Genomic DNA, 144,179 nt, shown 5'->3' on the forward strand with positions numbered 1-144,179 from the left:
ACAATAACGAACAACTTAAATTGGAAGGAACACATAGAAAATGTTGTGGGAAAGGCTAACCAAAGACTGCGTTTTATTGGCAGGACACTTAGAAAATGTGACAGACCTACTAAGGAGACTGCCTACACTACGCTTGTCCGTGCTCTTTTAGAATACTGCTGCGCGATGTGGGATCCTTACCAGATAGGATCAAATGGCTCTGAGCACTATGGGACTTAACATCTGTGGTCATCAGTCCCCTAGAACTACTTAAACCTAAGTAACCTAAGGACATCACACACATCCATGCCCAAGGCGGGATTCGAACCTGCGACCGTAGCGGTCACGCGGTTCCAAACTGAAGCGCCTAGAACCGCAAGGCCACACCGGCCGGCACCAGATAGGACTGACGGAGTACATCGAAAACTTTCAAAGAAAGGCAGCACGTTTTGTATTATCGCGAAATATGAGAGAGAGTGTTACAGAAATTATACAAGATTTGGGCTAGACATCATTAAAAGAAAGGCGTTTTTCGTTGCGACGGAATCTTCTCACGAAACTCCAATCACCAACTTTCTCCTCCGAATGGAAAAATATTTTTTTGACACCGACCTACATAGGGAGGAACGATCACCACGATAAAGTAAGGGAAATCAGAGCTCGTACGTAAAGATGTAGGTGTTCATTCTTTCCGCGCGCTGTACGAGATTGGAATAATAGAGAATTGTGAAGGTGGTTTGATGAACCCTCTGCCAGGCACTTAAATGTGATTTGCATAGTATCCATGTAGATGTAGATGTAGAAACAGAAGCTCGTATGATGTTTTGTGTGCAGACTTGTGTGGAGCCTCGCGTTGCCATGGAGAAGTTCGTTTGGATTTTGGTGGCGATGAATACACTGATTTAGTTTCTTCATTTTCCTGAGGGTAGCAGAGTACAATTCACAGTTGATCGTTGCACCGTGAGCGAGGAAATCAAACAGAGTAACCCTTTCAGGGTCCCAGAAGACCATCGACTCGACTTTACCAGCTGCGGGTGCGGCTTTAAATTTTTTCTTCGGAGGAGAGGTGGTGTGGCGCCACTCCATGAATTATCGTTTTCTTTCAGGTTTGATGTGACGAAACCATGTTTTATCCCCTGTGACGATGTTCGACAGTAAATTTTCACTGTCAGCCTCGTAACGCGGGAACAATTCCACATACATGGTCCTTTGTTACTCTGTATTGTCTCTCTATCACCTGGAATGAGTGTGCCTGCAAGTTCCAACATTGCAGGAGTCACACCTGTGTGCAGCCGGCCATCGTGCGGGATACCGCACAGGTTCAAATGGCTCTGAGCACTATGGGACTTAACATCTATGGTCATCAGTCCCCTAGAACTTAGAACTACTTAAACCTAACTAACCTAAGGACAGCACACAACACCCAGCCATCAGGAGGCAGAGAAAATCCCTGACCCCGCCGGGAATCGAACCCGGGAACCCGGGCGTGGGAAGCAAGAACGCTACCGCACGACCACGAGATGCGGGCGCCGCACAGGTCTGCACAGCCTTCTTGTGATAATGATATACGGCTCACCTTGCTTTTGATCACTGCTAGGATTCCGCAGCCAGCAAGCGACTGTGAATAACTGCAGTGCTCTGGTTTTCCGCCAAAGGAAACTCTGTGACAGCTCTCTGCTTGGAATGTACTTCCATTACAGAGCTCATGTTGAAGGCTAGATATAGCACCGCTCCTACGGTCGCAGGTTCGAATCCTGCCTCGGGCATGGATGTATGTGACGTCCTTAGGTTAGTTAGGATTAAGTAGTTCTAAGTTCTAGGGGACTGATGACCACAGATGTTAAGTCCCATAGTGCTCAGAGCCATATAGCACCGCTGCCTATCGGAACCTCATGTCATGAAACTACAGGTATGGAAGCGTGCGAGGTAACATGTCAGAGATGTTCGGGCTCGCATGCGGTTCCCCTTCACCGAAAGTCTTGGCTTAAACTCGTCTAGGGGTTGAACCGCAGGTCTTGCATTACACGTCCCTGAATTAAACGCTTGTGACCCTTTGATTAAATTGTCTGGCTGATGGTAAGTTTGCGAAATACGAAGTTAATATACCATGTAATATCGGGAACTAAATTAACTACCGATAAACGATGTACGCCACACAATTCGAATAATGTTTATTCAGAAAGCAAACTAATAGCGAAAGTGGTCGTCTTTAGGGTTACTGTTACACTTGACCGCATATCCATTTGACAACGTCCGATCATTCACAATCTCATCGCGAAATACAAGTCCAATACTCCACCTCGTTATTTACACGAAAAGTTAGAGTTCACACCAGGCGCGCGGCTGCTCACCGCTCAGAGACTAAGACCGCGATACCACACAACGCGAAATTTTCTACTCGTTTCACTTCCTAGCAAGTTAAAGACCGACTGTCAGTTTTCGCGTCTCATCCGAACTGTCCACTTTGGTGTCTCCATCCGAACTGTCCGCCTTCGCGTCTGCACCAGCCCTGTACCCTTTGGTGTCTAGACCAGAACTGTCTCACTGCCCGTCTCCGGCCGCGTCCTCCGCGTGCCGAACATCGTCGCTCAACTGACTACGGCAGTTCTCTTTCCCGAAGCCGTCCATCAGACTGGCTACAGCTTATTCTACATTAATTTACATTTTAACATATTTAAATAATCAAAGCTTGACCGCTTTCACGTTCTAAATAAAGTAACAATAATATCCATTACATAATAAACGTTAAAGTCTGTTACATAAAACCAATACAATTTCCTTCTTAACTTGGAATGTCGCAGCCAGTAGACTTATACCAACGTGCCTCTTGAAATAAAGAACAAAAAAAATGGCTCTGAGCACTATGGGACTCAACTGCTGAGGTCATTAGTCCCCTAGAACTTAGAACTAGTTAAACCTAACTAACCTAAGGACATCACAAACATCCATGCCCTAGGCAGGATTCGAACCTGCGACCGTAGCGGTCTTGCGGTTCCATACTGCAGCGCCTTTAACCGCACGGCCACGTCGGCCGGCGAAATAAAGAACAGAAGTAACTATTATGCACTTGACTTTACAACAAATATTCTACACTCCTGGAAATTGAAATAAGAACACCGTGCATTCATTGTCCCAGGAAGGGGAAACTTTGTTGACACATTCCTGGGGTCAGATACATCACATGATCACACTGACAGAACCACAGGCACATAGACACAGGCAACAGAGCGTGCACAATGTCGGCACTAGTACAGTGTATATCCACCTTTCGCAGCAATGCAGGCTGCTATTCTCCCATGGAGACGATCGTAGAGATGCTGGATGTAGTCCTGTGGAACGGCTTGCCATGCCATTTCCACCTGGCGCCTCAGTTGGACCAGCGTTCGTGCTGGACGTGCAGACCGCGTGAGACGACGCTTCATCCAGTCCCAAACATGCTCAATGGGGGACAGATCCGGAGATCTTGCTGGCCAGGGTAGTTGACTTACACCTTCTAGAGCACGTTGGGTGGCACGGGATACATGCGAACGTGCATTGTCCTGTTGGAACAGCAAGTTCCCTTGCCGGTCTAGGAATGGTAGAACGATGGGTTCGATGACGGTTTGGATGTACCGTGCACTATTCAGTGTCCCCTCGACGATCACCAGTGGTGTACGGCCAGTGTAGGAGATCGCTCCCCACACCATGATGCCGGGTGTTGGCCCTGTGTGCCTCGGTCGTATGCAGTCCTGATTGTGGCGCTCACCTGCACGGCGCCAAACACGCATACGACCATCATTGGCACCAAGGCAGAAGCGACTCTCATCGCTGAAGACGACACGTCTCCATTCGCCCCTCCATTCACGCCTGTCGCGACACCACTGGAGGCGGGCTGCACGATGTTGGGGCGTGAGCGGAAGACGGCCTAACGGTGTGCGGGACCGTAGCCCAGCTTCATGGAGACGGTTGCGAATGGTCCTCGCCGATACCCCAGGAGCAACAGTGCCCCTAATTTGCTGGGAAGTGGCGGTGCGGTCCCCTACGGCACTGCGTAGGATCCTACGGTCTTGGCGTGCATCCGTGCGTCGCTGCGGTCCGGTCCCAGGTCGACGGGCACGTGCACCTTCCGCCGACCACTGGCGACAACATCGATGTACTGTGGAGACCTCACGCCCCACGTGTTGAGCAATTCGGCGGTACGTCCACCCGGCCTCCCGCATGCCCACTATACGCCCTCGCTCAAAGTCCGTCAACTGCACATAAAGTTCACGTCCACGCTGTCGCGGCATGCTACCAGTGTTAAAGACTGCGATGGAGCTCCATATGCCACGGCAAACTGGCTGACACTGACGGCGGCGGTGCACAAATGCTGCGCAGCTAGCGCCGTTCGACGGCCAACACCGCGGTTCCTGGTGTGTCCGCTGTGCCGTGCGTGTGATCATTGCTGGTACAGCCCTCTCGCAGTGTCCGGAGTATGGTGGGTCTGACACACCGGTGTCAATGTGTTCTTTTTTCCATTTCCAGGAGTGTATTACCTAATGATTCAATAAGGTGTCATGCTGTCATCGTTCAGTGTGTTTTGTGTCGAGGAAATGATGATCTGATGCTTAACTGAAAATACTGATAATTTAAATTTAATATATCTTTTAAACAAATAAAGTTAGAGAGTTTATATTTACAATGTTTGTCATTTTAACGATGCGATTCTATATGAAATGTCGATAGTTAAGATAGACCAAAGCGTTCAGCCTTCAGTATTCAGGTCTTTGTTTCAAAACTTGTTAATTTCACTTTAAAAGTAAATCCTAAACTATTATAGATACGATCAATATTGGATGGTAGATTAAAATTACTGTGGCTTCATTCCCTGAATTACTACAGAATTAAATAGTTTTCCTAAATGTTTCCCTTTATGGCCGCCATATTTAACAATGCTCCATCTCTGTGGCCACAAACGGCTATATGAGGTTTCCCTATGATGTAGGCTCTCGTTGTCTCACTCGCACGCTACAGCTCTTAGCCCACATTCAGCACAATAAACGTCTGTGAATTTCGCCATCTCGTGGCGAATCTGCGCTATTTGTGGCACACGGCCCTGGACTATAGGGTTCATTTTTCAGTTCCTGAAGGCTGACTCTTTCAGCCCTAAACTTAAATGAGAGCGAAATGCTCGTTAACTCATAAGTGGGAGAATTCCACTATGTTTCTTAACAAATTTTGCACTTTGCCAACTGAAATTTGCGGAAGAAAAATCTGTTGCTTTACTTATTTAACGTCCCCGGTACATTGGGGGTTTTCTGAGAATATTTTGCACCAATGCCATGAGAAGAAGCTTTCGTAGGTTCCTGAGAGGATCCTTTACATGTAAATGATTACTTTCATTTTCTCCATTACACGTTATGAATACCTGTCTTCCAGGAACAAGAGACTGATTTACGTCCATATTCCTTACTGCATTAGTGGTCCCTGAAGGTTCTGCTCGTACCATTGCTTAGCGGCAGACTGAGGCACAGTGCTTACTACACACCCGCTTATCTCCTGATACCCTGCATTATCAACAAACCAACCAGTTCTTGCTACATACCTGCTTGTCTCCTGATACCCTACGTTATCAACAAACCATCACCAGCCTTGGTTGTCAATACACCAAGCTGACTCACTGCTCTGCCCCACGCTTCCTGCTTCGTCTCTCCAGGCAGCTGTCCTCGTACTACAAGTAGCTAGAGGTGTTTTCCTTCCCTGGCCGTTCTGAATTGCCTTCCGCTTGAATGTGGATGCCAATAATACCCTGGGCCAGAGCCGCCAATGTATAAATAAGCTCGGCTGGTGCACCATTTTAATCAAACTGTTCCATCTCATGTATAAAATTGAACTGGAATAAATTAATACCCACTGGATAGATGGGTTAGTGTTAGTGACTGCCGACACGTAACTACATAGATTTAGATTTTCTACGTTAAATTGTAGTCATAGCTAAATGAGGGACCGCAGAGAAAGCAAGTTGAACGGAGGCGAGGGAAGTTATGTATGGTGTAAAACCCCAGAGAGTCGCCCTGCAGAGTGATTCGCATTTCCTTCTGCTCGGCTTACCTGTGTGTAGGGAAAGGCGAGGCAGCTCCGAAAACGGCTGGAGCAGTTTTTTATTTAGTGGGGGGAGGCAGGAAAACAGCCGATTCGACACAGGTGATGGCGTTGTTTCTGTCATCAGACAATGCAGAGTACTCCTGAGGAACGTAGAGGACAACAGAGTTTGTTGTTAATAGGCCATATGCGCGGAATATGTGTCATTTAATAACCTGAAACACGGAAGAACTGCTTCTGTACGAGCACTGAGTGGGAAGTCAAACTCTTCAGAAAAACACAGGCTGTTGAGATTGCATCTTAGAAAGTGACATGGAAGCAGAAAGTTGGGACTTCTTTGTAGTGTGTGAGACGCTGACACCTGACTGGGTGATGCGAAACTAAATGAATGTTTAACGAAATGAAGACAGCCATATGGTTCGTATAAACAGTATAGCTGTGCTTGCAGGAATCTAACCTACTCGTATTGGCCAGCACACGAAGGAAGGCAGAGAGAGGCAGTAATGAATGCACACTCTTGGAACCCCAAGACTAACAAGTTTTTTAAACCAGTTACTGTCTGAAATATGAGTAAGGAAGTGAGGACAGCATCTTGTAAGACAACATCAAAAATCGGTCGGCACTCACAAGAAACAGTATTTCGCCAGTTAAAATCACGAAACACCGTGCTCAAAGTTTTCTTTGTTGGAAATTCTGTGCAGGTAGTTACCTCTCTGCTAGAGCACTTCTGTACCACACTCCTGGTCGATGCCGCACGTTCGGGATGAGAGGCTCTCACCTGTTTGAGGTGGAACTTAAACTTTGGCAAGGATGAGCTATTGGTGCCGAGCCAATGGCCGATTCAGCATCCAGAACAGCCACCGACTGCAGATCCTGCGAGGCACAGGTGCAACAGCGAAGTGAACTAGCGAAGGTTTATGTATTGATGGTCAGTAATTCCAGTTTTAGTTTCGAATGTTTATTTGTAGTTACAAGTTCAACATGCTTTCTACTCCAGTAATAGATGCACACACAAATCCTTCTGCAGTATTTTCTTCCTCTATGTTCTAACCAATGGCAGTAGTGGTATAATCTCTGTGGATCGCTTGTTTTGTTGAGGGGATTAGCAGGCGGCTTCTAAGAAATCTTTGGTGATCTCACTCTCTGGACACAGTCCGCTGGTGGTGCCTAGCTGGGAAACTTGTTCGGCGTGCGGAGCACGTGGCGGTGTGGGGTTGGTGGCAGCGTTTTCGACGACGGGCATGTGGGACTCGTTCCACCATAGCTGGTGGTATCGTGAGAACAGGGACCTTTCCCACCGCTGCCTAAGGACTGTTACTGCAAACCACCGTCTGTACCAGAGTTCTGTCCTGCGTGCTGCCACGGGACTGCAAGCTCTCCATTAATGCCCGGTAAGAAGCATCGGAAGTGCTTACTTACATTTAGCAGTGCAGCAGCGCCATAGTAACTGTAGTTACGACTCATTATTCCAGCCGAATGTCTTCGAAGGTGCCCTAACTTGGATAATGCTCGTAAACTGGGCGGACCTCTGAGAGAAGCCGGAACCCGCAAATTATCATATTTCTACTTAAATCATTCGATTTGTTTGACAAGGTTCTGCCACCCGTGGTAAAACATCCTCCTGGTTACATGCTTGCTGTTTGCTGAGTTGGTCAAGTGCATAAGGACAAACTATCTTACATTTAGTAAATTTTTCCGTTGTGGTCAGAGTAAAATTTTGGTACGCCTTAACGCTGCACCTCTGCTCTGGGACCAACCTTATGGAGATGGCCCAGCCTGGTCTCCCTATGTGTAATGGTACTGTTTACTTAAGACCGCTAGTGCGGGTCTTGCAACCATATATTTTCTACTTCTTGTAAATGAAGCAAAATTCTATTAACTTAATACAGCTCTCGGTTGTATCACCTGGTAGCAGCAATTTTTTAATTGTCCCTTCTTATATAGCAAAACAGAACGGTATTAAAGGAAGAGGTGCAACTAATCCCTAAATCTAATCCCCAGAATGTGAGATTCAGCTATTTTTAGCGTGCTAAATTGCAAGCGTTAGTTTTATTGTATTTATGATGATATCCTTGTGTTTGTTTTAGAACCGTTTAATTCGAGCGACTGGGCCGCGTGCTGATGAAATGGTTCTACAGCCCAGTGCGAACCGCTTTCAATGCTAGAAGGTTTCACAGAACATTTTCTAAAAGTTTCACTTTCAAATTACTTACGTTTTTTCTTAGAAAATTTTTTAAACTGATTTAAATGTCGCTGGATGTGTACAGTTAAGGGTTCCGTTGGGTGTTACTGCGAATTTGGGTACACTTTTTCACGAATTGCTAAAAGCTTTTAAGAGTTGTTTGTTTAAAGCCTAAACGTTCATCATCATCATCAGTGTTCTGCCTAAAGGCAGGTTTTCACATGTTACTTCTCCAGGCTGTCCGGTCTTCTGCCGTCCTCTTCAGGTCTGCATAATTTCCTCTTCCCTTTATGTCGTCTATCATCTTGCATCTCCTTCTTCCTCTCAGTCTTCTCCTACAAACCAGTCTTTCCAAAGCATCTGCTAGCAAGCACTCCCTTCTCAATGAATGTCCCAATCAGTTCTTTCTCCTTTCTCTTGCAGCCTTCAGCAGACCTCTTCTCTCACCAACCCTTTCCAATTCTGCTTCATTACTCACTCTTTCCGTACAGCTTATTCTCTCCATTCTCCTCCACATCCACATCTCAAATGCTTCTAACCTTTTTTCATCTTCTCGTCTCAGAGTCAATGTTTCTGCCCCATATAGTGCCACACTCCAGACAAAACCTTTTCCAAGCATTTTCCTTAGTCCTTTATCTAATTTGCCACATAAGAGTCTCCTCTTTCTGTTGAATACCTCCTTCGCTATAACAATTCGAGTTTTCACCTCCTGGTGACATCTCAAGTCTTCGGTTATTGTGCTTCCAAGATATTTAAAAGCTCTTACTTGACTATTGGTAGATTGTCCTATTTTAATATTGGGCAGTCTGCGTCTTGTACTGATGACCGCATTCTTTATTTTTGCTGTGCTCATTTGCATCCGTATAACGTTAAGATTACGTAATTTTATTATCAAATGTTCATTGATGTAAAGAATATTTGGTAAATATCATGATACCTAAATCTTTACCTTGCAGTGCTCTCAGTTTAGAAACTGGCAACTACACGCTTTGGTTTTGGGGTCATTCCTTTAAGTTTGCTGATTTATATGGAATCTTGTTATCTTAGTATACCGTTATTCAAATGTGCTTTAACAAATGATGTTCAGTCTTCATTAGCCCAGGCCTTCCTTCTCCTTCCTAGTAGAGGCGAATTGAAGCGTCTCGAGATCCTTTAGCCACGTCTGCTAACGTAATAGTTTATTGATTTTAACAATAAGTAAGTATGTAGTATTGTTATAGGCCATTACTTCCATGCAAAGAGATAAAGACTGTAATGAAGTCAGTTGAGAGGGACCATTGTTGACACTCTAGAGGACTGCGAAAAAACGAAATAAAAAGATTTTATCGGGCTCTCAGTTACACTACATAACTCAGAGAAATTACTCACTACAGTAGTACAGGGACAAAGGAAGTGAGGAGCTACTACACGCACAGTAGATTCACTATTCGAACGTTCGAAAAGATAGGTCGTCTGTAAATTCGTATGTAAATAGTTGTAGAGCAAAGCTTACTAACAGGAATCCCTTACGATACACTCCATGTGGGCACTAAGACAAAGAAAAACCCTGAAACTGATTAATTAGATCCAAAATTTATGTAAAAAAGGAAATAAATCTTTTCCACAGCGCACAGAAATAAGAAGAGGCACCGTCATATCATTTATTTGATGTGGAACGCCTCTGAGAACGCTTCCGACACACGTTGGTTTCTTTTATTTTTTCCTTGAAGAAGAACCCACTGGAACTGATTAGTTAAACCCGCAATTCCACGTTCCAGTACATGGCCACTGAAACAAATTCACCTACCAGAATCTGTTAACTTGGCACGAAAAGCTATCAAGCTATTCAGAATACTGAATCAACATCAAAACAATGCAAGTAAGGTTCACATTCCACTAATTTAAACAGGAATAAACGAGATACTCAACACTTTGAGAGTCCCCATTATGACCAGCAATAATAAAAAAAATTATGGAAAATGTATCCATTATTTATGAATAATTTTAAAATAGAAATCCTATGTTAAGGAAGCATTCATAAAACTTCTTAAAGCATTCTCCGAAGGTGTTACATGTTTCTACAGGAGTCTCACACAACTTACAAACCTTGCCTCGAGCAGTGTGCTCCTGTGCGTCCACTCATTCCAACGACTCCTTCAACCTTGTGCCTGGCTCAACACACCGCTTGTTAATAATGGTACATGCTTTCTCCAGAGAACACGACCCAGTTTACAGTTATAGACAACCTTATTTCAGTGACCTAGTATGATTTCTCTGCCCTACGACTGTGTTGCAACACAGATCAAAGACACAATACCATATACTTTGAAACTACCAGCCACATTTTTCAAGAGATAGCTAGGCGATCCAAACTGCTGTGTAAGCTGCAATGTTTTGTGGTTTACTTATTCTAGGATTGAAAACAACTGTGTAACTTGAAATGACATGTTTAATGACGCAATATTAGCACAAAATACACGCTTTTACACAGTTTTCAATGTGATAACAAAAAACAGTTGTCAGGATAACGCACCTCATCAACATCAAAAAGTGAAATAATCCTAAACACAACAATATTGAATATTAACTCTCAGAAGGTTAAATTATCCGAAACACGACAATATTAAAATTTAACCAGAAGTTTCTTTACAAAATTATTCCTACACTTACGTTATGATGTTGGTCAGTTCTACGGAAATCGTCCGATTTCGGTTCAAAGTTCGGTACTATTTTTAGGATGACAATCATGTCTATGGCGGATGGTTAGTTATGTGACAAATCGAGCAAAAGATTACCCAAGGTCGCTCGAATTTACAGTGGATGCAAGCTGGTGAACCAACAAGTTTACGCCTCTGCACGCGGTATTTACCTTAAGTTGCAATGAGCTGTCGTCTGCTAGGTCGCTCTCTTCCGCTGAAATTCCTATGAAACTAATCACACCTTTGCTGAAATTTCCAGCAGAAACTTTCCCTATGTTTCTCGTTATGCGAGAGAACCTGTACTCATCCCTTGTCTTAGAATGTGGCGATATACACGCTCATGGTTGGAGCAGCGTGCGTATTATAATCCCCTCTCAGTTCTCACAAGGACAATTAACTAATTGGCTGTTTCGTTTCTCCACAGTTGGAGCTAAACAATGCTACAGCTAACTTCTAGCTGGATATCATCCGCTGTGAACGCAGCATTCACACAAATTACTCCTCTGCACCATACAGAGCGTTATCCGCTCCATTCTGCACTTTACGCCAGTTCAGAGGAGAGTCCTCGAAAATTTTCGTCTTGTCTTACTCATAGCTGCACAGTCTCCCCACCTGGTTTATTTTGTTCTTCACGTCACAGCTTTTTTCGACCAATAGGAGCATTTATCTTGTCTTTTGGAAACTCTCTCTACCAATCGCAAGGTTCCCACCATTAAATTGCGTCAAAACAAGCTCTTTTCTCCTTCCTAGCGCGTTTCCGCCAGTCAGGCGTTTTGTGCCCGTTCCAGACGCCTAAATGCGTACATTGACTCTCTCATGTGTGTACCACTCACTGGACACATGATCCTAAATGCGTCACTGGTCTTATTTCGTATCCATTTGGAATTCCGAAATGCAGTTTTCTAAAAGCTTTCTTTCCTGTCCTCCCTCAAATGGGCCGTTATACTCGCTCCCTCCATCTGAGTCACCTGGTCGGTCGTTGACTTTCCGCCTGGGACACCCCTTTAAGTGGTTTCTGTGGTATCCCCTGTAGCGCGGCCTTGCGTCTGCCCTCATCCCTCTGAATTCCAAACTAGAACGCCTCTCTCTACTTGTTTCACCTTCTGCTCAAACATTCATTATAGAAACCGTCAATTGAGTGTCATCCCTTTTTGCATTACATACAGATAGGCAAATTTGCCCATTACTGCCGAAGTAGGTGTCATATTCACCTTCCTGTTGCGATATATAAAGTTCTCATGTAAGGTGAGAATCTGACCTTCATTTATTCTGCCACCTTACAACTGTTTCTATCTTGATACGAGAAAAATAGGAAAAGTATACTGCCAATTCTGCCAAACATCTGTCGTTACTACAATCGAAATGATTCATTTCAGCTTTGTAGAATATGACACCATAAATCCAATTAAGTTATGAAATGTTTAGACACGTAAATTTTAGCAAATTGATAAGTAGCTCTCAGCAAGTAAAGGCGGTAGTTGCATGTCATCTGCTGTTGCCTACCTAGGAGCATCGCATCGGCACTGATCTTCGATTTTAACGAAGTTGGGGAATGAGAATATATGCAGTAGACTAGCGAAGAATCGTCGCCGGCCGAAGTGGCCGTGCGGTTAAAGGCGCTGCAGTCTGGAACCGCAAGACCGCTATGGTCGCAGGTTCGAATCCTGCCCCGGGCATGGATGTTTGTGATGTCCTTAGGTTAGTTAGGTTTAACTAGTTCTAAGTTCTAGGGGACTAATGACCTCAGAAGTTGAGTCCCATAGTGCTCAGAGCCATTTGAACCATTTTTTGAAGAATCGTCTGGTTAATGACAAACGAGACGGCACATTTGATGAAAGGCTGCAGTGTATGCGGATGCCTTACGTTCCGCTATCCATGTTCCTAAGAAACAAAATCACTTCTTGCCTCAATGCAAAAAGTTTATTGCAGTTTGACACATACAAAATACGAAGGTCCCTCGTTCTTTTCTCATGCGAAGGGAAACCGTCCTATATTGCCTCCTCAGATGGCTGTTCAGAGTGGACCTGCGTTGATGTGACGGCACTGTCAGGGATATTTCCGGGGTCAGAGAACTTTGACGGGGTCCACTCAGTCGCGTGAGGCGAAATGAGGAGACAGACAGACTTACCGACCTCCGCGTCATCCTCTGTCCATGGCGTCATTTGGATGCTGTATGGCACGGGTCCAGTGTCAGCAAACGGCTCTCCCGGCCATCCGCTGCTCCTAGTACCTCTACTGTGGACATGAACCGTATTTTAAAACTGTTATTTATAATTCTGTCGAAGTTGCAGTGAGAAGTATGCTTTTGCGGAGACTAGTTTCGGACGTGACGTCCTTTATCAAACCATCGTCGCTAAACAAATTATACCAACAGTTTCATGTACAGAACATAATTCTTGGTTTTATAGATAAACAGTTATATTTCTCTTTTAATTGGCCCTCTAATATGATTGGCTAGTCATGACGTAAGGGAAGATGGAAAGAAAGAGTCTATTTGTGGATGTCCATGTCGTCAACGATTGTTAGCTGTCCTCCAATCAGCGTTCGGCTTCTGGTCAGCAAGGTTTCCTCCTTCCGTGCGCGGAAGTGGACTAGCAGTTGCTCTACAGCTGTTTGTGCAGATACGCCCGCGTCCCGTGTAGCTTCTGCCCCGCGACCGCTCGCGGCCCGTTGGACTGGGATGGCCGACAGCCAGAGCGCCGGGAGTTTGTAGCCATCTTCTCTGTTGATGTTGTCAGGCTGTTTAATAATTTCGATCGCCTCCCGTATTTTGCGTTCTCGCATCAAAAAAAATGTTCGAATGTGTGTGAAATCTTATGAGACTTAACTGCTAAGGTCATCAGTCCCTAAGCTTACACACTACTTAACCTAAATTATCCTAAGGACAAACACACACACACCCATGCCCGAGGGAGGATTCGAACCTCCGCCGGGACCAGCCGCACAGTCCATCACTGCAGCGCCTGAGACCGCTCGGCTAATCCCGCGCGGCTTCTCGCATCCACGATTCTTTCGCCAGTACTCGGGCCTCCTGAAACCTGATGGGTTGTTCACAGTCACGGTGATGTTCCGCTAACGCCGATTTGTTATGCTGTTGTAATCGTACATAGCGTTCGTGTTTTGCTACTCGTAAGCTGACAGGTCTCCCTGTTTCTCCTATGCAGGCAGCTCTGCACTCACAGCGTAGTTCGTAAACACCTGCAATGTTAAGAATGTTGACTACATCCTTGGTGGAACCTATCATTTCTTGGATCCTGTGATTGCTTCGAAAAGTCGGTTTGAAAGCCGGCCGGTGTGGCCGAGCGGTTCTAGGCGCTTCCGTCTGCTTCACATCCTGCCTCGGGCATCGATATGTATGATTGGTTCGTTAGGTTTAAGTAGTTCTAAGTTCTAGGGGACTAATGATCTCAGATGTTAAGTCCCATAATGCTAAGAGCCGTTTGAACCATTTTTTTCGGTTTGAAAGCTCGTCCGCGGAGGACTTTGCCTAGCCGTTCATTGACGCCTTTTGCATATGGTAAGTGTACCAGTGGAAGCTTCTTTGCCTTCTTTTCGTGTTCTGCTCCCTTTGGTTCAAGTTGTTGAAATGGCTCTGAGCACTATGGGACTTAACATCGGAGGTCATCAGTCCCCTAGAACTTAGAACTACTTAGACCTAACTAACCTAAGGACATCACACACATCCATGCCCGAGGCAGGATTCGAAACTACCACCGCAGCGGTCGCGCGATTCCAGACTGTAGCGCCTAGAACCGCTCGGCCACACCGGCCGGTGGTGTTGTAGCTCCTTTAATTCTTCTTTGATGTTATTTTCATCGCTTATCCGGTAGGCTCGAGCAGTTAACGTATGCAGGACAGAATACTTTTACGCTTGGTGGTGGTGGCTCTCCGCGTGCAGGAACCGATTAGTATGCGTTGGTTTCCGGTAGACTTAGTGTCCCAGTTTACCTTCGGCAGCTCTGTATACTTCCACATCCAGAAATGGCAAGGAACCATTGTTTTCAGTCTCATGTGTGAAATTTATATTTTTGTGCAGGCTATTTAAGTGCTGGCGGAAGTTTCCCAATTCCGTTTTACCGTGAGGCCAGATAACGAATGTGTCGTCCTGTCTGCCAGCCATCCCAGTCCAACGGGCCGCGAGCGGTCGCGGCGCAGAAGCTACACGGGACACGGACGTATCTGCACAAACAGTTGTAGAGCAACTGTCAGTCCACTTCCGCCGCGCACACCAGGAGGGAAACTTGTCGACCAGAAGCCGGACGCTGATTGGCGGACAGCTACCAATCGTTGACGACATGGACATCCACGAATAGACTCTTTCTTTCCATCTTCCCTTACGTCATGACTAGCCAATCATATTAGAGGGCCAATTAAAAGTTTTTTAACAGTGACGTCAGACATCGATAGTTCGTAATAAATAGAAGCACCTACCCCCATGCAAAACCAGTCGTGCCCTGAGGAAGACCGTTGCAATTCGACCGAAACGTCGGTTTCAGTTTAGTTTATTATTGTTGTTAGTTTTTAGCAATGACGCGGCATAATACCCAGAAGAATTTTAACCACTATGACATCGGCCGCGGAAGCCTACGTTCTTATATCAGTTATGTACCTCCATCGTAAGTATTGAAACGTAACAAAACCAGTACATTTGTAGACAGCCACATTAGGCAATCACAAGCAACAAGTTCAAAATCAAAATATCCACGGGTGTACTGCCGGTCTACAGTGTCCAACGGGCACAATATTTCGGCGATCATACATGTCGCCATTATCAGGTGAACTGACGGACTGAGCTCCTGTGAGATCCGTACGCTATGGCTGCTCAGGGGGCACAGGAGCCATAGCGTACGGATATCCGTACGGGCACGTTCACAGGAGCTCAGTCCGTCAGTTCACCTGATGATGGCGACATGTATGATCGCCGAAATATTGTGCCCGTTGGACACTGTAGACCGACAGTACACCCGTGGATATTTTGAGTATCAAATACGCCGGAAGAAACTTAAGAATCAAGTTCAAAACCCATTACAGCGTATTATCACTGCCCTCTTGCCAAACAGCGCCAAGCCAGCTGATCCTTAAGTTGCAGCAAATGAAAAGTAAATACACCAGACGCCGCTAGTAATAGCACTAGGAACAGTGCGCGCTTTGAAGAACCATGTCTCACCTACCTTTTTGGGTCATCAGTCTTCTGACTGGTTTGATTCTGCATGCCACGAATTCCACTCCTGTGCAAAAACTTTTTATCTCAGAGTGGTACTTGCAACCTACGTCCTCAGTTGCTGCTTGTATTCCAGTCTCCTCCTTCCTCTACAGTTCTCACCCTCTACAGCTTCCTCTAGTACTTTGGAAGTTATTCATAAAGTGGTTCAAATGGCTCTAAGCACTAAGGGACTTAACATCTGTGGTCACCAGTCCCCTAGACTTAAAACTACTTAAACCTAACTAACGTAAGGACATCACACACGTCCATGCCCGAGGCAGGATTCGAACCTCGACCGTAGCAGCCGCGTGGTTCCGGACCTAGAACTACTCGGTCACAACGGCCTGCGGAGGTTATTCCATAATGTCTTAACACCTTATCAGTCCATCTAATTTTCAAAATTCTTCTGTAGCGCCACATCTCAAATTCCTCGATTGTCTTCTGTTCCGGTTTTCCCATAGTCCATGTTTCGCTACCATACAATGCTGTACTCCAGACGTACATTCTCAGAAATTTCTTCCTCAAGTTAAGGCCTATGTCTGATACTAGTAGACTTCTCTTGGTCAGGAACGCCCTTTTTGCCATTGTTAGTCTGCTCTTGATATCCTCCTTGCTCCGTCCGTCATTGGTTGTTTTACAGCCTAGGTAGCAGAATTCCTTAACTTCATCTACTTCGTGACCATCAGTGCTGATCTTAAGTTCTCGCTGTTGTCATTTCTGCAACTTCTCATGACTTTCGTCTTTCTTCGATATAGTCTCTATCCATATTCTGTATTCAATAGACTATTCATTCCATTCTGCAGATCATGTAATTCTTCTTCATTTTTACTCTGAACAGCAGTGACAGCGATTCTTATCATCGATACTCTTGTACCCTGAATTTTAATCCCACTCTTGAACCTTTCTTTTATTTTCATTAGTGCCCCTTGCAAGTGTGGATCGAACAGTAGGGGCGAAAGACGACGTCCCCGTCTTGCACCATTTTTAAACCGAACTCTTCGTTCGTAGTCTTCCAGTCTTATTGTTCCCTCTTGGTTGTTGCAAGTATTGTATATTAACCGTCTCCCCCTATAGCTTACCCCTATTTTCCTCAGACTTTCGAACAAGTTGTACCATTTTACATTGTCAAACGCTTTTTCCATGTCAACAAATCCTGTGAACGTATCATGGTTTTTCTTCAGTCTTGCTTCAATTATTAACCGCAACGTCAGAGATGCCTCCTGTCGACACCCTCTCGGGTGCCTTTAGTTTCCCGAAGCTAAATTAATCTTCACCTAACATATCCTCAATTTTCTTTTCCACTCTTTTGTATATTATTCTTGTCGGCAACTTGGATGCATAAGGTATTCTGCGGTAATTCTCGCACTTGTTGGCTCTTGCTGTCTTCGGAATTGTATGGCTGGTGTTTTTCTGAAGGTCTGATGGTATATCGCCAGTCTCATACATTCTACACATCAACGTGAATAGTCGTTTTGTTGCCCCCCCCCCTCCCCCCACCACCGCAACGATATTAGAAATTCCGATGGAATTTTATCTGTTCCTTGTGCTTATTTGCCCTTAAGTCTTCCAGAGATCTTTTAAATTATGATTCTAATACTGGATCCCCTATTTCTCCTCTGTCGACTGGTGTCATCAGACAAGACCTCCCCTCATAGATGCCTTCAGTGTACTCTTTCCACCTACTAGCTCTCTCCTCTGCATTTAACTGTGCGGTTCCCATTGTACTCTTATTGATGCCGGTCTTGTTTTTAATTTCAGCACTGCTTGTTTTGATTTTCTATGTGCTGAGTCAGTGCTTCCGACGATCACTTCTTTTTGGATTTCTCCACATTTTCATGCAACCATTTCGTCGTAGCTTCCCTGCGCTTCCTATTTATTTCCTATGTATTTCTACATTCCTGAATTTCACTGAGAATTTTTGTAATTCCTTCTTTCATTGATCAGTTAAAGTATTTCGTCTGCTAGCTGTGGTTTCTTCGTAGTTACATGTCTTGTATGTGTAGTTTTCGTTTCAACTTCTGCAACTGCCGTTTTTAGAGATGTCCACTTCCCTTCAACCACATAGGTTTGACCGAATATAAATTTGGTTCTTGAAACCTAACAATATAAATAAAATCGACTGATCATAGGGAGTGTTATATCATTAATGTAAACCTATACATAGCCGGCCGTTGTGACCGAGCGGTTCCAGGCGCTTTAGTCTGGAACCGCGCAACCGCTACCGTCGCAGGTTCGAATCCTGCCTGGGGCATGGATGTGTGTGATGTCCTTAGATTAGTTAGGTTTAAGTAGTTCTAAGTTTTAGGGGACTGAGACCTTGGATGTTCAGTCCCATAGTGCTCAGAGTCATTTGAACCATTTTTTTTAACCCTATACATAACGAAAATTGACGCCTGATGTTGATGACATATGTCACACCTCCAATAGTTTGTCTTTGTCAGCAATCAACTAATGACAGCTAAGTATGATTTGTCAGTAACTTTGAGTACGGATAATGGTTTCTTTTTGCCAGTAGGGACTGTGCGTTCCATAGTCATTTCCCATTTCTTATAACAGTTTTGTGGGTTTATGCTTTACTACGAGACGCTTACTTTGTATGTTTCAAGCATTCTGTTATGTGATTACAGTTGCGCTGTGTATGGCGCTACAAATTTAATGCACTTATTGTTTTTATAATACTTTGTGTGATGAGCAGTTTATGTTTTATTAATTACTCATAATTGCCAATTCTGGGTATTTGCAAGTTTGTTGGTTGTATTACGTATCAATCCTTAAGGTGGAGGCATGTAACAATTGTTTACAAAAGCAAGAACAATGTTCTCTGTATGTGAAACTGTTCATTTTAAAAGAAGCTTGTAGCAACCGCAGTAATTTGTTTATAGGCGGTAGTCTTATAATGGACGTCATGTCCGAAACTAGTCACTGCAAATAAATTATATTTCTCTCTGCAATTCCGACAGAATCACGAGTCATAGTTTTATTAAAAATAAGCTGCTGACCCCACTTTACCAGTATCATTTTGGTTGTTGTGTAACCTCTTTTCTGGATTTACTTTTCATATTTTTCTTCATGTTTCATTTCTTACGCGTAAGAAATTACAATTAATAAAGAGGCAAGTACCTGCGATAGTAAATTAACAGAGCAAAGAACTATAAGGTAGCTAGAGACATGAAGCAGAGTACGTCATAACAGACTACAGTCTTTCTCGGCGTATTCCACTGGCGAATTCTTCTCGGGTTATCAGCCGCGTGGTGGAGTCGTCTTGTCGCAACGTTTCGGTGAGTTTCGTACCCATCATCTTCTACTCTTATGGTACGTTGTCTGATTCATATAAGTCTATTCAACTTGAGAAAGTATAATTTCACTGCAAAATACTTCTCAGAATCGTGTGCATTATTTAGACATCCTAAGTCATGTTTCATTTTCAAATCATTAGTAAAAGTGGCCTTCAGCACTGTAATAATTGAAGCTTTCTTAGAAGTAATTTTTGGTCGGCTTCACCGACACTCAGTGAGTAAATTTTATCAGTAAAACGTGATTTGTATTCCTTCAAAATTACGCTGCAAGAGTCCAATAGTTTTTCCTGCCGGTGAAATGGTGATTATTCATTTCGTAATTTCAAAGAAATCCCACAAACCGAGGTTACACGATCTTTGGCTGGGTGTGGACTTGTTAGGAATAAAAGTCAATAACTTTCATAAAACACTGTATAAAAATGAAATGTGAAAGCATTTACCTGCAATCAGACTTGAGAAATATTTTTTACTGCATCGAGTTTTAAGATATCCAGATATATTTACAACTAAAACAGTTTTTCCTCAACACAGGAAACAGATATAACTAAATAAAATACCTGTAGAGTTCCACCAAAAATATTTAAGAAGTAATATTGCAATGTTTTATTTTAATTTTGTCTGGTTATAAGATTCGTAGACCATATTTTACTTCAACGCTCTCGGTGATCAAGTATTGCAATTTTTTCCACAACTTCGTGATGAGTAACAAACGCACCAGGGAATTTCAGCTCTTCTAGGGCAGATGTCCTTCTCGACGCTGAACGCATTTGGAGTCAGTGACCTGGCCTTTAGCTTACTCAGGCACCACTCCAGCACGGCCTATCTCCTAGTCTCGAGCGCTGCCAACACGAGTCGATCCGCAACCTGGAACAAAAGCGCTTTTTCTCGGATGTGGTATCCACTGTCACTTCTCTAGAACACACTGTAAGGGTGCTCTTCTCGCAATCTGAGGCCACGACTTTCGGGCCACCGACTTATTTCAAATTTTATGTTCTTTTAGTAGTAGTTGAAAGGCGAACTGCTTGCACGATTTCGAAAAATCGCAACAAAAGATTTACACGTCAGTGATGTACCGGTACGTTGCAAGCAGGAGCACGAACAGGCGGTGGTATTGGGGTTACTGTTCAAGCTGCATAATCGGTGGATTACTGGATCAGGTCCCGCTTATTTATCATTAATTTATATTTTTTAAATACTAGTCATATTATTTCGTACACATTACATTTGGAAGGCAATATGGTAAAACGTCACTTGTATTTGGAAGAACTTTTATTGAATTTCCAATGTTATTTGGCTGTTTACTAATTTTTATCAATACAACTAAAATTATGGGACTCTTATTTCTCTAGGCAAGTTAAAAGCTTTATCAAGTACCTTTAGACTTGTTCATATTTCATTGACCAAGAACGATAAAATACTTCTCGTGAAGATGCTATTACAATACATTCAATAGTACATCGCCAGTTTTCAGCACCGATTTGCATGAAAATGTTGCGATACGCGTGGTTGCATCCCAAGTATCGGAAGAAAGAGAACTTTTCCAGAATATCAAGGAGTTTATTTTTCCTTAGAAACTCTGAAGATTCCTTATGCATGAGGAAAAGCTGCATTCATTCGATGTAATAGACACCGTTTTGATTTAGGCTTTCCTTTTCTGTGTCGAAAAACTTATCGTGCAACTTGTAATGTCGGAAGCACATGTGATGTTTAACCGCGCGTTACCCTCATACTCTGGCATAGTGTAACTCACTGCGTTATTGAATGAAGTCATTTACGCCTTTATTTATCGATGTTTGAGTTGGGCTTTCCTCATCCTTGAAATTAGTGTCTGCGGATCGAAGCGTCCAGGTGCAAAGCAGTTCTCGGTACCTTACCCGATTGCAGATATAGGGGATTTTGGAAAGCGCAACTGGCATACATTCTCAGGAAAACCTTATACGAGTTTGGTCACTTACTTGTCGGTAATGATACGGGGTGAACATAAATGAAACTGACAGACTGCAGGGACGGATTTCTGACTGGAAATGGAGGAAGAAAGGTCCTAAAACATGTGTCTGGAAATGCATCGTTGCCACGATAGATGGCGCTGAGGAATGAAAATTCCTGTGACCACGTTCCGTGTTGTCCTCGTGTGTTGCAGGCTATGTAATTGACTCAGAGTACTGTAAGTAACAGAATAGTCCAGTATTCATGTCGGCAATAAGCTGAGATGGTGTTTGTGCACAGGCCAAGCAAATGGAAACTGTCGAGAGGCAGAGCGGTTATACCAATACTGGACGCCAACCACATCACACAACTTATTTAAGAATAATATCCAGCTACACTGCTATGTAAGTTGTTTATATTTTATCTCAAGCACAATGAGCCCATTTCAGCACATTGCCATCGTCAGGTTCTCTGTAAATACAAAGATAAGCGATGGTCTTAATATAATGGTTTTGTAATTATGATCTGAAAATTTATAATATATCATGTTGCTGTCATGTTCTCTCTGTTTTGGAATTATTACTTTCTCGCAGGTGTAGAGTGGAGACGTATATCAGATGTTACTTGTTTTCCAAATATGCTAGTTTTCTGACAGCTGGATGACAGTGGGTCAGCCATGTTACATGTTTACATACTTACCATTATAAAAAAAGTGGTGCATGAAATTCAGTTGTTTGTAATTATTTTTTCATGTAGGTGTGTTTGTAATTATGTTTTTGCCTAAAGTTAGTTTTAGTTTGATTTTACGTTTTTAATTTTTCTTAATAATTGTTGTTGTCTATGATTTATGTTGGGGTTCAGTCTCTGTTTTACACTACTCATGTTATCGCTGTTATTATGGATATGTGTTGTTTAGACTCACTGATATTATTATTTTAACCGTTTTCCCTATTTATAATGTGACTAAAGTTTTCTATATACTTTTTGTGCTTTAGGTCGGTTTGTTAGTTCAGTAAATTTGTTGGGTTGAAGCATGCATGTGAATATATCTCTATTTCCTCAGGGATGTTCAACAATGTTCCCTTTTGCGTAAAAGGAGGATTTCTAGAGCTTCGTTTATGGGCTTTACATAGTGTTTCTCTGCTTGTAAAACTTGAAAAAATGTAGAGGGGTTGTTTTCACATTCGCTGGTGTGCTCTTTATATCTAATTTTGAAGTTTCTACCAATTTGCCCAATGTAGAATTTTTTACATGTGTTACACGAAATTTTGGAAACACCGGGATTGTTGTGTTTGGGAATTTTAGAGCTGCCTTTGTGAATTTTCTGTTTGAGGCTGTGTGTGTTTTGAAATGCAAATCCGATGTCGGTTTTGTTGAATAATTTGTTAATTTTGTTCGAGATGTTTCGTAGATAGGTCGTGGTTACGTATTTTGTTTTCTTCTTTTTCGTTGTGTGTGTGCTTAGTGTTACGTCTTTATGTATATTGTGCCTTTCAGGTTGTGTGTTATTGTGGTATAATTGTGTTACAATTTTGGGGTCAAAATCGTTTTACTGGGCTGTGTATTCCAAGATTTTTATTGCCCTTTGGATTCCTTCGCTTCTAGTGCTAAGTTTATTAATCTCGTTCGGCATTGTGGGCTTTTGGATGACATGAGAGTGCATTGATAATACAGTGTGTTGTAGTAGGCTTTCTCTAAATTTGGAAGCAATGTTTGTTGTAAGTTTTCTTAGTAGCTAGGTCGAGGAAGTTAATTGTTTTGTTAGTTTCGTATTGTATGGTGAATTTCATTTTGGGGTGTAATTGGTTCAGTGCTTTATGTATTTCGTCTATGTCAGTTAAGTTAACTTCTATAAGCATTAAAGTGTCTTCTACATATCTGTAATAGTATATGATTTTTTGATTAATTGTGTTTTTTGTTTCAAAAAATTTATCTTCCAAGCTGTTAAGGTATATGTCAGCTATGGTTCAAGCAATACTAAATCCTATTGAGACTCCATCTATCTGTGTATATATTTTATTATCAAACTCGAAGTAATTTTGGTGTAAGAAAAGTTTTGCTAGTTGCAAAATTTCTCTAGTGCCTTGTACTGAGAGTTTTCTGTACTTGAGTTTAGTTTCTAAGCGATCTATTGTTTCGTGGATTGGGATGTTGGTGTATAGGTTAGTAATGTCAAAAGATACAAACCGTGCATTTTGGAGTATTTTTATGTCCATAATTTTTTAGCTAATGTTCTAGAATTCCTTATTGTATACACTACCGCCCATTAACATTGCTACACCAAGAAGAACTGCAGATGATAAACGGGTATTCATTGGACAAATATATTATACTAGAACTGACACGTGATTACATTTTCACGCAATTTGCGTGCATAGATCCTGAGAATCAGTACCCAGAACAACCACCTCTGGCCGTAATAACGGCCTTGATATGCCTGGGCATTAAGTCAAACAGAGCGTGGATGGTGTGTACAAGTACAGCTGCCCATGCAGTTTCAACACGATACCACACTTCATCAAGAATCATGAATGGCGTATTGTGACGAGTCAGTTGCTCGGCCACCATTGGCCAGATGTTTTCAATTGGTGAGAGATCTGGAGAATGTGCTGGCCAGGGCAGCAGTCGAACATTTTCTCTATCCAGAAAGGCCCGTACAGGACCTGCAACATGCGGTCGTGCATTATCCTGCCGAAATGTAGGTTTTCGCAAGGATCGAATGAAGGGTAGAGCCACGGGTCGTAACACATCTGAAATGTAACGTCCACTGTTCAGAGTGCCGTCAATGCGAATAAGAGGTGACCGAGACGTGTAACCAATGGCACCCCATGCCACCACACCGGGTGATACGCCATTATGGCGATGACGAATACACGCTTCCAATGTGCGTTCACCGCGATGTCGCCAAACACGGATGCGTCCACCATGATGCTGTAAACAGAACCTGGATTCATCCGAAAAAATAACGGTTTGCCATTCGTGCACCCAGGTGTGTCGTTGAGTACACAATCGCAGGCGCTCCTGCCTGTGATGCAGCGTCAAGGGTAACCGCAGCCATGGTCTCCGAGCTGATAGTCTATGCTGCTGCAAACGTCGTCGAAGTGATCGTGCAGATGGTTGTTGTCTTGCAAACATCCCCATCTATTGACAGGGATAGAGACGTGGCTGCAAGATCCGTTACAACCATGCGGATAAGATGCCTGTCATCTCGACTGCTAGTGATACGAGGCCGTTGGGATCGAGCACGGCATTTCGTATTACCCTCCTGAACCCACCGATTCCATATTCTGCTAACAGTCATTGGATCTCGACCAGCCGCGCGGGATTAGCCGAGCGGTCCTGGGCGCTGCAGTCGTGGACTGTGCGGCTGGTCCCGGTGGAGGTTCGAGTCCTCCCTCAGGCATGGGTGTGTGTGTTTGTCCTTAGGATAATTTAGGTTAAGTAGTGTGTAAGCTTAGGGACTGATGATCTTAGCAGTTAAGTTCCATAAGATTTCACACACATTTGAACATTTTTTTTTTATCTCGACCAGCGGGAGCAGCAATGTCGCGATACGATATACCGCAATCGCGATGGGCTACAATCCGACCTTTATCAAAGTCGGAAACGTGATGGTACGTATTTCTCCTCCTTACGCGAGGCATCGCAACAACGTTTCACCAGGCAACGCCGGTCAACTGCTGTTTGTGGATGAGAAATCGGTTGGAAACTTTCCTCATGTCAACGCGTTGTAGGTGTCGCAACTGGCGCCAACCTCGTGTGAATGTTCTGAAAAGCTAATCATTTGCATATCATAGCATCTTCTTCCTGTCGGCTAAATTTCGCGTCTGTAGGTCGTCATCTTGGTGATGTAGCAATTTTAATGGCCAGTAGTGTATTTTTTGTTGAATGTGTTAAGTTTATTAAGGAAGTTGTTTAGTTACCTGCTTATGCACTATGTGGTACTGTTAACGTTGTATACTGCAGGACGTATAGGAACGATGTATTATAAATTTTCAGATCATAGTTACAAAACCATTATATTATGACCATCGCTTATCCATGTATTTACAGAGCACCTGACGATGGCAGTTTGCCGAAATGGGCTCAGTGTGAATGAGATAAAGTACAAACAACTTACATAGCAGTGTAGCTGGAAATTATTCATAAATAATCACGTCATTGAAAGACATATTTTGCACTGCGGACCACAAAGAACAAAAGACATCACACAACATTTTAAACCCGTTTTGGGCGTTTGTGTGATCATGGGTTGTTTCAGACAAAGTAGGTGCAGGGAGGCGGCGGACTGTGTGTATACCAGATCTCGAGTACTGGGTTCTATAGGCTATTGAGATGAACCCTAGTACAAGCTGCAGGCAACTGGTCCACCAACAGGGTGTATGCCAAAGTACGATTATGTGTATCCTGCATGACAACCGCTACTATCCCTATTACCTGCAACGAGTGCAAGGTGGTCAGAGGAACTTTCATTAGTCAGCGCCATCTACTCAGGCAACGACGCGTTTCCAGACACATGTTCATAGTACCTTTTCTCCTCCATTTCCGGTGAGGGATCTGTCCCTACAGTTTGTCGGTTTTATAAATGTTCACCCTGTATATACAGGATGGTCCATTGATAGTGACCGGGCCAAATATCGCACGAAATAAGCGTTAAACGAAAAAACTACAAAGGACGACACTTATCTGGCTTGAAGGGGGAAACCAGATGGCGCTATGGTTGGCCCGCTAGATCAAACGGATATCAACTGCGTTTTTTTGAATAGTAACCCCCATTTTTTATTAAATATTCGTGTAGCACGTAAAGAAATATGACTGCTTTAGTTGGACCACACTTTTCGCCTTGTGATAGATGGCGCTGTAATAATCACAAACGTATGGCTCACAATTTTAGACGAATAGTTGGTAACGGGTAGGTTTTTAAATTAAAATACAGAACGAAGGTACGTTTGAACATTTTATTTCGGTTATTCCAATGTGATACATGTACCTTTGTGAACTTATCATTTCTGAGAACGCATGCTGTTACAGCGTGATTACCTGTAAATACCACATTAATGCAATAAATGCTCAAAATGATGTCCATCAACCTCAATGCATTTGGCAGTACATGTAACGACATTCCTCTCAACAGCGAGTAGTTCGCCTTCCGTAATGTTCGCACATGCATTGACAATGCGCTGACGCATGTTGTCAGGCGTTGTCAGTGGATCACGATAGCTAATATCCTTCAACTTTCCCCACAGAAAGATATACGGGGACGTCAGATCCGGTGAACGTGCGGGCCATGGTGTGGTGCTTCGACGACCAATCCACCTGTCATGAAATATGCTATTCAGTACCGCTTCAACCGCACGTGAGCTATGTGCCGGACGTCCATCATGTTGGAAGTACATCGCCATTCTGTCATACAGTGAAACATCTTGTAGTAACATCGGTAGAACATTACATAGGAAATCAGCATACATTGCACCATTTAGATAGCCCTCGATAAAATGGGAGCCAATTATCCTTCCTCCCGCAATGCCACACAATACATTAACCCGCCAAGGTCGCTGATGTTCCACTTGTCGCAGCCATCGTGGATTTTCCGTTGCCCAGTAGTGCATATTATGCCGGTTTACGTTACTCCTGTTGGTGAATGACGCATCGTCGCTAAATAGAACGCGTGTAACAAATCTGTCGTCTTTCTGTAATTTCTCTTGTGCCCCGTGGCAGAACTGTACACGACGTCAAATGTCGTCGCCATGCAATTCCTGATGCATAGAAATATGGTACGGGTGCAGTCGATGTTGATTTAGCATTCTCAACACCGACGTTTTCGAGATACCCGATTCTCGCGCAATTTGTCTACTACAGATCTGCGGATTAGCCGCGACAGCAGCTAAAACAGCTACTTGGGAATCATCATTTGTTGCAGGTCGTGGTTGACGTTTCACATATGGCTGAACACTTCCTGTTTCCTTAAATAACGTAACTATCCGGAGAACGGTCCGGACACTTGGATGATGTCGTCAATAACACCGAGGAGCATACATAGCACACGCCCGTTGGGCATTTTGATCACAACAGCCGTACATCAACACGATATCGACCTTTTCCGCGACTGGTAAACGGTCCATTTTAACACGGGTAATGTATTACAAAGCAAATACCATCCGCACTGGCGGAATGTTACGTGATACCACGTACCTATACGTTTGTGACTATTGCAGCGCCATCTATCACATAGCGAGAAAAGTGCTCCAACTAAAACATTCATATTTCTTTACGTACTACACGAATATGTAATAAAAATGTGGGTTCCTATTTTTAAAAAACGCGGTTGATATCCGTTTGACCTATGGCAGCGCCATCTAGCGGACCAACCGTAGCGCCATCTGGTTTCCCCCTTCAAGGTAGACGAGTTTCGTTCATTGTAGTTTTTTCGTTTGACGCTCATTTCGTAGATATTAGTCGTATAGATGGAAGGTAGAAAAAGAAGCTTTAACATGAATTTCCTGCAAGTTCACTTGTCTGATGTTCTGAGTGGTTAAAAGCTTTTAAAGATAGAGGGTTGAAATTTTGAATACTGTTTTAAACCATACTTCACTAAAAAGTAGACTGTTCTTATGACTTAAATGTCAGCAATATGTTTTTGAATGTCAGCTTTAAACACAATAGTGTGAAGTACTTAATGAAAAAATGAAACTTCTAGTTTGTTTCTATATAGAGATAAGTGTACCTATGCTGTAAAAGAATAATTAACATGTTTATTTCACTTGCAACACAACATATAATTCAAAACAAAGTATAAGGGCAAAAACGGTGCTTCGTACGTCAAACTGTTTCGAAAAATATGTTAGAAGATGCTAAGCATTACATGGGCTTACAACTCTTATTCTTTGAGCTAAGTATTTAGAACACTGACAAATTTTTTGGCCCGATCACTATCAATGGACCACCCTGTATAATACTATTGGCTGCGATAGTAAAAATTAGCAAAGCACCAAATGACAACGGAAATTCAATAAAAGTTTTTATGAATACACTGGTGTCTTCATCACATTACCTTTCAAGGGTAATACACTACTGGCCATTAAAATTGCTACACAACGAAATGACGTGCTACAGAAGCGAAATTTAACCGACAGGAAGAAGATGCTGTGATATGCAAATGATTAGCTTTTCAGAGCATTCACAAAAGGTTGGCGCCGGTTGTGACACCTACAACGTGCTGACATGTGGAAAGTTTCCAACCGATTTCTCATATGCAAACAGCAGTGGACCTGCGTTGCCTGGTAAAACGTTGTTGTGATGCGTCGTGTAAGGAGGAGAAATACGTACCATCACGTTTCAGACTTTGATAATGGTCGGATTGTAGCCTATTGCGATTGCGGTTTATCGTATCGCGACATTGGTGCTCGCGTTCGTCGAGATCCAATGACTGTTAGCAGAATATGGAATCGATGGGTTCACGAGGGCAATACGGAACGCCGTGCTGGATCCCAACCCTTGTATCACTAGCAGTCAAGATGACAGGCATCTTATCCGCATGGCTGTAAGGAATCGTGCAGCCACGTCTCGATCCCTGAGTCAACAGATGGGGACGTTTGCAAGACAACAACCATCTGTACGAACAGTTCGACGACGTTTGCAGCAGTATGGACTATCAGCTCTGAGACCATGGCTGCTGTTACCATTGACGCTGCAACACAGACAGGAGCGCCTGCGATGGTGTACTCAACGACGAACCTGGGTGCACGAATGGCAAAATGTCATTTTTTTCGGATGAATCGAGGTTCTGTTTACAGCATCATGATGGTCGCATCCGTGTTTGACGATATCGCGGTGAACGCACTTTGGAAACGTGTATTCGCCATCGCGATACTGGCGTATTTCCCGGCGTGAAGGAATAGAGTGCCATTGGTTACACGTCTCGGTCACTTCTTGTTCGCATTGTCGGCACTTTGAACAGTGGACGTTACATTTCAGATGTGTTACGACCCGTGGCTCTACCCTTCATTCGATTCCTGCGAAACCCTACATTTCAGCAGGATAATGCACGACCGCATGTTGCTGGTCCTGTACGGGCCTTTCTGGATACTGAAAATGTTCGCCTGCTGCCCTGGCCAGCACGTTCTCCAGATCTCTCACCAATTGAAAACGTCTGATCAATGGTGGCCGAACAACTGGCTCATCATAATACGCCGGTCACTACGCTTGTTGGCCGGCCGTGTGTGGCCAAGCGGTTCTAGGCGCCTCAGTTTGGAACCGCGCGACTGCTACGGTCGCAGGTTCGAATCCTGCCCCGGGCAATGGATGTGTGTGATGTCCTTAAGTTAGTTAGTTTCAAGTAGTTCTACGTTCTAGGGGACTGATGACCTTCGATGTTAAGTCCTATAGTGCTCAGAGAGCCACTACTCTTGTTGAACTGTGGTATCATGTTGAAGCTGCATGGGCAGCTGTACATGTACACGCCATCCATGCTCTGTCTGACTCGATGCCCAGGCGTATCAAGGCCGTTATTACGGCCAGAGGTGGTTGTTCTGGGTACTGATTTCTCAGGAACTATGCACCCAAATTGCGTGTAAATGTAATCACATGTCAGTTCTAGTATAATATATTTGTCCAATGAATACCCGTTTATCATCTGTATTTCTTCTTGGTGTAGCAATTTTAATGGCCAGTAATGTATGTATGCAAATATGTAACTAGTGTTAAAAAGATATATAAGTAAAAAAAGCCATGGCCGGGGCTCGATCCAACGATTGCGTAGATTGGACGGTAGCCACACGACCGCTGCCAGCTCGTGCTCAGTGGCCCAAGACACCAGTACATCACTGATGCGTGAAAGTTCTCTTGTGATTTTCTCGAATCGGTTAAGTAGTTTATCTTGTTACTTACACAGTATGTTGTCCTCTTTGACTACTAAAAGTGTACAAAGTTTGAACTAAATCCGTGATCCGAATGTCGTGGCCTACCCTTGTCAGTTGTGGGTTTTCGTAGTGTGCGACAGGCTGCAGTAGCCGTGTCAGCGGCTGACGCGTGCTGAGGGTGTCGGCGGAGGTGCGTTGCAGACGCGCGGCACCTGTTCGAGCCTCTGAGCGCCCGCAGCCAATGGCCGGCGGTCCCTTTGGACGTCCGCTGATTGCGGAGCGGCCGGGCGATACGTTATTGATTGCAGGTGCTGCGCGCCGCCCGCAGGTGCCAGACCCGGCGCCGGCCAGCTCGCCACTTGCTAATGGCACCTGCCTAATTGGAGCGCACCCTCGCGGTCCACCGCCCCCAGATATTGCGCCAGATGGCGACCTCGCATCAGAATGGGCTGGCCGCGTATCGGCAGCAGCGTCTGCTCTCTCCGGGCCAACTGGCGTCAGCTGGCATCCCGATACATCGCACACTACGTGATCAAGAAGTACTGCCTCATTATAAACAATAGATAAAGAATAAACAGTAAACAATAATCAGAACATTTGGAAAACTGAAAAGATTCCAGTTCAATGGAAAACAGCATTAATCCACCCGCTACATAAAAAGGGAGACAAACAAAATGTCAGTAATTACAGAGGAGTGTCACTTCTGCCAGTGGCATACAAAATATTATCAAAAATTCTCCTCAACAGAGTGGTAGATACTTTAAATAAAAAGCCACTAGGAGAATATCAGGGTGGTTTCCGAAAGGGAAGATCCTGTGCAGAACAAATTTTTAACTTAAAGTCAATAATTCGCCACAGAATGTTAACCAGCAAACCAATACTAGTGTCATTTATAGATTTCAAGAAAGCATTTGATTGTATAGACAGAGAAACGATAGATAAGATCATTAAAGAATTTGGTGTTAAATCAAAACTAGCAAACATAATTCGTGAAACTCTAACAGGTACAGAATCTAAAGTTTAATTTATGGGAGAAGTATCTCAGCCTTTCGAAATAAAAACTGGTGTTAGACAAGGTGATGGTTTATCACCTTTGCTGTTTAACTGTGATCTAGAAAAAATTGTAAAGATCTGGAATTCGGAGGTAAAAAATCACAAAATTGAACCAGTAACTCTGGGAAGGAAAACAAATGGAATTAAGGTAAACTGCTTGGCTTTTGCGGATGATTTCGCAATACTTTCAGAAAACCTGACAGAAGAAGTTACTCAAATAAACAATCTGGAAAAATTAGCAAACAGAACGGGTCTCAAAATTTCAGCTGAAAAAACAAAATTCATGACAGATATAAAAAATGATCCAAAATACATAGAAACACAAATACGTAAAATAGAGCGAGTAAATAGATTTAAATATCTTGGAGAAAATATAAAACAGATTGGACTAGAAAAATCTGCAATAGATGTAAGAATTAACAAAATGGAAAGAGCATGTGGTTTGACCAAAAATAGTTACAACAAGAAATGTTTATCTATGAAAATAAAACTAAAACACTACACCACAGTCGTGCGGTAGCATACTCGCTTCCCACGCCCGGGTTCCCGGTTTCGATTCCCGGCGGGGTCAGTGATTTTCTCTGCCTCGTGATGACTGGGTGTTGTGTGCTGTCCTTAGGTTAGTTAGGTTTAAGTAGTTCTAAGTTCTAGGGGACTGATGACCATAGATGTTAAGTCCCATAGTGCTCAGAGCAATTTGAACCATTCTGAAGTACACCACAGTGGTACGACCAGAATGTTTATATGGATCTGAATACCTAACGATGAACTATAAGATGGACAAACTAGAGGTACTGGAAAGAAGGATTATTAGAAAAATAATGGATGCAATGAAAACTGCAGATGGTTGGAAAATAAGTAGTAATGAGGAGATCTACAAAAATTTAGAGAAAATATCTGAAGTAATGGCCAAACGAAGATTAACCTTCTTTGACATCTCTACTGAATGGATGGAAATAGACTAACAAAACAAATACTCTATATTTCTGGAAGAAGGAATCGACAATAGCATGGATTACAGAAGTAAGAAAAGATCTTGAAAGAAACAACATCAAAGAATCAGAAATAGCAGAAACAAACCATTTTAAAAACAAAATACTAAATTTGGAAGGCTTTCAAAGCAGAAGAAATAAAAAATCGGGAACAACATGGACGGAAGATAGGAAGAGACTTCGTGGGGAGAAAATACTGGGAAAATAGGAAACAACAACAAAGGAAGAAGAGGAACTGAAGTTGTTAACGTGATCCTAGTTGGTCAATACGATTTAAAAAAAAATCAATAAATAAGAGGCTGCACAACATTCAAGAGTCTTCTTCTTTCTTCTTCTTTCTTCTTTATCGTCGCCTTGTCCCACGTCACGTAGGGTCGGAATTGCTCTTCTGGATCCTTCTCCTTCATAGTACTCTATCCATTGCCTCTTCCTTCTTCCGTCCTTTCTCCCTTGGGTCCTCGGATATCTTATCCTTCCACCCCATCTTCGGTCTTCCTCTCCTTCTCGCTCCTTCAATCTTTATATCTTCAACTCTGTTTCCGGTATACTCTTCCCCTTTTCTCTGTAAGTGTCCGTACCACCTTAGTCTGCTCTCTTGTATCTTTGTCCCCATGGGTCCCACTTTCACAGCTCCTTTAACAAATTCATTTCTAATCCTGTCCATCCTTGTTACCCCACACATCCACCTCAGCATCCTAATTTCCGCCACTTCCATCTTCCTCTCCTGGGCTACTGTCATTGGCCATGTCTCTGCCCCGTATATCATAGCAGGCCTTACCACCGACTTGGTACACTTTCCCTTTCGACCCAATGCTCACCTTCTTGTCACACAACACCACTCATTTTCATCCAGTTGTTCCAACCGCAATTTATTCGGTGTTGTATCTCGCTTTCCAGACCTTTGTCCCTCTGTATGCACGACCCCAGGTATTTAAATTTGCAGACAGATTTCAGCTCATCATCCTGGATCTTGTAAGACCTCATCTGCATGTCCTTCAGTGCTAAATAGTCTGACTTTGTCCTGCTAATTTTCATCCCTCTTTCTTCTAGTGCCTTCCTCCAATCCTGCAGCTTTTCCTCAAGTCTGTCGATGCTCTGCTCCCAAAGAACCACATCATCCGCAAACATCATATTCCACGGCGCTTTCTTCTTCATACCTTTCACCAGCACATCCATAATCAGGTCAAAGAGGTAGGGACTAAGCGCAGACCCTTGATGTAACCCTACTTTTACTGGAAACTCCTTTGTCATGCCCACACGACTTCTCACCTGTGTCATTGCTCCTCTGTACATTTTCTTCACTAACCTCTCATACTTCGCTGGCACGCACTGCTCTCTCATGCTTCTCCATATTTCGTCCCTTGGGACTCTGTCATATGCTTTCTCCAAATCAATAAAAGCCATATGTAGATCGGCTTGTAGCTCCCCGTGTCTCTCCACTATCCGCCTTAAAGCATGTATTGCACCAGTCGTTCCTCTTTCAGGTATGAACCCAAACTGTTCTTCACACACCACAGTCTCCTTACGTAATCTTGCTTCTATAACTCTTTCCCAAATCTTCATTGTGTGTGCCATCAGTTTAATACCTCTATAGCTACTGCAGTCCTGCACATCACCTTTCCCCTCAAATATTGGGATCAGTACACTAGTTCTCCACTCGCAAAATCTTCTTCATTAAATCCCTAAGGAGCTCAATTCCCTTTTTACCCCGAATTGAGCTCCTTTGGGATTTAATGAAGAAATTAGATTCAAGAGTATCTGAAACTGGAAATAAGGCAATCAAATCAGTTTGGAATACTGTTAAAAGAGAGACAGGGAAAGAAGCTATGGAAGATTACTTCTGTTAAGGGGACTGGTTCGTAAACATAAGGGAAAATCTTGAAAAATTTGTCAGTTTTCTAAATACGTAGCTCAAAGGATAAGAGTTGTAAGCCCATGTAATGTTTACCATCTTTTAACATATTTTTCGAAACAGTCTGACTACGAAGCACAGTTTTTGATCTTATACTTTTTTAATTATATGTTGTGCTTCAAGTGAAATAAACATGTTAATTATTTTTTTACAGCATAGGTACACTTATCTCTGTATAAAAATAAACTAGAAGTTTCTCTTTTTTCCTGAAGTTCTGTTTAAAGCAGACTTTCAAAAAAGATGTTCCTGACATTAAAAACGGTTCATTTCAGTAATTAACTCATAGTTTCTCTTGAAAAAGTCTTTAATTTTGAAATATAAGTCATAAGAATAGTCTACTTTTTAGTGAAGTATGTTTTAAGAGAGTATACAAATTTTCAGCCCTCTATCTTTAAAAGTTTTTAACCACTCCGAACATCAGACAAGTGAACTTGCAGGAAATTCATGTCAAAGCTTGAAACTTCCTGGCAGATTAAAACTGTGTGTCGGACCGAGACTCGAACTCGGGAACTTTACCTTTCGCGGGCAAGTGCTCCACCATCTGAGCTACCCAAGCACGACTCACGCCCCCTCCTGACACCTTTACTACTTCTGCCAGTACCTCGTCTCCTACCCTCCAAACTTTACAGAAGCTCTCCTGCGAACCTTGCAGAACTGACTGTATACACAGTTTCTAACCATAATGCTTATCTTACTGCGTTAAACGTTTCACATATCTACTCTTAATCAGTATATTATGACAAAATTGTAAATCTTTTAATTATGCCTGACCCGTACGAGCGTGCTTATTGATGGTAATTACGTTCGCCTATCTGTGCTGACAAGAGAAACTTCCCATCGCTAACCCCTCATATTTGGCGGTAAAATGGCCCAGTGTATAGTCGATCAAAAACTGAACTCAGGTCCAGCCTGAAAACAGGAAGAAGGTCTACTGAACTGTGTAAAAAGAAGCAAAATGGAAACAGTGAACGGTCCAAGCGCAAGATGTGTAACACTGAGTGAATGGTCGGGAACCTGGCGTTGTGGTTGTATGGTCAAAGTGTTGGACTGCAAAGCAGGAGATCCGTATTCGAAACCTCCAAGCGTCCAATTTTTTTTCACAAAATTTTGAACTCCCCGCCCGCTCATTGACGTATCTGTTTTCCTTTTGTAGTCTTGGCAATTGTCATATTATTCACTGGTTATAGAATATGAATTCTGTGGTAAGAACACAATATCTTCATAAGTAAACGCTATGAGCAGTGAGAGCCGGCGAGATGCCGCATACCTCTCGTAGAAATGAAAACAAATATAAACAAGAGTGAACTATATTACAACAAAGGCATTCAGGAGCCGAAAACTTCCAAAACGGAACGCATGTGGTACTTGTTTAGAACAAACAGGAGGTACGTACGTTTGGCCGTCCTTTCCTTACACCTTGTTGCAAACGGACGTTACACCACAGCACAGACACAAATTTGAATACAGTGTACAGACACGTCAATGGCCGGACAGAAAATTTATAATTTTGTGAAAAAAGAAATATAGGGCACGAAGGAGATTTGAACACAGATCCCTCCCCTTCACTGTCCAACACCGTGACGACACAATCACCACACCTTATCTACTGAAATTCGCTCGATGTTGCACATCTTGATCTTGGACCGTACACTGTTTCTATTTTGCTTCTTTTTTAATAAACTCATGCTCATAAATTAAGGATAACTGCAGAATGTGGTGCCACACAACGTGGCACTACACAAAACTGGCGCTAATAGCATAGACACATAGGGAACAAACACGACACAGATCTGTAAGTCCACGGTATTGGTGATAAGTTGAGAAAACCGTCCCGAAACACATGTGCTACAAAACGCCACTGTTTCCTGAACATATACCCCGACATCAAGATGGTTTACGATCACCATGCACACGTACACAGGCCGCACAACGGGTTGGCATACTCTGGATGAGGTGGTCGAGCAGCTGCTGGGGTGTAGACTCCCATTCTTGCAGCAGTGCCTGTTTGAGCTGAAGTGTCGTAGGGGTTTGAAGACGTGCAGCGATACGTCGACCGAGAGCATCCCAGGCGTTCTCGATGGGGTTTAGGTCTGAAGAACAGGCAGGCCACTCCATTCGCTTGATATCTTCTGTTTCAAAGTACTCCTCCACGATGGCAGCTCGGCGGGGCCGTGCGTTATCATCCATCAGAAGGAAGGTGGGACCCACTGCACCCCTGAAAAGGCGGACATACTGGTGCAATATGCCGTCCCGATACACCTGACCTGTTACAGTTCCTCGGTCAAAGACATGCAGGGGTGTATATGCACCAATCGTAATCCCACCCCACACCATCAAACCACAACCCCCATACAGGTCCCTTTCAAGGACATTGAGGGGTTGGTATCTGGTTTCTAGTTCACGCCAGATGAAAACCCGGTGAGAATCATTGTTCAGACTATACCTGGACTAGTCCGTGAACATAACCTGGGACCACTGTTCCAATAACCATGTACTGTGTTCTTGACACTAGGCTTTACGGGCTCTCCAGTGACCAGTTGTCAGTGGAATGCACCTTGCAGGTCTCCGGGCGAATAAACTATAACTGTTCAGTCGTCTGTAGACTGTATGTCTGGAAACAACAGTTCCCGTGGCTGCGGTAAGGTCCCGAGCAAGAATACCTGCAGTACTCCGTGGCCGTCTGCAGGCACTGATGGTCAGATAGCGGTCTTCTTGTGGTGTTGTACACTGTGGACGTCCAATACTGTAGCACCTGGACACGTTTTCTGTCTGGTGGAATCGTTGCCATAATCTTGAGATCACTCTTTGTGGCACACGGAGGGCCCATGCTATGACCTGCAGAGTTTGACCAGCCTCCAGTCGCCCTAGAATTCTACCCCTCATAACGTCATCAATATGTGTTCTTTGAGCCATTTTCAACACACAGTCACCATCAGTACGTCTGGAAACGTCTGCACACTTACTCGCTGCACCTTACGCTGACATGCACCAACACACCTTTGCGTATGTGGACTGCTGCCAGCGCCACCGTGTGACGACCGCAGGTCAAATGCATAGCATGGTCATACCCCGAGGTGATTTAAATCGGCAAACCGCCCACCAGAGCGTTGCTCCACCATATATCAGCATTATCCTTAATTTATGACCATGAATGTAGTTCAGTGCCCCTTCTTCCTGTTTTAATGCTCGCTCTGTATTCAGTGTTTGATGGACCATCCACTGGGTCACCTGACCATTAAATCTGAGAGGATTGCGACGGGGAGTTCCCCTTGTGAGTGAGATGTGCGACTTCTCTGGCCTCTCGAGAGGGGCCACTGGCGGTGAAGGCTACTTAAGCGGCTTCGTCGGTTTGCAAAAGGAAGTCTGGGACTGTAATGAGAATGATAAGTTCTCGACGTGCCTCTTGGCTGGCCACAGCACCAGAAGACGACTTGGGCGGAAACTTTGTGAGGTCGCGTGTGGGGCTTGGATCCGCGCTCGTGTGAATATTCAAGCTGCGCTGGTTATGTGGAATTCTTTCTCAGAAAGGAATGGAGCCCGTCTACGTCTATTAGGAATCTAGACTGGGTACCACCGAGAAAAAACTGTATGTTGAGCAATTTGTGAACTTTAAACTTTCTGTGTATTCAGAGGTGTTTGTGACCCTTATTTTGTAACTGTTCGCCAGGAGCAGTCGTCACCGGAGTATTAGTTGACCGAGCTTGAATATCGAGTTGATAAGTTTGCAAAGAAAGGAACTGCAGTTGGGCTATTCTGATAATTCCATTACTATCTGTACCAAGTTAATAGTATTCTCCGATTTTCTCCGGTTGGTTACTTGCTTTAAGAGTTTTGAGTACTAGCTATACGCCGACCCGCCACGTTAGCCGAGTGCGCTGCCGGCACGGTAGCTCAGCGTGTTCGGTCAGAGGGTTAACTGCCCTCTGTAATAAAAAACTGAGTTAATGGATCAACGACGAACTGAAACGGGTGTCTAAAAAGAGAAAAAAAGCGCGCTAACGCGCTGCTTCCTGGACGCGGGTAGGCGCGCCGGCCCTGGATCGAATCCTCCCGGCGGATTAACGACGAGGGCTGGTGTGCTGGCCAGCCTGGATGTTGTTTTTAGGCGGTTTTCCACATCCCACTAGGTGAATGCCGGACTGGTCCCCATATCCCGTTTCAGTTACACATCTCGCAGACATTCGAACACGATCGCACTATTTCGTGGCTCACACTAGAAGCAGAGAGCTGGGGTACACTGTGTCCATCATGGGGGACACGGGAAGGCGACAAGGACATCCAGCCACCCTCTGACACTAACATCGCCAAATCCATAGTAACAGGGCTAGCCCCGCGTTGAAATGGGACAAAGGCCCAAGAACATGATGATGAGTACTAGCTACATGCACGTGTTTGTCCGAATCTGTTGTTTTTTAATTTTATTATGTTTAAGAGTTTAGACAAATTACTGTTCTTTTGTAGGCCTTGCTGGCCAGTCATTGAAGTCAAGTCAGTTTGATGTTACCTGAGTGGATAAGGTTGTGTAAGGCTATTGGCGGTGATCCGTGTATTCGGCTCAAGTTATTGTATTGTCTGTAACAAGGAGAAAGCAGTTTATGGTGAGTAGGTTCTGAACGATATTAGAGTAAAAGAATTATAATAATTTTACTATTCGTCTATACTTAATAAAAAATTTTACGTGCAGCTACCTGTAACTTAACATAGTAAGTCCCCTTCTGAGCAAATCTCGGTAATTATGCATCTGACTGAAGCTGTTTTTTAAAGTATTGTTTTTTCCTTAAATGTCATTACTTGTATAACTGTTGCTGGAATTCCAGTGCCTTCTTGTTCATTTGATAGCCTTCAGCTTAATCAGTCAATCTTATTTAAATTACTGATGTTTTTCCAATTACCAAATCCAATTATAATAGGCATTACTATAAAGAAAATTATTAAGAATGCATGAGCTATAATAATAGCATTATAACTGTGCCCCAGGTTAGCCGTTTACTAATATAGATTGTGGCAGAACTATTCGATGCAAGTCTGTCACAGCGTCCCTTCTAGGGTCAACCAACTGCCTTGTACGAATGAATCTGTAAGAAGAAACAGACAACTTGATTAAAAAAATCCAGGGACCATCAAATACTGACGGGTCAAATTAAGTATATTGAGTCTCGATTACGAACAGCAAGTCGCCGAAACATCAGCATTGTGAACTGCGGCTGTGTACCCCGGTAACATTCGACGGAAAAAGGTTCTTGAGCACAACTTTGATCTACTACCATCACCATTTCTTAATAGAAGGATTTTTTGGAAAAGAAATCAAGTCTTACAATTATTTGGACATAAAAAATGTGTACATGGTAAGTTATTTACCTCATCTACCACGCTTACTAATCACAAAATGGGACTTAAATTCGATACACTGCTTTTATAGGACGGAAGTACCCAACACCGAACACAATTCCATACCGTTCTCTCAAATTCGATATCATCATCATATCTAATGAAGTGAACGTCATCGGACTCGAAAAATACCTGCTCTTGTTTGCCGTCTGCACCACACACGCATCTTTCGAGCGTTGTCCTGGTTATTCGGAGTAAATATCTTCGATATGGTCCATGTCGAATCAGAAAACGTATAAACTTTCGTGAGAGCTGTATGTAACCCATTTTACATCATTCATCAAAACGCTGAAGACTCTTATAAACCTTCTATCTTTCGCAATATTGACCCATTCAAATTGCCACTCTCAGTCAAGCCACTGTTTTAATTCCAAATTACTATTCTGTCTGTATCCTGCAGTCAAGTACATTCCAGTCAGCATACTGGAACTGAATATTTATAACTATAATTTGTGTTTAGCTGTCTAGCTACTCTAAAACCAAAGTGCAGTATAAATGACGTCTATGGCTGAAAGAAAACTTCAGGTAAACCATTCAAAAAAAAAAAAAAAAAAAAAAAAAAAAAAAAAACTTCCGACCATCCGTGTGCCTCTCCGTCTTGAACTGTGAGTCATGTTTTGTCCGTACCTTATACAACTATTCAACGCAGATATATACGACGAAATCGCGTGAAGCAGCGTACGTATACCTGCTGTTGACAGAGGCTGGATTGTGTTAAAGCCTGTTCCGCTTATAGCTTGCTCGCGGAGAAATACACGGGAGGCGCGTCGAGTTAATCGTTCGTATCTGACAGGCCGAACACCCCTAACAGTTTCTTTCACCTACCATCAGCGACATTATGCACGTTTGCGTAATTTATGATTCACTGTGCAGATTTGCTGATGGTAGTTCGTGTCATCACAGGAGCACCTAAGATAGTGAAATTTCTGATCTGTAAGCAGAAATTTCAAACTCTACACAGAGATACATTCTGCTTATGGAACATATGTTCCTTGAGACGGAAAAACTTATGTCCAAAAATGACCATGGACATAGAAATCATACCTCTTGCGAATCTCAGCTTGTTCTTTTCTCGTAAGAACTATAGTTGCTCGTGCGAACTGTAATTGAAGGACTCCTATGTTTGAGCCTATAAGTGAAACTCTTGTGTTTCCAGCAAGCGTTTGAATGGTGCCCAACTGCAGACAGTTGACGATGGTTTGAACCTTTCACAATTTATACGACGGTCGAAAATTCCACAGTCGAAAAAGCGTATATGTTTTTAGTTTATAACGAATATCGCCAATGGTTAGAGAAGAGGTACCATTGTATGCTGAAAGTTATCCATACATGTCATGTCATCACGATCTGACTTGACAAACGCCGTAAAACATTTCAAGACACTAAAAATGAACCCCAATGAAAACTAACAACGTATAATGAAAGAAATGCTAAGAAAAGTTTAGTAGCGATAACCCACAATCCAGAAGTCACAACATGGCAGCTTGAATATGCGAGTGGGATCAGCTAAAGTTATGTTTTGCTTATACTATATTCCACATTAATGGCAATAAATCTCAAAATCGGTTGTCTCCGAACTGCAAAGTGATGCATCGATTCCAAAGCCTGGGCAAGTAATTGTTCCAAACTATCCACCAGTGGCCGTTGAAGATGCGCTCTGGGTGAGGAAAGTGGATAACAATGATTCTGATCTGTCAACGTGTGGTGCAGGCCTTTTAGCAAACACGTGGTTGGCCTCTTGTTTTATTACTGCTGGCTTTTCAGTAACCACGTGGTTGGCCTCCGTTTTATTACTGATATTCTAAAATAGCCGGGAGTATCTACAGTTTCTAACAGATACGATGCAGCAGTTGCTGGAAGACTTCCCATTGGTCATATGACTTTTCATGTGGTACCAGCACAACGGATTCACCCTCCCCTTCTCACCCTCCCTCTCCCCCCTACTCAGCACAGATAGTGAGAACCTTCTTAACATATGGATATTGCTGGATCGGTCATTCGTGAAACAGAAAATGGCTTGCACACTCACCTAATGTAATATATCTGGACATTTATGCGAGAGGAAAGTTAAATGAGGACGAATATAAGGAAAAACCGACGACTCCAGAAAACAGGAAATAATACGCGTCTGTGTTGCAGTGTCTCCAGATGAAGTTTATGAAGTTTAACGTGCAGCATTGTCTGTCCAAAATTAGTTTATAGCATATGTAGCTGGTCGAAGGCAATATTTTGAGAACTTGATATGGCAGTCACGATGATAATAATAATAATAATAATGAAAGAAAAGAATCGTTCCTTAATTAGATGCTTGGTCACAGCTGATAAAGTAAGGCAGACGCACATCGGAAAATTCGCCACATTCTCAGTCATAGTGTAATCCAAACAGCCGTCCTTATGCTCCTCGAACCACTGAGTCGCAATTCGGGTGCGATACGGTGGTGAGTCATCTCGTTAAAGATACATGTTGCCTGAGAGGCGCTGTAGATTAACAAAAGAACGCACATGAACGGACGGTAGTTTCCTAAAGTTAGCTGGTGAAAAACGATCGAGTAAAACAGAAGTGATTTCTGGCGTTCCCCAAGTTAATGGTATAGCCCTTTGCTGTTTCTTGTCTATGTAACCGATTTGGGAGACAATCTGAGCAGCCGTCTTCGGTTGTTTGCAGATGACGCTGTCGTTTATCGACTAATGAAATCATCAGAGATCGAAACAAACTGTAAAACGATTTAGAAAAGATATCTGAATGGTGCGAAAAGTGGCAATTGACCCTAAATAACGAAATGTGTGATGTCATCCACATGAGTGCTAAAAGGAACACGTTAAACTTCGGTTACACGATAAATCAGTCTAATCTAAAAGCCGTAAATTCAACTAAATACCTAGGTATTACAATTACGAACAACTTAAATTGGAAGGAACACATAGAAAATTTTGTGGGGAAGGCTAGCCAAAGACTGCGTTTTATTGACAGGACACTTAGAAAATGTAACAGACCTTCTAAGGAGACTGCCTACACTACGCTTGTCCGTCCTCTTTTAGAATACTGCTGCGTGGTGTGAGATCCTTACCAGATAGGACTTACGGAGTACATCGAAAAAGTTCAAAGAAAGGCAGCACATTTTGCATTATCGCGAAATATGGGAGAGAATGTCACAGAAATGATACAGGATTTAGGCTGGACACCATTAAAAGAAAGGCGTTTTTCGTTGCGGCGGAATCTTCTCACGAAATTCCAATCATCAACTTTCCCTCCGAATGCGAGAATATTTTGTTGACACCGACCTACATAGGGAGGAACGATCACCACTCTAAAATAAGGGGAATAAGGGCTCGTACGGAAAGATATAGTGTACATTCTTCCCGCGCGCTGTGTTGTGGTCTTCAGTCCAGAGACTGGTTTGATGCAGCTCTCCATGCTACTCTATCCTGTGCAAGGTTCTTCATCTCCCAGTACCTACTGCAACCTACATCCTTCTAAATCTGTTTAGTGTATTCATCTCTTCGTCTCCCTCTACGATTTTTACCCTCCACGCTGCCCTCCAATACTAAATTGGTGATCCCTTGAAGCCTCAGAATATGCCCTACCAACCGATACCTTCTTCTAGTCAAATTGTGCCATAAATTTCTCTTCTCTCCAGTTCTGTTCAATACCTCCTCATTAGTTATGTGATCTACCCGTCTAATCTTCAGCATTCTTCTGTAGCACCTGAAACACGTATGTAACGTAGCAGCGATGGTGAGGCACGGAACACATTTTTATACACATTTCACTACCTGTTAATTCGAGGTTCACTACTTTTCAGCATAGTATGCGTTTCTTCTTTCAGGTCAATAATCCATTTTATATTTTTTTTCAGGAGAAGCTTTTCATGATACTTACTAAACCTGTTACTTATTATATCTGTTCTAGTACCTGCATTTTTATTTTTTTACCCATTTATGTTTATCATTTATAAATGTGATCACATATACTGCCTTGTTACATAACCTTGCTACAGCTGACTCATGACGAATGACGTTAACCATCCTCATTTGCAGCAATAGGTCAAAAGCAAATAGTGTTATGCCTCAGCAATTAATTATCGATCCCAACGCAATGCATTGCTAACAAAAAAAAATGTATTACCAGTCCCAAATAGTGATACCTGTTTGAGAAAGTTCTGAGTAATGCTGAACAGCAATGAATAATATGTCACTTGGAAAATGATTAATTAATTATGCTATGCTTTGTAACTGGAAAAGAATGCGATTGTTTCATAATGCTTTGTAATTAGGAGGCTAATGATTATTACTATATTGTAATGATACATAATTAATTAACTATGCTATACTTTGTAACTGGAAAAGAATGTGATTGTTTCATAATGCTTTGTAATTGGGAGAAGGCTAATAATTCTTATTATATTCAAATGACAAATGATTAATTACGCTTTGTAACTGGAAAAGAATGAGATTGTTTAATAATACTTTGTAATTAGGAGAAGGCTAATGATTCTTACTGTATTGGAATGACAAATGATTAATTAACTATGCCATACTTTGTAACTGGAAAAGAATGCGATTGTTTCATAATGCTTTGTAATTAGGAGAAGGCTAATAATTCTCACTATATTCAAATGACAAATGATTAATTACGCTTTAACTGGAAAAGAATGTGATTGTTTAATAATGCTTTGTAATTAGGAGAAGGCTAATGATTCGTACTATATTGAAATGACAAATGATGCTATGCTTCGTAATTAGAAGAAGGCTAATGATTCTTAATTATGCTTTGTAACTGGAAAAGAATGCGATTGTTTAATAATGCTTTGTAATTAGGAGAAGGCTAATGATTCTTACTATATTGAAACGACAAATGATGCTATGCTTTGTAATTAGAAGAAGGCTAATGATTCTTAATTATGCTTTGTAACTGGAAAAGAATGCGACTGTTTAATAATGATTTGTAATTAGGAAAAGGCTAATGATTAATACTATATTGGAATGACAAATAATTAATTAACTATACCATACTTTGTAACTGGAAAGGAATGTGATTGTTTAATAATGCTTTGTAATTAGGAAGAAGCTAATGATTCTTACTATATTGGAATGACAAATGATTAATTAACTATGCTATACTTTGTAACTGGAAAAGAATGCGATTATTTAATAATGCTTTGTAACTAGGAAAAGAAGGTTACAGATTCTATGTAAAACAATTAATGAACATTTTTCTGTAATACTACATACTTGGTACAGAAATGTTCAATAACTGGGCTATGAATGCCGCAAACTACTAATGAAGACTGTAATTGTCAGTATTATGTGACTTAATGTCCTTCACCTCATGAGCTAACTACCCTGAATTACTGCAATGTCCATTTGTCCTGTTTATCCTAGTGATCATGGAGCACTATATTTGGTTTTGCACTAATTCTACGTTGGTGTGCCTTGTAAGAGCGTGGTGTTGACACGACATGCTGTCCACCACCGTGAGCGATGAAGACGTTATTATGATCCCACTGTTTGGTGTACCTAATGTACTGCCAAAATGAAAACATGGAATATTACTACGACAATTCAGTGTCTTGGCTACGCTGATAAATTCTGATGGAAAAAGAACTTCAAGTTGTGTCACTTGGTGTTGTACTTCTGTGGAAAGATATGGACTTTCAGAACAGCTGTGTGCAATCTAAAGTGCTACAACCATGATGCAATCCTTCCCTTTCCTATCCTAATTCTTGTCACATAGTGAAAATCATTTTTTTGCTAACGTCATTTATGTTCATGGGTTATACATTTTTTTTTTCGATTCGCTAAACTCCAGTGCGAGTACATTTATGTCACTTGTCGATATGATTTTTGCCATTATGTTTATTTATTGCGAAAATGCTAAAGACATTTTTTGATTTGTTCTGAAGTACAGTATATGTGCGCTCTTGTCTTTTATATTGTATATAAATTTTTATTTTAATGATATGTTCTGAACTACAGTGCATGCGCACTTGTGTTAGGTGTTAATATGTTTTCTACTGAACTTCAGTGCCTGTGCATTTTTCTCATTTTTCAATATGATTTGTACTCATTCTGTATGTTCAATACTTCAATGTGTATGCACTTATGTCATTTGTTACTCATTGTATATACATTTCATCATTTACTGATATGTTCTCAACTGCAGTGCATGTGCACTCATGTCACTTGTCAACATGATTTTTTTCTTCCAGTCTGTTTATTTGTTCTGAATATGCTAAAGAATTTTTTCAGTGCGTGTGCACTCTGTTATCTGTCAAATAATTTGTATATACAGTTTTCTGATTTGCTACTATGTTTTGTACTCACATTTTGTCTTTGTCTGATATATTTTGTACTCGATGCGTGTGCACCACATTTAATTTATGTACTAAATTTGAATATTCTGTAAATTGTAAAAATTTCTTGCGATGGCAAGTCCAAATGACTCACCATCGCTGCCAAATTTTTGCCCCCCCAGTGGAGGGTTATGAAACACGTATGTAACGTAGCAGCGATGGTGAGGCACGTTAAAATCTTTGACCAGAGAGCCAATTATCGTGGTTAGTCTGCGCTTGACCGCGCGAGTGTTGCGAGCAGTACGCTAGTAGTCGTCGTGTAGTACAGTTGCGAGCAGTCTGTCAGTGGGCAGTCTGTGAGCAGTCCAGTATGTCGGTAATAGCAGTCGAGAGCAGTTGTGTGTGTGAGGAGTCGGCGAGCGTCGACATGGCATTCTGGTCAAGAGGCTGAATGAGGTATATTGTTAATTAAGGTAATAATCAGATAATGTAAAGTTTATTTATTGTAATTAATTTCCAACAAGTGCCCCAGTAATAATTTTGATTTCAAAGCAATTTTTACAAAAAAAAAAATTTATTTAATTGAACTAACGATTTACTTCCACTTCCCTTAAAGAAAAGTTTCAGTTAAATTTCAAAAAATATATATATATATTATTTGCAATGCAGTTCCTCCAAGCCGTGCGCAAGAATAAGAGCAGAAATTTGACTAGCAGTTATACTGAGGTAAGAATTCAATTCTGATTTTTGCACAGGGCTAAAGACCGATATTTCGGTTTAATTGAATTTTCATTATCACTGAAGTTTCATTAGCATTGAATTGTTTTTCATTATTTCCGTGAGAGCTTACACCTTGGGTCAGATTGCGATTCTCATTTTTTATTGTCATTAAATTTAATTGCTATAGAGGTCACACTTGGCTCCCATTCATTTATTATTTCTGTCTTTAAAATTTCGGTGGAGAGGTTACACTTAGCGCAATGTCCATTAGCATTCTTAAATAATATTGTCTTTTTTAAATTTTTGTGGAGAGGTTACACACCACATTTCGAAAGCTTCTATTCTCTTCTTGTCCAAACTAGTTATCACCCACGATTCATTTCCATACGTGGCTACACTCCATACAAATACTTTCAGAAACGATTTCCTGACACTTAAATCTAAACTCGATGTTAACAAATTTATCTTCTCCAGAAACGCTTTCCTTGCCATTGTCAGTCTACGTTTTATATCCTCTCTACTTCGACCATCATCAGTTATTTTGCTCCCCAAATAGCAAAACTTATTTACTACTTAAAGCGTCTCCTTTCCGAATGTAATTCCCAAAGCATCACCCGATTTAATTCGACTACATTGCATTATCCTCGTTTTGCTTTTGTTGATGTTCATCTTGTATCCTCCTTTCAAGACACTGTCCATTCCATTCAGCTGCTCTTCCAGGTCCTTTGCTGACTCAGAGAATTATAATGCCATCGGCGAACCTCAGAGTTTTTATTTCTTCTCCATGGATTTTAATTCCTACTCCGAATTTTTCTTTTGTTTCCTTTACTGCTTGCTCAATAACATCGGGGATAGGCTACAACCCTGTCTCACTCCCTTCCCAACCACTGCTTCCCTTTCATGTCCCTCGACTCTTATAACTGCCATCTGGTTTCTGTACAAATTGTAAATAGCTTTTCGCTCCCTGTGTTTTACCCCTGCCACCTTTAGAATGTGAAAGAGAGTATTCCAGTCAACATTGTCAAAAGCTTTCTCTAAGTCTACAAATGCTAGAAACGTAGGTTTGCCTTTCCTTAATCTTTCTTCTAAGGTGAGTCGTAAAGTCAGTACTGCCTCACGTGTTCCAATATTTCTATGGAATCCAAACTGATCTTCCCCGAGATCCGCTTCTACCAGTTTTTCCATTCGTCTGTAAAGAATTCGCGTTAGTATTTTGCAGCTGCGACTTATTAAACTGATAGTTCGGTAGTTTTCACATCTGTCAACACCTGATTTCTTTGGGTTTGGAATTACTATATTCTTCTTGATGTCTGAGGGTATTTCGCCTGTCTCTTACATCTTGCTCACTAGATGGTAGAGTTTTGTTTGGCCTGGCTCTCCCAAGGCTGTCAGTAGTTCTGATGGAATGTTGTCTACTCCCGGGGCCTTGTTTCGACTTAGGTCTTTCAGTACTCTGTCAAACTCTTCACGCAGTATCATATCTCCTATATCATCTTCATCTGCATTCTCTTCCACTTCTATAATATTGTCCTCAAGAACATCGCCCTTGTATAGACTCTCTATATACTTCTTCCACCTTTCTGCCTTCCCTTCTTTGCTTAGAACTGGGTTTCCATCTGAGCTGTTGATATTCATGCGCGCGCTATATGAGACTGGAATAATAGTGAATTGTGAAGGTGGTTCGACGAACCCTCTGCCAGGCACTTAAATGTGATTTGCAGAGTACCCATGTAGATGTAAATGTAGACGTATTAGAGACCTTATTTAATGCCACGTTAATTTCCTCCCACATGGGAACAGCCGCACCATCTGCTTTAAAAGCGCCCCTTTGGCAAGAGGATGAATCTCCCCTCTACTCTTACGGCGTGCCCGTGTCGCACAGTTAGCGTACACCGAAGTGTGTCAAGATTCAGCATTACAAGTGGCTTCTTGTGTGCGTCCAGTAGCCGGCTTCCAACGTCCGCTTTAATATCTGCGCCCTCTGACATGCTGCGAGCAGAGGTACACGTGTAGGGCGGTGGCTTCAGCAGCTTACAGCAAACATCTCGTTCTGGGCGGTACGGCTTGTAAGCTACGACGTATGCTCACGAGCTGTCAGCTGGAGCGGATTCACTGACATCATAAATACCGCCACGGCTAAGAGGCTCGAGGCGAGATGGTCGAGCGGCCCCAGTCAGGCAAGTAATGGAACGGCTGAAACGCGCCACGCTGCAGTCAGTTTCGTGTTTCATTCTTTTTTCGCGCATCCCACTTAATCCACTGATATGAAAGGTGTAATTAATCGATAAACGCCGATGTATATGCAAAAGGGTGTTATTATCCGTGTGAGTGGATGATGATTGCAGAGGATTATCTTTAATTTCTCTTAATTCTAAAGTGTGTGTTTAATTCATTCTGCTAGTTAGCGGGGAGTTGAAACGTACCCTTTGGAAAATTATGAATTACTGTGCTGGTAAACCCCTTACGTTCTTTGATTTTCAAACAGCTGAGCAAAACTGAACGTACTCAGACATTTCTCTCTTTACTTATTCTGATCACCACTAAACTGACACACAATGTTTTTAGCGCAACGCAGTCTGACTTTCAATAATCCCTACAAATGAATGGCCCTGACTGACAATAACCTATACCTTTCACGAATCACTTACCTCACAAAAATCTTCGTTACTCGAACTACTGCAATACAGCGAGCGCCAATACTGCCAGCTAAATAAAAGATTCTAACTACTGAAGGCACTAACTACTGATAGGCATGGTGAGCAAATGAAAGATTTTGATAGAGAACAAACAATGTGTTTACCTGAATAGTGTTCAAAAGTCATTTTATATATATATATATATATATAAAGTTCATGATATGCTCACCTCCAGCTGTGCAACGCTACGCGCTGTTCACATCCAACTGCCCAACAGTACAATAGCGAATATTCCAACAATGCCAACCAGCCACAGACTTCACACAGCACTGTCAGTGATTTTCGTATAGAGCGCTACGTGGCGTTACCAAGATAAAAACCTAAACAGCCTACTTACAGAGTGAAAAAAAGAAACGCCCTAACAGTTTCCGTTCATCTTGGCTTGTCCACAGTGGACGAGACAGGTGAACGGACGAGCGCTGCGGGGTCAGTACCGGGCATCTGAATCCCGCGAGCAGCGTCAAACCGTCGCATTCATTGCGGAAGAGGGTGGCATGCACCTTTGACAGAATTAGCAACGCTCGGGGAAGAATGCACCTCTGTGTTGGGTTCAGCGAACTCACTCTGTCCTCGCCAGTTGATGAATATGAATGCAGAGGTTTCTCCGAAGAACACCCACGCAAATGGCGTGTCCCGTACGATAACATCGCGGTTTTGAGCAGGAGCCATGGGGTGCCTTATATTATTATAAATATTTTGAATGGGAGGAAATGGAGAGAGTATTTTGCTGTTAACTATGGTACCTGATGTTTTAGAAGATGTCATTTTTTGGGATTCGACATAAGCGCACCTTGCTCCGTGCAATGACGTGTCAGGTACTTCAAAGAAGCTATCAATAATTTTGATACACTTTTCAAGGAAACAAAAATGCGATTGTAACCAAAATTTTGTCGGATAGCTTCCGAGCCTGGATGTCAACAATATTACTGAAGGGACCTACGTTTGGAAATAAAGACAGCGAATTACCATTCTGTGACGAATAGTAGTTTGCTGATTACGACAACTTCTTTCAAGTTCCTTTGCCCTGTGGAACCGTCGATGATTTCTGAGAACATCTTTACTACAAAGACAATTAAACATTTATGAACATGGGGCATGAGAAATTGACTGGTGATTGCTATTTAAATAACACGTCAAATAACTACATTTAGTTTATAATTAATTTTTAATAAGCTAAAGAGCAACTTACTTAAAACATTTTTCCACGCATTATCGTGGCTGACAGTGCCACATATACCAGCTTTTGTGCTAATAATTACAATTCCTCAGAAATAGGCAAACATCCATTGATTTTTTTTTATATGTCGTACTTCTTGATATATTGAGACATAGCACACGAAACTATTCACATTACATATTTTTAATTATAAATTACAATGAACTGTAATAATGTGCGTCTACACATACAGACAAAACATAAGTGGTATAGGATTTAGTACACATTTTGTTTTCACATTGCAGCTCATATTTTGTTTCACCGCAGTTGGGCTTCAAAAATGTCTTTGACCGCTTTTGAGTATATCGGATCGCAAAAGTGATCTTTGGCGCTGTGTGCCAGAACAGGTCACGTCATATCACGCGAATTTTACAATTTCACTCGCTCTTTAGTTCTCTGGGGAACTTATTCAGTTAAATTCGGTCGATGGACTCACATAATGTTACATCGCCCCCAAATGCATCTCGTCAGATCGAGGGATCTGTCGAGAGGCATTTCCTTCCGTAACATTATGTGTTCCACTATTTAGAGACTCTTACATAGAACATTTACATTGGATAGGGATGATGACTGAAATCAATTATTGGAATAAGTAAATGATATTTTACAAGTCTGACAATTTTCGAGGCTTATAGCTAAGAGTAAATCTTCATAAAATGGTGTCAAAATTTTCAAAGAGGGAGCTTCAGAAGCATTAGTTTTCAAGTGAGAAGAATTAACAAATGTTCAAGGTATGTACAGGAATAGATCAATTTACATACATAAAATACTAATAGCTAAGAATGAGGAAATATTCACTTAAGTCGGCACTGCACTGATACAGATTAGTGACAAATTGTAGGACATAGGTTTTCTTTTAACCATTTCATCGTTTGATGACAGAGACTCGGGAGAAAAAACTCGGTGACGAATGGATGTAATTTCGTCCAGGAAGTCAATGGCATAATATGGTTTACATGAAACAAAAAAATATATATATACACTTATATTAGAATAAATCTACAACTTAATTTTAATATTTACAGGTTTTTTGGAGAAGGGTCATAGGATATGTGATGTATCATCACTACGATGCTTTTCGTTACAGCCGGCCGGAGTGGCCGAGCGGTTCTAGGCGCTTCAGTCTGGAACCGCGTGACCGCTACGGTCGCAGGTTCGAATCCTGCCTAGGGCATGGATGTGCGTGATATCCGTAGGTTAGTTAGGTTTAAGTAGTACTAAGTTCTAGGGGACTGATGACCTCTGATGTTAAGTCCCATAGTGCTCAGAGCCATTTGAACCGTTTGTTTTTCGTTACATTCGTGGTGTCTTTCTTATTTTAATAATTAGTTCACACCGGGTGGCCACCGTGGATCACACTTATTTGACTTTGCATTTTTGATGACGTCAGTCACCTGGGAATATTTGCTGCGTCTTAATGTTGTGCTACAATAGCGTCTGTATATTGTTTCTTCGGAGTATGGCGGGGCGGGCAACCGTACCACGTGAGCCCGCAGCGCTGGAGAGTGCGCGCGCATATGCTCCAACGGTTGGTTGCGTAACACATGGTTCAAATGGCTCTGAGCACTATGGGACTTAACATCTGAGGTCATCAGTCCCCTAGAACTTCGAACTGCTTAAATCTAACTAACCTAAAGACATCACACACATCCATGCTCGAGGCAGGATTCGAACCTGCGGTCGCGCGGTTCCAGACTGAAGCGCCAGAAGCGGTCGGCCACAACGGCTCGCTTAACACTGTGCGGTATGACGTCATGATGTGTGGAGCCTTGTCGGCGATAGCGACGTGATGACTCGACAGAAATCACATCATTTCCTACTCATATGGCGACGGGTGCATCACAGCCGTGAATCGAACGTAAGTTGGCTGCTGCAACAACTACGTGCTCGCTGAATTTCACCTTTGGTAGCACAGTGAAAACGAAGCACACGTACATTTTCCACTAAACACACGAGGTCATGGACGATTACTATGTGCACTTATGCGATCACAGATCGATGATCGTCAGCTTTTTGAAGACTAACATTTTGTTAAAGTGACACAGTCACTTTGCATCCACAAGATAGGATTACACACGTTATAAGAACAATTATTTTTAGGTAGTCACCATGCAAAAACTTTCATTACATCACAGTGTCGGCTTTGCAATAGCTTTGAGCTGAGCCTTACAGTTACTGAAGCTTCGTCCATTTCCATCTTTTCACTATTACGCATTAAATAACAAGTTTTGGTTAATTTCTCTTTTTAGGAATCTTTATATTCTGTTATAGCCGCTTAAAATACCGAATCTCTCTTTTAAGTTATCAGGAGTCTTGTTATTCGAAACATTCGCTCCTTTTAATGATATCATATTTCTCATACGCTGAGAACAGCTCTCAGACAAGGGATCTACCCTCGGAAAATGATTCGACTTCAATTCTGCATAAGTCGTCTACAGACTTCATCAAAAATTAATGAAAACATGGGGCAAAAACGTAATCATCGTGACTACTTTCTTCAAATCTGCGTCGTCAGAAGACATTAGCATCGCAATGAGACACAAAATCTGTGATAAAATTTGGGAATGGAATCACAGGTATAGACGGGTAATACATTAGGGTTACACAAAGGCATTCAAATTCACACATAAATAAATCTGTCAGTATAAGCAAACAAAATCACTATCTACTTAAACTGTACGCTAAAGAAAATGTTAAAAGGTTAGCCATTCTTTTCAGAGTTGTGGACGCACTTCTCTGAGGAATGCGTTGTAGCTTGAAAGGTGTCCTTTAAGTGTGAGAAATATATATATATATATATATATATATATATATATATATATATATAAATTGTAAAAATTGTCATATCTTATAATTACAGACTTTGCGGCTAAGCAAGTTTTGCGGTGTAGACGAAGCGTGTCTTACCCTACCGTATTGTTTTCACATTGTATCTGATTTTTTGTTTCACTGCGGTCGGGCTTAAAAAATGTCTTTGATCGCTTTTAAGTATATCGGATCGCAAAAGTAATCTTTGGCGCTGTGTGCCAGAACAGGTCACGTCAAATCACGCGACTTTTACAATTTCACTCAGTCTTTCATTCTCTGGAGAACTCATTCAGTTAAATTCGGTCGATGGACACACATATTGTTTCAGTCTCCACTGGCGAATCCTTAGTGCCGACGGAGAAAACAGGGAGAGGGTGAAGGAAGATATGGAACGAGAGAGGAGGAGACTGAGAAAGAGAAGGTGAGGAGGAGATTGAATTAGAGGGCTGGAGGGGGAGATGAACAGACGGGGAAACAGCAGAGGGGCAGAATGGGAAGCAGCAGATGACGTAGAGAGCGGGAGGAGCAGACGGCCTAATAGTAGATTGGAATAACCTGGGCAAACCCGGGTACTCAGCTAGTCTATTAATAAAAGAATTTTTCCTTCTTCCCTCGCTCAGCAATTAGATTGAACTTAATATTTTCTTTTCTTTGTGTCTGAAACTAGCTGATTACCCAGTGTTGCTCGGGAATGTACTTATTTCAGTCTTCTATTAGTCCATCCCCTCTTTTCCCTTCTCTCTCCCCATCTCCACAACCACCCCTCACGTTCTCAGTCCCGCATCCTATGTACATCTGCCCCTACCCGTCTCTCCATGCATCTACTCCTCCCACCTTTTTCTGTCAATCTGCACCTTCCACCTCTGCCCATGAGAGATGAAACATACATACATGCGTAGATTCATTTTTATAATCTCTATTGATTTGGAAAAAAATGTGCTTCATGATCACTTCTAAGAAATTCCTAACCGCTACCCTGCTTCGAATTCTGGAAAATGCAGTACCCAGCAGAATGATTTGAACGCAATGGTAGAGTGGAACCGAATGCTAAGAGGCATGGAGTTCACACCTGCCGTTGTCTCGCAGAAACAAGAAACTTGGGACATTGTATTAGACATTCATTGCACTGTATTCGTTCTGAACTAACCGCTGTACAAGGTAAGTCAATATTTCTATTACAGGCTTCTAGGGGCTGTAAAGGGGACTTCGTAGATGAGGAACACATGTTCGGTATTTTATCGTTTGTCCGCAGCTCGTGGTCGTGCGGTAGCGTTCTCGCTTCCCACGCCCGGGTTCCCGGGTTCGATTCCCGGCGGGGTCAGGGATTTTCTCTGCCTCGTGATGACTGGGTGTTGTGTGATGTCCTTAGGTTAGTTAGGTTTAAGTAGTTCTAAGTTCTAGGGGACTGATGACCTCCGATGTTAAGTCCCATAGTGCTCAGAGCCATTTGAACCATTTATTTTATCGTTTGTACGTAAAATCACTTTGAAGACCGGATCACTTCCAGACCTTCCACTTCACGGCACACAAACGAGAAGAGGGAGCCGTCGCCAGTCTGTGTTATTATGATATCACTCAACACCTTCGTCAGACTACAACAAAAGCTGCGAGAAACTGGTGCGTTCGAAACTAGGAAGGTTGGCTGTGGTGCTCCACGGACGTTTCGCAATCTCGACTTTGAAGAGGATGTCCTTCATCGCGCAGAGGAGAATCCGACAACGAGTACTCAAAACATTGCCCATGCATTGTCTTCCTAAAGCCCACAGGTCATTCTCCCCCATATGATGATGAAGTCCCATACTCCTTGACAGAGCGTAGGGGAACGATGCGGGAGACCCGCACCGCCGCACTAGTCAAGGTCCTAGGGGAGGTGGTTTGCCATTGCCTTCCTCCGCCCGTAATGGGGATGAAGAAGACGACACAACACCACCCAGTGATCTCGAGGCAGGTGAAAATCCCTGACCCCGCCGGGAATCGAACCCCGGACCCCGTCCTCGGGAAGCGAGAACGCTACCGCGAGACCACGAGCTGCGGACCTCCCCATGAGAAAGTACCCGTGATGCGTGAGAGCTGACAATGATCCGACTCTCAAACTGATTTTACATCCGAAAGGCACATTCCCGGACATGGGTTCCCTATTAAAACTTCATCTACTAAATCCCCTCTACCACCCCTAGAAGCATGTAGTAGGAATTTTTATTCACCCTGTATATCTGCTCCAGAGCTATTTAGTTATAACAGATTTCTTTTTTAAAACTTATTATGATAATTAATACTAAGATACACAGTGGTTGTAAGTTCGTTTGAAGAATAGTTTGTCGTTTACTTTAGAAATTGTACTCATTTTCTATCCGGTGGGTTGCTGCGTGAAACTGAGACAGTTTTTTGCTATTCCGCTTGTCAGGCTGGTATATTTTGGTTTTGTTTGCGGTGACCAGAGCGGTGGAACCGGGGTAGGTCATTACTGAAAGCATTAAGATGAGTATTTTTGGGTTCCAGTCATGTTTCATAGTCCTGTAACTTAAATTTCCCAGGTGATTTATTTTAAGTTCCATGTAGCAGTGGTTCATCCGAGACAAACTATAATAGCTTAAAATTTTATTGAACTTAATTGCTGGGAATTCAGGCCTTAGTTTTTGAAGAAATGGAGCCAACTGGAAGTAGCTGACAGCAGGCACTTAGCGTGCTTCAACGAGTGGTGGTTCAGCCCCTCCTCAAACGGTGTTGAATGCAGCAATGACCCAATGAGGCGTTTAACCCTCAATGTGTTAAGGGAGTAGTTGAAGACAGAGGTGGTTCGGTGCTGCTTTGACACACATGCAGTCCTCGTTTGATAAAAACTCAGGTACATTATCACACCTTGACTGACCAGCTGGCTCATCGAATTCTGAAAGCACAGAACTATTGCACCGCTTAAATTCTGGTTAATAATCAGAATTGGCGGGCGAAGACTTCCAGCATAAAAAGTCACCCTCATACTCACAACGGCCTTGTCAAAGAGGGCGGAGGAGAGTTTGAGGGGTGGGAAACTGTCCCTACAGGGGGAAGAATCAGCAATGATCAACGGCATAAGGATACGGAACGCAATGGGGACCACTGCATTAAAGACACATAATGTGTATCCACAGGACATGCGGCCTGTAATTGAAATGTGTCACGATTATCTCTCCATTGGCAACAGATTCCGGAATGGTCCCATATTCAGATCTCCGGGAGGGTCTGCCAAAGGGGAGATGACCATGAGAAAAAGACTGAATAACCAACGTAAGAACAATGTTCTGCGAGTCGATGTGTAAAATACCAGAATATTGAACGTGGTAGGGAAGCTAGAAAATGATAAAAGGGAAATACAAAGGCTCTATATAGATATAGTAGGGGTCAGTGAAGTAAAATGGAAAGAAGATAAAGATTTCTGGTCAGATAAGTATAGGGTAATATCAATAACAGCAGCAGATAATAGTATAATGGGAGTAGGCTTCGTTATGAATATGAAGATATGGCAGAAACTCAGTTCCTGGGAGCTATTCAGTGATAGGGTTGTTGTTATCAGAATCGACAGAAGATTAACACCGTCAAAAATAGATCAGGTCTACATTCTGACGTCGCATGCTGAAGATGAAGAGATAAAGAAGGTATTGGGCATATTGAAAGAGTAATACGCTACGTAAAGGGAGATGAAAATGTAATAGTCATGAGGGACACGAATGCAGCTGTAGGAGAAGGTGTAGAGGAAACGATTACTGGAGAATATGGGATTGGGACAAGGGTTGAGAGAGGAAAAAGGCTAATTGAGAACTGTAAAAAATTTCAGCTAGTAATAGCGAATACACTCCTCAAGAATCACAAGAGGAGGTGGTATACTTGGAAAAGGCAGGGTGAAATGGGAAGATTTCAGTTAGATTACATCATGGTCAGACTTCCGAAATCAGATACTGGATTGTAAGGCGTACCCAGGAGCAGATACAGAATCAGATCATAATGTAGTAGTGACGAAGAGTTGGCTGAAGTTGATCAGGAAGAATAGATTTGCAGAGAAATGGGATACGAAACTACTAAGTAATGAAGAGATACGCTTGAAATTCTCTATGGGTATAGATACAGCAGTAAGGAATAGCTCAGTAGGCAGTACTGTTGAGGGGGTATGGACATCTCCAAAAAGGCTATCACAGAAGTTGCAAAGAGAAACATAGGTACAAAGAAGGTAACTGCTAAGAAACCATGGGTAAAAGAAGAAACACTATAGTTGATCGATTAAAGACGGAAGCACAAAAATATTGAGGAAAATTCAGGAATATAAAAATTTACGTCGCTGAGGAATGAATCAAATAGGAAGTGCAGGGAAGCTAAGGCGAAATGGCTGCATAAAAAATGCGAAGAGATCGAAAAAGATATGATTGTCGGAAGGACTGACTCAGCATATAGGAAAGTCAAAGTAACCTTCCATGAAATTAAAAACATGGGTTGTTACATTAAGAGTGCAGTGGTGAGAGCGGGTAGGTGGAAAGAATACATTGAAGGCATGTATGAGAGGGAAAAGTTGTCTGGTGTGATAGGAGAAGAAACAGAAGTCGATTTAGAAGAGATATTAGAATCAAAACATAAGAGAACTTTTGAAGACTTAAGATCAAATAAGGCAGACGGGACAGATAATATTGCATCAGAATTTCTAAAATCATTGGGGACAAGTGGCAACATAACTACTATTCACGCTGGTGACAGAATGTGTGAGTCTGGCGACGTACCGTCTGACTTTCAGAAAAATATCTTCCACACAATTCCGAAGACTGAAAGCGCTGACAAGTGGAAGAATTATCGCGCAGTCAGCTTAGCAGGTCAAGCTGCTGACAAGTATAGTGCACAGAAGACTGGAAAAGAAAATTGAAGGTGAGTTAGATGACTGTCAGTTTGGCTTTGAGAAGGTAAAGGCACTAGAGAGGTAATTCTGACGTTGCATTTGATAACGGAAGCGAGACTAAAGAAAAATCAAGACACGTTCATAGAATTTGTCGATCTAGAAGAAGCTTTTGGCAAAGTCAAATGGAGCAAGATGTTCGACTTTTGGAGAAAAATAGGGATAAGTCATAGGGAGAGACGGATATACACAATATGTAAAAGAACCAACAGGTAATAATAAGAGTGGACGACGAAGAACGAAATGATTGGGTTAAAAAGGGCGTAAAACAAGAATGTACTCTTTCGCCCACGCTGTTCAATCTGTACACTGAAGAAGCAATGATGGAAATATAAGAAGTTTCAGTAGTGGAATGAAAATTCAAGGTGAAAGGGTATCAATGACATGATTCACTGATGACATTGCTATCCTGAGTGAAAGTGAGGAAGAATTACATGATCAGGTGAACGGAGTGGACAGTGTAGTGAGTACAGAATATGGATTGAGAGGAAATCGAACAAAGACGAAAGTTATGAGAAGTATCAGAAATGAGAACAGCGAGAAACTTAACACTAGGATTGATTGTCATTGAAGTAGATGAAGTTAAGGAATTCCACTACCTAGGCAGCAAAATAACCAATGATGGAAGGAGGAGGAGAAGGAGGAGGAGGACATCAAAAGAATGTTGGCGTAAGGTGTCGCCAGCACTCCAGTCGACAAAGACGTAGCGCGGAGTTCGATAGTAGGCGCTGGTTCAAGCGCGCCTGTCACGAGAGAGGCCAGAGACACACCGACAAGCAACGGGCCGCCGCCGCCGCCCTCTCGACCGCAAGTATTTAGGTCGCTGCTGCTGACCGGAGGGCCTCACTAACTCACTCTCCAGTTTGTCAACTCACATCACATTCGCAGATCAGGCTCAGTTTACATCGCAGGTTATGACAGTAAATAGTGACCACCTTAGTGCCTATAGTGGGATCAGCAGTGAGACTAATGTTTGTAACAGCAAAATTACCGCTATTGCCTGCAAGAGGACGATTATTGATGATATTATATCATAACACATGGACTCCACTCAAGTGCCCTGTGCATGTAAATAAAGGACCATATCCACGTGAGCATTTGTATTGTAGAAAGAGGATAGCCCCGTCTATAACAATATCCTCTTCCTTACTTCCTTACGGTACAAGACTTCGCAATGGCGACGAGAATTCTACACTGGCGACGAGGATAATGAAGATTTTGCTTGTTCCTCTTGTGTTTTAGCTTGCAGGGGTGATCGTGTTCAAGTGTTTCTAATTGCTAATTTGTTGTTGTGGAGGAGGAGGAGGAGATTAGTGTTTAACGTCCCGTCGACAACGAGGTCATTAGAGACGGAGCGCAAGCTCGGGTGAGGGAAGGACGGGGAAGGAAATCGGCCGTGCCCTTTCAAAGGAACCATCCCGGCATTTGCCTGAAGCGATTTAGGGAAATCACGGAAAACCTAAATCAGGATGGCTGGAGACGGGATTGAACCGTCGTCCTCCCGAATGCGAGCCGGCCGAAGTGGCCGAGCGGTTAAAGGCGCTACAGTCTGGAACCGCACGACCGCTGCGGTCGCAGGTTCGAATCCTGCCTCGGGCATGGATGTGTGTGATGTCCTTAGGTTAGTTAGGTTTAAGTAGTTCTAAGTTCTTTGGGACTTATGACCGCAGCAGTTGAGTCCCATAGTGCTCAGAGCCATTTGAGCCTCCCGAATGCGAGTCCAGTGTGCTAACCACTGCGCCACCTCGCTCCGTTATTTGTTGTTGTGTCCTTACTTATATTCCAGGAGGGGAACTGCAGAACTAATCAAATTTCTTTTTTCAAAGACTTTGCTTGCGTTTTGGTATAGCGTTGTTTCTGTAAACCATGAATTCCCCGCCCCCCTTCACCCACCCTTCCCCTCACCCTGCGCTTCAGCCGCAGACGGCCAATGTGATGGATCTAACACAAGTTATTCAGTTTCGGGACCAACAAATTTTGCACGCTTCCAGAAAAAACAGGTTCGTGCACATGCAGTCATGCAGTGAACGCCGTATTTTCAAAACCTACAACAGGTTCTGGCAAAAGTAAGATTCAAGTTGTGCCTCCTGCTCGCCCTAGTGTTGGGCAACGACGTTCTAACTAACTATTTGCCTCATTACGAATTGTTGACCGACGTGTGAACTTGCTTTTAGACACAGGTGTCTCAGTAACTTTGGTAATTGTGCCACTCACGAGCAGTTAGGCTCACTACACCTATCTAAATCTAGCAGCACCTCACTGCTTACAATGGACAGGAACTTCCAGTGCTTAGACAGTGTAGTTTGCCTGCCACTTACAAATCTCAAGCTAGGACAGTGAATTTTAATGTACTGAAATCAAGAGACAGTGAGAACATTTTCGGCTTAGATGCCTTTGATTTGTTTGGACTCATCCTAGACAATGTACTTCCAGTGTCGTCTTTTGCACCGAAAGAGTGTCGCTACCTTGCTTAATGAATTTCCTGAACTATTTTGAGAAAGAATGGGAAAAGCTAATAACTTTGTAGCACATGTAACATTGAAAAATAATGCGCAGTTTAAAATTTTCTGGGCCTACCCCGTTCCAATTGCTTTAAGAGACAAAGTAGCCAGTGAATTGAATTGCAAGATAATGGTGTAATTGCTCCCATTCAAGCTAGCCAGTGCACAAGACCTCTCGTTTTGTTGCATAAGCCTTCTGGTCGCATCCGCTGTAGACATCAACTCACTGACAGTAGTTGACACTTATCCGTTACCTCTCGCTGAGGAACTCATGGACAGGTTTGGTGCAGGACGTTTCTTTTCGAAGGTAGATTTGCGTGATGCCTAGTTGTAAATTCCATTGGATGAAGAATCACACAAAGTGTTTGTTGTAAATACACTCTTACGATTGTTCAAGTATTTGCGTTTGCCCTTTGGCAGTGCTCCCACACCCGCCATTTTTCAGTGTTACTTGGAACAATTGACTGAGCATGTGTCATTTTGTTCACACTACCTTGACGTTATTGTCTTCTCAGGTCGTACGCCAGAGGAACACATTGAAAATTTGCATAATCTTTTTCGAATGTTGTCAGAAGCAGGACTCAAATGTCGTCTCGAAAAGTGTGGCTTTTTCAAACTGAACTATAGCACTTAGGTCATGTCGTAAGGAGTCAGCGTGTGCACCCCTCCAATGTCATTTGCTTGCAATCCGTAACCTGCCTGTTCCTCGCAATGTGTCTGAATTGCAGTTAGTAGGTACTAGGCAAGATGACATACTACATCCGTTTCATGCGGAATGCCGCTCAGATCGCGGCTCCATTGCATCGCTTGCGCCGCAAAAATGTACCTTTTGTGTGGACTAAAGACTGTCAAGACGCATTTCAGGAACTAAAAAATGCGTTGCTTCGTGACAGGTGTTTAGCGCATTTTGAAACTGCCAAGCCAGTAATTTTGCAAGTCGACGCTTCCTTCTACGGAATCGGCGCTGTGCTTTCCCATAGAATTGGTGCACAAGATAGACTTATTGCTTTCGCCTCAAAGCTGTTAACTCAAACGCAGTACAATACTCAGTGCAATAGGAAAAGAAGCTCTCGCTATTGTTATGGTGTGGCCAAATCCGATCACTATTTGTATGGTCGCAAGCCCTTTCTTAGTGACAGATCACAAGCTTTTGCAGTCCTTGTTTCATCCATCAAGGCCGGTTCCTACAGGCACCACTCTAAAATTGCATCGCTGAGCTTTGTTGCTTACACAGTATCAGTATGAAACTGTGTACAGACCTACGGCAAAGCATGGCAATTCGGACGGTCTATCTCGCTTTCCGATCGGCCCAGACACTGATTTTCATGCATCTGTCGCATCTGGTGTCCAAATCGATGCGCAAGAATCTGAATTGCTGGAATCTTTTCCCGTGCCCTACAGAAAAATTGCACAGGCCACGGAAGCAGACCCAGCTCTTAAGATTCTGTTGCATTACATTCGTACTTTTTGGCCTCGTTCATTGAACAGAATCCATAACTATATTGTGCGCAGATATTTCGCACGTCGGCATGGCTTTTCAGTTCAACAGGGTGTGATTCTAGGTCAGAATGACAGTGGACAACCGCGTGTGCTTATTCCCAAAGTGTTGCAAAAGGATGTGTTGCGATTGCTCCACCAAGGACATTGGGGAAATGTTGAGACTAAACAGTTAGCGCGACGGCACTGTACTTGGCAGAACTTGGAGGCCCACATTGAACAGATGACGTCACGGCGTGGCTTCTACCACATCACATAGCACAGTTCAAGGCTTGTCCTCCATGTTTTGCATAGAATGTTTGCCAGAAGTACTTATGTTGGACAATGAACCACAGTTCACGTAATTTTTAATAGTTTTGTGAATGATATGGCATTCGTCATCGAACAAGTGCTCCGTTTCTCCCCCAGTCCAACGGAGAAGTAGAATGCTTCGTATGCACTTTTAAACAACAGATGGCCAAGCTTCGCACTACCCACACCCGGGAACAGTCGCCACAACTTTCTCTCGCCTCCTATCGCTCCCACCCACGAGACGGACCATCACCAGCCGAACTTCTGCATGGCCGCAGCATCCAGCTGGTCCGCAAGTATCACATTGGCTGTGTTATGTACTTGATTGCAGGTCCGAATGGTTTGCAGCTCGCCACCAGATAAAAATTCGTGTGTGTCATTTGCTCCGGATTCTGGTGCTTTTCTTTCCCCAGACTCGCGGCCTCATAGGACCGCGCGGCCTTTGCAGCCATCTGATGCTGCCACTGGGCACCCCAGGAGGAGCAGATGGACGACGCGCCCTCGACCCTGCCGTCCTGGCTAAGCGACCGGATGGACCTAGACCCACTGTTGCTGTCAACGTCATCGCCCTGGACCAGGCCCTCAAACCTGGACATGTGCTTCAGGCATCAGTTTTCCAGAGGATGTTCCTGTTGCCCTGCAAGCCAGATAGCAGGATATGCCGTCCTCCACAGCCACGGCTCCCGGCTCATCTCTACGTCAAATAATTGAAGTTCAAAATCCATCAGGACAATACAGCAAACCACAGCTACCCCACTAACCTAAGAAAATAGCGGGAAAGAAAGGGCAATTGGGCTACCTGTTATCTGACCGCCACCCCTTCTGAGGAACTGGCAGAAAAAGGACTCAGCCTGTGCTGGACATAAGTCTTTTTTTTCATGCATTATTGATTCAAACAGTTTGAGGCAGTACTGCCATCCAGTGTGTCCACCACAAGGTCAGGAGTCCAACTGACCTACTACACAGTACTGTCACCAGAGGGCACTGTCGTCCCTTCTGTGACGTGATTCAAGGTGGCAGTCCGGTGGTGGAGACAAAGGATCTCATAACAGGAAATTCAAGGGTATATTGTTTATTTAAAAAAAAATCAGTTTGTGGGGGTTGAATTTCTCCTGTTCATCATTCTCTGCTGTTTGGAAACAAGTGGGTCTTGTAAGATGTAAACACATGGAACAAACAGGTTGCAGAACCTAATGTTCGGCATTGTACTCTGGCTGTCTTAACATAATGTTCGGCCCTTTGTCGGCACATAACCTACTGTTCTTTTAAGTGGTTTTCCATGTCACCCCCATTTCCTTAAACTATTATACCGACTTTGATACCAAATTAAGTAATTAGTGATATCGTCCCACCATTTTCAGGTACACTTTTCGAATTTCCCATGCTTTTAAACGCCATTTCTGGCGCATTCTTCTTCTTCCTCACCCACCCCCTTAAACTATTGTACTGCATTTTACATAAAAATTACGAAAATTAATGTAGTCTTCTGCACTTAACCTGCTGTTCTGCTCCATATCACCCACTCGCACACATCCTCCCGTTAACTATTGTACCGCTCCCACCATATTGATATAAAAATTTATCCAAATTAATTAAATCGATATTCTTCACGTGTAAGGGGTAGTTATTTTTTTAATTCAAGGCATCCTATTGGTCGGTGAAATCGATGGAATATAGATTAAACAAACAACTCGTAAAAAAAAGGCTCCAGCGCACTGATGTACTTCCCGTCGCTCCCCTGTCCACTCGACCACACAGGACGCTACTGCACATGCTCCCAGAAGTCAGAATGCACCGGCAACCCCCATGACGCTATGACGCTACCGTCAGCTGTCAACCGACGCGTTGGTGTCAGTTCTGGTTCAACGAGGATGAGGAAGCGACATCTCTTTCATACTTGATACCTGAGAAATTCCCTTCGAAATATGTGTTCACCTAGGCACCATTATCTGTTATATGTGTACAGCGCCCAAAAAAATTATGGTATGCCTGCACTCACACCGGCTATATGTCTCGATTTTCCTCAGTCCTAGGAAATTATCTGACAAAGTCTTCGGATCAGCACTTCTGGAAGGTGCTGCATCCTGCCAAGATTCTCTCAAGCAAGTGTTATGAAGGAAAGGAATCTGGCGCTACGTGTGATAATGAATGCCGCACCCATGGACGTAATGCCTCGAAAGACATCACCAATGTGGGCTGGTGTTCTGTAATCAACATCACTATCGAGAGAACAATAAAGAAAATGCCGAGGGTACACTCAGGGGTGCCGATGAGGGGACATCCTGCAAAGAGGCTTATAGATCGTCAAATACGGAAAGACTCTTACTCAATTACACTGCACTGCCACTGAAGGTGGCAGCTTGAATATTAGAGCAGAAAACCGATCTCCAACCTTGCAATATACCACCATGTACCATGTCAATGTAGTAAACATATTCGTATCCTACACCATACAAAATTGCCCCTTTTACATCATTCATATAGCTATCGACCGCCAGACGCTCGTACATATACCTCAAAGACAGACAGTATAAGCACATGCACCATAGGTATAGTCCTCGCTGCACTAGATATTTCCCATGAGCACATCCACTCCCAGTGCGTAACCAGAGCGCTGTCAGTGGACCGAAGTCGCTCTCAGAACTGTACCACAAATTCAGGGTCGGCACAAACATGTTACTGTTTCTGGCCCAGACCTGCTTGCTTGGTCTTATACACCCAACTCCAGACTCTGGGATTACAAGATCACATGTACACTACAGGCCATTAAACTTGTTACACCACGAAGATGACGTGCTACAGATGCGAAATTTAATCTACAGGAAGAAGATGCTATGATATGCAAATGGTTAGCTTTTCAGAGCATTCACACAAGGCTGGCGCCGGTGGCGACACCTACAACGTGCTGACATGAGGAAAGTTTCCAACCGATTTCTCATACACAAAAAGCAGTTGACCGGCGTTGCCTGGTGAAACGTTGTTGTGATGCGTCGTGTAAGGAGAAGAAATGGGTACCATCACGTTTCCGACCTTGATAAAGGTCGGATTGTAACCTATCGCGATTGCGGTTTATCGTATCGCGACATTGCTGGCTCGTCACAATACGCCATTCACTACTCTTGATGAACTGTGGTATGACCTTGAAGCTGCATGGGCAGCTGTACCTGTACACGCCATCCAAGCTCTGTTTGACTCAATGCTCAGACGTATCAAGGCCGTTATTACAGCCAGAGGTTCTGGGTACTGATTTCTCAGGATCTATGCACCCAAATTGCGTGAAAATGTAATCACATGTCATTTCTAGTATAATATATTTGTCCAATGAATACCCATTTATCATCTGCATTTCTTCTTGGTGTAGCAATTTTAATGGCCAGTAGTGTATTTTCTCATGGTTTGCCATAATATGTACCATTTACGCGATGCATCTCGATATCAAGCACATAGCAGTATCCTACCGATCGCTCGTGCAACATAATTCCGAAGATATAGACTGGAAATTATTTCTATACAAACCCGAAACTTAAGCGAGGTGGAACGTGATGTAAACAACTAAGTAACTAGAAACTTATTCCGTCTACGAAGACCTTTACAGTGAGAACTCGAAAAAAAAATAGAGGAAACTGATATTTCCACTCATGAATACCGATGTCAGTGATGTAGTAGGCCGGTCGCGGCGGCCGAGCGGTTCTAGGCACTTCAGTCCGGAGCCACACGGCTGCTACGGTCGCAGGTTCGAATCCTACCTCGGGCATCGATGTGTGTGACAGGTTAGTTAGGTTTAATTAGTTCTAAGTTTAGGGGACTGATGACCTCAGCTGTTAAGTCCCATAGTGCTCAGAGCCACTTGAACCACTTGTGATGTAGTAAATTCGAAACCACCCCATATAATTTACCAAGTCAAATAAGGTCTTTCTTATATCTAGAGAAACAGTATATGTGTCTTTCGCCTGCTAAATGCACACATCAGAATCGATTCTCCTTCAAGTAAGCAAAGGCGCGAAATATGCAGAAGAAGTCAACTGGACAATTTACATGGGAGGGAATAACGGTCCAGTGCAAACACACGTCCATATTGAATCTTCCCAAATTTCCACGCGATCACGAACTCTATCCAGCACATACTAAGTATTAGTTCGCTATTCGGCCATCAAAAGGACAACACAGTTAAGTCAGCTTCATTTCTACAGTCCAACAGGCCTCTGCTTTCTGACGGCTCCCGCAGTGAATGGGAAATGTGAATCGTTCCTGCCACAGGTCACCGGCGCTGCACGCCATTCACGCATAGACAGAACTGTCCTAGGAAAAAAACCACTTCATACATATTTTATCCCTGTACTTACAATTAAATGTTATGATTGTGGTCTCAGTTGAACGACATTTGACAATGAGTGAAGTATCGGAAATACACCCTGCTAACGGCTGTGCCTCTGGGAATAGAAATATCGGTACCATTCTTATGACTTGACATACTCTTCCCTCTGCTATCACAGTACTCCATGTCAGATCCATACCTTCCTTACGGCTGGACATACTCATTTCCTTCGTTCATGTCGAAACACCAACACATACTTTATAAGCCTGTTGCTCAATGGGAACCTATGACACACCCACTACTACCAAGTATAATACTTCAACAACAAATTGCTGGTGATACGAAACAATACTGACCTAAAATCAACAATGGGTGGACATGTCTCATAAGTTCTATAGTACCTGGTATACTTTAATGATTTATGTGTTTGACAATTAACAATGAAGGAACGTACTGCACAGTCATCTATCTACAATCGCAACGATACTTGTAAAGTAGAGAGTGGGGCGGTTTAGCTATGGGAAACATGCTGTCGCAACATTGCTCAGTGTTGAAATTACTGTTAAATTTCCAAAATTGTTCATATTCTCAACTGTGATGTTCTTGAATTGGGGGCTTGATTCCAAACTCTAGACGGCATTTGTAGTGGATAACATAGCACTAGAGATCTGAAAAGCTAGTGTACATTTCCTATTATGTCAATCATCACACCACCTACTGTTTGTGATACTTCTCAATCAACCATTGCCTATAGCCCAGTGGATATATCACCGACCCTGACATTGAATCGAGACAGAATGCATTACAACTACTGGAGAAATATTCAGCGACGGCGGTGTGAGGGGGTTCCAAATACCAGTTTCATACCATGCTCCTTAGCTGAATCACTTTCAAAATTCGGTAATTTTATTACAAGGGTGCACCGTTGGCAAAGTGTAACCGCACTGCTGGTGTGATAATACACTCTCCAGCGATCACCATCCATATTCAGTGTCACGGTATTTGTCTGGAAAAACCACATCATTCGTAGGTAATGCCACACGTTGATCTATAAAGCCAGTATAGCTTTTAAAATGGATACTTGCGTGCACCTGTAGAAACAAGACCACTTGTGATGGTAATATGATTGTGTTTTTTTTAACATATAGCAGTTTATGGGACGATTACGCCTCTCTTTCTAAGACAAGCTTGTAGCACTCGCAAGAAAAACTTATCAGACATGTCCACCCACCGTTGATTTTAGGTCATTATTATTTTGTATCACCAGCAATCGGTTATTGACAAAGTATTATACTTAGTAGGAGGGAATGCGTGATAGGTTTGCCTTGAGCATCAGGCTTATAAAGTATGTGTTTGTGTTCCGAGATGTGCAAAGGAAATGACTACATCCAGACGTAAGGAAGGTATGGATTTGACGTGGAGTACTGTGATAGCAAAGGACCAGAAATGGCATTCAAAAGCATGTGAAATTCGAAAAGTGTATCAGAAAATGGTGGCAGGACATTACTAAATACTTAATTTGGTATCGAAGGGGGTACAATAGTTTAAAGAAATGGGGGTGATACAGAAAACCACTTAAAAGAACAATAGGTTAACTGCCGACAAAGGACCGAACATTATGTTAAGACAGCCAGAGTACAGTGCTGAACATTAGGTTATGCAACCTATATTTTCCATGTAATTACTTTTTACAGGATCTAAATGTTCCCAAACAGTAGAGAATGACGAGCAAGAGAAATCCAACCCATACAAACTGATTTTTTTTGTAAATAAATGATGTATTCTTGAATATCCTGTTATGAGATCCTACCTCTCCACCACCGGATTACCATCTTGGATCACGTCATGGAAGAGATGACAGTGCCCTCTGGTGACAGTACTGTGTAGTAGGTCAGTTGGACTCCGGACCTTGTGGTGGACACACTGGATGGCAGTACTGCCTCAAACTGTATAAATAAATAGTGCGTGCAAAATAAAGACTTACGTCCAGCACAGGCTGGGCCCTTGCCCTGGCAATTCCTAGGAAAAGGTGGCCTTCTGATGACTTAGGTTAGTGGAGGTAGCCCAAGTGCCCTGCCTTTCCCACTATTTTCTTAGGTTAGTGGGGGTAGCCGTGGTGTGCTGCATTGTCCAGATGGAATTTGAACTTCCTGCCATTTTGTGTGAGAGGGGGATGAGGAGGGATTTACCAGAGAATGAGAGATTAATTAATTGATCAATTTAATTCAGTAGTCAATCAAATTGATAAGAGTGAGAGGTTCTATTCCAATAACTTAGACCTGAAAGTGTACCTGTAGCAGCGAGGGGAGGGAGTGGGTTGGTGGCTTCCTGAGGGGTATGGGAGTGGGAGGAGGTGGGGGGACAATAGGTTATGTGCCTGTCAATCAAAAGGAAGGGTCCTATTAGCAGAACAACAGGTTAAATACCTGTCAAACAAAGAAGAACAGTAGGTTAAGTACCTGACAGTCAAAGGAGAACAGTAGGTTTGCCCCTGAGTGCATACCTGCCTCTGATGTAGGCAACCTCCACTAACAAAATGCACTGACACCAGCGTAGTTCCACTACTTGTGACATTAAGGGAAGGAGGATTGTGTCGATGTAAGCTGTCGCCAGGTCGAAGCTCGGTAGCTACTGGATCAAGTGCGACTATCAGAAGAGAGGCTAGAGACATCAACAAGCAACATGCCACCAACGCCCTCTCAACAGCAAGTGTTTAGGCAGTCACTGATGACTGGAGGGCCTCACTAACTCACTCTGCAGTTTGAAATCTCTCAGTACATTCGCAGAGCAGGCTCATGTTCACGTCAGAGGTTATGAAAGGAAATAGCGACCAGATTAGTGCCTATAGCGGGACCAGCAGTGAGACTAATGTTTGTAATAGTAAGATCACCTCTATTGTCTGTAAGAGGACGATTATTGATGAAATTGTACCACAACACATGGACTCTACTCAAGTTAAGTATACTGTCCACGTAAATAAAGAAACATTAATTCACGTGAGCATTTTTGTTGTAGAAAGTGGATACCAGCCATCAGTAACAATATCCTCTCCCTCGCTTCTTTACAGTGCAAGACTTTACAGTGGCGAGGAGGATTCTACAAAAAGCAGACTAGCACTGGCAAAAAGGGCATTCCTGGCCAAGGCAGGTCTACTAGTATCAAACTAGGCCTTAATTTGAGGAAGAAATTTCTGTGAATGTACGTTTAGAACACAGCATTGTATGGTGGAGAAACATGGACTGTGGGGAAACCGGAACGGAAGAGAATCGAACCATTCGAGATGTGGTGCTACAGACGAAAGTTGAAACTTACGTGGACCGATAAGGTAAGGAAAGAGGACTTTCTACGCAGAATCGGAGAGGAAAGGAATATGTGGAAAATACTGACAAGAAGACATCTGTTATGTCATCAGGGAATGACTTCCTTGGTGCCAGAGGGGGCTGTAGAGGGCAAAAACTGTAAAGGAAGACATATTGGAATACATCCAACAAATAAATGAGGATGTAGGTTTCAAGTAATACTCCGATGCCGTGACGATCGCGTGAGCCACCGCGCAAGGTGGAAACCACTGGAAGAGTCGAGAAGTAATTAATGAATATGTAATCAGGTGACAAACCGCTGCTGTATCCATAATTCACTTATCAATTTCATTTCAAACTACCTAAAAATGCAACTGCGAATTAAAGTGGCGAAATAATTACAGAAAGGAAAGAAAGCTTATTAATAATGGTTCTCTACACACAGAGGAACCGGAATCTGAAAACAGATTTCGGGTGCCGACAGTTTGAGAGTACAATTAGTACAATATGGTGGCGGCCGTTAGAAACGGTCAAGTTTAAACGCAGCGTTTTCTTGATCTTGAGGCGCATCCGAATACAGAAACGCCCGCCGTTCCAATGATGGAGATTGCACCGGGTTAGGAAGAGTCTTGGGCAGAAAGGAAGCGGTCAGTTCTGTGCCCCAGAAGGTGACAGCCAGCCGCTTGACCACACAGAAGGTTGCACCAGAACTACTTTTTCCAGCCGAAGGCGCACCAGAGTGAGGTTACAGCCAGCTAACAAAACCCGTGAGCACCGCCACTCATTCTTCAGTATGTTGTTGGAAGGAACAGCAGCTGCCGTCTCGCCAGCGATCACGTCTTGGCTATAGGAACTCGCCCGCTGTGTTGATATCATGTTTAACTGTACGTTACTTCGAGCACAATTTAGTACCTGAGTCAGTTAGTTACATGTTCCATAGATCATTTGAACAATTCTTTTATCGAAATCGCGTGGAACTAGTTTACAGTATATTGACGTTAATGAATACATCATCATTTTATTCCTACTCATCCAACTATACTTAAAGAGGTAAAATATGCTGCTATAAAACTTTTTGATAAATTACCAGATGAAATAAAATGTCTGACAGACAGCAGTAATTGTTTCAAAAACAAATTGAAATCATACCTCCTTGACAACTCCTCCTATACCATAGAGGAATTCTTGAATATGAGTAAATAAATCTGGAGATATAATAAATGCATTTTGTGGTATTTAAGGGAATGGGATAGATAATAGAAATATTTAGGTATAGCGCTATAACGTAAACAAAAAAAGAAAAAAACTTGTTTCCTGTGCGCATTTTTTGTGCATTTGACACGTTCCACATCATAACGGTTTTTCCGTGCTATTCATCAATGGAACACGTAACTAACTAACTAACTAAAAACAATTTTTTTACTGGTTATTAGTCTTGAAGTAGAAATTCGTCAATGGAATACGAGAAGTTGTCCAGAAGCAATGATTTTCAAACAGATTTAAACTTGCTTCGCTACCTGTCAGACATATTGCATTATGGAGCAAATGATCAAAAAATTTTATTGCTGCATATTGAACTACTCTTTGAGCCACTGACACCTTTTTCCCTCTAGCGTTGTAGTTATGTACATCACTGTCTTTCTAAAATTGTGATGGATTTTTTACGAGAACTTCATTAGCCACAGTATGATTGTGACGGCGCAGTTAAAATGCTGAGCACCCGAAAGAGGTCCATGGATGAATGTTATTCTTACTGTTCACTTTTGTGCAATCAATACCTTCCTTCTGCGTGATTAGTTACTCCAGAAAATTATCCCATACGAAATTGTTGAGTGGAAATATGCAAAATATGTCATGAGGTTGACACATTTGTTTCCAAGATTAGCAACTATACGAAGAGCAAAAGTAGTTGAACTAGTCTGTTTGAGAAAACTCAGTAATATGTTTGTTCCAGTTCACGTTTTCATCAATACGTACACCCAAAACTTTGGAAGGTTCTGTCTAATTATTGGATCCTGCTCATGTGCTACATCAATTGTTGGTGTCACTATTTATTGTACAGAACTGAGTGTAGTGCGTTTTCCTTTCAAAATTTAGGAAGAGTCCATTCTCAGTGAACCACTTAGCAATTGTTTGAAAAATATCATTTACTAACTCTTGTGTTGCTTTCTCTAACGTTCCGGTTCGTTCGCTGTCCGGTTGTTTGTCGACCGCGAGTAATTCGTGATACTACGGAAGAACAGTAGCACCGGCCATGCGGTGCGGTTCGCCCTAGTTTGCCATTCTCCAAGGTGTTCTCAGTTAAACTTGTGTAGTTTAGGACAATGCTCCTTCCGTATGTCGTTCTGTGAACGTTTTTACACTACTGGCCATTAAAATTACTACACCACGAAGATGACGTACTACAGACGCGAATTTTAACGGACAGGAAGAAGATGCTGTGATATGCAAATGATTTGCATTTCAGAGCATTTACACAAGGTTGGCGCCGGTGGCGACACCTGACACGAGGAAAGTTTCCAACCGATTTCTCATACACAAACAGTTGACCAGCGTTGCCTGGTGAAACGTTGTTCTGATGCCTCGTGTAAGAAGGAGAAATGCGTACCATCACGTTTACGACTTTGATAAAGGGCGGATTGTAGCCTATCGCAATTGTGGTTTATCGTATCGCGACATTGCTGCTCGCGTTGGTCGAGATCCAATGACTGTTAGCAGAATATGGAATGGGTGGGTTCAGAGGGCTAATATGGAACGCCGTGCTGGATCCAACGGCCTCGTATCACTAGCAGTCGAGATGACAGGCATCTTATCCGCATGGCTGTAACGGATCGTGCAGCCACGTCTCTATCCCTGAGTCAACAGACGGGGACGTTTGCAAGACAACAACCATCTGCACGAACAGTTCGACGACGTTCGCAGCAGCATGGACTATCAGCTCGGAGACCATGGCTGTGGTTACCCTTGACGCTGCATCACAGACAGGAGCGCCTGCGATGGTATACTCAACGACGAACCTGGGTGCACGAATGGCAAAACGTCATTTTTTCGGATGAATCCAGGTTCTGTTTAGAGCATCATGATGGTCGCATCCGTGTTTGGCGACATCGTGGTGATCGCACATTGGATGCGTGTATTCATCATCGCCATACTGGCATATCACACGGCGTGATGGTATGGGGTGCCATTGGTTATACGTCTCGGTCACCTCTTGTTTGCATTGACGGCACTTTGAACAGTGGACGTCACATTTCAGATGAGTTACGACCTGTGGCTCCACCCTTCATTCGGTCCCTTTGAAACCCTACATTTCAGCAGGATAATGCACGACCGCATGTTGCAGGCCCTGTACGGGCCTTTCTGGAAACAGAAAATGTTTGACTGCTGCCCTGGCCAGCACATTCTCCAGATCTCTCACCAATTGAAAACGTCTGGTCAATGGTGGTCGAGCAATTGATTTGTCACAATACGCCAGTCACGACTCTTGATGAACTGTGGTATCGTGTTGAAGCTGCATGGGCAGCTGTACCTGAACACGCCATCCAAGCTCTGTTTGGCTCAATGCCCAGACGTATCAAGGCCGTTATTACGGCCAGTGGTGATTGTTCTGGGTACTGATTTCTGAGGATCTATGCACCCAAATTGCGTGAAAATGTAATCACATGTCAGTTCGAGTATAATATATTTGTCCAAAGAATACCCGTTTATCATCTGCATTTCTTCTTGGCGTAGCAATTTTAATGGCCAGTAGTGTATGTCAATGGAGTCTATCTATTTGTCCAATAAATACTCGTTTATCATCTGCTTTTTTTTTTGTGTAGCAATTTTAATGGCCAGTAGTGTATGTCAATGGAGTCTGTCTATGGTTAAGAGTTCCTTGTTTACTATCGATTTTTGAATAGGTCTCTTTCTGAAACTTCCTTGCAGATTAAAACTCTGTTCCGGGCCGAGACTCGAACACGGGACCTTTGCCTTTCTTGGGCAAGTGCTCTACGAACTACACAAACACGACTCACGCCCCGTCCTCACAGCATTACTTCCGCCAGTACCTCGTCTCCTACCTTCCAAACTTCACAGAAGCTCTCCTGCGAACCTTGCAGCACTAGCACTCCTGAAAGAAAGGATATTGCGGAGACATGGATTAGGTGCGCAGGAGAGCTTCTGTAAAGTTTGGAAGGTAGGAGACGAGGTACTGCCAGAAGTAAAGCTATGAGGACGGTGCTTGGGTCGCTCAGTTGGTAGAGCACTTGCCCGCGAAAGGCAGAGGTCCCGAGTTCGAGTCTCGGTCCGGCACACAGTTTTAATATGCCAAGAAGTTTCATATCAGCGCACACTCCGCTGCAGAGTGAAAATCTCATTCAGGTCTCTTTCTGTTACTTTCTAAATCTTTCACTCGTGTTGCGATTTCTACCACCTTCTCCTCAGTATCCATTCAAACAAGTGGCTCCCTGCAAGTAGGGCCGTAGTCCATGCCTTCCTACAGTGATATTGGTTAGAAAATTGATATGAGATACCGATGGCTTATTAGTATTTATCTCGTATGCTAACTGGGGCAAGCTCTTCATTTATGCCACCCAGGGTAAAAGCTGTGTGTCAGGCAGTCTAGGTATGGCAGCACACTACAACATAAATGAAAAGACAAGTAACTAAAAATTCGTGGGAAATATTTGCAAAAGGTACGAAAACTGAATAGGGGTGAGGAAGAAATAAAAGTGAATCTAAAAAAATAAAAAATAAAAAAATACAAGCAGACGGAGTTAGGGATCGTCGATTGCAGCTTAATGGTTAGTTACATAGAAATAATAAAAATGTCCCACAAAGAAAATCCTGAAGTTAGCATTATCGATAAGGAACCGAAGCGACTGTCTAAGAGAAGAAACAGAGCAAAATTCAGAACCATTATTAACAATCTGAAATCTGCTTAGAAATGTCCTCGACAAGCTACTGAATGGACAGGAGAACGAAGGGTGAATACAGCGACCGGATGAAGAGATTTTGGGAGTAAAACAAGAAAACTGAAGCTTTCTGGCAGATTAAAACTGTGTGCCGGACCGAGACTCGAACTCGGTAGTACCTTCGCCTTTCGCGGGCAAGTGCTCTACAATCTGAGCTATCCAAATACGACTCATGCCCCGTCCTCACAGCTTTACTTCTGCCAGTACCTCGTCTCCTACCTTCCAAACTATACAGAAGCTCTCCTGCGAAGGCAAAGATCCCGAGTTCGAGTATCGGTCCGGCACACAGTTTTAATCTGCTAGGTAGTTTCATATCAGCGGACACTCCGCTGCAGAGTGAAAATCTCATTCTGGAAACACAAGAAAACTGTTGAAGAAATTCAAATATACAATCTGGTTTAGTATTTAGATAAGACACAATGTGTGAGGAGCAAAATAAAAACGTATATTTATCTAAATTACTTGGAAAAAAGCCAGGATGTTTCGTGAAACTTCGCTATGCCCGGTTTCCTCCGGTTGTCGATCTAACGGAGCCAGATTCCAGGTCTGTAACCATCCCGGCTCCTAATGTACCTCAGTTCCTCCTCCACTACAAGGCAGTTGTGGAGTGTGGACACAGTGCCAGATACAGCAGTATGGGCTAATATCCGAATGCCTCGCCGCCAGTCTTTGATTAACAGCTTGCCGTCCGAGCTGTTAGAAGCGTCCGTTCGCTCTGAGACGCTCGAGATGGTCGTTAATTACAGTCCTGTGCTGTGTCTCCCGTGTTCCGGCGCGCTGCCCATTACGTCGCCTTCCAGCCCTTGTACGGGGAGAGAGCTCGCGCCCTGACCTGTAGCAAAGAGCTGACCACTGGCTACGCATCCCACGGTAACACACACTCTCTCTCTCTCTCTCCCTCTCTCTCTCTTTCTCTCTCTGCCACTGTGACACTCAGCTGCCGTATGGTATCTTAAGACGACGTCATTGCGTAACTTCTTACCTTATTTCTTCAACCTCTGTACCTTCCACTCCTTAGGTGCTGCAGCGTTTTCCTGAAATTAAAAAAAATTACTCCACTAAACAAAGCTTTTTCCAAACGTGGAGACATGTTCCAAGGTACAAAATACTCATGTACCTAGAAACATATATTCTATTCAAATTTGAAATCTTGTCAGTACCGTATTTAATCGTCTGTGTGTTTTAGTATTACTTTACTACATATCAATAACGCGTAAGTGAAATCAGATTAACCAGAAGTGTTATCAAACACCAGTTACATTTTGAATACATTTTGAAACAAAAGCTATTGGAAACTAACAGTAATTCACACTAACAAAAAAATGGCTCTGAGCACTATGGGACTCAACATCTTAGGTCATAAGTCCCCTAGAACTTAGAACTACTTAAACCTAACTAACCTAAGGACATCACACGCACCCATGCCCGAGGCAAGATTCGAACCTGCGACCGTAGCAGTCCCGCGGTTCCGGACTACAGCGCCAGAACCGCACGGCCACCGCGGCCGGCTCACACTAACAAAACAGGTAAAATTGTTAAGTTATGAAAGAAACTAATTTGATTTACAAGTGGTTTTACAAAGAATTTACAAGTTTCACGTGATAAATGATAGAAGACTTCGTTATGTTTCAAGGTAGGAGACGTTCACGACCGACGAACTGTGGCTTAACTAGCCTCATGTTGTATAAAACGTCCCAAAAATACATAGCATTTTACTTGCCATAAAAATCTGTAACTCAAGAATTAACAATATACACTCCTGGAAATGGAAAAAAGAACACATTGACACCGGTGTGTCAGACCCACCATACTTGCTCCGGACACTGCGAGAGGGCTGTACAAGCAATGATCACACGCACGGCACAGCGGACATACCAGGAACCGCGGTGTTGGCCGTCGAATGGCGCTAGCTGCGCAGCATTTGTGCACCGCCGCCGTCAGTGTCAGCCAGTTTGCCGTGGCATACGGAGCTCCATCGCAGTCTTTAACACTGGTAGCATGCCGCGACAGCGTGGACGTGAACCGCATGTGCAGTTGACGGACTTTGAGCGAGGGCGTATAGTGGGCATGCGGGAGGCCGGGTGGACGTACAGCCGAATTGCTCAACACGTGGGGCGTGAGGTCTCCACAGTACATCGATGTTGTCGCCAGTGGTCGGCGGAAGGTGCACGTGCCCGTCGACCTGGGACCGGACCGCAGCGACGCACGGATGCACGCCAAGACCGTAGGATCCTACGCAGTGCCGTAGGGGACCACACCGCCACTTCCCAGCAAATTAGGGACACTGTTGCTCCTGGGGTATCGGCGAGGACCATTCGCAACCGTCTCCATGAAGCTGGGCTACGGTCCCGCACACCGTTAGGCCGTCTTCCGCTCACGCCCCAACATCGTGCAGCCCGCCTCCAGTGGTGTCGCGACAGGCGTGAATGGAGGGACGAATGGAGACGTGTCGTCTTCAGCGATGAGAGTCGCTTCTGCCTTGGTGCCAATGATGGTCGTATGCGTGTTTGGCGCCGTGCAGGTGAGCGCCACAATCAGGACTGCATACGACCGAGGCACACAGGGCCAACACCCGGCATCATGGTGTGGGGAGCGATCTCCTACACTGGCCGTACACCACTGGTGATCGTCGAGGGGACACTGAATAGTGCACGGTACATCCAAACCGTCATCGAACCCATCGTTCTACCATTCCTAGACCGGCAAGGGAACTTGCTGTTCCAACAGGACAATGCACGTCCGCATGTATCCCGTGCCACCCAACGTGCTCTAGAAGGTGTAAGTCAACTACCCTGGCCAGCAAGATCTCCGGATCTGTCCCCCATTGAGCATGTTTGGGACTGGATGAAGCGTCGTCTCACGCGGTCTGCACGGCCAGCACGAACGCTGGTCCAACTGAGGCGCCAGGTGGAAATGGCATGGCAAGCCGTTCCACAGGACTACATCCAGCATCTCTACGATCGTCTCCATGGGAGAATAGCAGCCTGCATTGCTGCGAAAGGTGGATATACACTGTACTAGTGCCGACATTGTGCATGCTCTGTGGCCTGTGTCTATGTGCCTGTGGTTCTGTCAGTGTGATCATGTGATGTATCTGACCCCAGGAATGTGTCAATAAAGTTTCCCCTTCCTGGGACAATGAATTCACGGTGTTCTTATTTCAATTTCCAGGAGTGTATTTCAAATAGCTCGAACATCTAGAGAAATGATTACACTCTGCATTCAGTACCGGGTAATTGCGCCCCTGGACTTAAAACCACCTTCATTCGGATAGGAAGTGAGTCCACAACGTTGGGTGGTACGTTGCATCCAGGTTAGGTCACTCGCAGAGGATTTGATCGCGCAGTTCCACCAAACTGAGCAGATGCTGATGTCGGTGCTTTACCCGCTGTTCCATCATATCCCACAGATAATCTATGTGGTTCAGTCAAGTGACTTTTCAGGCTAAACGAGATGTCGTAGGATGTGGAAGTATTCCGAAAATCAGTCACATATTTTTCCAGGCCGATGAACTTTACTGCTGTCGTCTTGAAAAGGGGTACAGTTAGCAAACTCGTCATCCATTTGCTAACTGAAAAGCAATCAGAATGTTTAAATAAACATGCTGGTTCATGTTGGTGGTGGTCACCTTGGTAAGAGGACACAATCCACGATAAGAAACACTCCCAAATCATCGCAGACCACCTCCGGCTGTAACCTGAGCTTGCACACATTCGAGATGAAATGCTTCATTTGACCTTCGGTACACTCGAAAACCCGAGTTAACTGAATACAGGCTAATCGTGATTCGTTCCACCAGTCAGTTACTGCCTATGATGATTTCTAGCGTGTTGAAGACGCGCAGCAGTATGTGCCCGTGTGAGAAATGGCGCCTTGTTAAACTACTGGCCATTAAAATTGCTACACCACGAAGATGACGTGATACAGACGCGAATTTTAACCGACAGGAAGAAGATGCTGTGATATGCAAATGATTTGCTCTTCAGAGCATTCACACAAGGTTGGCGCCGGTGGCGATACCTACAACGTGCTGACATGAGGAAAGTTTCCAACCGATTTCTCATACACAAACAGCAGTTGACCGGCGTTGCCTCGTGGAACGTTGTTGTGATGCCTCGTGTAAGGAGGAGAAATGCGTACCATCACGTTTCCGACTTTGATAAAGGTCCGATTGTAGCCTATCGCGATTGCGTTGGTCGAGATCCAATGACTGTTGGCAGAATATGGAATCGGTGGGTTCAGGAGGGTAATACGGAACGCCGTGCTGGATCCCAACGGCCTCGTATCACTAGCAGTCGAGATGACAGGGATCTTATCCGCATGGCTGCAACGGATCGTGCAGCCACGTCTCGATCCCTGAGTCAACAGATGGGGACGTTTGCAACACAACAACCATCTACGCGGACAGTTCGACGACGTTTGCACCAGCATGGACTATCAGCTCGGAGACCATGGCTGCGGTTACCCTTGACGCTGCATCACAGACAGGAGCGCCTGCGATGGTGTACTCAATGACGAACCTGGGTGCACGAATGGCAAAACGTCATTTTTCGGATGAATCCAGGTTCTGTTTATAGCATCATGATGGTCGCATCAGTGTTTGGCGACATCGCGGTGAACGCACATAGGAAGCGTGTATTCGTTATCGCCATACTGGCATACTGGCGTATCACCCGGCGTGATGGTAGGGTGCCATAGGTTACACGTCTCGGTCACCTGTTGTTCGCATTGACGGCGCTTTGAACAGTGGACATTACATTTCAGATGTCTGTGCATCTGTTATTTCAAAGAATAAACGCACTAGAAAATACTTTGGCGTCGACGAGCTGTCGCCGCATATATTACGAGAAAATCAGATCAGATAACTTTTCCAAAGTAAATGAATGTGGATGGTTTGATTGAAAATGATTAATTGGTGCGTGGTAGAGGGTATCTGCTGTGGGGACATTACAAGGGGAAGGAAAACAGTATAGTCGTTGTCGTAATGTGGAAACGGAACTGAGGCAACTGTGGCGCACCATGGGCCAAAGCTAACAGGCGTGAACGACGGCTCGGAGATGTGTATGGACGAATAAAAGTTTAACAGTTGAGCAACTGACAGCATAGACGAACCAAGGGGTTATAATCAATGTCCCCTCAACGACACCTATCGAAGTGGCGCTGTGGTAACACACTGGAATCGCATTCGGGAGGACGACGGTTCAAACCCGCATCCTGCCATCCTGATTTAGGTTTTCCGTGATTTCCCTGAATCGCTTCAGGCAAATGCCACGATGGTTCCTTTGAAAGGACAGCCGACGTCCGTCCCCATCCTTCCCCAATTCGATGGGACCATGACCTGTTTGGTCCGTCCCCCAAATCAACCAACCAAACCTCAACGACCGTTGAGTGAACGTTGCTGCATATGGACCTCTACAGCAGGCGCTTGGTTCATAGACCCACTGTCACTTGTTCATTGTCGATGGGGGTTGGAATTTTCGCCCCAGTACCGCAACTGTACTTCTACCGAGTGGCCACAGGTGACTTTTTTTTAAGGTTATGGTTTGATGTGGCTCTCCAGGAATTTCTTACCCGTGCTAACCTTTTCACTGTAGAGAAGCACTTGCAACCTACGACATCCATTATTCGCTACATATATTCAACTCTCTATCTTCCTCGACAGTTTTTAATCTCTACAACTCTCCGTACTATCATGAGACTCATTCCCTGTCTTATAATCCTGTCCCTTCTTCTTGTCAGTGTTTTCCACATATTAGTTTCCTCGCCGATTTTACGGAGAACCTCATTTCTTACCTTCTCAGCCCCCTAATTTTCGACATTCTTCAGAACACCGCCCCCGGTAGATGCCGGCACGGCGGCTCAGCGTGTTCGGTCAGAGGGTTAGCTGCCCTCTGTAATAAAAAAAAACCGAGTTAATGGATAAACGACGAACTGAAACGGGTGTCTTGCGACGTCCGACCCGAGCAGATGCAACTAACTAAAGCGAACAAAATGAGATTTAAAAAAAAGTGGTCAGCGCGACGGAATGTCAATCCTAAGGGCCCGGGTTCGATTCCCGGCTGGGTGGGAGATTTTCTCCGCCCAGGGACTGGGTGTTGTGTTGTCCTAATCATCATCATTTCATCCCCATCGATGCGCAAGTTGCCGAAGTGGCGTCAAATTGAAATACTTGCACCAGGCAAACGGTCTACCCGACGGGAGGCCGCCGTCACACGACATTATTATTATTATTATTATTATTATTATTATTATTATTATTATTATTATAAGTAACACTACCTCTCCAATGCTTCCATTCTCTTGTGTTCCGGTATTCTCACAGTCCATGTTTAGCTACCACACAGTACTGTGCTTCAAATGTGCATTCTCGAAAGTTTCTTCGTCAAACTGAGCTCTATATTTGATACTACTAGACTTCTCTTCCCAATGCTAGTCCGCTTTATGTCCTCCTTGCCACGTCCGTTATGGACCAGTTTGTTGCCTAGGTGGCAGACTTCCTTAACTTCATCTACTTTTGATGTTAAATTTCTCGCTTTTCTCATTTCTGCTACTTCTCATTAGTTTCGTCTTTTTTCGATTTCTCCCTCAAACCAACTTCTGCACTCACTAGACTGTTCTTTCAATTCAACAGATCCTGTAATTCTTCTTCACTTTCAATGACGACAGCAGTGTCATCAGTAAATCGTATCACTTATATGAATTATAATCCCATTCTGAAACCTTTCCTTTATTTCCACCTTTTCTTCCTCGGGTTATATACTGATCAGTAGGGGCGAAAGATCGCAACCCTGTCTTACACCCTTTTTAATCCGAATCCTTCGTTCTTGATCTTCCATTCTTACTGTTCCATCCTGATTGTTGTAAATATTGCATATTACTCAACCTTCCCTATACCTTAGTCCTATTCCCATCAGATCAAGATCTGCATCATTTTACGTCATCGAAAGTTTTATTTGATAAACAAATACTATGGTCTTGATTTTTCATTAGTCTTACATCCACTATCAACCACAACGTCAGAATTGCGTGTTCCACATATACACTAGATGAATACCCAGCTGGTACCCCGATCAATCTCGGTCACATGATTCGCAAATATTTTTAAAATTTATTACACTAGACGTAGATAGACTCCGCCCTAATTGGGGGCAGGTAGGGGGAGGGAAGGGGGGAGAAATGAGAAAGGGAGGGCGTCTGGCCACCACTCATTGTTATATGCAGACTGAGATGCCGGACCGATGAAGATACGGGATAAGCTCACGATAAAGGAGGTCATAACTGCCTCGTTGGTATCTTTACCTTCCCGAAAGCCAAACTGATCGTCGGCTTACAGATCATCTATTCTTTTCAATTTTTTTTATATTATTCTTGTTAGCGACTTGGACCCATGAGCTGTTACGCTAATGGTGCGGTAGCTCTGTCGTATTTACCATTTTTATGAATCGACATGACAACAGCATAAGAGGTCTGCTCAAAAAAATTTCGGAACATTCGTAATTTCGCGCCAATGTTGTGTTGTAGCGAATTGCGGTTGGGATCACTGCACACGCCTGTGTTTAATGTTGTAACGGCCGGAAGTTTCATTGTTGTAAGTCTGTTAGCTATTGTTCACTGCTGAATGGAGTAGACCGTTGTGTCGCACAGTCTGCGAATTTCGAGCTGGCAGAGTTAAGAGGAGCAACAAATTTGCATTAAATTTTGCGTAAAATTAAAAAAAAAACCTTTGCAGCGACGCACCAAATAACGCAGGAAGTCTACGGCGATGAGTGGTTAAGCCGTACTCGTTACGAATGGTTCACATGGTTTAAGAATGACCGGACGGAAGCTAAAGGTGACCCTCGTTCATGATGCCCTTCGACGTCTACCGACGACGCTCATGTCACGAACGGCACCGAAATTGTGCATGCCAATCGAAGACTGACTGTCCAAGAGACTACAGCAGAATGTAACATTTCACTTGGTCCATGTCACGAAATCCGGACACAGCATCTTGGAAAGCATCGTGTTGCCGCCATGCTCGTTCCGCGGCTCATGAGTCAAGACCAGAAAGACCTTCGCCTCACAATCTGTGAAGAGCATTTGGATCGCGCAAATGAGAAGCTCCTTAAGAAAATAATAACTGGTGATTGGACGTGGGTCTACGGTTATGATGCTGAAACCAAGGTTCAATCTTCACAATGGTTCGGGAAACGTACTCCAAGACCAGAAAAGGCTAGTCAGGTTAGGTCAATTGTCACAGCGATGCTCATAGTTTTCTTTGACTTTGAAGGATTAGTTCATGATAAATTCGTGCCACAGGGACAAACTGTTAATCGATGGTAGTATCGGGACGTGTTGCACGCCTGCGACAAAATGTGAGAAGGAAACGGCCTCAAATGTGGCGAGACAATTCATCTACATCTACATCTTCATGGATACTCTACAAATCACATTTAAGTACCTGGCAGAGCGTTCATCGAACCACCTTCACAATTCTCTATTATTCCAATCTCTTATAGCATGCGGAGAGAACGATCACCTATATCTTTCCGTACGAGCTCTGATTTCCCATATTTTATCGTAGCCCGCATCTCGTGGTCGTGCGGTAGCGTTCTCGCTTCCCACGCCCGGGTTCCCGGGTTCGATTGCCGGCGGGGTCAGGAATTTTCTCTGCCTCGTGATGGCTGGGTGTTGTGTGCTGTCCTTAGGTTAGTTAGGTTTAAGTAGTTCTAAGTTCTAGGGGACTGATGACCATAGATGTTAAGTCCCATAGTGCTCAGAGCCATTTAATCGTAGTGGTTGTTCCTCTTTATATAGGTGAGTGTCAACAAAATATTTTCGCATTCGCCGCGCGGGATTAGCCGAGCGGTCTCAGGCGCTGCAGTCATGGACTGTACGGCTGGTCCCGGTGGAGGTTCGAGTCCTCCCTGGGGCATGGGTGTGTGTGTTTGTCCTTACGATAATTTACGTTAAGTAGTGTGTAAGCTTAGGGACTGATGACCTTAGCAGTTAAGCCCCATAAGATTTCACACACTTTTTTTTCGCATTCTGAGGAGAAAGTTGGTGACTGGAATTTCGTGAGAAGATTCCGTCGCAACGAAAAACGCGTTTCTTTTAATGATTTCCAGCCCACATCCTGTATCATTTCTGTGACACTGTCTCCCATATTTAGAGATAATACAAAACGTGCTGCCTTCCTTTGAACTTTTTCGATGTACTCTGTCAGTCCTATCTGGTAAGGATTCCACACCGCACAGCAGTATTGTAAAAGAGAACGGACAAGCGTAGTGTAGGCAGTCTCCTACATGGCTCCTGCATCACGATAACGTACTCACACTTCGTTTCTGATGGTGTGCGACTATTGCACGAAAAACGAAATCACTGTGGTGCCTGATCCTCCGTATTCTCCAGACCTGGCCCCTCCTCATTATTATTTTTTTTTTTTTTTACTTCCGATACTGAAAGGACTAAATTTGTGGCGATGGACGAGATAAGGAAGAGGCGCACCAAGACTGCTTCCGGAAGTGGAAATGGCGCTCGGTACGGTGTATCAGTTGTGGAGGAGAGTATTTCGAAGGAGACCATGCACAATAGGCAAAACGTAAGCGTCGAAAAATTTTGTGGATTCCTGGAATTTTTTGAGCAGAACTCGTGTGTCTGCCGAGGGACGACGGCGAAAGCGACTCTACGCGCCACGTCCAGCCAGCGTGCTGCGTTCCCTCACGTCCGCAGTACGGTCGCCGGTGATAACCTGCGTGACTTGCGACAGTTATTACTCATAGGCCTCAGCCCGGCATGCAGGTGCAGCTACGATCTTGACACCACAGCAGGCTGCCTCAAATATTATGACGTTATCGTCTCGTAGGACATTAGCTTGTTGTGCAAACGCTACTTCGTAACTTTCTAACAGTATTCCCGACCGATAGCACTAAAGGGATACACACTGATGAATGAAAACATACGACCTACTTGCTCACCGAGTGACTGATTACAGCCTTGTGTCGCTTTTGGCATGTGACGCGGTGAGGAATGTATTAGGAGCGATCGAAGCGTTTCTTTCTGACGGCGTTGCTGCAGCGTATACACAACGCAACGCGACTCCGATGCGCCGATACTAGCACCGAAATGTAGGGAAGGGATCAGTGTAGCGTCGGTGACTTGTGCATGCAGTAAATGCAGAAACGTGAACTATGAAGACGTTACTATCATATCTGTTAAAACAGAACGAATAAGCCACAGCGAACTGTGGTGTGCGTACCGTAAGACCTTCAGTACACACACCATCAGATTATTTGAGTTGTCGCTCTAACGAAGAAGGCGAGTGTCAGCAATATGTCTCGTGGTCTTATCGTGGCGTGTTTATCTTCTGCCTTTAGCTCAGACGATAGAAATGCCACTTGCACGCTTAGAGTAGCAGGTTGACGGTGACCAACTTTAAACAGAACGTGGTTAATTTTCACACACATTTATTAAAATAATAACAAGCATAAAAATTACTTAACTTGGTTCTGGAGCTATTTACAATTGACAAGCTGAAGTTCCTTTGGTATTGGTAAGTTAATCTTATTCTCACATATATCTCTGATACTTGACAATGTATGTACAGGAATGGCTACATGCAGGAATATGGTAATCTTATTAGGCGCAGGCTGAAACTTGACTATAGACTGGTACAGACAAATGTAGAACTCTTACAGACTGTTGCAGACAAATGCAGACTGGTACGGAATGGTGCAGACAAATGCAGACTGACTAATCGGATGTCCGTACACTCGTTATAATACCTCGCGTGTTCATGTATCACTGTGCGAGTGTGATCCACGAGGAGAAAAGGTTCTACATTAGCAGCAATCTCATTGGCTGAGTTACAGATTAATACGTGGATCGGCGGAAGCAGAATTTGGTCCGTCTCTATGGCAGCGCCATCTCGTAGTGCGGAGACGGACGAGGACTGTGCCTGCGCTGTTGTGCTTAGCGGGCCGCGCTCAAGTGGGAAAGTTATGTACGCGCTGACTATGCGAAACTATGTACACAACACAAAAAAACGAGAAAAGTATGAAACGTGGCTGAACAATGAATTCTCTGGACGTGGTTACTTCTGCTATTGTATAATGAGTTCACATCCGAGTTAAAGCCACACATCATCTATCCGGGACAGATCTTGGGATCTTCCTGGCCACACGAGTACCTCAACATAACGTTCAGATTTCATAGAGACTCTTGCCACGTGTGACGAGCGTTGTCCTTTTGAAAAATGTCACCACGATACCGTCGCTTGATAGGATATCTGTGATGTACCGTTGTGCCGTCAGAGATCCATCGATCACGACCACTTGCATCTACGGTTGGTGCCTGTAGGGTACTTGTTTTGGTACAGCCATGCTGCCTCTCGATTGTTTCCATCTGCTTGGCCGCACACAAACAGCATCTCGGCTTGATCCCGACATGTATACCGGACCATTCTGCTGCTTACAGTACACTGCGTCTATCACACAGCCTTCAGCACACAAGGAACACACAACACGTTGTCACAGGAACTGTCATTCTTCAGCACCATCTACCGCGGCAACAGTGCAGTTCGGGAATTATGTTCACAGGACCTTTTTTACTCCATTTCCAGTAAGTAATCCGTACTTGAATTTGTCGGTTTTTTAATGTTCACCCTTTATAGAAAGCTCTGACGATCAAAACAAGCAGCATGTGTTTATAGCTGGCACGGTGTGTCTGTTTTATCAAAATCAGATGAAATCACCATTTTCTCCGTTCCAAGGGTTTCAGCGCCGTCTACGGTGGCAACGATTCAGGTCCGGACATATGTTCACAGGATCCTTTTTTCTAGTCAAGAATCGCTCCCCGTAATCCGTCTGTTTTATTAATGTTCACCTTCTATAGCCCACCCCATTGTCCTGAGTACTTTTCTTAGAAATTAGTTTTTTGCTGGATGGCAACATCAGACAAACGTGCAATACAGACGTGCCAACACTCAAAACTGCATCTTACTTTAGTGAGAAATATAGGGGCTGGACAAAAATGTGGAAAAACCACGAGAAATGCATGCTTGAACATATAGACGCTAAAGAAGACTCCAGATGGCACTGTTGTATCTCATCGCGAATGTCACCTCTGTAGTGTCCTTAATACTTTGCAAGTGTGAATCGTGTTCAAGACAATGGTTCAAAATAGCTCTGAGCACTATGGGACTTAACATCTGAGGTCATCAGTCCGCTAGACTTGGAACTACTTAAACCTGACTAACCTAAGGACATCACACACATCCGTGCCCGAGGCAGGATTCGAACCTGCGACCGTAGCACCAGCACGGTTCTGGACTGAAGCGCCTTGAACCACTCGGCCACTCTGGCCGTCAATCGTGGTCAGAACAGTGTTCTGTGTTGTTGTAAGTGCTTTATGTTGGAGCTAAGTGAACTCCAACTTGTGCAAATTGTTGTTGCTGGTATGATACGAGCCTCCATAACCAAGGTATCTGAACTGTTTGGTGCTTCTAGAGACACCGACCGAAAATTTATATCGCTTACAGCGCAAGTGGGAAAGCGTAAGCCTTCAAGTCACATTTCCGACGCTCGTGTGTTGAGTGATCAAATCAGACGGTCATTAAAAGAGGATTGTGACGAAAAATAATAGAACGACCGTTACAAAAGTCACTGAAGAAGTGAATGTTGCCCTCGCGGACCCTGTGAGCACCAAAACAATATGAAAGGAGCTCCACACACTGGAAGTTCAAGGGAAGCTGGAATTCCAAAACCACATATTAGTGATGCAAATGTACGTAACAGAAAAACTGCCAGAGACCACAAAGCCTGGATTATGGAGCAATGGACCGGGGGAGGTGGCGCAGTGATCAGCAGAGTGGAATCGTAATCGGGAGGACGACGATTCACAGCCGCGTCCGACCATCCTAAATTAATTTTGGGTGATTTCCCTAAATCGCTTAAGGTAAATGCCGGGATGGTCCCTTTGTAAGGGCAAGGGTGACTCTTCCCCATCCTTCCCTAATCCGATGGGACCGACGACGTCGATATTTGGTCCCCTCCTCCAAATCAATCGACTAATGGAGCAATGGAAGAAAGTCCTTTGGGAGAGTGACTTATTTCACACTATATCCAATATCTGGCCGGGTTTATGTACAAAGGCTTAAATATGGCGAGGGTTTGGTGGTGATCTGGGCAGCCATATCATGGTATTCCACGGGCCCCATGGTTATTCTGCAACGTTACATTACTACCAAGAACTGTGTGACCATTTTGGCTGATCAAGTGCACCACATGGCACAATGTTTGTTCCCCAGTGGTGATGCTGTGTTTGAAAATGACAGGGCCTCTACTCACACAGCTCTCATAATCCAGGACTGGTTTTGTGACGTTGAGAATGAATTGTCCCATCTCTCCTAGCCACCACAGTCCCCATATTATTGAGCCTTGGTTGTCTACGTCGGAGAGAAGGAAGCCCGATTGTTATCCACCTCCATCATCGTCGGCTGAACTTGCCGCTATTTTGCAGGAACATTTGGATAAGGTTCTCTTGAAAACCGTAAGGGACTTGCATTTATCCATATCGAGACGACTGGAAGCTGTTTTGAATTCCAACGGGGTTCAAAAAGAAAAAAAAAAAAAAATGGTTCAAATGGCTCTGAGCACTACGGGACTTAACATCTATGGTCATCAGTCCCCTAGAACTTAGAACTACTTAAACCTAACTAACCTAAGGACAACACACAACACCCAGTCATCACGAGGCAGAGAAAATCCCTGACCCCGCCGGGAATCGAACCCGGGAACCCGGCAACGGGGTTCCTACAATGCATCACAATGTGTTGTGTTTTCGGAGTTTACGTATTTTTCTCCATTCCCAGTACGTGTTCGATGAACCACGCGGTATGCAGTTAATAAGAAAGGAAAATGGTCAGTTGCGTTAATAAAAATTGCATCATATGCCCATGTTTTTTGCTCGCATATCATGTCATTTCTGAAAACCCAGAATCTACTCTGTAGGAATCAACATGGATTCCGGAATCAGCGATCGTGTGAGACCCAACTTGCTTTATATGTTCATGAGACCCAGAAAATATTAGATACAGGCTCCCAGGTACATGCCATTTTCCTTGACTTCCGGAAGGCGTTCGATACAGTTCCGCACTGTCGCCTGATAAAGTAAGAGCCTACGGAATATCAGACCACTTGTGTGGCTGGATTGAAGAGTTTTTAGCAAACAGAACACAGCATGTTCTCAATGGAGAGACGTCTACAGACATTAAAGTAACCTCTGGCGTTCCACAGGGGAATGTTATGGGACCATTGCTTTTCACAATATATATAAATGACCTAGTAGATAGTGTCGGAAGTTCCATGCGGCTTTTCACGGAGATGCTGTAGTATACAGAGAAGTTGCAGCATTAGAAAATTGCAGGAAGATCTGCAGCGGATAGGCACTTGGTGCAGGGAGTGGCAACTGACCCTTAACATAAACAGATGTAATGTATTGCGAATACATAGAAAGAAGGATCCTTTATTGTATGATTATATGATAGCGGAACAAACACTGGTAGCAGTTACTTCTGTAAAATATCTGGGAGTATGCGTACGGAACGATTTGAAGTGGAATAATCATATAAAATTAATTGTTGGTAAGGCGGGTACCAGGCTGAGGTTCATTGGGAGAGTCCTTAGAAAATTTAGTCCATCAACAAAGGAGGTGGCTTACAAAACACTCGTTCGACCTATACTTGAGTATTGCTCATCAGTGTGGGATCCGTACCAGGTCGGGTTGACGGAGGAGATAGAGAAGATCCAAAGAAGAGCGGCATGTTTCGTCACAGGGTTATTTGGTAAGCATGACAGCGTTACGGAGAGGTTTAGCAAACTCAAGTGGCAGACTCTGCAAAAGAGGTGCTCTGCGTCGCGATGTAGCTTGCTGTCCAGGTTTCGAGAGGGTGCGTTTCTGGATGAGGTATCGAATATATTGCTTCCCCCTATTAATACCTCCCGAGGAGATCTCGAACGTAGAATTAGAGATTCGAGCGCGCACGGAGGCTTTCCGGCAGTCGTTCTTCCCGCGAACCATACGCGACTGGAACAGGAAAGGGCGGTAATGACAGTGGAACGTAAAGTGCGCTCCGCCATACACCGTTGGGTGGCTTGTGGAGTATAAATGTAGATGTAGATTGCTTGCAATAGTACAGCTGAAATTTGACGTAATTTTTGATAATGCAACTGGCCCTTTTCCTTCTTTATCACCTGCATCTTACAAGTTTATGGTTGGAAACCTGGCTCGCTCACGATGAAGCTTTGGACTACATACTGGCGTACTCTTGTTGGCCCATAACACGAATTCATTTGATTGCATGACTGTAGCTAATGATGACGTTTCTCAAAGAATATTCAACTCTTTTTTACAATTTGATCTGAAGATGGTTATAGAAAGCAACGGAAACTAGTCATCGACATTTAATTGTATAGTTGAAAATTTTGGTCCAGGGATTGAAGTTATCTTACGTTAAAACAATTTAATAAATCATGACAAGGATACCGGAACGTGGAGCCATTAGGTAGCAATAGGTGAGGTTTATTGGTCATGGCGAAATCAGCGAGAGAAGTAAGAGCATATGGACTATCAGACCAATTGTGTGATTGGATTGACGAGTTCTTAGATAACAGAACGCAGCATGCCATTCTCTCTGGAGAGAAGTCTTCCGAAGTAAGAGTGATTACAGGTATGCCGCAGGGGAGCGTCGTAGGACCGTTGCTATTCACAATATACATAAATGACCTTGTGGATAACATCGGAAGTTCACTGAGGCTTTTTGCGGATGATGCTGTAGTATATCGACAGGTTGTAACAATGGAAAATTGTACTGAAATGCAGGAGGATCTGCAACGAATTGACGGATGGTGCCGGGAATGGCAATTGAATCTCAATGTAGGCAAGTGTAATGTGCTGCGAATACATAGAAAGAAAGATCCTTTACCATTTAACTACAATGTAGCAGGTCAGCAACTGGAAGCAGTTAATTCCATAAAATTATCTGGGAGTAGGCATTAGGAGTGATTTAAAATGTAATGACCATATAAAATTAATCGTCGGTAAAGCAGATGCCAGACAGATTCATTAGAAGAATCCTAAGGAAATGCAGTCCGAAAACAAAGGAAGTAAGTTACAGTACAGTTGTTCGCCCACAGCTTGAATGCTGCTCACCTGTATGGGATCCGCGCCAGATAATGTTGATAGAAGAGATAGAGAAGATCCAACGGAGAGCAGCGCGCTTCGTTACAGGATCATTTAGTACTCGCGAAAGCGTTACGGAGATGATAGATAAACTTCAGTGGAAGACTCTTCAAGAGAGACGCTCAGTAAGTCGGTACGGGCTTTTGTTGAAGTTTCGAGAACATACCCTCACCGAAGAGTCAAGCAGTATATTGCGCCCTCCTACGTATATCTCGCGAAGAGACCATGACGATAAAATCAAAGAGATTAGAGCCCAGACGCACGCATACTGACAGTCTTTCTTTCCACGAAGAATACGAGATTGGAATACATCTACATCTACGTCCATACTCCGCAAGCCACCTGACGGTGTGTGGCGGAGGGTACCTTCAGTACCTCTATCGGTTCTCCCTTCTATTCCAGTCTCGTATTGTTCGTGGAAAGAAAGATTGACGTTATGCCTTTGTGTGGGTTCTAATCTCTCTGATTTTATCCTCATGGTCTCTTCGCGAGATATACGTAGGAGGGAGCAATATACTGCTTGACTCTTCGGTGAAGGAATGTTCTCGAAACTTCAATAAAAGCCCGTACCGAGCTACTGAGCGTCTCTCCTGCAGAGTCTTCCACTGGAGTTTATCTATCATCTCCGTAACGCTTTCGCGATTACTAAATGATCCTGTAACGAAGCGCGCTGCTCTCCGTTGGATCTTCTCTATCTCTTCTATCAACCCTATCTGGTACGGATCCCACACTGCTGAGCAGTATTCAAGCAGTGGGCGAACAAGCGTACTGTAACCTACTTCCTTTGTTTTCGGATTGCATTTCCTTAGGATTCTTCCAATGAATCTCAGTCTGGCCTCTGCTTTACCGACGATCAACATTATATGATCATTCCATTTTAAATCACTCCTAATGCGTACTCCCAGATAATTTATGGTATTAACTGCTTCCAGTTGCTGACCTGCTATTTTGTAGCTAAATGATAAAGGATCTATCTTTCTGTATATTCGCAGCACATTACACTTGTCTACATTGAGATTCAATTGCCATTCCCTGCACCATGCGTCAATTCGCTGCAGATCCTCCTGCATTTCAATACAATTTTCCATTGTTACAACCTCTCGGTACACCACAGCATCATCTGCAAAAAGCCTCAGTGAACTTCCGATGTCATCCACCAGGTCATTTATGTATATTGTGAATAGCAACGGTCCTATGACACTCCCCTGCGGCACACCTGAAATCACTCTTACTTCGGAAGACTTCTCTCCATTGAGAATAACATGCTGCGTCCTGTTATCTAGGAACTCCTCAATCCAATCACACAATTGGTCTGATAGTCCATATGCTCTTACTTTGTTCAGTAAACGACTGTGGGGAACTGTATCGAACGCCTTGCGGAAGTCAAGAAACACGGCATCTACCTGTGAACCCGTGTCTATGGCCCTCTGAGTCTCATGCACGAATAGCGCGAGCTGGGTTTCACATGACCGTCTTTTTCGAAACCCATGCTGATTCCTACAGAGTAGATTTCTAGTCTCCAGAAAAGTCATTATACTCTAACACAATACGTGTTCCAAAATTCTGCAACTGATCGACGTTAGAGATATAGGTCTATAGTTCTGCACATCTGTTCGACGTCCCTTCTTGAAAACGGGGATGACCTGTGCCCTTTTCCAATCCTTTGGAACGCTACGCTCTTCTAGAGACCTACGGTACACCGCTGCAAGAAGGGGGGCAAGTTCCTTCGCGTACTCTGTGTAAAATTGAACTGGTATCCCATCAGGTCCAGAGGCCTTTCCTCTTTTGAGCGACTTTAATTGTTTCTCTATCCCTCTGTCGTCTATTTCGATATCTACCATTTTGTCATCTGTGCGACAATCTAGAGAAGGAACTACAGTGCAATCTTCCTCTGTGAAACAACTTTGGAAAAAGACATTTAGTATTTTGGCCTTTAGTCTGTCATCCTCTGTTTCAGTACCATTTTGGTCACAGAGTGTCTGGACATTTTGTTTTGATCCACCTACCGCTTTGACATAAGACCAAAATTTCTTAGGATTTTCTGCCAAGTCAGTACATAGAACTTTACTTTCGAATTCATTGAACGCCTCTCGCATAGCCCTCCTCACACTACATTTCGCTTCGCGTAATTTTTGTTTGTCTGCAAGGCTTTGGCTATGTTTATGTTTGCTGTGAAGTTCCCTTTGCTTCCGCAGCAGTTTTCTAACTCGGTTGTTGTACCACGGTGGCTCTTTCCCATCTCTTACGATCTTGCTTGGCACATACTCATCTAACGCATAATGTACGACGGTTTTGAACTTCGTCCACTGATCCTCAACACTATCTGTACTTGAGACAAAACTTTTGTGTTGAGCCAACAGGTACTCTGAAATCTGCTTTTTGTCACTTTTTCTAAACAGAAAAATCTTCCTACCCTTTTTAATATTCCTATTTACGGCTGAAATCATCGATGCCGTAACCGCTTTATGATCGCTGATTCCCTGTTCTGCGTTAACTTTTTCAAATAGTTCGGGTCTGTTTGTCACCAGAAGGTCTAATATGTTATCCCCACGAGTCGGTTCTCTGTTTAACTGCTCAAGGTAGTTTTCAGATAAAGCACTTAAAAAAATTTCACAGGATTCTTTGTCCCTGCCACCCGTTATGAACGTTTGAGTCTCCCAGTCTATATCTGGCAAATTAAATTCTCCACCCAGAACTATAACATGGTGGGGAAATCTACTCGAAATATTTTCCAAATTATCCTTCAGGTGCTCAGCCACAACAGCTGTTGAGCCAGGGGGCCTATAGAGACATCCAATTATCATGTCTGGGCCTGCTTTAACCGTGACCTTCACCCAAATCATTTCACATTTCGGATCTCCGTCAATTTCCTTCGATACTATTGCACTTCTTATCGCTATAGACACGCCTCCCCCTTCACTGTTCAGCCTGTCTCTACGGTATACATTCCAATCTGAGTTTAGGATTTCATTACTGTTTACGTCTGGTTTCAGCCAACTTTCTGTCCCTAGTACTATATGGGCATTGTGACCGTTTATTAATGAGAGCAGTTCTGGGACCTTTCTATAGACGCTCCTGCAGTTTACTATTAGCACATTAATATTGTTATTCCCTGTTGCATTTTGCCTACTCCTACCTTGCCGCGTCTCAGGAGGCGTCTTGTCGGGCCTAGGGAGGGGATTCTCTAACCTAAAAAACCCCCATGTGCACTCCACACGTACTCCGCTACCCTTGTAGCCGCTTCCGGCGTGTAGTGCACGCCTGACCTATTCAGGGGGACCCTACATTTCTCCACCCGATAGCGGAGGTCGAGAAATTTGCACCCCAGATCTCCGCAGAATCGTCAGTCTCTGGTTTAAGCCTTCCACTCGGCTCCAAACCAGAGGACCGCGATCGGTTCTGGGAACTATACTACAAATTGTTAGCTCTGATTCCACCCCGCGAGCGAGGCTTTCCGCCTTCACCAATTCCGCCAACCGCCCGTACGAACTGAGGATGACCTCTGAACCCACACGGCAGGAGTCATTGGTGCCGACATGAGCAACAATTTGCAGTCGGGTGCACCCAGTGCTCTCTATCGCCGCCGGTAGGGCCTCCTCCACATCTCGGATGAGGCCCCCCGGCAAGCAGAGTGAACACTGGCCTTCTTCCCGGACCTTCCCGCTATTTCCCTAAGGGGCTCCATCACCCGCCTAACGTTGGAGCTCCCAATAACTAATAAACCCCTCCCCCCCTGTGCCTGCTCGGACCTTGCTGAAGGAGCAGCCACATGTCCACTCACAGGCAGAGCGGGCGATGCCACACGGCCAGCCTCCACATTGACCCTCCGCCTCGTGCGCCGCGAACGCCGCTGAACCCACCACTCCCCTTGGGGAGAGGGTGGCCCAACCGCGCCCGGTACCGGCGAAGATGTCTCGACAGCAGGGACAGTGTGTGAAGTATGTAACACCTGGGGTGTACCCTGCGACGCACCAGACTCCCCACTGCCGCTACACTCCGAGGCAGCAGCCTGAAGACAGCTGACCGCGGCCATCAACACGCTCAGCTGTTCGTGAACAGTGGCCAGCTCCTCCTGCGTCCGTACACAGCAGTCACACATCCTATCCATCCTAAGGAATCAATTTACTGAAGAGAGTTGTTCAACCTTTAACTAGACTGCTAATTCACTAAAGGCGGCTGTTTATTCACTAAAGTGGGGTTGCTAGCCACTTCTTGTAGAAAACAATGAAAATTGCACTACCTGTCTCTGGACTGTATTGAAAACAAACACTAGCACTACTGGCACTATGGTTGACTAAAGGGACTATCTCTGACTATTCAAAACAAACACGAAATCTATGGAACACTATTAATAGCACCAGACAATTAAAGCTTCCTAAAAGCAAATACACACGGAAGAAGAAGTGACAAGTAAGAAAAATACAGTTAATACTTAAATTAAGGTAGCTCGCTGCACAGCAGACGTGAAGCAGACGGCAGTTACGACGACACTGACTCTACTGGCACTATGGCTGACTAAAGGGACTCTCTGACTGTATTCAAAACAAACACGAAATCTATGGAACACTATTAATAGCACCAGACAATTAAAGCTTCCTAAAAGCAAATACACACGGAAGAAGAAGTGACAAGTAAGAAAAATACAGTTAATACTTAAATTAAGGTAGCTCGCTGCACAGCAGACGTGAAGCAGACGGCAGTTACGACGACACTGACTCTACTGGCACTATGGCTGACTAAAGGGACTCTGACTGTATTCAAAACAAACACGAAATCTATGGAACACTATTAATAGCACCAGACAATTAAAGCTTCCTAAAAGCAAATACACACGGAAGAAGTGACAAGTGAGAAAAATACAGTTAATACTTAAATTAAGGTAGCTCGCTGCACAGCAGACGTGAAGCAGACGGCAGTTACGACGACACTGACTCTACTGGCACTATGGCTGACTAAAGGGACTCTCTGACTGTATTCAAAACAAACACGAAATCTATGGAACACCATTAATAGCACCAGACAATTAAAGCTTCCTAAAAGCAAATACGGAAGAAGTGACAAGTGAGAAAAATACAGTTAATACTTAAATTAAGGTAGCTCGCTGCACAGCAGACGTGAAGCAGACGGCAGTTACGACGACACTGACTCTACTGGCACTATGGCTGACTAAAGGGACTCTCTGACTGTATTCAAAACAAACACGAAATCTATGGAACACTATTAATAGCACCAGACAATTAAAGCTTCCTAAAAGCAAATACGGAAGAAGTGACAAGTGAGAAAAATACAGTTAATACTTAAATTAAGGTAGCTCGCTGCACAGCAGACGTGAAGCAGACGGCAGTTACGACGACACTGACTACTGGCACTATGGCTGACTAAAGGGACTCACTCTGACTGTATTCAAAACAAACACGAAATCTATGGAACACTATTAATAGCACCAGACAATTAAAGCTTCCTAAAAGCAAATACGGAAGAAGTGACAAATGAGAAAAATACAGCTAATACTTAAATTAAGGTAGCTCGCTGCACAGCAGACGTGAAGCAGACGGCAGTTACGACGACACTGACTCTACTGGCACTATGGCTGACTAAAGGGACTCTCTGTATTCAAAACAAACACAAAATCTATGGAACACTATTAATAGCACCAGACAATTAAAGCTTCCTAAAAGCAAATACACACGGAAGAAGAAGTGACAAGTAAGAAAAGTACAGTTAATACTTAAATTAAGGTAGCTCGCTGCACAGCAGACGTGAAGCAGACGGCAGTTACGACGACACTGACTCTACTGGCACTATGGCTGACTAAAGGGACTCTCTGTATTCAAAACAAACACGAAATCTATGGAACACTATTAATAGCACCAGACAATTAAAGCTTCCTAAAAGCAAATACGGAAGAAGTGACAAGTGAGAAAAATACAGTTAATACTTAAATTAAGGTAGCTCGCTGCACAGCAGACGTGAAGCAGACGGCAGTTACGACGACACTGACTCTACTGGCACTATGGCTGACTAAAGGGACACTCTGTATTCAAAACAAACACGAAATCTATGGAACACTATTAATAGCACCAGACAATTAAAGCTTCCTAAAAGCAAATACACACGGAAGAAGAAGTGACAAGTAAGAAAAATACAGTTAATACTTAAATTAAGGTAGCTCGCTGCACAGCAGACGTGAAGCAGACGGCAGTTACGACGACACTGACTCTACTGGCACTATGGCTGACTAAAGGGACTCTCTGTATTCAAAACAAACACGAAATCTATGGAACACTATTAATAGCACCAGACAATTAAAGCTTCCTAAAAGCAAATACACACGGAAGAAGAAGTGACAAGTAAGAAAAATACAGTTAATACTTAAATTAAGGTAGCTCGCTGCACAGCAGACGTGAAGCAGACGGCAGTTACGACGACACTGACTCTACTGGCACTATGGCTGACTAAAGGGACTCTCTGACTGTATTCAAAACAAACACGAAATCTATGGAACACTATTAATAGCACCAGACAATTAAAGCTTCCTAAAAGCAAATACGGAAGAAGTGACAAGTGAGAAAAATACAGTTAATACTTAAATTAAGGTAGCTCGCTGCACAGCAGACGTGAAGCAGACGGCAGTTACGACGACACTGACTACTGGCACTATGGCTGACTAAAGGGACACTGACTGTATTCAAAACAAACACGAAATCTATGGAACACTTAATAGCACCAGACAATTAAAGCTTCCTAAAAGCAAATACGGAAGAAGTGACAAGTGAGAAAAATACAGCTAATACTTAAATTAAGGTAGCTCGCTGCACAGCATACGTGAAGCAGACGGCAGTTACGACGACACTGACTCTACTGGCACTATGGCTGACTAAAGGGACACTCTGTATTCAAAACAAACACGACATCTATGGAACACTATTAATAGCACCAGACAATTAAAGCTTCCTAAAAGCAAATACACACGGAAGAAGAAGTGACAAGTAAGAAAAATACAGTTAATACTTAAATTAAGGTAGCTCGCTGCACAGCAGACGTGAAGCAGACGGCAGTTACGACGACACTGACTCTACTGGCACTATGGCTGAGTAAAGGGACTCACTCTGACTGTATTCAAAACAAACACGAAATCTATGGAACACTATTAATAGCACCAGACAATTAAAGCTTCCTAAAAGCAAATACGGAAGAAGTGACAAGTGAGAAAAATACAGTTAATACTTAAATTAAGGTAGCTCGCTGCACAGCAGACGTGAAGCAGACGGCAGTTACGACGACACTGACTCTACTGGCACTATGGCTGACTAAAGGGACACTCTGACTGTATTCAAAACAAACACGAAATCTATGGAACACTATTAATAGCACCAGACAATTAAAGCTTCCTAAAAGCAAATACGGAAGAAGTGACAAGTGAGAAAAATACAGCTAATACTTAAATTAAGGTAGCTCGCTGCACAGCAGACGTGAAGCAGACGGCAGTTACGACACTGACTCTACTGGCACTATGGCTGACTAAAGGGACTCACTCTGACTGTATTCAAAACAAACACGAAATCTATGGAACACTATTAATAGCACCAGACAATTAAAGCTTCCTAAAAGCAAATACACACGGAAGAAGAAGTGACAAGTAAGAAAAATACAGTTAATACTTAAATTAAGGTAGCTCGCTGCACAGCAGACGTGAAGCAGACGGCAGTTACGACGACACTGACTCTACTGGCACTATGGCTGACTAAAGGGACTCTCTGTATTCAAAACAAACACGAAATCTATGGAACACTATTAATAGCACCAGACAATTAAAGCTTCCTAAAAGCAAATACACACGGAAGAAGTGACAAGTGAGAAAAATACAGTTAATACTTAAATTAAGGTAGCTCGCTGCACAGCAGACGTGAAGCAGACGGCAGTTACGACGACACTGACTCTACTGGCACTATGGCTGACTAAAGGGACTCTCTGTATTCAAAACGAACACGAAATCTATTGAACACTATTAATAGCACCAGACAATTAAAGCTTCCTAAAAGCAAATACACACGGAAGAAGAAGTGACAAGTAAGAAAAATACAGTTAATACTTAAATTAAGGTAGCTCGCTGCACAGCAGACGTGAAGCAGACGGCAGTTACGACGACACTGACTCTACTGGCACTATGGCTGACTAAAGGGACTCTCTGTATTCAAAACAAACACAAAATCTATGGAACACTATTAATAGCACCAGACAATTAAAGCTTCCTAAAAGCAAATACACACGGAAGAAGAAGTGACAAGTAAGAAAAGTACAGTTAATACTTAAATTAAGGTAGCTCGCTGCACAGCAGACGTGAAGCAGACGGCAGTTACGACGACACTGACTCTACTGGCACTATGGCTGACTAAAGGGACTCTCTGTATTCAAAACAAACACGAAATCTATGGAACACTATTAATAGCACCAGACAATTAAAGCTTCCTAAAAGCAAATACGGAAGAAGTGACAAGTGAGAAAAATACAGTTAATACTTAAATTAAGGTAGCTCGCTGCACAGCAGACGTGAAGCAGACGGCAGTTACGACGACACTGACTCTACTGGCACTATGGCTGACTAAAGGGACACTCTGACTGTATTCAAAACAAACACGAAATCTATGGAACACTATTAATAGCACCAGACAATTAAAGCTTCCTAAAAGCAAATACACACGGAAGAAGAAGTGACAAGTAAGAAAAATACAGTTAATACTTAAATTAAGGTAGCTCGCTGCACAGCAGACGTGAAGCAGACGGCAGTTACGACGACACTGACTCTACTGGCACTATGGCTGACTAAAGGGACTCTCTGTATTCAAAACAAACACGAAATCTATGGAACACTATTAATAGCACCAGACAATTAAAGCTTCCTAAAAGCAAATACACACGGAAGAAGTGACAAGTGAGAAAAATACAGTTAATACTTAAATTAAGGTAGCTCGCTGCACAGCAGACGTGAAGCAGACGGCAGTTATGACGACACTGACTCTACTGGCACTATGGCTGACTAAAGGGACTCTCTGACTGTATTCAAAACAAACACGAAATCTATGGAACACTATTAATAGCACCAGACAATTAAAGCTTCCTAAAAGCAAATACACACGGAAGAAGAAGTGACAAGTAAGAAAAATACAGTTAATACTTAAATTAAGGTAGCTCGCTGCACAGCAGACGTGAAGCAGACGGCAGTTACGACGACACTGACTCTACTGGCACTATGGCTGACTAAAGGGACTCTCTGTATTCAAAACAAACACGAAATCTATGGAACACTATTAATAGCACCAGACAATTAAAGCTTCCTAAAAGCAAATACACACGGAAGAAGTGACAAGTGAGAAAAATACAGTTAATACTTAAATTAAGGTAGCTCGCTGCACAGCAGACGTGAAGCAGACGGCAGTTATGACGACACTGACTCTACTGGCACTATGGCTGACTAAAGGGACTCTCTGACTGTATTCAAAACAAACACGAAATCTATGGAACACTATTAATAGCACCAGACAATTAAAGCTTCCTAAAAGCAAATACACACGGAAGAAGAAGTGACAAGTAAGAAAAATACAGTTAATACTTAAATTAAGGTAGCTCGCTGCACAGCAGACGTGAAGCAGACGGCAGTTACGACGACACTGACTCTACTGGCACTATGGCTGACTAAAGGGACTCTCTGACTGTATTCAAAACAAACACGAAATCTATGGAACACTATTAATAGCACCAGACAATTAAAGCTTCCTAAAAGCAAATACGGAAGAAGTGACAAGTGAGAAAAATACAGTTAATACTTAAATTAAGGTAGCTCGCTGCACAGCAGACGTGAAGCAGACGGCAGTTACGACGACACTGACTACTGGCACTATGGCTGACTAAAGGGACACTGACTGTATTCAAAACAAACACGAAATCTATGGAACACTTAATAGCACCAGACAATTAAAGCTTCCTAAAAGCAAATACGGAAGAAGTGACAAGTGAGAAAAATACAGCTAATACTTAAATTAAGGTAGCTCGCTGCACAGCATACGTGAAGCAGACGGCAGTTACGACGACACTGACTCTACTGGCACTATGGCTGACTAAAGGGACACTCTGTATTCAAAACAAACACGACATCTATGGAACACTATTAATAGCACCAGACAATTAAAGCTTCCTAAAAGCAAATACACACGGAAGAAGAAGTGACAAGTAAGAAAAATACAGTTAATACTTAAATTAAGGTAGCTCGCTGCACAGCAGACGTGAAGCAGACGGCAGTTACGACGACACTGACTCTACTGGCACTATGGCTGAGTAAAGGGACTCACTCTGACTGTATTCAAAACAAACACGAAATCTATGGAACACTATTAATAGCACCAGACAATTAAAGCTTCCTAAAAGCAAATACGGAAGAAGTGACAAGTGAGAAAAATACAGTTAATACTTAAATTAAGGTAGCTCGCTGCACAGCAGACGTGAAGCAGACGGCAGTTACGACGACACTGACTCTACTGGCACTATGGCTGACTAAAGGGACACTCTGACTGTATTCAAAACAAACACGAAATCTATGGAACACTATTAATAGCACCAGACAATTAAAGCTTCCTAAAAGCAAATACGGAAGAAGTGACAAGTGAGAAAAATACAGCTAATACTTAAATTAAGGTAGCTCGCTGCACAGCAGACGTGAAGCAGACGGCAGTTACGACACTGACTCTACTGGCACTATGGCTGACTAAAGGGACTCACTCTGACTGTATTCAAAACAAACACGAAATCTATGGAACACTATTAATAGCACCAGACAATTAAAGCTTCCTAAAAGCAAATACACACGGAAGAAGAAGTGACAAGTAAGAAAAATACAGTTAATACTTAAATTAAGGTAGCTCGCTGCACAGCAGACGTGAAGCAGACGGCAGTTACGACGACACTGACTCTACTGGCACTATGGCTGACTAAAGGGACTCTCTGACTGTATTCAAAACAAACACGAAATCTATGGAACACTATTAATAGCACCAGACAATTAAAGCTTCCTAAAAGCAAATACACACGGAAGAAGTGACAAGTGAGAAAAATACAGTTAATACTTAAATTAAGGTAGCTCGCTGCACAGCAGACGTGAAGCAGACGGCAGTTACGACGACACTGACTCTACTGGCACTATGGCTGACTAAAGGGACTCTCTGACTGTATTCAAAACAAACACGAAATCTATGGAACACTATTAATAGCACCAGACAATTAAAGCTTCCTAAAAGCAAATACACACGGAAGAAGTGACAAGTGAGAAAAATACAGTTAATACTTAAATTAAGGTAGCTCGCTGCACAGCAGACGTGAAGCAGACGGCAGTTACGACGACACTGACTCTACTGGCACTATGGCTGACTAAAGGGACTCACTCTGACTGTATTCAAAACAAACACGAAATCTATGGAACACTATTAATAGCACCAGACAATTAAAGCTTCCTAAAAGCAAATACACACGGAAGAAGTGACAAGTAAGAAAAATACAGTTAATACTTAAATTAAGGTAGCTCGCTGCACAGCAGACGTGAAGCAGACGGCAGTTACGACGACACTGACTCTACTGGCACTATGGCTGACTAAAGGGACTCTCTGACTGTATTCAAAACAAACACGAAATCTATGGAACACTATTAAGAGCACCAGACAATTAAAGCTTCCTAAAAGCAAATACACACGGAAGAAGAAGTGACAAGTAAGAAAAATACAGCTAATACTTAAATTAAGGTAGCTCGCTGCACAGCAGACGTGAAGCAGACGGCAGTTACGACGACACTGACTCTACTGGCACTATGGCTGACTAAAGGGACTCTCTGTATTCAAAACGAACACGAAATCTATGGAACACTATTAATAGCACCAGACAATTAAAGCTTCCTAAAAGCAAATACACACGGAAGAAGAAGTGACAAGTAAGAAAAATACAGTTAATACTTAAATTAAGGTAGCTCGCTGCACAGCAGACGTGAAGCAGACGGCAGTTACGACGACACTGACTCTACTGGCACTATGGCTGACTAAAGGGACTCTCTGTATTCAAAACAAACAAAATCTATGGAACACTATTAATAGCACCAGACAATTAAAGCTTCCTAAAAGCAAATACACACGGAAGAAGTGACAAGTAAGAAAAGTACAGTTAATACTTAAATTAAGGTAGCTCGCTGCACAGCAGACGTGAAGCAGACGGCAGTTACGACGACACTGACTCTACTGGCACTATGGCTGACTAAAGGGACTCTCTGTATTCAAAACAAACACGAAATCTATGGAACACTATTAATAGCACCAGACAATTAAAGCTTCCTAAAAGCAAATACACACGGAAGAAGTGACAAGTGAGAAAAATACAGTTAATACTTAAATTAAGGTAGCTCGCTGCACAGCAGACGTGAAGCAGACGGCAGTTACGACGACACTGACTCTACTGGCACTATGGCTGACTAAAGGGACTCTCTGACTGTATTCAAAACAAACACGAAATCTATGGAACACTATTAATAGCACCAGACAATTAAAGCTTCCTAAAAGCAAATACACACGGAAGAAGAAGTGACAAGTAAGAAAAATACAGTTAATACTTAAATTAAGGTAGCTCGCTGCACAGCAGACGTGAAGCAGACGGCAGTTACGACGACACTGACTCTACTGGCACTATGGCTGACTAAAGGGACTCTCTGACTGTATTCAAAACAAACACGAAATCTATGGAACACTATTAATAGCACCAGACAATTAAAGCTTCCTAAAAGCAAATACACACGGAAGAAGAAGTGACAAGTAAGAAAAATACAGTTAATACTTAAATTAAGGTAGCTCGCTGCACAGCAGACGTGAAGCAGACGGCAGTTACGACGACACTGACTCTACTGGCACTATGGCTGACTAAAGGGACTCACTCTGACTGTATTCAAAACAAACACGAAATCTATGGAACACTATTAATAGCACCAGACAATTAAAGCTTCCTAAAAGCAAATACACACGGAAGAAGAAGTGACAAGTAAGAAAAATACAGTTAATACTTAAATTAAGGTAGCTCGCTGCACAGCAGACGTGAAGCAGACGGCAGTTACGACGACACTGACTCTACTGGCACTATGGCTGACTAAAGGGACTCTCTGACTGTATTCAAAACAAACACGAAATCTATGGAACACTATTAATAGCACCAGACAATTAAAGCTTCCTAAAAGCAAATACACACGGAAGAAGTGACAAGTGAGAAAAATACAGTTAATACTTAAATTAAGGTAGCTCGCTGCACAGCAGACGTGAAGCAGACGGCAGTTACGACGACACTGACTCTACTGGCACTATGGCTGACTAAAGGGACTCTCTGACTGTATTCAAAACAAACACGAAATCTATGGAACACTATTAATAGCACCAGACAATTAAAGCTTCCTAAAAGCAAATACACACGGAAGAAGAAGTGACAAGTAAGAAAAATACAGTTAATACTTAAGGTAGCTCGCTGCACAGCAGACGTGAAGCAGACGGCAGTTACGACGACACTGACTCTACTGGCACTATGGCTGACTAAAGGGACTCTCTGTATTCAAAACAAACACGAAATCTATGGAACACTATTAATAGCACCAGACAATTAAAGCTTTCTAAAAGCAAATACACATGGAAGAAGAAGTGACAAGTAAGAAAAATACAGTTAATACTTAAATTAAGGTAGCTCGCTGCACAGCAGACGTGAAGCAGACGGCAGTTACGACGACACTGACTCTACTGGCACTATGGCTGACTAAAGGGACTCTCTGACTGTATTCAAAACAAACACGAAATCTATGGAACACTGTTAATAGCACCAGACAATTAAAGCTTCCTAAAAGCAAATACACACGGAAGAAGAAGTGGCAAGTAAGAAAAATACAGTTAATACTTAAATTAAGGTAGCTCGCTGCACAGCAGACGTGAAGCAGACGGCAGTTACGACGACACTGACTCTACTGGCACTATGGCTGACTAAAGGGACTCTCTGACTGTATTCAAAACAAACACGAAATCTATGGAACACTATTAATAGCACCAGACAATTAAAGCTTCCTAAAAGCAAATACACACGGAAGAAGAAGTGACAAGTAAGAAAAATACAGTTAATACTTAAATTAAGGTAGCTCGCTGCACAGCAGACGTGAAGCAGACGGCAGTTACGACGACACTGACTCTACTGGCACTATGGCTGACTAAAGGGACTCTCTGACTGTATTCAAAACAAACACGAAATCTATGGAACACTATTAATAGCACCAGACAATTAAAGCTTCCTAAAAGCAAATACACACGGAAGAAGAAGTGACAAGTAAGAAAAATACAGTTAATACTTAAATTAAGGTAGCTCGCTGCACAGCAGACGTGAAGCAGACGGCAGTTACGACGACACTGACTCTACTGGCACTATGGCTGACTAAAGGGACTCTCTGACTGTATTCAAAACAAACACGAAATCTATGGAACACTATTAATAGCACCAGACAATTAAAGCTTCCTAAAAGCAAATACACACGGAAGAAGAAGTGACAAGTAAGAAAAATACAGTTAATACTTAAATTAAGGTAGCTCGCTGCACAGCAGACGTGAAGCAGACGGCAGTTACGACGACACTGACTCTACTGGCACTATGGCTGACTAAAGGGACTCTCTGACTGTATTCAAAACAAACACGAAATCTATGGAACACTATTAATAGCACCAGACAATTAAAGCTTCCTAAAAGCAAATACACACGGAAGAAGAAGTGACAAGTAAGAAAAATACAGTTAATACTTAAATTAAGGTAGCTCGCTGCACAGCAGACGTGAAGCAGACGGCAGTTACGACGACACTGACTCTACTGGCACTATGGCTGACTAAAGGGACTCTCTGACTGTATTCAAAACAAACACGAAATCTATGGAACACTATTAATAGCACCAGACAATTAAAGCTTCCTAAAAGCAAATACACACGGAAGAAGAAGTGACAAGTAAGAAAAATACAGTTAATACTTAAATTAAGGTAGCTCGCTGCACAGCAGACGTGAAGCAGACGGCAGTTACGACGACACTGACTCTACTGGCACTATGGCTGACTAAAGGGAGAACCGATAGAGGTACTCAAAGTACCCTCCGCCACACACCGTCAGGTGGCTTGCGAAGTATGGATGTAGACGTAGATCTAATTGACGGCAATATCTGGCAATATCCTTCTGTTTCCCTTGCAAGCTTGAAGTGCTACGCTTTTGTCTGTTTCGTTTTGACTTCCAGTTGTTACTCTATTTTGTTGCTTGCGGAGATTATCGACACGAGTTGGTGAAACCGGGGTGGAAGGGTGTGCGGAAGATAGAATTTGAAAAGTCTATTGGAATGTAGTGGGATCGCTAAGGGGCATTTATTAGTGGAATAGGAATCGTGAAAATTTTCGTCCTTTCTTGCAGACCAGAGCGTAGTCGGCGACAGCAAACGCTTCCGAGATGCTTTGCGGAGCGATGCGTCGCGTAATCTGTCTACCGCTAAGAGTGCTGGAAGGACGCTGCGGAAGCTCTGGGGTGAGAAGGAAGAAACATTTCAAGTAATTTTGATACTATACTTAGTCACCGTTCTTAATGACGTCGGACGTCGTAGTATTTCTCGTTCAATCATCCTACCCCACATACCGCCAACAGCGTGCGGTGAACGTTCCTTGAAGTGTTGGATGGAGGGGAGATGTGAAAGGACACCCGTAACAAGAGAACTCTGCAGTGCGTGGCATATCGCATTAGCCGGGGTCCACTTCCGTGTGGGATACGCAGACCGCTCGCTGTGCTTCTCGTCCTCGGAAGCAGCCCTGTCCATTCCAGCGTATGACCTCGCTGACCGCCATTAACACTTGGCGTGAGGATCTTCCTCGCGGTACTGTCCGGCCACTTTCTAAACGCAAGTACAGCGCTGCGAGACTTGAGACCCTGTATTCTTTATACGTTAACAGCTTCAACATTAATGGAGGAGGCGAAGGCTCACAAGCTTAGAAAGAGATGACGTGCTCGCAACTTTCTATACACAACGCACCCGGCGAGTGCGCACGATACTCGATATGCAGGTGGATAAACACTTGTTGGACCCTAGATTCGCTGGTAAACACATATCCTCACAACAGTTACACAGCGGTATCACATCATAGAACAACTGACCTTAACCAGGAGTAGTAACTACATTATTCTAACTCCATGCCCGTCGGCCTTTCTACTCTGTCACCTTGTGGTCTTTATACGGACGTTTTATTTTGCATTTAATAGTCTTCTGTTATGAGCCTTATTGCACCCACTGTCGTATAAAAACCTCCCTGGTACCTGCATTTATTACGGTCTTCACCTCTACATCTTAAACTTGTGGAGCGATATCTCCTACAGTGACAGGGGAAGAGCGCAGGTCAAACGTGTTTACAAAAAGAGCAAAAGATCGGATCCACAGAATTAAAGACTAATATGAAACTTCCTGGCAGATTGAAACTGTGTGCCGGACCGAGACTCGAACTCCGGACCCTTGCCCTTCGTGGGAAAGCGCTCTACCATCTGAGCTACCCGAGTACGACTCACGACCCTTCCTCAGATCTGTACTTCCGCCAGTACAGTCTCCTACCTTTCAAACTTCACAGAAGCTCTCCTGCGAAACTTGCAGAATTAGCACTCATGGAAGAAACAATATTTCGGAGGGGGATGTTTCCAGAATGAAATTTTCACTCTGTAGTGGCGGAAGAAAAGCTGTGAGGAGTGGGGAGCAGTCCTGCTTGGGTAGCTCAGATGGTAGAGCGCTTTCCCGCGAAAGACAACGGTCCCGAGTTCGAGTCTCGGTCTGGCACACAGTTTTAATCTGCCAGGAAGTTTCATATCAGCGCACATTCCGCTGCAGAGTGAAAATTTTATTCTAAAGACTAATATACTTGTCGTCCACCTTTGCAGGATACCAGACCGTATTCTAAACACAAATATTCTGAATTTGTGACATTTCTGGAAGAAAATACGCTTTCTTCAAAAAATACGAAAGGATTAAGGAAATATAAATAGTGTAAAACAACTTGCGTTGTTTATAAATATCTTGGAGATAACAGATGAACAGTTCGTTTCTATCTACCTGTGTTCCTGTCAGCCGTTCGACACCGTAAAACGTCGTCGAATGGAGGGGGCGAACAAAAACGTGCTGTCTGAGGGTGTTGGGGCACCGTATATGCAACGTGGCGCCACTCCGATGCGTGTATATAAGCACCGACAGGTAGGCAAGGGATTAGGATGGCATTAATGTCTTTCCTACATGGTACATAATTGCTAGCAGAGCGAAAAGATCTGGTTAGGTGGTGCAGAGCGACACATATCATTATACAGCGTGAGTCACGTAAGACGTAACATCCTTTTTTATTTCGTAAACGGTTACATGTACAGAAACGCGGTTTTCGGCAACTGTTAGATCCTCGAGAGGCACGTATGTTTTTCTTTTTGGTTAATGTTTTTAGTGCCGGTATCAACGTAAATACTGGAGCAAGCACTCTTTTTATTTAATGGAACCCTATACTTTTTATAACTACATTCGATAGCTCTTGAGAAATTACAGTGGTACAGCGTTTGTTGATGTTGACGTTGAAACTTGTGGTAAAAATAGTCGAGAAATATTCTAGAATGTGAGAGCAGTGTGTCCGGAAACGGCATTTACGGTGCAGACACTGCCAAGCAAGAGCCTCGGACCAGGCTCTATAGCTACATACCGTAACGTAGGTTTGCTCTACGAGAATAAAGCTTTATTTCCCATTGGACCAACTTACGACCTAAACGCAGGTGCTCCTACGCACAGGTTAGAGGCTAGCGTATCACACAGGGCTCAGGAAAACTATTTCATATTTGTGTATCCTCCTAGATTTGCGTGAGCTAAGTCAGAAACAAAGAGGTCTTGTACGCAGCAAAAAGCAACTACTGTATTAAATATCTAAATGTTAAAAGGAAGATTTTTACCTGTCATTTCCTGTTCGTGGCTGTGTGCTTCTTGGAGGTAAAATATATACTGTCGGACAACTGTCTCTGCCTACACTGCTCTAAATTATGTCATATGGGATACATTCGTTGAAGTAAACATTATATTAAAAATACTATGGTGACCACCTGTAAACCGAAAAAAAAATATTCTTCTTAACGGAACGTCGTTTCATGCTGAACGTATGCGCGTAATGACAGTGTTACCAGCTACGTGCAATACACGCTGTCGACTTATTTTACATGGCAATGCAATTTGTGCCCGCGTAAATCAAATAAACAGTTTACTTACAATGATTTGGTAACCATACAGGTCACATAACACAACTTTTGTCTTAAAAAATAACTTTTCCTTTATTTAAGCAAGTGTTCAAACTGTTGGCCATAGACAAAGTCACATTTGCAATTGCCGTTGAAAGAACGATCAACAGATTTAATTACAGTGGATGATACGGTAGAGCGTGCACTGGCGATTCGACAACACATATCGTCTGGCGCAGTTGGAGCTTCGTCATAGACTGCATCTTTGAGTGCTCCCCAAAGAAAGAAATCAAGAAGAGTCAAATCGTGGGACAGCGCATGCCATTTGACAACAGAATTTAGTGTCATGCAACGACCAGGAAAGTTCTCATTCAGTATTTGAGTTATGACACTGGACGAGTGAGCTGGGCAACCGTGTGGCAGCCACATACACTGTCGAATATCCAGTGCTACCTCTTCTAGAAGCGCCGGAAGAACGTTTGTCAGGAAGTGTGCGTACGAATGTCCACTTAGAACGCCTGCGAGGAAGTAAGATCCCACAGTGTAATTTTCTTTGATGTCGCACCGTATGTTTACGAACCACGGCCGTTGATGTAGCACCTGACGAATTCAGTATGGATTTTCAGCTGCCCAGTAGTGCATGATACGCAAATTTACATTAGCGTGGTTAGTGAACGTTGCTTCATCGGTAAAGAGCATACGTTGGAAAAATGTAGGGTCGTCTCTCAGCTGCTGAAGGGCAAACTGACGAAGTTCTGCACGATGTTCGAGATCGCGGTTGTCGAGTGCCCGATGCAGTGACAGATGATAGCGATGGAGATTCCGTAGATGCAAAATGCGAAAGACACTGGTCTGGCTGATTCTATATTCCTTGGCAACATGTCTCGTACCACTGTGCGGAGTCAATAGTGTCGTTGCCAGAACAGCTTCTTCGTCTTCTCTGTGAATTGCAGTCTTCCTTTTTGACCTACTTCTGACTTTCAAGCAGCCTGATCGCACTAGCGTCTTAATAATTCGTTCAACTGCCTCGCGCGTCGGAACTGGCCACCCCGATAGATAGCCCTATACCGCTGTACTATTTTAACGTCATTTCCTTTGCATTCACCATATGAAAGTAGTACATCCAACCTTCTCCTCATTGGTGTACTTGCCTGCACGCAACGCCAACATAACAAACGCTATATCATGGTAATTGTCCTCTCAAGAGCTATCGAAAGCAATTATAAAAAGTATACGGTCCCATCAAAAAAAAGCAAGAAAAGGAAAACGTACGACCTTCAATATCTCCGTTGATACCAGCACTCAAAACATTAACCAACCAAATAAATACGTGCCCCTCGACGCTCTAACACTTCCCGAAAATCGCGTTTCGATATGTTTAATCCTTCACGAAATAAAATGTGTATTTCGACTTACGTGACTCACCCTGTATAGTACTGTACCGCTGTATACCGTTTTTATAACAACCATGGCTATTGTGAGGAATGCCGCACACTTGAGGAAAGAGGAGCTAGCCTATGATACACACGGGAGAGGAATTTAACCAAAAGGAGGCGTAGAAGAACTAGTACAACAATCGCCAGATAAAGAGGTAAGACGGGCTGTTGCCGCCGTTCGCGCGTCACTTAATGAAATACAGGGTATTATGCATCTATTTCTTGAATCCAGTCCTACTTCCAGTCGAATCAGGCGACTACAAGCTCGATCATTATTTCACTACAGTAGAAGACTTGGCAGCCGTGGGTAGCGGTGATGTTCAGGTGTTTCAGCGGCAAATAGAGGAAATTAGTCACTGGCTAAGTAATGTGGCTGGATCAGATCCGATAGGGAATGAAAATATGACAACAGAGGCGTTAGATTCTAGACAGACGTCTAGGATGTTTACAAAATTGCTATCTCTCTTGACAGAGCATATAGTAAGTGTGGAGTGATGTCGGATGACTCGATGGAGGAGGTTGTTGAAGTTTTAGACGTCCTAGTGAATCACCAAGATGGGGTACATGTATTGGGAATAGAAGAGGGAGATGTGTTGCGAATTTTAGCGTTTCCAATACGGGGAACAATGTCTGAGTTGATACTACAGGCACTGGAGCAAAAACAAGGTATTAATCCAATGAGGATTCTAGTCTGCAATAACATAATCCCACCAAGAGGATACAAAGAGCTAGTACACTCACGATATGGACGTGAACAAGGGTTGGAAGAAACGTTTAGTACCTATGTAAACAAGATCCAGAAAACAGCCAGAGTGTAGTGTTTGCAATATAATGAAGCGGAGGTGGTACGGCATATATTACATGGGATAAAACCAGAGGACAAGCGTAGGGTCGTCTTTATTACGTCGCCACAAATTCTTAGTGAACTGACTACTGTGGTTCGATAATATAAGCATTTGATTATATGGATGAAAGGCGAAAAAAGAATGGTAGGCACAATAACTTTCGAAAAGAGGTGTGTTGTTTCGCATGTGGACAAGAAGGGCACACAGTGACCATCCGTAACAACAAATTAGGGATGAAGCCATTAACGATAAAAAGAAAAAGCATATCAGATAGTGCGTTGTTGACATTGTGGAGAGGAGGGGCATGTTAGGCGGAGTTCCGCTAATAGTGCGGCATCGAGTAAAAACAAATGACAGTGTAGAGGAGGAGTATAATAATGAGAGTAGAAAATATTCTTTAGGGCATTACTAACAGGCAGAAACGTAAATTACTCAGTAAACTAGAAACCAGTGTGAGCGTTACTGGAATTGCGGAGGGCAATTACGGCCTTAGATTATCAGTAATGGTTTATGGGGCGTAAAATGCCTTGCAAATGGTCACAACTACTAGGAGATTGTAGGTGTACGAAGGATGTCGGGAGGATGCAGAAACGCGGAAACAGTGCAGTCATTGTCGTAATGCTATAACGGAGCGATTTATCTGACGTCCAAAAGAGAATATCATTGGCTTTCGGGCTCAGGGTGCAGGCATTTCCGAAATGACTAAGTTTGTTAATTGTTCGCGTGCCGTCGTGGTGAACGTATAGAGTGCATGGCAAATAGCGCTTTTAAAAACTTGCACCGACACAACTATGGAGCACAACGGATCATAGATAACAGCTGTGAACGACAGCTGCGGAGACGTATATGGGCGAATAGGCGCGCAACTATTCAGCAACTGACCACCCAGATGAACCAAGGAGCTAACAACAGTGTCTTCTCCATGATCACTCAGCGAACGTTGCTGCGTTGCTGCATCAGCTATCTTGTTGGTGCACCCATACAGACGACTGTTCATCGGAGACGAAGCCTGGAATTTGAACGCCAGTATCGCAGCTGAGTGGCGACAGGTGCCCTTTTCAAATGAATGAAGTTTCGTGCCGCATCGGACAGATGCCCGTTGGCATCTAAAGCGTGAAACATCTGAAAGCAAACACCCTGCGATAATCGTCGGAAGTGTCCATGCCGGGGCCGGCCGCGGTGGTCTAGCGGTTCTAGGCGCTCAGTCAGGAATCGCCCGACTGCTACGGTCGCAGGTTCGAATCCTGCCTCGGGCATGGATGTGTGTGATGTCCTTAGGTTAGTTAGGTTTAAGTAGTTCTAAGTTCTAGGGGACTGATGACCACAGATGTTAAGTCCCATAGTGCTCAGAGCCATTTTGTCCATGCCGAAAGGCATTCCCTGGGTTATATCGTCATTCCGGAAGGCACAACGGATCAACACAAGTATGTATCTATCCTTGTATACCACGTTCACCGCCAAATGCAAGTTGTCTTTTCTAGGCACGATGGCATCTACCAGCAAAACAATACAACCTGTTTGGTTCAAATGGCTCTAAGCTCTATGGGACTTAACATCTGAGGTCATCAGTCCCCTAGACTTAGAACTACATTAAGCCTAACTAACCTAAGGACATAACACACATCCATGCCCGAGGCAGGATTCGAACCTGCGACCGTAGCAATAACGCGGTTCCGGACTGAAGTGCCTAGAACCGCTGGGCCACATCGGCCGGCTACAACGTGTTTCACACAGCTCACAGTGTACGTGCATGGATCGAAGAATACCACCCTGCCCACCAGGCTTTCCAGATTTCCCCGTTTTCTGCTCTATATGCACATATTGTACGCTTGACTCTGCGTAGCACACATAAGGTCCTTTACATATCTGAAAACAGATTTGACGACCGAAAGTTATATCCAAACACTTCTTATTTGATGTCCTTCAGCGGCAACTGTGGTACGAACCTTATCCCACTACATTTTTGCATAATCTGATGTCACGGGCGAAACATGTAGTTGTTATTAATAAAAGCAGTTTAGCACACAGACTGTGCAAGCTAGCCTCTCGTGGCGGCAGTTCTCCGTCTGCCAAACGACTAAAGAGTTTTAACCGCCACACCCGAGAGGTGACACGGTTATCAATAGCGCAAGGAAATCTGACTAGTGGCACCAGTGTGGATCACCCCTGAGTTGGCTAACTTGACATAAAATTAGTTTAATTCCTTCAAACTCACAACAAAAATATCTTAGAGAATAAGAATGGGTGACATTGAAAAATTAATAACAGGGACCTATGGTATCGTTCCACTGATCTCTCATGTCAGAATATAATTAAGCATCCAATGGACACTGGGAGTGACTACTGTGAGTACAAGGCTACCATGGAAAAAGATGGTGGTGAAAACGATTGGTAGGCTTCTGAATTTGCCGAAGCTGTGCAAAGTTACCGATAAAGCCAGTGAAAGACGAGACGCTGTAGTCTGCGTGCAAGCGCTGCCGAAGTGTCGTACTGCGGGATATGACCCCACGTCCGCGAAAATATGAGTTTCGCCCAGGTGTCCGGATGTCTTTAAAACTAACTGCTCTCTCTGTATAAACGGAACAGCTCTAGCGATTGTAGGCTGCGACGGTTGGGAAGCAAGTCCCAGCCAATCCCTTTTGCTCAAAATCTTCCTAAAAACAGCGGTTCCTCCTGATGTTCTCGAATAAACCTATCATAGCCCAGCAGTGGTTACAGTGCCAATTATATTTTCCAGTAAAGAAACCCGATCTTCCTCAATCACTGCAGTGCAGTACACATTCTATTCTCCGAAAAAACAGCACACAATGCCTGGAGGTCCTGCAGCCAAACGCCGGCGCATTTCGCAAGATGAAGGAAGCTTCCTAGTGGAAACAAGCTCCATCTCGTCCATAAAACGATTAGTGGGCGCCGTTTTGGCAGGATATGGTGGTATCTAAGAAACGTGACATCCGGAGAAATTCGTGTCCCGTCTCAGAAAGTGCACATTGTCTTGGCGCCAGTCCAACGCCGCTTTATCTGGACCTGCACGCGGGATAAGGATACCAGACTCCCGCACCATGTCCACTCGCTAATGAAGAAGCTAGGCCGGCTCCAGGATGCCCGGCGCCGCCAATTTCTAATGAAATGTCATTTCGCATTCAGTCACGGTGTTCCCATCCTCCTTCTTGGCCACTAGGGGAACAAGGCTGATCGCCAAAATGACAGCCCATAAACCACTGCCCTACCAGGCCCACGGCCCGTTTCGGTGTCTTCAAAGGAATCCGCGAACTGGCTTGCTGCTTCGGGGAAATCTGCCTCAAGAGCCGAGTTTAATTCTACTATTGCAACTCAAGTCATGCAAGTACTGTGAGATCAATCAGTGGTTCGTCCTAACCCTAATAGTCCATCATATTAATATCAAGCAGGGAAAATTTAGATTCATCAAAGACAAATGAAATTGTATGACAATCACCGAAACGAAATGAAAGGGGAGCTGCCTGACGCATATTAGCACGGCAGTGGCAAACCAAGAAGGCACCATCATCTTTCAGCTGTTTTATTATAAATGTATTTAACGGTATAGAACAAATCAGGAAGTTACGAGAATAATCAAAGTGCTGTGGGAACCATATTATATGCAGTCGAATCTTGACTAACATGTAAAGTAAATTTACATTAATATAATCCTCTTGGTTTACACGCTGACTCACTTTGAATAAAATACTCGAGCTTAATCTGCACGCAGTCCATTCTGTCATTCTGAGATACAGTGTATTTGAAGCTAACAGAATGGATTTAGGGCTTACTAATAAAAGTATCTTTCTGAAATTTGACTGAATTTATTCATTAACTTTAAGGCTCTGAGCACTATGGGACGTAACATCTGAGGTCATCAGTCCCCTAGAACTTAGAACGACTTAAACCTAACTAACCTAAGGACATCACATACACCCATGCCCGAGGCAGGATTCGAACCTGCGACCGCAGCGGTCACGCGGTTCCACACTGACCCGCCTAGAACCGCTCGGCCACACCTGCTGGCTGTGACCAATCAAACATGAAGAAACTACATTTTTGTTTCTAACGTCTACCAGTTCATTAATTTTCAAATTTCAAAAAACTTTGCTATAGATTCGTGGGCAATATCATATAGATTAAGATAATATTTTAATTTTTTGATTTCGGATAAGATATGTGGACTGCAGGAGTTCCACCATGGACACATCTCACTTTGGACAGAGCAACTTAAACTCCTCGGATTTGTGGCCTACGAATGACACAATTTATTCGAAAAACACTAAATGTCGTCCAAACATCAACAAATAATGTGCAAAAAGATTTACATTGACTGCTTAATAAATTTCTTTAAAAAATCATTTATGCACTGACGAAAGAAAAATCGAAATGCCAAGAAACAGTTGTGTGACATAAAAGAAAGGGAAATCTAGTTTGCTTTAAATACACGCTGTTACAGTCGTGAGTGTTAGTTTACCTTTGAGACTGGACGTGGTGTGTTGATGTTAGACAAGAATTCCATTAGAGCGACAAAGAGGCCACTTTCAGCACCTCACTGAGTTTGAACGAGGTCGTACAATAGGGCTACGAGAAGCTGGACGATCTTTCTGCGATATTGCAGAAAAACCTGGCAGGAAGGCAGCCACTGTACATGATTGCTGGCAGCGGTGTCACTGTACGGTCGGAAGGACACCGGGCTCCGGACGGCTACGTGGCACTAACAGAGCGAAGATCATCGTGTTCGGTTGAAAGTATGCAACCAAAATTATATCTTTTTATTCTATGAAAGTATCAGTGAATAGACTGTTCTAAATTAATTATTCAGCAAACCTGCATCTGACTGCGTCTGTGAACTTGTTTCTTGCACCCCTCCATTTTGCCAGAAGGGCAACATGTATTTGACTCAGCAGTCAAGTCTAAGAGAATAATGCTGTTTGAAATGATTATATATCTTCTCTCATTTACGTGCTAAATTTTGGCCAGGGGCAGCGACCTACCTTAACGCTGTCACCACACGTCTGCTTCCTCCGGGCACCTACCTGCGACTCTCCGGTTTCTTACTAAGCGCATCAAAGATCCTCCTACTCAAAGATATTATACTCGTTCCACCTTGCGGTTGGCAACTACCGACTATTTTCTGGAGCTACCCTGATCAGACCTTAGCACATACCTTTCACGCTGTATGGAACTGTCGCATCGTACTGCATCTGCAGCAGCAGTATAGGGTGCAGTTCGCACCACAGTGACACAACGAACTGTTACAAATCGGTTGCTACAAGGACAGCTCCGAGCAAGAAGCCCTGTAGCGTGCATTCCACTGACCCCAAACAGTCGTCATTTGGTGTCAAGCTGGACATCATTACTGGGCAGGGTGGAGGTCTCTTGTGTTTTCTGATGAAAACTGGTTGTGCCTTGGTGCCAGTGATGGCCGCGTGTTGGTTAGGAGGAGGTCACTATATCTGTCTGCGTGCTAGACATACCGCACCTACACATCGACTTATGGCTTGGGGTGGGATTTCGTATGGCAGCATGAACCCTCCAGTGGTTATCCCATGCTCCGTGACTGCAAATTTGTACGTCAGTCTTATGATTTGACCCGTTGTGCTGTCGTCCACGAACTGCATTCCAGGGGGTGTTTTTTAATAGGACAACCTTTGCGTCATTAGATTAGATTAGATTTACTTTCATTCCAATTGATACGCAGTGACGAGGTCCTCCAGGATGTAGAACATGTCAGAAAAACAACAATACATGACAAATACAACTAAAACAAATAAGCCAATGTACCATTCCACAGGTCCCAAGTGGAATGATCGCCACTTTTTAATGAACTATATGTGAAACAGTCATTTTACAAATACTAATGCACTGAATTTAAAATAAAAAAGTTTATTTATTTATAAGGTAATAAACGTGTAATACAACTACTATAATACTTATTTATAATGAACACATTACTGCACTGAAATGGTGCAGAAGTTAGATTGTTCTCACACACACACATATTTACAATGAACACATTACTGCACTGAAATTGCGCAGGAGTTTATATATATATATATATATATATATATATATATATATATATATATATAAAAGTTGGTTTTACTGAGAAAATCATCAATGGAGTAGAAGGAGTTGGTCACCAATAAATCCTTTAGGCTTCTCTTAAACTGAATTTCATTGGTTGTTAAGCTTTTTATGGCTGCTGGCAAGTTATTGAAAATGTGTTCCTGAATAATGCACACCTTTTTGTACAAAACTAAGTGACTTTAAATCCTTGTGAACATTATTCTTATTTCTAGTATCGATTCCACGAATTGAGCTGTTAATCTGAAAAAGTGGTATATTTTTAATGACAAATTTCATTAAGGAATAAATATATTGGGAAGCAGTGGTTAGTATCCCTAGTTCCCTAAACAGGCTTCTGCAGGATGTTCTTGAGTTCACACCACATATAACTCTTACTGCACGTTTTTGTGCCCGAAAAACTTTAACTTGGCTTTATGAATTACCCCAAAAAATAATCCCCTATGATATTATGGAATGAAAGTAAGCATAGTGTGCCAGCTTTTTCATTTTTATATCCCCTATGTCATACCGCTATTGTAGCCGAACAGACTGTACAGAGTGATGAAATATTGCCTCGGCCTGTTCGATCACCATGCCTGTCTCCAATCGGTCGTGTATGGGATATAATCGAACAACTCCAGCGCGGCCGCCGTGGCCGAGCGGTTCTAGGCACTTCAGTCTGGAACCGCGCGACCGCTACGATCGCAGGTTCGGATCCTGCCTCGGGCATGGATGTGTGTGCTGTCCTTAGGTTAGTGAGGTTTAAGTCGTTCTAAGTTCTAGGGGACTGATGACCTCAGATGTTAAGTCCCATAGTGCTCAGTGCCATTTGAACCATTTGACAACTCCAGCGTTATCAACAACTAGCATTAATCGTCCCTGTTTCACCAAACAAACTGACATTCCTTACTGTGCAACACAATGCATGTACGTCTGTATGCTTTTATTCGACATTGTTGAAGCTACACCGCTTATTAATGTACGAGGATTTCGCATTTGCAATGGCTTATCTCGCGCTTACATTAACCTGTGATCTTGCGATGTTAATCACTTAAATGTGTTATGTAGACAAATGTATTCCCTAACTCTTATTACTCTACATCAGTTCGCCTGTTTAGCTGAGTGGTAACGTTTTTGCCTATCATGCAGCGGGCCCGGGTTCGATTCCCCGCCGGGATGGAGGTTTTCTCCGCTCCTGGACTGGATGTTGTGCTGTCCTCCTCATCAACACCGATACAAAAGTCTCCCCGTATGGCGCTACGTGAAATAATACTCGCAACTCGACGGCCGAACTTCCACAGATGGGGCATCCCTGCCAACAAAACCACAGGACATTTTACTTTTCATTACTCTACATTAATTGTTTTTTGGTGTTGCTATTTTGTTTCGTTGGTGTATTAGAGGGTGTCTGAGAAGGATGGACCCTTAAACTATAGGTTCCCCTATCAATAGCTTTCTCGGTTCGATGGTCGGATACCGGTAACGAAATACCACTTCCAGTATGACAGATGCCTAGTAATGCTCTATGGTGTTCCAACCAACCATCAGGTTGATGATATTTTACTTTTCTACACTACTGGCCATTAGGGCCATTAAAATTGCTACACCAAGAAGAAATGAGGGCTAGTAGAAATCCTTGGGTAACAGAAGAAATATTGAATTTAATTGATGAAAGGAGAAAATATAAAAACGCACTAAATGAAGCAGGCAAAAAGGAATACAAACGTCTCAAAAATGAGAGCGATAGGAAGTGCAATACGTCTAAGCAGGGATGGTTAGAGGACAAATGTAAGGACGTAGAGGCTTATCTAACTAGCGGTAAGATAGATACTGCCTACAGGAAAATTAAAGAGACCTTTGGAGAAAAGAGAACCACTTGTATGAATATCAAGAACTCAGATGGAAACCCAGTTCTAAGCAAAGAAGGGAAAACAGAAAGGTGGAAGGAGTATATAGAGGGTCTATACAATGGTGATGTACTTGAGGACAATATTATGGAAGTGAAAGAGGATGTAGATGAAGATGAAATGGGAGACAGGATACTGCGTGAAGAGTTTGACAGAGCACTGAAAGACCTGAGTCGAAACAAGGCCCCGGGAGTAGACAACATTCCATTAGAACTACTGACGGCCTTGGGAGAGGCAGTCCTGACAAAACTCTACCATCTGGTGAGCAAGATGTATGAGACAGGTGAAATACCCTCAGACTTCAATAAGAATATAATGATTCCAATCCCAAAGAAAGCAGGTATTGACAGATGTGAAAATTACCGAACTATCAGTTTAATAAGTCACAGCTGCAAAATACTAACGCGAATTCTTTACAGACGAATGGAAAAACTGGTAGAAGCCGACCTCGGGGAAGATCAGTTTGGATTCCGCAGAAATGTTGGAACACGTGAGGAAAAACTGCCCCTACGACTTATCTTGGAAAATAGATTAAGGAAAGGCAAACCTACGTTTCTAGCATTTGTAGACTTAGAGAAAGCTTTCGACAATGTTGACTGGAATACTCTCTTTCAAATTCTAAAGATGGCAGGGGTAAAATACAGTGAGCGAAAGGCTATTTACAATTTGTATAGAAACCAGATGGCAGTTATAAGAGTCGAGGGGCAAGCAGGGAAGCAGCGGTTGGGAAGGGAGTGAGACAGGGTTGTAGCCAGTCCCGATGTTATTCAATCTGAATATTGAGCAAGCAGTAAAGGAAACAAGAAAAATTTGGAGTAGGTATTAAAATCCATGGAGAAGAAATAAAAACGTTGAGGTTCGCCGATGACATTGTAATTCTGTCAGAGATAGCAAAGGACTTGGAAGAGCAGTTGAACGGAATCGACAGTGTCTTGAAAGGAGGATATAAGATGAGCATCAACAAAATCAAAACGAGGATAATGGAATGTAGTCGAATTAAGTGGTGTGATGCTGAGGGAATTAGATTAGGAAATGAGACACTTAAAGTAGTAAAGGAGTTTTGCTATTTGGGACGTAAAATAACTGATGATGGTCGAAGTAGAGAGGATATAAAATGTACACTGGCAATGGCAAGGAAAGCGTTTCTGAAGAAGAGAAATTTGTTAACATCGAGTATAGATTTAAATGTCAGGAAGTCGTTTCTGAAAGTATTTGTATGGAGTGTAGCCGTGTATGGAAGTGAAACATGGACGATAAATAGTTTGACAAGAAGAGAATAGAAGCTTTTGAAATGTGGTGCTTCAGAAGAATGCTGAAGATTAAATGGGTAGATCACATAACTAATGAGGAGGTACTGAACAGAATTGGGGAGAAGAGGAGTTTGTGGCACAACTTGGCAAGAAGAAGGGACCGGTTGGTAGGACATGTTCTGAGGCATAAAGGGATCACAAATTTAGCATTGGAGGGCAGCGTGGAGGGTAAAAATCGTAGAGGGAGACCAAGAGATGAATACACTAAGCAGATTCAGAAGGATGTAGGTTGCAGTAAGTACTAGGAGATGAAGAAGCTTGCACAGGATAGAGTAGCATGGAGAGCTGCATCAAACCAGTTTCATGACTGAAGACAACAACAACAACAACAACAACAACAAGAAATGCAGATGATAAACGGGTATTCATTGGACAAATATATTATACTAGAACTGACATGTGATTACATTTTCACGCAATTTGGGTATATAGATACTGAGGAATCCGTACCCAGAACAACAATCTCTGGCCCTAATAACAGCCTTGATACGGCTGGGCATTGAGTCAAACAGAGCATGGATGGCCTGTACAGGTACATTTGCCCATGCAGCTTCAACACGATACCACAGTTCATCAAGAGTAGTGACTGGCGTATTGTGACGAGCCAGTTGCTCAGCCACTATTGACCAGACGTTTTCGATTGGTGAGATATCTGGAGAATGTGCTGGCCAGGGCAGCAGTCGAACATTTTCTGTATCGAGAAAGGCCCATACAGGGCCTGCAATATGCGGTCGTGCGTTATCCTGCTGAAATGTAGGGTTTCGCAGGGATCGAATGAAGGGTAGAGCCACGGGTCGTATTCAATGTGCGTTCACCGCGATGCGACCATCATGATGCTGTAAACAGAAACTGAATTCATCCGAAAAAATGACGTTTTGCCATTCGTGTACCCAGGTTCGTCGTTGAGTACACCATCGTAGGCGCTCCTGTCTGAGATGCAGCGTCAAGGGTAACCGCAGCCATGGTCTCCGAGCTGATAGTCCATGCTGCTGCAAACGTCGTCGAACTGTTCGTGCAGATGGTTGTTGTCTTGCAAACGTCCCCATCTGTTGACTCTGGGATCGAGAGGTGGCTGCACGATCCGTTACAGCCATGCGGATAAGATGCCTGTCATCTCGACTGGTAGTGATACGAGGCCGTTGGGATCGAGCACGGCGTTCCGTATTACCCTTGTGAAGCCACCGATTCCATATTCTGCTAACAGTCATTGGATCTCCAGCAACGCGAGCAGCAGTGTCGCGATACGATAAACCGCAACCACGACAGGCTACAATCCGACCTTTATCAAAGTCGGAAACGTGATGGTACGCATTTCTCCTCCTTACACGAGGCATGACAACAACATTTCACCAGGCAACGTCGGTCAACTTCTGTTTGTGTATGAGAAATCGGTTGGAAACTTCCTCATGTTAGCCCGTTGTAGGTGTCGCCACCGGGGCGAACCTTGTGTGAATGCTTTGAAAGGCTAATCATTTGCGTATCACAGCATCTTCTTCCTGTCGGTCAAATTTCGCGTCTGTAGCACGTCATATTCGTGGTGTAGCAATTTTAATGGCCAATAGAATATTATCTTGATTACAGAACTTCACCTTTTATATTTTTTGGATTGTTACATAGCAATGCTGGGAATCGGAAGCAGTAACAGGCAGTTGTACTTTTGCGGTAGGTTAAAAGGAAGAACGACGAGTAGGATGATCAAAGGAAAGGAACAGATCGGGCTTTCTTCGGTGTATCGGGACGTGAGACGCGGGCAGCGACCGTAGCCGCGAGCAATTTAGCCCGCCAGTCGGCGTCACGTTACCCGTAAGGGCAGGGGAGAAAGCGCCGGAGTGATCACAGAGGCGCGCTTCCGGCCACTTTGGGCGAGTTATGAGTTCCCCGCCAAAGGTCGGCCCTTGCGTAACACTGCTGCCCAATCCCGCTCACTTCCCGTGCCGTTTCCCGCGCCCTATCGGCTGGCCATCGGGCTTCACTCCGGCGCGGCGCCCCCCCTGCAGAGTCGTTTCGTCCGCCGCACTCATCCGCAGTTGGAGCTCAATTTGCTTTCCATTTTACATAACACCCTCCTCGAGTCACTTAACTCACTTCAGTGGGCACTGTTCTTCTGTCTAGTTTCAGCGCACAGAACTTTCTCAACCTTTGTTTCGTCTAGGTAGAGGCACATATAGCAGTCCAATGCCGCCGCTACCTTCTAACTTTAACGTGCAAGTGCACAGCAAGTTATGACCCCAGTATTAACGATCTGAAAATATTTCTCTTTTGCATCAAGCTAACTAACTCGGCAGTGCTTCGCAACTGCTAAATACGAGAGTGTGCTGAAAAGTAATGACTCTGAATTTATGTGACAGGTCATAAAGCTTTCTAAATAAAACAAACGTTATTAACATTCTACATCTTTTCTTTTCTTGTCTTCGCTTTTATTTCTCAACATAGTCATCCTGGCGACGAACGTATTTCTGCCAACGAGATACTAGTTTATTGATAACGTCGCTGTAGAATGTTTGATTCACACCTCTACCTGCCCCCTCTCAAAGTGAACCTCAGAGGTTTTCTCTAAGTATTGGAAACTGTTGAAAACTGGATCGGGTCAAGTCGAGACTCTATGGAGGATGATCGACGACCGTGAACACAAGGCGTCGGATTGTTGCAGATGTCGTAGCATCGTGTGTGGCCAGGCATTGTCATGTTAAAGAACAGAGGCTCCATGTGTGGACGGACTTTCCGAATTCTAAAGTCGATTAGTTACACACACCATATTACAATTTACAATTCGGGGTCCTCTAGCTAAAGAGGGCTGCAAAATGGTTCAAATGGCTCTGAGCACTATGGGACTAAACTGCTGAGGTCATCAGTCCCCTAGAACTTAGAACTACTTAAACCTAACTAACCTAACGACATCACACACATCCATGCCCGAGGCAGGATTCGAACCTGCGACCGTAGCGGTTGCGCGGTTCCAGACTGTAGCGCCTAGAACCGCTCGGCCACTCCGGCTGGCAGGGGGCTGCAAATATGTTTTATTTAAAGATCTTTAAGAGTTTTCACATAAGAAATTCGAAGTCATTACTTTCCAGCACGCCCTCGTATGTATGCGAATTGGATATATGTCCTAAACTCCTCCTTCCTATTCTGTCTCTCACCTCGTCCCCTTCTCTGTGGAAATCTTCACCTCCCATCTCTCTCTGTCCATCTTTTCCTCCAACCCCCCTTTCTCCATTTCTTCTTTCCTACTCTTCCTGACCTCGAGGCTTGCTTATTGTTACTGGAAACAAAACCAGGTATGGGAACTTAACTCACTAAAAATGAATGGATAAATAGTTTTGCATGATTGGTGTACTGGGTATGAGAGAGAGAGAGAGAGAGAGAGAGAGAGAGAGAGAGAGAGAGAGAGAGAAAGAGAGAGAGACGTATGCAGCTGCTGGATCCGTAAGGATGCTGGTTCGGACGATGCGTATTCATAAAAATTATCCCATTCCATCTTTGCGTGGTGGTACAGCAACCTTCGCTTGCTATTATTTAAAAACCAGTTGAAGGTTGCAGAATGTTCTTTATTAAGAACGTTGCGTTTCGCCCGGATAGGGCATCATCAGGTTACCTCAAAATATGAGGGGACGACGACATTACAATACATCCGGCGTGGTCCTATTCTGGACTACTATAAAAGCAAAAGAAGCTTCCAAAAATGACCGAATAAAATTATATAGAAAAACGTACTGTAACTCACGTTAAAATATCACAAATTTTCTGCCAGAAAGCATTCGTCCAGGAGGCATGACACCGCATAAAACATACTAAAAAGCAACTTACATGGAAAAATACTAAAAATTGATTACATAAAATTAGCGGAATCAGGTATTAGTAGATGGTAAAGGAGAAACCGAAAAATGCGTATTACCTGATGGAGGCGACGACAGGCATAGCAACGCAGAGAAAAACCTTGCGAGCAAACCGTAAACAGCCGTACATTAAAACAGCCCCAGAGGCCCGCCAGTATTCACATGGAGTCTACGTATGGAAGACAGGACCTCATGCAAAATATTGGGCTAGTAGTAATTACAGTCGCCATGCGGCGCTGCCATCGTGTCTACAGTGTGACAAAGGCATAAAATTGAAAAAGTAATGAATAAATTAAGAAATAAATAAAACATAATACAGCATATTCGAATATTCACAACACAGGACACGCCAAATCGGAAACTATGCACGGAGACATAGAAAACACTTATTAACTTCTTTCAGTTTTTTATTACCACGGCACCGAACGAGGTGGCGCAGTGGTTAGCACGCTGGACTCGCATTCGGGAGGACGATGGTTCAATCTCGCTTCCAACCATCCTGATTTAGGTTTTCCGTGATTTCCCTAAATCGCTCCAGCCAAATGCCAGGATGGTTCCTTTGAAAGGACACGGCCGACTTCCTTCCCCGTCCTTCCCTAATCCAATGAGACCGATGACCTCGCTGTCTGGTCTCCTTCCCCAAAACAACCCAACCCAATTACCAGGGCCTCGGTCGCTTGTCGGGTGTCTGGAGTTGTCTTTTGTCTTTTTGGTGTTGTTACCTTTTAGCCATTGATTAAGTGACTAATCTTTACTTTCTTGCTCTACGTATTCATTTCATTATTCTCTTGCACTGCTTTCGTGCACAGCCTGGATATTGTTGTTTAAAATGATGAATTTTTATTAGAGTATCGCGTAAAAGTTCGACGTAATCGGTCAAGAAACTTTACAGATTTATGGAAACAACTTTAAAAAACTATTCTATATTATATATTAGTATAGATTTAGCGGGTAAATGGACAACAGCGAGATCTGACCAGTTTTGGTGAAATGTGAGGTAATGGATCAACTTTCATAGCACAACGGAGTAATATAATTTCGAGACTCTTGATCCTCTGTCTATTGCCGTTCAAGAAATTCAGCTCAGCTTTTGACGACTGGATTATTAGCAATTCCGCGAGCACGACAGTTTACAAAATGGTTCAAATGGCTGTGAGCACTATGGGACTTAACATCTGAGGTCATCAGTCCCCTAGAACTTAGAACTACTTAAACCTAACTAACCTAAGGACATCACACACAGCCATGCCCGAGGCAGGATTCGAACCTGCGACCGTAGCGGCCGCGCGGTTCCAGACTGAAGCGCCTAGAACCGCTCGACCACCACGGCCGGCGACAGTTTACAATGTACCACCACTAGTTTCTCATACGTATCCTCTCGCATTGACTCTATCTAATATTCTTTCAGGTTTTCGGTAATAAGCATCAACTGGCAACGTATTCACAGGTGTTTATTTTTAACCAAGCCATCTGACCGACGGAGAGCAGCATGCGAACAAAGTTACAGAAAATCTTGCAAAGTGAGACATTTACCAAAGGCTGCCGATAGAATCAATACGGCTAGAAATAACTTCAGAAATAGAAGTGTTAAAAAAGTTGAAGGACTAGTAGGAAATATAAGTAAAAAAATCTACAGAAAGTATACTCAAGAAAGCAACTGAAAACAATTATGCAAAAAAAGACGACAAAGGAAGTAAAAAGAAGAAGAAAGGAAGAATTTCAGTTAGTGAGGAAGATGATGATATTTTCTTAAATCAATATTTTAGTGTATAATTTGCTCTTAAATATGTATTAATGCTTTATCAGTACCATGCCTGGCTTTTCCTTTCTTAATGCAACATTTAAAAAAAACTTCGTTTTCACTTTCTAAACAACCCGTGACATACAACCCCAATGCCTGCGACAATCAATCTTGAGTCAGAGAAGGTTGCCAGAAAAATGTACTCTGCAAACACCTTTTCTCCTGAAAATTCAAATGCTGATACTGCCTCAAATTTGTGGAAAGATATTACGACGTACACTAACGATAGAAAGACAAACAGTAAATACTGTCTCTTCAAAAATTAAGTATAATGAGTTACGGAAACCCACCCCTATCTCCCCTACTGGCGGTTGCTTCTTGTGACAGTGTAGATGGTGTTGGTTTTAATATCCACAGGGAAGTTTCTATGTTCATTACCTGTAAGCTAGAGACTTTGTTCTTAATTAAAAACTGAGTGTTACCAGAATACCACCAGCAACCAGGATATGATGTACAGCTGAGTTGTTAATTTTAGTCTGGCTTACTCTTAACGTAGGTGCATTTTTCAGAAACGTAGTACACTTACAGTTGTAAGGTGTCAGGCAAATCCAACACCTTCCATGAAAACCCTGACATCATAAGCAAATCCTGCAGTATGTCACATAGCTCCGAATAAATCGTGACATTAAATTAAGCAAAGTAATACGATTAACGAGTGAGCAAATGGAATACCACAGACTAACACAAGAATGCCTAAATGCATGTCATACCTTCCCACCGTGAAACAGACGCAGTTCCGAGGGGAGAAACGAGAACAGAAGCCGAGAGCAGAAGCTTGTTAAGCTAGAAGGCCCTACGATAAGGGATGGATACCCACGACGCCAGCCAACCGCCAGGACCACCCCCAGCCCATGTTAAAAGATAGAGCCCTCCAGAAGAACAGTATAGATCCTACGATAACACTAAAAGGGCCACACCAGCTGCCAGTTTTAGCGTGAGACTTTTTCGCGTCTCTGTTACGTTGCAAACGTTAAAAACATTGCCCCACCACGAAAAGTATAACGTTTCTCATAGGATAGACAGAATTTTTGTAGGTGGAGCTTAAGGTTAACGTTGAGATCCTGATTGGTCAGATGAAAACACAGCCAGATAGTTTTTTTTTAACTAACTTCGGTAAATTGCAGTAAGGAGAAGTTAGGAGAGAGTTGCTTCCGAGACGGCGAGCTGTATGGAGCTGTGCCGCCCGCCGCCCCCTGACGCTGCCTAACCAACGACAAGGTAATGAACGCACGCGATGCCACATAACAGCGCATAAAGCTTCACTCAGAACTGCAGGTCTCATCTGTTACACCCCCTTTTAACGTAATACTAGTGTCGATCGTCAATTATATCTCATGGTGTTCACATTTGCTACTTGAAGTAAAATCTGAAACGCGATGATTTTTCTGTTATATAATTATTGAGAAGCCACATCTGCCACTGTAATTTATGACAAGTTAGATAGGTAATTAAAGATAATTGAGGGTCACTGTAGACCATTTCGATAGTTTTCTCTTTTGTGAAACTTAATTTAAACCTAGATTATAGATGTGATAGGGCATAGGTCATCCTTCGATCCATTGTAGAACTTGGAAACCCATTCAGGGAATATTCGTTCACATTTTTGTTGAACGCAGTTGGTTTTTACCATCCTGTATTAAAACATTTTCTTTTATCAATTTATAAACAATGTTTTGTGAGTAGAATAAAATTTCCAGTGGTAAACTCAACTGCTTTTTCGACGTTATTTTACCAGCTAACTAAAAATAGGAAAACCTTGAACCCCTTCCACTAAATTTAGTTAGTATTAAGATTCTTTTACAGGGAGTGCAGTGGAGCTGACGCTGAAATCATTAAGTATTTGGTTATATCATCGCTTGTCTCACTGAACTCTTCTGAACTCTACATGTCATGTGTGGTCTGACGTCTCCTTACCAGCAACAGGTCCCAGGTTCAAACCAGTCAATTCCCTAAAAAACACGCTCAGAGCGTCGTTGCGCGAAAGTGGTAGGGAGACACGACTTAGAGCAAACAGACGCAGAATGTTAGACAGTCGCAAGAACTAAACGAAATGCGTAATATGTATATAATTGAAGAAAGCAAAGTGTTTTTTCGGACTAGCGGAAGTAATAATTGAAGTGCTGCGCTAGCAGTAGTGTGATTATAAGCGAAATAGTGAGCCCTAGACGAAATAATACGAGCTGCTCCTAGCACAGAGAAGTTATGCCTTTTGGAACCAGTTCACTGGAGTACAGACTCCTTCTGTGAACGTTATCGACGTTTACGATTCCCTTGGCAGGAATATTTCGCTGTACATTATTCGTGGACACAAATTATGGAGGGATACATTGAAAGACACAACTTCTAGGAGCAGTTTACCAACTCTAGTGTCAGAAATATCAGAAATAGCGAGAGGAGTTCGCGTGCTGTCTTCAACTTGGTTCTGGCTAGAGTGATTAAATAGTGCAGACCCGTGAACGAAAGGAAACTATGGCTACTGATGGTGTACAAATCGGATCCAGAGAAGAGCATAACACTGCTACAGTAACTAAGGGGTATTGCTAACACACCCTGAGGATAGAAGAACGTATTGATAAACGTCATGTTGCTACGTTATGTGTCGACAATGAGAAACACCGTCTCATATGCGACGCAAACAATCACTTGGGAAAGAGAGCGTATATGCAGTTGGAGAAGGAAAAAAGAAAAATTCTAAGGCACAAAAATCAAGGTGAAATTTATATAGATCAAAACTGCGGTTACTTGAAACTGCAGAATCAATTTCCAGCATGTTATAGAAGAAACATGGGTGTTTTCAGAATATGTGGATGATCGACAAGATCTTAACGAGAAAGTGATGGAAGGAACGCGGTTAACTCAGAACAGTCGGATAAAAAAAAGCCAAAAAAAATGGTTCAAATGGCTCTGAGCACTATGGGACTCAACTGCTGAGGTCATTAGTCCCCTAGAACTTAGAACTAGTTAAACCTAACTAACCTAAGGACATCACAAACATCCATGCCCGAGGCAGGGTTCGAACCTGCGACCGTAGCGGTCTTGCGGTTCCAGACTGCAGCGCCTTTAACCGCACGGCCAGTTCGGCCGGCAAAAAAAAAAAAAAAAAAAAAAAAAAAAAAAAAAAAAAAAAAAAAAAAAAAACCAAAGCAGGTTGGAATGGAAGTATGATAAACGAATAAAATTCGTGCACAGAAGTGCGTGATAGGTCCATTTACAGGAAAATTGTGTTATGGTCACTAACTACATTTGCAATTGCGCGTGACCTCAAATAGCTGGCACCCTGTAAAAAATCAAGGCGGCCGCTACATTTATAACCTCAGAACGGTTCAAACTGCCTTAGAGAACTTACAAACACGACACGCGAAACCAAATGCATTATAAAAAACGCGGCTATGAGAAGAGCTCATTGTAAATTCAATCACGATTGTACGATAGGTGCTTAAAAGATTATTCCTTTTTAAATGTGAATGTTAAGGTAGGTAATAAAAATTCATGACAGTTAAACTGTGATCACATCATATGAAGTATCAAATGAAGGCTGACAACGCCAGCAACGCTACAGTGCATTACATTTAAAATACTGCATGTACATCAAAAGTCAAGATAAAGATATGCAAATGTGCCATAGCCATATACCCTCCACAAGCTACACATAATTGGAAAGCAGCATCAATTACCTAGCTCCTTACGTAATCATATCGTAAAATCAAATATAAGTATGTTTAGGAATTTAGCTAATAACTTACGTAATACTGGATTATCTTTAGAATGGATGGTTATAAGATGATCATGGTGAGCATGGAATTATTGTACTAATGTGTTGCTGCGCGGGGTAGCCGCGCGGTCTGGGGGCACCTTGCCACGGTTCGCGGTGCTGCACCCGTCGCAGGTTCGAGTCCTCCCTGGGGCATGGGTGTGTGTGTTGTCCTTGCGTAAGTTAGTTAAGTAGTGTGTAAGGTTAGAGACCGATGACCTCAGCAGTTTGGTCCCATAGGAACTTACCACCCATTACTAATTTGTATATATGTGCAGATAGCCTTAATTTGAATGATGCTAACTTTTTCAATATTCAGCGGGGATTCAGCAGCATGCGACATCATAGAAAGCATTTATCGGTGAGCAGCAACATGCACTAGGACTTTGGTTTTCTGTTAATAGCCTATCGTCGTTCGAATTTTCCACCTTTTGTTAGTGGCACTGTACCACCAGATGCGCTTGGTGGGGGCAGATGCGTTGGGACACCATTGAAATAGTCTGGGGGACAAGGCAGACGGATAAGTTACATTCTTTCAACTTTTTTTGTCTTCGAATAGTTTTGGGTGAGTGCAGGCTCATAATATTTTACTGGACATAGAATACTTGACAGTGGTTCTTCGTTTGAACTTTAACTTCATTTTTGGGACTTGAAGCAGCTAAAGACTTAAAGTATTTTGTTGCAATTAGTACTGAGACGTAAATATGATGGACTTGTGTGCTTGTTTTCGCTATGATTATTTAGGATATTGAACTTTACTTTGGTGTCACGACTAATAAGGAGAAACTGTGTTATCAGGCTTTCAGACTTTGCTTTAGAATTTCGTGATTAATGGGCTTTTAAACGAACTTTGCACGCACTGATTCGTTTACGTTGCTCTGCTCGCTAGTTTAATTAATATTTAGCTTTGTTTCAGGGTCAAGGTAAAGATTCACAAATTTAAGTTTCTACAATGAACATTTATTGTATTTAAACAATAATTATTGTCTTGAAAATATTATTAATCCCACTGTATTTATCCATGTACATTATTTATTTATAAATTTTTTGCTAACCTACCTATATCAGTTATTTAATAAGAGCATGGTCTTTAAAGCCCTGGTGTATGACCGACCACAACGACATTAAAGCGAGCGTTGCTACTAGTCTCTGTCACATATTGTCAGCATCAAAATGACTTTGTGACCGATAGTGCAATCGTAAACTGATGTATGTAAGTAACATATCTTGCCAGGAGTTTCGTGAATTCTTCACGTTAATTTAGTAGATGGTCATACTTTCTCGTTTTATTTGATTTTTTTTTTTGGGGGGGGGGGGGGGGGAATTAAGTTACTCACAACTTCTTAGAGTTTCATTAATTTTTTCTTGGATACCCAATTTTTTTTTCGGCCTCTTATTCATGATGATGTGACAACAGTGTCTTTACTTAACAAATTAAATTTCCTTCTTCACTAAGTATCCAGTATCAAAACATTTTTGCAGGAATTAACACGGTATCATTTCTAGTTTTGTTGGATCAGCAGCGGATGTGCAAACAGGAAGCTTTCCAACAGAAAAAAGTCGCTAGAAAGAATATTCCAGAATTTTTCTCTCTGTGTGGGAATCACACTCAGAAAATGAGCTTCCACATTTACGGAGCGTTCGTTGAGGTAGAGTATCACCGAGAGGTATCTATTAGCATTTCAGACGGAGTAGCTAAGAACATAGATTACTTCACTGGCAGTGTAAATTAAAACGCCTGGAAGCGTGGCGTAACTTTGAGGAGAAATCAAGAAGGAAGTACTCAACTGAACAGCAGCACTGTGTACAAATCGGCGCTTTACAATGTAACAAAAAAAGTGTAAATAAAGCATGAAAGTCTATCAATGTAATATTGCTGATATTTGCAGATCAGTAGCTGTGAAAAAGATATTTCATCAGCTATTGGAAATTTTCAGAATAACCCTTCCGCAGAGCAACGCACTTGAGGTCCAGTGCAATATATCTGTCTTTGCTACTGTTTTTCAAAATCCAAAATGCTACACAAACTTTTTATTACGAAATTACAGGAGATAATAATTCAGAACATCACGGCTAAATAAATCGATATTTAGCTACAGATTGTCATTTATCCACAAAGTCACCAGCATTCGTTATGCACTTTTGCCAACGATTAACCAGAGCCTGCATGCCGCGCCTGTAAAAATCGGAACCAGCTGAGGCTTACCAGTTCCTTACAGTCTTGACAACAGCATCCGAGTCTTTAAAATGTTCGCCACGTAATCCATCTTTCAGAGACCCAAAGAGATGGAAGTCTGGAGGCGCTAAGTCGGGACTGTACGGTGGATGTGGTAAGACAAACCAGCCGAATTTGAAAATGAGTTGCGTGGTTACAAAACTGGTATGGGGCCTGGCGTTTTCATGTTGCAGGTGAAAGTTGGTCTTCTTCTCTGGCCTTAGCCTGGAAATTCGGGCTCTCAGCTTAGCCAGTGTCATCTTGTAGCGTTCTGAATTGACAATAACTCCAGGCTCCAGGACATCCAAAAGAACAAAAAATGGTTCAAATGTATCTAAGCACTATGGCGCTTAACATCATTGGTCATCAGTCCCCTAGACTTAGAACTACTTAAACCGAACTAACCTAAGGACGTCACACACATCCATGCCCGAGACAGGATTCGAACCTGCGACCGTAGCAGCAGCGCGGTTCCGGACTGAAGCGCCTAGAACCGCTCGGCCACAGCGGCCGGCTCCAAAAGAACAGACCTTGGCTATGCAAGAAGACTGTGAACATCACTTTACCTGCAGATGGCTGTGCCTTGAATTTCTTCTTTGAGGGAGAATTCGCATGTCGTCATTACATGGACTGTCTTTTGGATTCCGGCTCGTAATGGTGACACCACGTCTCGTCTCCGGTGATGATGCTATTAAGAAAATTGTCACTTTCAGCTTCATAGTGACTCAGCAGGTCCTGAAAAATTTCCATTCGATGAGTTTCTTGTTCTTCTGTGAAAATCCATGGGCTTTGCGATAACCAACATGCTCCAGCATTCTTTCCAAGGCATTGCACACAACTCTCTGGTCGACGATAAGCAGGGATGAGACGATCAAGACGCTCTTAATTGCGAGGGATGACAGTTGTGCAGGTCGACCGGGCCGTGGCTTTTACCACCTTGAAAATGCCATACCCATCGCCTCACATTTGCTCGCGTCTATTGTATCGTCTCCGTACATCTTTAGCAAGCGTCGATGGATTTCAATTGCCACAATTTCTACAGCAGTGAGGAAATCGATCATACATAGCTGTTCTACAAGTGCGTCCTTATCAGACTCTATTTTGGAACATTCCTCTGCTGGCACCAACTACTGCAGAACAACGAAACCACCTGCAAATGAAAGAGGAAGGTTCAAGCATTAGCACTACACCAACGGTATCTGGCGCGTACATCCAAAGTCACTACAGAAAAATAGGAGGCATTACTTTCGTTATTATCCTCGTACCTGTCGTTTATGAAAAAGCTGTTCAGATCAAAACCCAGATAGTTAGTAGGTCTCAAAAGTAGGGTAAATCAAATGTCATGAAAGAGATAAACGTGAGGAAAAGGGAAAAAATACTACGAAGGGTGCTGACGCCGGATAAAGGTGCTGGCTGTTAATAAAGGTGCAACAAAATGACAGTTTGAAATGTTTATCTTACGTGTTTCTTTGTCATGTTAAGTCATTTACAACCCATAAATACAAAGAAATTTAAGGTGCAGCACTTTAACGTCGTAGCTCTAGTAATTAGCTACTATACACTGTACATGCAGACTCTGTGATCAGTAGTATCTGAATACCCATCAGTGGACGTCAATATGGGATATGTCAATTTGTGACTTTAGGACTGCTTGATCTCTGGTGTATACACTTCCAAAGAGATGCATAAATGTCCGTGACCGAATGGCGCCCCTATTTCCATAAGGACCGAAAAGGGAGGAGGTAGTGACGCACACAGTGGGCTACAGCGAAGTGAGGACTCTGGACAGACCAGTCCATATGAGCAATGTTATTTTCTACATTACTGCCTCACAGGTGCTGTTTTATGACATGATGCGTTGTCATATTGATACAAACACTTTCTCCAAACTGTTCATCGACTGCACACAGTCGACAATGCTGTAAAATGTGGTCATAGCCTTCTGCATATAGCATTTTCGTAAATGCAGTAAAGGGACCACGCCAACGGGCTTGCCGCAGTGGTAACACCGGTTCCCATCAGATCACCAAAGTTAAGCACTGTCAGGCTTGGTTAGCATTTGGATGGGTCGCTGTCCGGATCTGCTGAGTGCTGTCGGCAAGCGGGTTGCTCTCATTGCTTGTGAGGCCAATTGAGGAGCTTCTTCATTAAGTAGCAGCAGCGGTCACGAAAACTGACAATGGTCAGGAAAGCGGCACGCTGACCCCATGCCCCTTACATCTTATCCTTACATCTGATTGCCACTGGGTGTAGCGTGATTCACCACTCCCAATAACTAGGTTCCAATAAACCACTGTGCAGTGACGTCCCTCTTCACACCACCCCAAGCTTCGCTTAGCTTTGTCTGCAGGAGTGCGTGACTTGTGAGGAGCCTCTCGACAATTGCACCCATTTCTTTTTGCTCCGTATACATTGGGCTAGCTGGACTGCTGGATGCGCTTTGGAACTCAAGAGTGATTCTTTCCGCTGATTTCATGAAATTTTTTACAGAATGTCCAAAGGCCTCTCTCGGTCAGCACTTGAGATCTGCCTGGTCTTTGTATAGCTAGTGGGGTTTTCCCTCGCGTTTTCATTTCACACTCACATCACCAACAGTTGGCTTGGACAGTTTTACAGGGGTTGAGATGTACTCGGCTGACATCCAGTGACTAGGCCTCTCTCGGTCAGCACATGAGATTTGTCTGGTCTTGTTCTAGCTAGTGGTTTTCCCTCGCGTTTTCATTTCACACTCACATCACAAACTGTCGGCTTGGACGGCTTTACAGGGGTTGAGATGCACTCGGCTGACATCCAGTGACTGGTCCACGTTCGAAGTCACTGAGCTCTCCTGCCCACCCCATTCTGCTGTTACTGCTTCTTTACTGACAACACAGTACTTCCCATCACCTTTCACACTCCTCTCTCATGACATCTAGTGGTCATTTTGATCACATATTGCACTTACATGAATATGTTTTAGCTGTAAGATGTACCTCATATAACAAGGTATCGTATGCATGTTATACGCAAAAATTGCTATTAAAGTAATAAAAATAAAGTATTAAAACTGTTGATATGTTCCCTTCAAGAATATACTGTATTGCAAATTAATTTGAAATGGCCACAGTTTAATTTGCCAATTTTCCTTTGTTTTACTGCCAGTCAGGCATCAGATCTACTGGCTGGGCCCCAGGGTCCAGATGAGTCAAGCTGCTGCTGATGATGTGATGATCAGGGCTGCTGAGAGCCTGGACGGGGCCCCGGGCAACATTTGTGACTGAGCCTCACCTCCAAATATAGCAATCCAATTTTAAAGAAGGTTTCGCATAATTTAAACATAATGCAATTCGGGAAGTATTGAATATACACAAAAATAGGCAATGGGATGGACTACAAAATAAATATAATTTCCTATCGAACTCTAAACATATTTTCTCGAATGCAGTAGTTCGTACACGGTGTGATTCAAGAAGACGGGGGAATGTGGTTTTTCAGGGGGACCATATCTCGGGTTCTATTGATCACAGATGCCGTCGTCCTAATGATCATCTGTAAATCTATCGGAAGAAGGGCATACGGGTAGCCACCCTGCAGTATAGGAACAAAATTTAAACGTTACGTACTTTCTCCAGCCCAACAAATTGAGCAAACTGCTGGTTCTTCTGCATTAGGCGTGGTCTAGGGTGGGCTTTAGGTGGCTTATAGAAGCTAAATTTATTCGTGGGAGGTTCGTGAAAAAATTCGGAAAACCATGATTTTTTGAACACAAAAAGTACAAATTGTGTGGATCGTTACTTCCATAATTTATATTGATGGTAGATCGTCGAAAATTGTACGGTATGTTCTTAAGATGATATTCTCGCGGAACTTCGAAAATTTTTTCAATGTTGTTACGCCCTTAGCTAGTTTCAGAGGTTCAAAGTTGTTGTACATATGCAGTAAAATATGCGCATAATACCAAACATGAGGCGTAAATGTGATTTTAACTGACATTGTGAACACATGGGCAACGGTTCTAGGATCATCGTAAGGGCTATGACTGAACCAAATTATAGTTTTCGTCAACAATACTTTACGGCTTACTGTCTCCGAATAACAGGCACTTCAAGCCTATACAGATATCGCAAAGAGTTAATGCAGTAATATAAAATGGGCTAAAAACGGTTTTAACATGCGTGGAAGATGATGATGTCCCATATACCTTGACAGAGCGTAGGGGACGACGCGGGAGACCCGCAATGCCGTACTAAGCAAGGTCCTAGAGGAGGTGGTTTGCCATTGCCTTCCTCCGACCGTAATGGGAATTTATGACGACGACGACGACGACGACAACATCTCGAGCCAAGTGAAAATCCTCGACCTCGCCGGGAATCGAAACCGGGTCCCCGTGCTCGGGAAGCGAGAACGCGACCGCGAGACCACGAGCTGCGGACTAACAACCGTGGAAAGAACTTAAAATGACTAGCAAAACATATGTAGAACTATAAAGACTGCAAATTCAGTAAAATATTTATAACAAAATCTTTACTCTTTTATCATACAAATCAAAAGCTGGACGTTTTCGATTTACGATCAACGACCAAAGTATTGAGAGAAAACGTAAAGCAAAAGATTTCGCCAAACAATCCTGTTAGCAGAACATCCGCAACTGAGCATTATAGCAGAGGTTGAAAAGTACCGCTTCAGTCGTAAATTATTTCCACACGACCGATTTCTGACTGTTCTAAGCCCATCCTCAGGTGTCGTAGCTGTGCTGTGGTCCCCGAGCGCCGCGTCTACCAGGCCCGGTGTGCTGGTTATGAGCGCAGAACTCCCCGTTCCTGCGGCGCTCGGGGACCACAACACAGCTACGACACCTGAGGATGGGCTTAGAACAGTCAGAAACCGGTCGTGTGAAAATAAAGTAATTTACGACTGAAGCGATATTTTCAGCCTCTGCCAAAAGATTTCGGTTAACGTTATATTATACGTACTTACGTGTTGAAGTAAATCTTTACTGACGTATAGGTTTCGTTTTATGTAAGCTGCATACGCTGCACGAAGAGGGAAAATGTTCCTGTTGGAGCACAAAAAAGGCGAATACGTTCTTCTTTAAGAGATTCTGACAGGTAAGTGGGCAACCAACTACCTCAATCCTCATTCTGATTTTCTAGCCAAAAATTTTGGCATTCGAACATGTTCGCGCTTTTCTGTGCTGAGAGAAAATGGTAGAGAGACAGTGACGTTGGAAGAGAGAGGGGACAGTGCCAGTGTGAGAGACTGGGAGAGGAGACAAGTGATTGTGGGAGAGAGAAAATGATGGTGAAAGAGAAAGAGAGATGGATGAAGACAGTAGCATTGGCAGCCAAAGGGAGAGAAGTTATTGATAATCAGAGACAATGCCAGTAAAAGAGAAAGAGATTCTTCGAGATAGAAGCAGTGCGAGGAAAAGAGAGAAGAGAGAGTGAAGTTGAGAAAGAGAGGTGAGTGGACACCATACGTAGGCTGTGCGCGCTTCCAGACCGACGAACTTTAAACACGTGGGTATAGGGGAGAGCGCATTTTACACCGAAATTTTAAACAAGTGGGTGTAGGGGGAGAAGTAAGTTGCAGCCCCTCCCCCCCAGCCCTTGAATTTTTGATCTGCTGAGGTATGGTGGAGACAATGGCAGGAAAGAAAGACAAAAGAAGGCTGTGGGATATACTGTAAATCAATGGGAGAAAAGGGGCAGTGTGAGAGACACATAGGCAGTGGCAGTGAAAGGGAGATACTAAGTACGAAGGCTTCACTAGAAAGACAGACTCGATAAAAGGATTTAAAATGTTCTATGTTGGAAGAGCGCAAATATGTTTGCATGACAAACTTTTGGTCAGGAAGACGGAATGAGAACTGAGACAGCTGGTTCCCCACGTTTCGAACGACATATTTATGCTCCGACAGGAGAATTTTTCCGCTGGTTTACATTTTGATATTACATGTTGCACGAGATATTACCGGCACAGTCCGAACGAATTAACAGTTGTTCATGCGGCAATTAGCTGAATCAGAGCGCTTGATAGTATACCCACGTGTATCATAGAGCCACAATTAAGAGTACTAAATTCGGTTGAATGTTCGTTGCAGTGTTGTGCTGTATTACAGAACACGTGAACATTCGGGGAAATTATACAGACTGTGACGTGTTATCACATTGTATTTAGGAAGCGGACGCCACGAACAAACAGCTTGAAGTGTTCCGACGCAGAGAGGTAATTTCATATACAGGTGTATCAGAGTAACTGTTCCTAAATTTCTGATGTTGTGGAGGACAAGAATGTAAACATTACTTGTCAGTGATATCGAGTTTGCAAATGCTTTGTTTTCAGCACAAAAGCAAGTGCTCGTTACTCATGTTTTAGATGCTTTCGTTTCGGTTGTTACTCTTACCAAGAAAACAACGAATTACTGAAGTTAATTACTGTTCGTCACAGAATATCTTATATGAAATTTGTTTATTTAGTTTCGGATATTAAATACGTAACAGTGTTTTTCTATGAAAGTACGAAGAGACAGGCTTCCTAATTACAGAAATAACTCTGAAAGATAAATTTGCAGCCCCCAGTGCGTAATTTCTTTCGTACCACGCTTTCTGTTTTGTCATTTCTGATTACCACATACATTTTCAATCAGAATTACAATAGACTACGGTAGCTACATATTTAAATAACATTTATAAATTTATTTCCAATATTCACTGTATTTAATTATAATAATTTCATAGAAAGAAAACCGTAGGACAACTGCGTAATGTGCATTTGCTAAGATCATACCCCAAATTTCACACTCGTTTTGCAATGATGTCCTGCCAGCACTTTTATTACAATATACAGGTTCGTTCATCTCAGTGCAAGTTCAAAACGACACATTACTGGATATTGCTTTATCAACCAAAATGTTTAATTTCATGCCCTCTATTATTTCACAAAACTACCAATAGCTATTATGATGCACCTTGCATGATGTTATACACTCCTGGCAATTGAAATAAGAACACCGTGAATTCATTGTCCCAGGAAGGGGAAACTTAATTGACACATTCCTGGGGTCAGATACATCACATGATCACACTGACAGAACCACAGGCACATAGACACAGGCAACAGAGCATGCACAATGTCGGCACTAGTACAGTGTATATCCACCTTTCACAGCAATGCAGGCTGCTATTCTCCCATGGAGACGATCGTAGAGATGCTGGATGTAGTCCTGTGGAACGGCTTGCCATGCCATTTCCACCTGGCGCCTCAGTTGGACCAGCGTTCGTGCTGGACGTGCAGACCGCGTGAGACGACGCTTCATCCAGTCCCAAACATGCTCAATGGGGGACAGATCCGGAGATCTTGCTGGCCAGGGTAGTTGACTTACACCTTCTAGAGCACGTTGGGTGGCACGGGATACATGCGAACGTGCATTGTCCTGTTGGAACAGCAAGTTCCCTTGCCGGTCTAGGAATGGTAGAACGATGGGTTCGATGACAGTGTGGATGTACCGTGCACTATTCAGTGTCCCCTCGACGATCACCAGTGGTGTACGGCCAGTGTAGGAGATCGCTCCCCACACCATGATGCCGGGTGTTGGCCCTGTGTGCCTCGGTCGTATGCAGTCCTGATTGTGGCGCTCACCTGCACGGCGCCAAACACGCATACGACCATCATTGGCACCAAGGCAGAAGCGACTCTCATCGCTGAAGACGACAAGTCTCCATTCGTCCCTCCATTCACGCCTGTCGCGACACCACTGGAGGCGGGCTGCACGATGTTGGGGCGTGAGCGGAAGACGGCCTAACGGTGTGCGGGACCGTAGCCCAGCTTCATGGAGACGGTTGCGAATGGTCCTCGCCGATACCCCAGGAGCAACAGTGTCCCTAATTTGCTGGGAAGTGGCGGTGCGGTCCCCTACGGCACTGCGTAGGATCCTACGGTCTTGGGGTGCATCCGTGCGTCGCTGCGGTCCGGTCCCAGGTCGACGGGCACGTGCACCTTCCGCCGACCACTGGCGACAACATCGATGTACTGTGGAGACCTCACGCCCCACGTGTTGAGCAATTCGGCGGTACGTCCACCCGGCCTCCCGCATGCCCACTATACGCCCTCGCTCAAAGTCCGTCAACTGCACATACGGTTCACGTCCACGCTGTCGCGGCATGCTACCAGTGTTAAAGACTGCGATGGAGCTCCGTATGCCACGGCAAACCGGCTGACACTGACGGCGGCAGTGCACAAATGCTGCGCAGCTAGCGCCATTCGACGGCCAACACCGCGGTCCCTGGTGTGTCCGCTGTGCCGTGCGTGTGATCATTGCTTGTACAGCCCTCTCGCAGTGTCCGGAGCAAGTACGGTGGGTCTGACACACCGGTGTCAATGTGTTCTTTTTTCTATTTCCAGGAGTGTATTACAGTCACCATATTTGGAAGGTACTAAATCAAAAAATACAATAAAATGAAATAAATAGTCGTAAACCATGTCTCCGGTTACCTACTGTGGTTTCGAAAGAACTGACACACGGATCGGATGAATCATGAATGAATGTGCAAAGGTTAAAACTACCGATAAAGAATAGCAGCGACATGACGCTGTCATGGAGTGGGATACTGAAAGAATATTGATAAATACTGGTTTGATAAGTAACGAAGAAAACAGTTGTGAGGAACACAAGACGACCACAGCTAGGGACTGGATGATGGTTGAACCATGACCTACACGGTAGAGGGGAAAACTGATCCGCCTGACAAATTTACAAGTTCATCTTCAGATGCTGCTCGATAGTGAATTATTGTATAATGTAGTTATGCTCCATACCATTTTATTTTTAAAATTGGTTTAATTTTCTTTCACTTCACTTTAAAACAAAAGGCTAACTATTACACCGAGTTTTATTTTGACGAAATGTCTGGTGCCAGTAGTGCTGGGACATGGAGTGTTCTGTCCCCACTGGTTTCCTGGCGTGCCCAAACGTTTCGGTAAAGAGAGATCAGCGCACTCGCATGTAAACAGCCATGAGTCGTGTGACGGGTAGCGTATTATGTCTTACATGTATACGAGTATTACGCGGTCAATGGGACTTTTCGTTCAGGAAACGTTTGAATCACAGCATCAAAGTCCAGTTGCCTTGCCAAATCATATTCTGTGGCCAAGGTTCTCAAATCTGTAAGACGCTGTTGATCTGAGACAGTTTTTAACACGAGCCAGAGTGCGCATTCTGCTTCAGCTACCATCACTGGAAGAGTGTAAAAGATAGACATAGCTACACATAAATTCGGAAACAAACTTCAATTTTCTAGGTTGTGCGTCCTATTCAAGAGTTCTAATAGTTCCAGAGTAATGTATTCAAAATTTTAAGTATTACAGAAAAAATTATGGAAGAGGATTTCACTGAAGCAAATGTGTCTGAGCTCCTTTATAAGACCCTGTAATACTGCTTCCGCTATCATATCTTTGCCGACGATATTCACTTACAGGAAATGAGCGTTTCATAACCAATTCCAAACCGTTCCTTTGTTTCATACTTATTGTTGGATCTTGCCCCCTCGTCGCTTATAGGGTGCCTAAAGGATGCTGCGTTCTCGGAATACTATACAACAATTCAAACAAGTAACATTAATAGATTTATTTCAATAAAGCAGATTGACAATACTTAACTTGGAGATTTACAAGTAGTAGTCGCAAAAGATGGGTGCGGTCCTCATCAGCGCACCATTGGCCGACATCGTTTCACCGCCTTTTCTGGTCTTGTGTACTTCTTCGTTCGGGCACTTGTGGTTACGCCAGTTACAGTTTCCTTCTTGAAGTAAATATAACACAGGATATATGTTGTTTGTTCAGTATAAAGTGATTCAAGAATTGCACTAACAATAATTGAATAGAACTTCTGATTTTCTCTCGGCTTCAAGATGGTACCCTTGACATCATGGCCATAACCAGAAATAAATTAATCCCGAGAATCAATTGAAAGACAATGCACCTGCAAACACTTTCCAGATTCTTCTCATTATCTTGGTAATATGTTCGCAAGGCGTAGATCATAGTGACTCAAGAGCTCTAATAAATGCTTCAAATGGCTCTGAGCACTATGGGACTTAACATCTGAGGTCATAAGTCTCCTGGAACTTAGAATTGCTTAAACCTAACTGACCTAAGGACATTACACACATCCATGCCCGAGGCAGGATTCGAACCTGCGACCGTAGTGGTCGCGTGGTTCGAGACTGAAAAGCCTAGAACCGTTTGGCCACAGCGGCCGGCGACTCCTAAAATTTAGAGGAAACTTCCATTGTTTTGATCTCTAATTTGCTGAGCTAAGCCTCTGTAGGCCAAACAACTTTGATCAAGAAATAATGTCACATCAAGTAACATGAAAGATTCCATGTAGGTTAGTTATCTACGTAGAGTACAACATTATCTCTCTATGTACGACCATCAGCGTGGCCATTGTACCTGTTTCATGTAATTTGATTTCTTCCCTTTTATGCATCTTCCGTGTCTACAATATACAAATCCAAATACTTTATTTTGTGTTTACTCTTTAATGGAAAACATTTTTATGTACTCGTTTCTCGCATAAAATAAACTTGTAATGGAATCAGAGATGCCTTATCTTTGAATGTTCTTGGGAAATGTACCAAATTATAACGACATTCCGCAGCTGTTGCCGCATACATTTGTTGGGGAATAGTTTTGGTAGGGTTTCCAACAACATTTAAAGAAAGCGCATTTTCGTCTCACCGGCCGCTGTGGCCGAGTGGTTCTAGGCGCTTCAGTCCGGAACCGCACTGTTGCTACGATCGCGGGTTCGATCCCTGCCTCGGGCATGGATGTGTATGATGTCCTTAGGTTAGTTAGGTTTAATGCGTTCTAAGTCTAGGGGACTGATGACCTCAGATGATTAGTCCCATAGTGCTTAGAGCCATTTGAACCATTTTCGTCTCCATCACAAAGTGATTTTAGTGCATGACGTCTAAAGAAAATGTTGTACATTCAAGATTAAACACGAAATAGAATTGTATGCAACTGACCTGGATGACTCATAAAACTGAAGAACTGAACTGGAGACTGGCTCTGAGCACTATGGGACTTAACATCTGATGTCATCAGACCCCTAGACTTAGAACTACTTAAACCTATTTAACCTAAGGACAGCACACACGTCCATGTCCGAGGCAGGATTCGAACCTGCGACCGTAGCAGCAGCGCTGTTCCGGACTGAAGCGCCTAGAACCGCTCGGCTACAACACCCGGCTAACTGAACTGGAGAGGAAGAGCTAGATTGGATATTCTGGCGGTGGGGTAATATTCTTTTATTTATTGTATGATACAAAACCTATTTTGCAATCATCGTTTCATCCTCATCACCGGCACGCAAGTCGCCCAATGTGAGGTCGACTGAAATAAGACTTGCACTCGGCAGCCGAACTTCCCCCGATGGGGCCTCCCGGCCAACAGTGCCATACGATCATTT

This window comes from Schistocerca piceifrons, chromosome 4 (assembly GCF_021461385.2).
Source record: "Schistocerca piceifrons isolate TAMUIC-IGC-003096 chromosome 4, iqSchPice1.1, whole genome shotgun sequence".
Taxonomy (NCBI): Eukaryota; Metazoa; Arthropoda; class Insecta; order Orthoptera; family Acrididae; genus Schistocerca; species Schistocerca piceifrons.